At 49.6% G+C, this 139,865-nt stretch overlaps 6 protein-coding genes, 1 long non-coding RNA gene and 2 other non-coding genes across 16 annotated transcripts in view; 6 read left to right on the top strand and 3 right to left on the bottom strand.

The window, feature by feature from the left end:
- Window positions 1-21,138: 21,138 nt before the first annotated feature.
- PPP1R26 (protein phosphatase 1 regulatory subunit 26) lies at window positions 21,139-36,657 on the top strand. Of its 3 annotated transcripts, XM_077307002.1 has the most exons (4): window positions 21,139-21,294; window positions 22,512-26,192; window positions 32,449-32,564; window positions 35,038-36,657. In XM_077307002.1, the coding sequence occupies exons 2-3, from the start codon at window positions 22,567-22,569 to the stop codon at window positions 32,519-32,521; spliced, it is 3,699 nt and encodes a 1,232-aa protein (XP_077163117.1). In that variant the 5' UTR covers window positions 21,139-21,294; window positions 22,512-22,566; the 3' UTR covers window positions 32,522-32,564; window positions 35,038-36,657. The 3 variants fall into 3 exon arrangements, with proteins under 3 accessions (XP_077163117.1, XP_077163115.1, XP_077163116.1); XM_077307000.1 differs by lacking the exon at window positions 32,449-32,564; XM_077307001.1 differs by lacking the exons at window positions 21,139-21,294; window positions 32,449-32,564 and adding an exon at window positions 21,327-21,532.
- Window positions 36,658-36,767: 110 nt separating this feature from the next.
- PIERCE1 (piercer of microtubule wall 1) lies at window positions 36,768-44,941 on the bottom strand. The gene is made up of 3 exons (XM_077307003.1): window positions 44,709-44,941; window positions 41,942-42,020; window positions 36,768-39,120 (listed from the first exon to the last, which is right to left on the bottom strand). The coding sequence occupies exons 1-3, from the start codon at window positions 44,852-44,854 to the stop codon at window positions 38,932-38,934; spliced, it is 414 nt and encodes a 137-aa protein (XP_077163118.1). The 5' UTR covers window positions 44,855-44,941; the 3' UTR covers window positions 36,768-38,931.
- A 3,369-nt stretch (window positions 44,942-48,310) lies between these two features.
- Window positions 48,311-49,846, top strand: MRPS2 (mitochondrial ribosomal protein S2). Its single transcript, XM_077306113.1, has 2 exons — window positions 48,311-48,998; window positions 49,121-49,846. Exons 1-2 carry the CDS (start codon window positions 48,340-48,342, stop codon window positions 49,692-49,694), a joined length of 1,233 nt encoding a protein of 410 aa, XP_077162228.1. The 5' UTR covers window positions 48,311-48,339; the 3' UTR covers window positions 49,695-49,846.
- A 3,720-nt stretch (window positions 49,847-53,566) lies between these two features.
- Window positions 53,567-63,335, top strand: LOC143822235 (uncharacterized). The gene is made up of 5 exons (XR_013226097.1): window positions 53,567-54,202; window positions 58,058-58,239; window positions 58,794-58,844; window positions 62,417-62,590; window positions 63,008-63,335. It is a non-coding gene; the product is annotated as an uncharacterized LOC143822235 (long non-coding RNA).
- LOC143822261 (small nucleolar RNA SNORA17) lies at window positions 56,734-56,873 on the top strand. Its single transcript, XR_013226115.1, has one exon. It is a non-coding gene; the product is annotated as a small nucleolar RNA SNORA17 (small nucleolar RNA).
- LOC143822262 (small nucleolar RNA SNORA17) lies at window positions 59,401-59,533 on the top strand. Its single transcript, XR_013226116.1, has one exon. It is a non-coding gene; the product is annotated as a small nucleolar RNA SNORA17 (small nucleolar RNA).
- On the bottom strand, window positions 63,210-81,074 carry DIPK1B (divergent protein kinase domain 1B). 2 transcript variants are annotated; one of them, XM_077307180.1, is made up of 5 exons: window positions 80,847-81,069; window positions 70,987-71,121; window positions 67,562-67,669; window positions 67,078-67,257; window positions 63,210-66,198 (listed from the first exon to the last, which is right to left on the bottom strand). In XM_077307180.1, exons 1-5 carry the CDS (start codon window positions 80,907-80,909, stop codon window positions 65,392-65,394), a joined length of 1,293 nt encoding a protein of 430 aa, XP_077163295.1. In that variant the 5' UTR covers window positions 80,910-81,069; the 3' UTR covers window positions 63,210-65,391. The 2 variants fall into 2 exon arrangements, with proteins under 2 accessions (XP_077163295.1, XP_077163296.1); XM_077307181.1 differs by lacking the exon at window positions 67,562-67,669 and having other exon boundaries at window positions 80,847-81,074.
- Window positions 81,075-91,145: 10,071 nt separating this feature from the next.
- On the top strand, window positions 91,146-119,818 carry AGPAT2 (1-acylglycerol-3-phosphate O-acyltransferase 2). Its single transcript, XM_077305442.1, has 6 exons — window positions 91,146-91,914; window positions 106,111-106,244; window positions 108,031-108,206; window positions 115,639-115,734; window positions 118,707-118,779; window positions 118,946-119,818. The coding sequence occupies exons 1-6, from the start codon at window positions 91,727-91,729 to the stop codon at window positions 119,110-119,112; spliced, it is 834 nt and encodes a 277-aa protein (XP_077161557.1). The 5' UTR covers window positions 91,146-91,726; the 3' UTR covers window positions 119,113-119,818.
- Window positions 119,819-123,674: 3,856 nt separating this feature from the next.
- The window catches only part of EGFL7 (EGF like domain multiple 7), a 26,130-nt gene continuing 9,939 nt past the window's right edge, over window positions 123,675-139,865 (bottom strand). For all 5 annotated transcript variants that reach the window (XM_077305462.1, XM_077305463.1, XM_077305466.1 and 2 more), the window contains 8 exons: window positions 137,797-137,979; window positions 135,217-135,339; window positions 133,874-133,989; window positions 130,522-130,617; window positions 128,183-128,347; window positions 125,689-125,759; window positions 125,123-125,294; window positions 123,675-124,622 (listed from right to left, as the gene is read on the bottom strand). In XM_077305462.1, coding sequence (XP_077161577.1) covers window positions 124,564-124,622; window positions 125,123-125,294; window positions 125,689-125,759; window positions 128,183-128,347; window positions 130,522-130,617; window positions 133,874-133,989; window positions 135,217-135,339; window positions 137,797-137,912 — 918 coding nt within the window. In that variant the 5' untranslated portion in view covers window positions 137,913-137,979 and the 3' untranslated portion in view covers window positions 123,675-124,563. The remainder of the gene's footprint in view (window positions 124,623-125,122; window positions 125,295-125,688; window positions 125,760-128,182; window positions 128,348-130,521; window positions 130,618-133,873; window positions 133,990-135,216; window positions 135,340-137,796; window positions 137,980-139,865) is intronic.

A 139,865-nucleotide genomic window follows, 5' to 3' on the forward strand; every position in this document is an offset into this window, starting at 1 on the left:
TGCCCCACGGCCCTGCGCCCCGCCTGGCCTACCACCCTCCAGCGCCACCCCCGAGCGCCTCAACGCCGACCCACCCGCCAACCCACCCGACCACAGAACAGCTCGGTAGCCCACAAGGTAGGCCGCAAGGTAGGCCGCGCCGCCAGACCGCGCCACACAGCCCGAGCCGCCCCAGCCCCAGCACACCTCGCCAGCCCCGCTAGCGCCCACTGCATTAAGCCTGCAGAGGGCTTATTTACTAGTACAAGCATATTTCTTTTAAATCACTTACCAATTATGGATTTTAAATCACATACAAAGTATACTCCTTCATCCTGCCTGGATAAAAATGCCCAAATGGTGTTTTTCCACCTTCGCCAGCTACTAGTGCCCTACCTGTCCTCAGACCACTTGACCACACTGATCCATGCGACGGTCACTTCTAGATTAGACTTCTGTAACTCACTCTATGTGGGCCTGCCCTTGGCTTTGATCTGGAAACTTCAGCTGGTACAAAATGCGGCTGCCAGGGTCCTCACTGGGACACCTTGGAGGGCCCACATTCACCCACAGATGAGGGCCCACATCATCTGCACTGGTTTCCAGTCTGCTTCTGGGTCAAGTTCAAGGTATTGGTGTTGACCTTTAAGGCTATACGCGGCCTGGGTCCCACTTATCCGTGGGCCTGCTTGGTTACATATGCCCCCCACAGGGATATTTGCTTTACGGGTATGAATTTACTGGTGGTCCAGGGCCCCCAGGACATCCACCTGGCCTCAACCCGGGCCAGGGCCTTTTGGGTCCTGGGCCCAAGCTGGTGGAATGAGCTCCTGGAAGAGCTGAGGGCTCTGCCAGAGTTGTCAACTTTCCGCAGGGCTTGCAAGACAGAGCTCTTCCAGCAGATGTATGGTTGAGGCCGGGGTGGAGTCCTGGTGTTTCCATCAAAGGATTCCCCTCAATGCCTATTAGATCTGGCTCCTCGCTCCCAGCGGAAGAAGGCTTGGTCCTCCAGCTGAAAGGGGGGGTGGATGGGTACTAGAAAAGGTCACCATCTATGTTGTCTATTTTTCATAAGGGGGTTTATTGTATTTTTTTACTGTTTTTATCTTGTGTAAACCGCTGTGAGTTCACTGGAAGAGCAGCAGTATAAAAACAAACAAATAAATACAATTTCCAAACCCGGAAAAAACATAAAAGTGACAGAATATAACAACGACTTTCTGGCTCCAGGGGTTTCCATCACCCCATTATTCACTTCCTGGTCTCTTTCAGCCAGCTTTCTTACCCTTTAACATTAACTCTTCTTGTGCATAGGAAGAAAGGTATCCTTTTAGATGCCTTCAACAATACAGCAGTAATTTCAAAAGACGTCGCAGCTGAAAGCAGGAATTAGACTGCACAGAGTTCATTTAATTTTTAATAAAGAAATTGGTAGGATAGGAGAAGGGGGAGAAAGGGCAGACAGCACATGTGATGCACATGTTGGGAGGAAAAGGGAGGGAGGCTGGAGGAAATACATAAGGAAACACTTGTCTATAGTTCTAATGCTGAACCCCAATTCTCGTAAGACTGTGGGGGGGCTTATACAAATTATAACTGCTTATTCAATACAGGAGCTGGGGCTCTTGAGAAGTTCAGGGTTGTTGGCCAACACTATAGAAACCAAAGGTGCATTCTTGGCCTTCCTTCACTCCTGTGATATCACAGTACAGCTTCCTTTCTTCAAATGTGTCACCCACAGTCAGTGCCTCAGTTCCAGCTATAAGCTCCTCTCCTTCTTTTTTCCATTGTGTAAAAGAATAAGTGACAAAAGGTGCATTTCTGCCACAACCCTCTCCTGGGAAACCAGTCACACCCTGCTTGGTGTGCCAGGGAGCCAGCAGCCCCTTCCCTACCTCCTCCAGTCTTGTTGTTTGGAAAGACCACCTCCCCAATGCTCTGACTCTAGGGCAAGGGTAGTCAACCTGTGGTCCTCCAGATGTCCATTGACTACAATTCCCATGAGCCACTGCCAGCATTTGCTGGCAGGGGCTCATGGGAATTGTAGTCATGGGAATTGTAGCCCCTGCATTTGCTGGCAGGGGCTCATGGGAATTGTAGTCCATGGACATCTGGAGGACCACAGGTTGATTACGCCTGATCTAGGGAAGGCATTCTAGGTACCCAGCGAACCAATTCTGTCCTACACTTAAAGATCCTGAGGCCAAGGCTGAGCTTTTTGGATTGAAGAGCTTCTCCTGTTCTAGGCTATTTAGGGGGAATCAGAGGCAGGAGGGATGGTGTCCTTCCTTTCTTTCCCTGTCTTCTTTGCCATTTCTTTTATCAAGGGCTAAACCAGGTAATGCCAGCCCAGCCTGCGTTTTTGAAAGGAAGACAGGCTACAAAAGCAATAAAAATGTGCTGCTTAGAAGAGGGAAGGAGGGAGGGAGGAAATATTACATCCTGTAGTGGAGCTATGAAAGGGACCTTCTACTTTGGAAGGCAGCAGCACCAAATGCAATTTTAATACTCAGCTGGACCTGTCTTGCTTCCGCCTTGGAACAGATGTGCTCGTGACATTTATATAAATTATCCTTGTGGAACAAGGGAGAAGCAGTTTAAAATACCTGCCTGCATACGCCAGCATGGTCTCTTTCTCCCCACCCCCCACCTCGTGATTAAAATATTTTATGCAGAAATTCTGCAAAGTTGTCCACAATGGCAAAAGAAGATGCCTGCATCCTTCTGTAAGCTTAATTTTGGGGAAGCGTCTCCCCACACTCATTCCAGGAGCATAAGTGGAGGGGTTTCTCAACGGTACAACAGTTGAGAAAGGCTGACCTAAAGAGAAAGGAAAGCATTCAGGCAGAGGTATACTAGCATGGGATGCTGCCCAATTATATCATGAGCAGTTACACACACGCCCTGCAATTCCAAGTAGGGATGTGCGCCTCGGGGATCACTGAAGCCCGAGGCGGTGCATAGGAGGCCAGCGCCACTGTGGCGCTGGCCTCCTATGCGCCGCCTCGGGCTTCGGTGATCGCCAAGGCGGCCGAGCCGAAGCGCACATCCCTAATTCCAAATGGTTCTAGCCAATGAGCACAAAGGTGACTGCCAAGTGCTTGGCATGGATTTTATTCATTGAAGATGGAAATGGGGTCTGGTCTGGATAGAGCCATGTTGGAAATTCAGACATCTTGATTCTTAGCCTCCCTGCTCATGAACTCTCACACTTCTGCCCAGCTGTGTGGGGACTCTGCGACAGGACTACATCTGACGGTTGCCAACAGCCTGCAGGGGGGAAGTAGGCAGCTTCCTTAACAGAGGCTTAACAGGCCGTGGCATACTGGGTGCTGTTATGGACCCCCATGCCTTGAAAAGCTTTGCCTAAAGGGGAAGGACATTTCTTCTCCAGCTACCTTATTAGTAATTCTCTGTGGCTCATTCCCCAATGATTATATTGCGGTGCCTATCATTTCTGCCTGAGGCATCATGGTTAGGTCACCTCCCCAACAGTGGGCAAGCAAACTGAACCTGGTGAGGGGGGGATGGGACGTCCCTGGAAACCAGTTTAGAGGCTAGAAGAAGAGTTGCTTTTTAGATGCCGCTTTTCTCTACCTGAAGGAGTCTCCAAGTGGCTTACATTCGCCTTTCCTTTCCTCTCCCCACAACAGACACCCTGTGAGGTGGATGAGGCTGAGAGAGCCCTGATATCACTGCTCAGTCAGAACAGCTTTATCAGCACCATGGCGAGCCCAAGGTCACCCAGCTGGCTGCATGTGGGGGAGTGCAGAATTGAACCTGGCATGCCAGATTAGAAGTCTGCACTCCTAATCACTACACCAGACTTTCTATCCGATCAAGACCTGATGCTGAAAGGCTGAGATTGGATACATGCCTGAAAGATGACCCAGGCCATAGCTATGTGAATCCTTGACCACAAGGCCAGGCAGCCAGCAGTCCTTTGACCCACCCAGCTGGTCAGCCACTCCGGCCAAAAGCCACGGCACTGCAGCTCGCCTTATGGCTGATGGTTTTACTTCCCAAGACATCAAATTGCTCCTTGGCAAGCCTTGTCATCCCCCTCTTGGGGTGGGGAAGACCAGGGCCTCTCCACTCTGTCTCTCCCTCGGACACACAGTCTTTCCTGGGCACTGTGGAAAGGGGCACTCCTCTCCTGTTTGCAGTGGCCTTGAATTCAATTGGCTGAGCAATCTCAAACAAGTGAGGGCCAGGAGGATCCAATCAAGAACTTCCAACTCTCACCTTCTTGAAGGAGCACCTACTCTGAGATGGGGTGCCAGGCAATGCTTGAGGATCCCTGGAGGGGCCTGGCCAGCACCACTACCCATGAACATCAGTCTTACAGATGAATTAAGTGTGCAAAGGCATACCCTAAGTGCTGTCCCCGCAGCAGCGGTAGCAGCAAGCAAGGCGCAGGCACATGGGTCTGATGTCTGCTTGCACTGTCCTCTACCCTTGGTGGCTCTTGCTTCCCCTTTGTAACGCATTCTGTTGGCTCCTTAAGGTCCACACCTGTGCCAGACAGTGCCCCTTCCACAGCTGAGCTGTCATTAAAACGGTGCACACACACATTCTCTTAATTTGGGTAGACTGCTTGCCTTGGGTGCATATTTTTATGGATTGTATACATTTAAAACCGATGCACTGAGAAAGCTGAAAATTCTACCCTGGGCAAACTGGCAAGCACCCTGTTTGGCCTTTCAAGGATGGTGCCTGCCGTGGTCTGAGTGGAGGTCAGCCCCTTGCCAGCTGCTTGTCAGCCATCATGACCAGCCTGGGAAACAGAGCTTCCCTGTCCGGGTGGATTGCTTCCCATGATGTCCCTCCCGGAGATCGGTTCCCATTTGCACTCACAGGGCTGGCTGAGGAGGCCCCCTAGAGGCCTCCTTCTCTGGCTGATCCCTGCTTTCCACAAGCACCAGCGTTCAAAGCCTGACCTCTAGTGGCTGGAAAAGAGGCTACTGCCAGAAAGAAAGGCAGCAGAATAGGAAGCCCTTTCAATAGGAAATCGGCTTTCTCTTTGCCCCTGGCCCAGTCTGCAAACATAGGATAATGCACTTTCAATGTGATTTGGCAGCTGGATTTTCCTGTGCAGAACAGGAAAATCTACTTCTAAAGTGCATTGAAAGTGTGTAGAATAGGCCCCTTTCACAGCAGCAAGAAATTGCTGGATGATGTTATTTAACTCACACCCTGAAGAGCTTCAACTGCCTCTTAGTTGCAGAAAATATGCAGACACTGGGGGGGGGGTGCTAACAATCTGACGCATGGGTAGTCAACCTGCAGCCCTCCAGATGTCCATGGACTACAATTCCCAGGAGCCCCCTGCCAGCATTCGCTGGCAGGGGGCTCATGGGAATTGTAGTCCATGGACATCTGGAGGGCCGCAGTTTGACTACCCCTGATTACATCTGCCTAATCCCTGCACTGTCTCAAAGTGATAGGCACGGAGTTATTGGGACAGTACTGGTGCCTCTGCAGTATTCCAGTACAGCTTGAAAGGGCACAGGAGCCTCACTGGAATGAGAGATCTGGCAACGCCATCCATTTAGCATGGATCCAGGTCTCTTGCTGAGGTCCTGGCTGCTCCGCAGGGGTGCCTCTGGCCTCTCACAATGCATTAGATGAGGCTCAGCCTTTAGCGCAGCTGTCCTTGACATGCCGCCTGAAGCAACTAGGGGCTTTTAGGAGGGTGCAGATACAAGTATATCCTTCCAGCTGAGAGGGATAGGGTCTCCAGAATATGCAAGCACTCACATCATGGCTGACAGGTGAAAAGCCACTAAGGCTTATCAGGGTTAGAATGGGAACCAAAGAGCATGCATGCCACATCAGGGATGTCACCCAGAAGGGATGTGGTGGTAGCTCTAGGGTAAGGTGACCAGATTGTCCCACTTTTGGAGGGACATCTGGGGTTACCTGGCATACTGTACTTATGTTGAAATTAAATATATATATTACAATACTATTTTGGCTGTGAAAGTTGGACCATAAGGAAGGCCAAGTGTCAAAGAATTGAGGTTTTTGAACTCTGGTGCTGGAGAAGACTCTTGCAAGCCCCTTGGACTGCAAGGTGAACAAACCGGTCAGAAGGCCAGATCCTGAAGATGAAACTCAAATACTTTGGCCACCTCATGAGAAGGAAGGACTCCCTGGAGATGAGCCTAATGCTGGGAGCGATCGAGGGTAAAAAGAAGAAGGGGACGACAGAGAATGAGGTGGCTGGATGGAGTCACTGAAGCAGTCGGTGCAAACTTAAATGTACTCCGGGGAATAGTAGAGGACAGGAAGGCCTGGAGGATCATTGTCCATGGGGTCGCGATGGGTCAGACACGACTTCGCACCTAACAACAACAATTTTTGCCTTCTATGTGTTCTATGAAACTATGTGTTCTATGAAATATAGACCAAATTTTTAATCAAGAACCCCCCCCCCCAGTCAATAGTGTCCCACTTTACCAATGTTAAAATCTGGTCACCTTCCTCTAGGGATCACTGGAAACATTTTGGTAAACTGTTGAGAGTTTCTGTTGTTGATTCCTTGAGCTAACCTGTAGAACTGCCCACAGCTGACCACAGCAGTGACAGAGCAGTGTTGCTGACTTTGCTTTTCTATGTTTCTCTGAGTGGTGAAGGGGTGCTTCATTCCTCCTTTCTGTGACTGTGGGATGATCCTCTCTCTCTCTCTCTCTCTCTCTCTCTCTCTCTCTACTTTGGGGAGTTTTGTGGGCCGGTGCTCTTTTTGTCGCCTAGCCTGTGAGACTTGGCTTCTTCCATGCGACTCACTATATCTCACAGTGGGGCAGGGGCACTAGAAACTGCCACATCCAAGGTGATGCCCAACAGGGCTATGAGTAGAGGTGACAAGTAAAGGGACAGATGGAACAAGGGTATGGGGGTGCCAGTGGGCATGCTAAAAGGCCAGGGTGGGTCTGACAGGCCTGAAGATGGGGGTGGGGGTGGGGGGGGCCCTCCCGCGCAAGTGAAGGAAACTCCAAAATTTCCTGGGATTCACAATTTTTTTAGAGAGTACATCCTGAATTTCACGCAAATAACTCTACCGGTTACAGTCTTGTTAAAAACAAACAAGAGGGGGAAGGTGGCTAAGAAATCCAGTTGCAAAATCCAGTGGACCACGGAGTGTCAGAGAGCATTTGAAGAGTTAAAAACATTGTTCCCATCCTCAGCCATGCTGACTCTACCCAACAACTCATACAGCAAGTACACTCACGTAATGTGTCCATGGGTACCACACTCCTACAGGAAGGGGGGATGGCAAGTTGCATCCTTGCACCTATCTGTCCACGAAAGTTTCTAAGATGGAGCAGAACTGGGCAGTTTGGGAGAAGGAAGCCACTGCCATCAAACTCACTGTCTCTACCTGGCGGCGTTAGCTGGAGGGGGCAGAGAATCATAGGAATAGGCTGCCTAAGGAGGTGGTGAGCTCCCCCTCACTGGCAGTCTTCAAGCCAAGGTTGGATAGACACTTTTCTTGGATGCTTTAGGATGCTTTGGGCTGATCCTGCATAGAGCAGGGGGTTGGACTAGATGGCCTGTATGGCCCCTTCCAACTCTATGATTCTATGATTCTATTTGAGGTATGGATTGATCATAAATTGAAGCACTGGAACAGCCTCAGATACTAACTGCTAACATATTAGACAGGCTGAATTCTTTTCAGAGTCTAATTTTGTGTTAAAACACTTGTCACAGAAAACAGCTTCCTAGCAGACACTTTGTCCCACCTCCCTCAACATGACAGCAAATGGGAAGGAGGTGACAGACTCTATATTTACCCCACAGCAGAGGGGGTTCCTCGCTGTGACCTACAACCAAACAAAGCAGAACACCCAGGGCTCGCAGGTGCAGATTCCTGCCCATGAGAACTTCCAATGGATTAAAAATGCTTTGGACAAACACCCAGAAGTAGAGACCTCGCATACTGAATTACAGGAGAAGGATGATGGTTGTTTTTTTTTTACAAACAGAATCATGTCATAACCACAATGCAAAGGAACATTTTGGTTATGTGAATAATAATATAAAGGTAGTTCTTTAACCATTTTTCTAGTTATTAAACCAAATTTTGTGTATATTTGTACAACTAAAACACAGGTCCAAAATAAATAAATCAATGGAAAACCATTTATACATGCATTTCATCTCAGTTGGGCATTCTCCAGATAATTTTTCCTTTTTTTTTCATTGAAGTTTTTAATAACCACAGATTAATCCAGTTGATCCACATAGAGAAGAAATTTGGTTTATACATTTGATTGTGTCTCCCCTAAAGACTTAATTCGTCTCAGGATTATTCTTGTTTTTTATGACTCTATCAGGCTCAATCTTTGTCTTAGAATGTCATTTGATATAGTGATTCTCCATTAAGAGTAATGTCCCCTTTAAGATCATTGTTGTACTAGTATAATATATACTTGAGAGCCATTTTGGTGTAGTGGTTAGGCACGCGGACTTCTAATCTGGCATGCCAGGTTCGATTCTGCACTCTCCCACATGCAGCCAGCTGGGTGACCTTGGGCTCGCCACGGCACTGATAAAACTGTTCTGACCAAGCAGTGATATCAGGGCTCTCTCAGCCTCACCCACCTCACAGCGTGTCTGTTGTGGGGAGAGGAAAGGGAAGGAGATTGTCAGCCTCTTTGAGACTCCTTCAGGTAGAAAAAAGTGGCATATAAGAACCAAATCTTTTTGTTTCCCTTCTTGAAGATGGGGACAACATTTGACCGTCTCCAGTCTTCTGGAACTTCACCTGTTCTCCAAGAATTGTCAAAAATAATAGACAGAGGCTCAGAAATTACATCCGAAAATTCTTTTAGTACCCTTTGTTGCAATTCATCTGACCCAGAGGACTTAGTTTCATTAAAGAAACTATGTGTTTATGGACTAGCCCTACAGTAAGGTGACCAGATTTTAACATTGGTAAAATAGGACACCATTGACCGGGGGAGTTCTTGATTTAAAATTTGGTCTATATGGAGCAACAAAAAGTTTCATAGAACGCATGGAACGCAAAAATAGTATTGTAATATATATATATATATATATTTAATTTCAACATAAGTATAATTTGCCAGGTACCCCCAGATGTCCCTTCAAAAGTGGGACAATCTGGTCACTTTACAGTGATCTTAAGCTGCAGTTCCCATTCCCTCATCATGCGATATGATTTTGCCACAATGAGCATGTTTTCCCTTGGAAGGGAAGACTGAGAAGTGGGAATTGAGCAGTTCAGTCCTCTCTTCATCACCTGCTACCATTTCACTTTCTTGCCTTTTTCATACTTTGGCCTCTACCCCTCTCAGAAGGAAATCCCCAATTACCAGCACCCATCTCTTTCTATATTGGGGAACAAAACATCTGTTCTTATCATTCACAGGAGCCTGTGAAATATCTGTTGAGCTTGGGGGAAATGCTCCTGAAGTCCTGTATCAATATCTACAGGCAGATCCTGGGATCTAGTAGTTTCCAAGGGGCAGTACATCTCGTTTTTCTACACCTATTTGTAAATTTCCCCCACATGTTTTCCTCCTGTTTTGGGTGCTCCTCTATTTGGTGAGATACCTTACCCTCCTCCCCCAAAAAGTGCTTTGTGAGTTTTGTCCAAGAACTCTTTATCCTCCTTGATGGAATGCAGTGTGGACAGGCATGCCTCTAGCTTCTGTATCTTCTCCTCTGGTAGATCTAACCAACTTACACTTGCGTATAATTGCAGTTACCCTGAGGTGAGAAAACAAACATGCCACAAATGATACATGTCACTGCCTCAGCTCCATCACCAGCCATGCCACTTTGGTCCCTTGCAGAAGTAGTTTGTCTCTTCCTGCACTCCCCTGACTACATACAGAAACTTACACCTTCACCTGCAGGCGAGCTGCAGCCTCTTCAGCCCATGCCAAAGACTCATGTCCCTGTCGAGCAGGAGCAATGGCCCACCCAAGGAAACACTCCCTCCCCTCTTTACACAATCGACTAGCTAATCAATCATCTGCAGTCACTTACCACCCGGACAAAAACACTTACTTAAACAGCCCACACTCTCCTGCAAGTTGTATACTCTCACACGCACACCTTCCCATGCTGTAAGGACAGAAAGAACCAGCACTCACCACACGGTTCCTTCTCTTTCCCTGGACCAGCAGTCTGTGCCTCTCAACAATTTATTTGCCCATGTCAACTGGCCACGCAGGTACTATACCTTGCCTTCTACCATCCCTAGATGTGTCTATATTCTTCTGGGAAAACAGAAAGGCAAAATAGGTAGTAAGCCTTTCTGCTTTCTCTGTCTGAGTTTTTCCATCTTCACCCAACATTGGGCCTATTGCCTCGTTCACCTTACATTTGTACCTCACAAATCTGAAAAAGCTTTTCTTGTTATACTGGGCTTCCCTGCCAGTCTCAGCTCACTCTCAGCTTTGGCCTCTCTGATGGCTGACCTACAGTGCCTAGTAACCTGCAGATACTCTTCTTTCGAGGTCTGTCCTTCCCTCCATTTCTTGAACATTTCCTTTTTCTTCCATAGCTCCTCCTGAAGTTCTCCGTTCATCCAAACAGGCTTCTTGGGTCCCTTATCACATTTTCGTCTTGCTGGAATAGTCATGGCTTGAGCAAGCATTAGCTCTTGTTTAAAGACAGCCCACCCACCACTTGCTTCTTTCTCTTCCAGCATTCTGGTCCATGGGATGTCTCTGAGTTTATTAAAATCTGCCCCATGAAAGTCTAACAGACACGTCTGAATACAAACTTCTTTGGACCCCCCCTTTTTATTAGAAATTCTAGGACACGGTAATCCCCCCCCCCGGGCTCCCCGCTCCTTTACCCCATACACCAGCTCTTGCTTGTTGGTCAGTGTTAAGTCTAGTCTAGCCAAGTCTCTCATAGGATCTTCCAACATTTGGTAAATGAAATTGTCGGCCAGGCAGGTCAGAAGGTTGACCTCTTCTGCATGAGGGATTAGGCTGTGATCACTGCTTGTTTGCAGTCAGGGTTATTTCCTGCTTCCAGATGGAATTGGGCTGGCTCCAGGGTGGTCCCAGGCCTGGCCTGACTCAGGCCCTCAGTTGCCCCACAGCAAGGGAACACACAGAAATCCGTGTTCCCTGTTTTGCTGCAGGACACAACAAGGTGTATGTCAGCCATGGGCCATGCAAACGAGAAAACTCGGGCCAGCAAGTTTCCCCATCCTTGTAACCCCCTCGTTGTGTCATTTCCTCCGACTCCTGCCTTGCTCACTAGGCCGCCTGCTCAGGCCCTCCCGCTTCTGCCCCTGCCAACAGAGCCCGACTCGGCTTCTGCCCACCCTTGCCCGCAAAAACTCCATCTGAAAAATGAAAAAATGCTTCCTGCGGCTCTGCCTCACCTCGGAGCAGTGTAGAGCATTTTTTTTTCATTTTTAAAGGAGTTATTGAGTAATAACATGAAAACTCCTTTAAAAATAACAAAATACTCGAACCGGTGGGAAGCATTTCTTTCATTTCCTTAGAAAGATTCCTTCCAAGCAAATAAAAAAAAATGCTTCCCACCGCTCTGCAGGGCGGCTGAACTGCTGGAAGCATTTTCTTCGTTGTTTTTAGAAAGACTCCTTCTAAGAAAATGAAAAAAAATGCTTTCCACCGTTCCAGTTCGCCAACCCGGTGCCACGCCTCCACATTGTAGCGTGATATTATTGTTTTAAGAATAATGACATGGGGGGGGTATTTTTTTTTAAAAATCTGGACATGGAGGGGGATACTCAAATGCCACAAATAACACTGGAAGATGATTGGGGCATTTTCGCCATGCCACGATGATTGACACTGATGCTGTGCAACACCAATAAAGCCTCTACTCTGCAAGCCTACTTTGCAAAGCACAGAGTAGACCTGGCGTGCGTGTTCAAAACCCGAGTCAGGGAAGGCGAAACATTTGCCCTAAAAGAACAAGCCCCTGCCAGATTCTCCATCTTCCATCAGTCATGAACTGCAGGGCATGAAGGAGGGATGGTAATCCTAACCTGTGAGGATTTTCCCTTCAGAGCACTCCTTACACCATCAATTCCAGGAACTGAATTTGTTGGCCTCGGGTGGGGCATCTGGGTGGTATACTGTGCACCCAACGCACCACCAGCTCTGCTGGAGGCAGAAGCATCTTGGTTATTACAGTTCCCCAAATTATTAATCCTGGGGAACTTTAACATCCATGCTGAGCTGCTGCCCCCTAGAAATGGGCTGGATCTGCTGTAAGCCATGGCAACAATAGGGCCCTCGCAGTTTGTCACTGGCCCTACCCACCAGGCAGGCCACACCCTGGACCTCATTTTAGGCATGGGGCCGGATGTGGATCTGGTCACAGCAAATGCCATGCCATGGTCTGAGCACTACACTCAGAAGGCTTGGCTACGGCTGCTGCCTCTCCTTCAGCTGAGCACCGAGCAGCTTCTAACTTGCCTGCAGAGATTTATCAATCCGAATGGACATGAATCTACAGGACACGATGCCTCCTGGCACTTCTCTAAGTGGACTCATCCATGACTGGCATGACAGTAATGCTGACAACCACTGACAAGATTGCTCCCCAACGTCTTCTCCGTCCCTGTCCCAAGAAGGATCCCTGCTACACAGAGGAGCTTTGTGTGAAGAAACAGAAGTTGAGACGACTGCAGCAGTTTGGAGGGAGAGTCACGACAAAGCATCAAGAACACCTTATAGAATGTGCAAGAAAGCCTACGATATAGCAGTGAAGTCAGTAAAATACAATTTTTCTTGACTTCCATTGCGTCCGCACACTCACTTTCAACACAATTGTTTAGGACATTTCAGTCACTTACAAGGGCACACAAACATGAGTACCTGTAATACTGGTGATATTATATGATGTTATATTAAGACTATAATTGCAACCACTGAAGAAGCACTGGAAAGCGGAACTGAATACCCAGGACCCCGTTCTGGTTGCAAAATTATTCAGCATTGCGTTTAATAAATTTCAAGAAGACACAATTTTTTGCCTTTTGGTTTTGTTTGCTATGGGTGTACTTAAAAGATCTGACAAAAGAATAGGGGGGGGGCCCCTCTGGGAGATAGTCAACCCTCACAGCAGGAGATTTCCAGAGGGGCTAAAAGAGGCAGTGGTTCATATATATCTGGACCCATGAGAGCCCACTATCTATTGACCTGTCTTGCATCTAGCATTTCTAGGGAAATTGGTGGAAGGGGCTATTGCAGACCAAATATCATCATTCCTGGACAAAGATTCCATCCTAGACCCATTCCAGTCAGGCTTCCAGCCTGGCCATGGGGTTGAAACAGCACTGGTTGCCCTGACAAAAGACCTCCGCTGTCAGCTATCAGCACTGCTTGTGCTACTAGACCTCACAGCATTTGACTCAGTCAACCATGAGCTTCTAGCTCACCGACTCACCAATATTGGGCTATAAGAGACAGCCCTACAATGATTACAGACAGAGGGTAGCAATTGGAGAGATACAATTAAGCTTCCACCAGCTCATATGTGGAGTCCCACAGAGAGCGATCCTCTCTCCAATCCTGTTTAACATCTTCATGCACCCTCTTGCCCTGCTGGTGTGGAGGTTCGGGTTGGGTTGTCATCGATATTCAGATGACATCCAGCTCTTCATCCTGATGGATGGCCACACTAGAATCATAGAATCATAGAGTTGGAAGGGGCCATACAGGCCATCTAGTCCAACCCCCTGCTCAACACAGGATCAGCCCTAAGCATCCTAAAGCATCCAAGAAAAGTGTGTATCCAACCTTTGCTTGAAGACTGCCAGTGAGGGGGAGCTCACACTGATTCATCACAAGAAGCCTTAGCCAAATGCCTGGAAGCAGATCCATGTGACGGCCACCTCTAGACCGAGTTTCTGCAACTCACTCTACCAAGGCCTAACCTTAACCTTGATCTGGAAACTACAGCTGGTCCAGAATCTAGTGGCCAGGGTCCTCATGGGAACACTGTGAAGATCCTACTTCAGGCTTGCTCTCCAACAACTACACTGGCTAAAAGCCAAATTCTGGATCAGACTTAAGGTTCCGATAATCACCTTCAAGGCCATAACTCAGTCTGGGCCCAGTGTACCTGAGGGAGCGCTACGCTGCCTATACCCCCAAAAGAGCTCTAACTGGCTGGTGATCCCTGGCCATCTGGGAGAAACTCATCTGACCTAAACCAGGGCCAGAGCCTTTTCTGTTCTGGCCCCCCACCTGGTGGAATGAGCTCCCAGAATAGATCAGGGCCCTGCCAGAGCTAGCACAGTTCTGCAGGGCCTGCAAATGGAGTTCATCCTTCAGGCATTTGTTTGAGGTCAACTGAACCAGAATTATCCACTAGGCCACCAAACCCTTCCCCTCGAACTGAACAACTGATGGGACCATAGTTAATTCATTTATATTTGGAATATTGTTGAAACCACTACAGTTATTGTAGTATTCTACTTGACATTCATTCGCAGTCAGATTTATTACATATAGCCAAAGGCCATTGAAGATCTACAAACAATTGATCATCTCATCAACAATACAATTTCAAGATACAATATAAAATCACCATTATCAGTTACAAAGGATTTAACCAAATCAGATTAATTCAAATAAAATCAAGTCTTGCAAATCTGTTCCTAATTTTCATTGCAGCTAAGGCAAATAAAGCTACACTATGAGACAAATCAGACAAGAGCAAGCATATAACTCTGTGTACCCTCTGTACTTAACAAGATGTTTTTCCAGAAATTTGAATCTCAGCTTTGAATAAAGGGGGCAGTGGAGTACATAATGAATTATGTCTTCTACAGCTGGTTCTGTATTATTATTATTATTATTATTATTATTATTATTTAATTTCTAGACCGCCCTTCTCCCAATAGGTCTCAGGGCGGTTTACAACATAAATAGTTAAAACACAATAAAATCCCCATAAAAACCCCAATTAAAAGTTACATATAACATATCACGTAACATATAGCGGCGGTGGTCACAATTCTGATCTTAGTTCAGCCTGGTGGAGAGAATAATGTTCAGAAGAGGGTGGCACCAATACAATAGATCTAACCATGATCTCGGTGTTAGAGATCTCAATATTGGAGGGGATCCTCTGATGGATTAGTGGGAGAGCTGCTCTGGCCTCAACCATATGCCTGGCGGAAGAGCTCCGTCTTACAGGCCCTGCGGAAAGCTGGTAGATCCTGCAGGGCCCTTAGCTCTTCTGGGAGCTCGTTCCACCAGGTAAACGATAAACGGTAATGACTGGGGAAGGCACTGGCAAACCACCCCGTATTGAGTCTGCCATGAAAACGCTAGAGGGCGTCACCCCAAGGGTCAGGCATGACCCGGTGCTTGCACAGGGGATACCTTTACCTTTACCTTTACAGCTGGTTCTCCACAAATGCAGGTCCTTGTTTCAACTGGTACCTGGGCATATCTACCTTCCAAGTAGGCTGTCAGCATAGTTTGGAAAGGTAGGGCCGTAAAAGCCTTTATAAGCTTAGGGTGACTGATGTTTCTTAATAAAATCAGAGTCCAGTAGCACCTTTAAGACCAACAAAGATTTATTCAGGGTGTGAGCTTTTGAGTGCAAGCACTCTTAGACTAGTGCTTGCACTCGAAAGCTCACGCCCTGAATAAATCTTTGTTGGTCTTAAAGGTGCTACTGGACTCTGATGTTTCTTAAGTATGACAAATAATTAAAATCTATTTTAATGTTCCCATACCAAGGAGAAAATTTAGTTTATGATTGTTCAATCTTTTATAGCGTCCAGATAAAGACTCGTTCATGAATGGCGATCCCTGGGACAGGAGATTCTAATTGGCCATCAGGTATGTCACACTGTGTCAAAAGAAAGTTGAGAAACATCAGTTTGTTCTTATCAGTTCTCAACAACTCATTGCAACAGAATTTGGAAAGTGAACATACCTGAGCAGGGTTATGAAAATATTTCAACAAGGCAAGGTGAATTCAGCTAATTACTGATGGAAGCCCCACTTCTGTCCTAACTTGACGTTGTTACTGAATCGTATACTTACCCTGTAAGCTTATCTGTAAACTGCTCCTGTGGAGTAGTAAAAATAAAATAGCAAGAGCTAGGTGGGAGGAAAAAAGGGCCCATCCAAGTGTCACTCCGGGGCCAAGTGGCCAATGGGGAGCTGTGCACAGCACGGCTCCCCATTGGCCACTTGGCCCATCCTGGACTCCACTGTGAGTGGGCCAGGGAAAGAGGCTTTGCCACTGGGAAAGGAGCAGGGCGGCCCTGCTCCTTTCCCACCAGCGAGCCCGGGGCCTTGGGCAGGGAGGGGGTGGCGGGAAGGCTTCGACGCGGCCAAAAGAGCAGGGACATGCTCTTCTGGCCACACCGAAGCCGGGACCGGGGCCGCGCCAAAGCCAGGAAAGGCATTGGCGCAGCGAGAAGAGCCGGGCCTGCTCCTTTTGCCACACTGAGCCCAGGGTGGAGGGGGGCCAGAAAGGCTTCACCACAGCGCTAAGAGCAGGCCTGGCGCATCGGAGACGCACCGGGCCTGCTCCTGTCGTTGCGCCGAAACAACCAAATTGGGGGGAAGAGGCCAGTGGGGACGCCACAGCGGGGGGCCCACAAGGCGCCCTGTGAGCCCCCACCCACCCCACCAATAAAGTTGGAAGGGATCTCCAAGGTCATCTAATCCAACCCCCTGCACAATGCAGAAACTTATGTTTTCCCATGTTCTATGTAAACCACCCTGAGCCACAATGGAGGGCAATATATAAATACTAGTAATCAAGCCCGCTGCAGGGGAATGCAGCGGGCGCTAGGACCTTACCGTGGTCTTCGGCGTGGTCTGCGGGTCCTTCGGCGGCGGCGGCGAGCCGGGGCTTCGGTCCTCCTCCGGCGCCGCCTCCTCCTGCTGCTCCTGCCGGCCGCCTGCGCGTCCCCTTCGGCCGGCGCTTGTCCGCCGACGCCGCTGCTCCTTCCCCTGCTGGCCAGCGGGCCTGGCCAGTTGGCGGCGGCGGCGGCGGGGCGGGGAGAGCCGGGTGGCGGCGGCGGAACGGCAGGCGGAGGCGCGGCGGCAGGCAGCGGCGGCGGTGGAGGTCCGGCAGGCTTGTCCCATCTTCTTTCGGCGTGGGCGGGCTGACGCGGCGAGAGGCGCTTTGCGCCTCTCGCCACGTCAGCTCGCCAGGCAGGGAACCCCCGGCAGCCGCGCTTCGCGCGACTGCCGGGGGCTCCCCCAGGCGGCGGCCTGACGCGGCGAGAGGCGCAAAGCGCCTCTCGCCGCGTCAGCCCGCCAGGCAGGGAACCCCCGGCAGCCGCGCTTCGCGCGACTGCCAGGGGCTCCCTGGGTCGGCGGCCTTACGCGGCGAGAGGCGCAAAGCGCCTCTCGCCGCGTCAGGTCAGGGGGAACTGCGAGCCGCGCTGCGCGCGGCTCGCAGTTGCTGGAGCTGGGAATCGGAGGGACCAATCGGCAGGCGCGAAGCGCCTGCCGATTGGTCCCTCCGATTGTCTGTCATGAGGAAGGGTCCAATCCGGACCCTTCCTCATCACGGACTAATCCCACCTTCAGACCCCTTAGCGAATTATATAGTCCGTGGCGCCCGTGGCGCCACGGGCGGTTTAAAGATGGCGCCCGTGGCGCCACGGGCGGTTTAAAGATAATAAACAAACAAACAAACAAATAATTCAGGAAGAGGTTTGGACTTCCTGTCCCTCGACTAGTCCATGTGTACACAATTCCTAGAGGCAAACAGTGGGGAGAACGAGGTAAAGCTCCCCATGCAGTCGTGGGAAGAATTGGGGGAACTTTCCTTGGGCCAAAAACCAGGGGGCAGGTTTTTTCAGGTCACACTGAAGTCATTTCTTGGGGTTAGCAAGAGGGGCCCAATAAGAGCGGTGAAGAAGCTAAAATGCAAGTTCTACGCTACTTCCATCATGTCCATGAGCTAACGCCCAGCACAATTATTTAGGGTAGTTCAATCACTTACTACCCTTCAGGATGAGCACCAAAATTTTAGTCAATTGGAATTGAGCTGTGAGGCATTAGTAGGCTTTTTCACAAAGTCTTGAATCTTCACCGCAACCTCCCTGCCATGATTGATATAGTAAGTGACTAGAGGCCACCTGGCTGTCTCGGGCGTTTATGTTTGATGGCTTTAACCAAGGTGGACAAGTTGCTAGGGTTAGTGAGAGCTACCACCTGACCAGAGGATAGGAGGTCCTCTCAGGAATTTTATCAACCTTTCCCTCACATCAGGGGAGTTACTGGAGGGACTCAAGGAGGTGGTGGTTTGCCCTTGGCTCTTCAAGTTTAAATAGGTTGGTATCCCCAGGCCACATGAGGTACGCCTGGCCTCAACAAGGGCCAGGGCCTTTTCTGTCCTGATCCCTGTCTGGTGGAATGAGCTCTCAGAAGAGCTGAGAGCTTTGCTGAAGCCACAACAGGACCTACAAGATGGAGCTTTCCGCCATGTGTTTGGTTGAGATCAGTGCATAGAAGATGACTAAGAGGTGATATGATAACTATCTTCAAGTACTTGAAGGACTGTCATATAGAAGATGGAATAGAATCATAGAGTTGGAAGGGGCCATACAGGCCATCTAGCCCAACCCCCTGCTCAACGCAGGATCAGCCCAAATCAGGATCAGCAGAGTTGTTTTCTGTTGCCCCAGAGGGTCGGACCAGAACCAATGGGTTGAAATTAACTCAAAAGAATTTTTGGCTAAACATCTGAAAGAAGTTCCTAACAGTTAGAAAGGTTTCTCAGTGGAACAGGCTTCCTTGGGAGGTGGTGGGTTCTCCTCCTTTGGACGTTTTTAAGCAGCTGCTAGATAGTCCTCTGACAGAAAGGCTGATTGTATGAACTTAGGCAGATTGTGAGTGGGTGGGCAGGAAGGGATGTGCCAGTGCTTGTCTCTTGTGGCCCTTCCTTGCATACCCAGGGAATTGCTGATCGCCACTGTGGGATGGCAGGTGAATTTCCTCCAGTCCATGCTGGATTCTGGATTTTTTTGGGGGGGGGGCATGTGGGTGGATCATTTGGGCATGAAATTGGGGTGGCTGTAGGTAGGCAGGTAGTTGTGAGTCCCTGCATTGTGCAAGCAGACTTGTAAGATGTGAATGTTCCATATGCAAACTCCAAAGACATGTGTTACCAACTCTGGGTGGTATACCAGATGTTCACTTTTGGAGATATCAAAGATCATATCACTGCTAAAATGCATGCTTTGTGGGGCTGCCCTTGACAATCTAGAAATAGACCTGATCCAGAGACTATTTGTGCTTCAGTTGACAAGGGAGCCATACACTAGAAGGCACAGTTGGCACAGTCCTGCCTTCTCTGCTTGACTCTCCAGGATCTCACGGAAAGAAAGATCTTTCCTATGGCTTCGTAATTCCAGCAACAATAAAGGGCTATCAATTCAGTGTCTAGTATTTGATCCCTGTCAAATACCGAAAGCCAAAAATGCCTTTTTATTTAATTATGGTGTTATTTTTAAAAACACAACGTTTAAGACTTTCCTTATGAGGAAGGGCTGAAGAGTCCATGATTTTCAATTTATAAGAGACAATGGAGGGGGAGACATTTTTGTTGTTCTTGTTGTCAGGCATTCAGTCATTTCCAATTCTTGGTGATCCCATGGAACAGCTGTTGCCATGATCCACAATCCCGCACCACCTCTTAGCTGCAACATGTTCTGGCCAATGTCCATCCTGACCATGTCCAACCACCACACTCTTTCTCAGCCTGGTTTCCTTTTTCAACTAACCAATCCTAGCATAATGGCTTTCTCCATTGAGTTGGATCATGTGATATGGCTAAGGTAAGTGAGCCAGTTTCATGATTTTGCCTACCAATTATACATCAGACTTTATGCGCTGCAGTAGTTCTTGTTGCCCATGGAACCTTCTCCAACACAAGAATTCAAATGAATAAATTCTTCTCATCTGATTTTTTTCATCGTCCAACTTTCACAGTCATAAGTGGCTATTGGAAATACGATAGCGCAAACTAATCTATATTTATGCCCTTGCTTTTCTGTGTTCAGTTCAAGATCATCATTGCTGAGCAACACAGAGCAATTCAACATTTTATTTCCATACTGCAATGACCACTCGCATCAATTTGTGATCCAAAAAAAAAGAATTCTTGAATACATTCAATCTCTTCACCATCAGTTGTTATTGTGACATGTGTTTTTTTGCAGTGGTCATCATTCTTCTCTTTGTACTGTTTAAGAAAAGGCCAAATTTCCTAATTATTTCATTGACCTTTGTAATCAACTATTCTAGGCCTTCCTAAGGTTCTGACAGGAGGGTAGTTTCATCAGCATACCGAAGATTATTTATATCCCTTCCTCCAACCTTAATTTTAATGTTTGCTTCTTTTAATTCAGTCTGTCTCAAAATGATTAGTGGGGACATGAGAGCTTTATAAAATGGGGAATGGGGAGACTTGCCCAGAGAACTATTTCTCACCCTCCCCAGAAGTTGAGGGCATGCAATGAAGCTGAGCCTCTTGTGGCGCAGAGTGGTAAGGCAGCAGTCATGCAGTCTGAAAGCTCTGCCCATGAGGCTGAGAGTTCGATCCCAGCAGCCGGCTCAAGGTTGACTCAGCCTTCCATCCTTCCGAGGTCGGTAAAATGAGTACCCAGCTTGCTGGGGGGTAAACGGTAATGACTGGGGAAGGCACTGGCAAACCACCCCGTACTGAGTCTGCCATGAAAACGCTGGAGGGCGTCACCCCAAGGGTCAGACATGACTCGGTGCTTGCACAGGGGATACCTTTACCTTTACTGAAGCTGATGGGGTGGACAAAAGGAAAAGCCACTTTGCACAGGGGGTGATTAAAAAGTGGCGTTTGCTGCCAGAAGGTGTCCAGAGGCGAGGTCTATCAAGCGGGCATGGAGGGAACCCTCCTCAGAAGCGCAGCGCCAGGAGGCAACAGCAGGGGAGGGCCTCGGTTGGCCTGGCCGGACTGACCCGCAGGGCTCTCTTCTGGGGACTGAGAGCCGCGGGCGCTCGTGCTCCTCTGGCAGCCCCGTTCGGAGGCGGCGTCGCGTCCCTCCAGGCCAGCCTCGGCCAGCCAGCGACTCCCCTCGCGGGAAGGAAGGAAGGACGGGCCGCAGCCCTCGCCCGCCGCCCCCACCCGGTCCCGCCCCCGGCCAGCGGCCCTCCCCGCGGGCGGCGCCTGTCCCTCCGGCTGGCTGGCTGGCTGGCTGGCTGGTTGGGGGCCCGGCGGCGAGGCGGAGCCAGGCAGCTCGTCCAGCGCCGCCGGCCGGCCCCCCACCCCGCCCCACCCCGCCTGCCTTGGCCTGGCCTGGCCTGGCGGGACCGGCAGGTGAGGCAGCGCCGGGGCCCGCGCGGGGAAGGGAGGGCGGCCAGCAGCAGCAGCAGCGCCGCCCTGGATGCATGGCTGCGGCCCGGCTACGGGGCGGCGGCAGGCCGGGCGGTTGCCGTGGCGACAAGCGCCGAGCGGGCAGGCCTGGGGCCCGCCGCCACGCAGGGACGCCACCTGCCCCGCAGCAGGGCTGCCTCTCGGCGGGGAGCCTGGGCCGGAGCGCGCGGCGGGGAGCCCGGTCAGTTGGCCGCCGGGAGGGAGGGAGGGAAGGGAAGGGAAGGGAAGGGGGGGGCGGCCGCGCTTCCCTCTTCTCCGCCGCGGAGGGGACCGGAAACCCGCCTGGTGGCGCGAAAAGGCCGGGGAGGCACGAGGCAGGAGGCGCGCGCAAAATTGCAACCGCGACCCGTTGCTGAGAAACGCGGTTTTCTTTGGCCGCCGCCGAAGCGGAGCCCCCCTGGAGAGCCCGCGTGCGGTCCTGGCGATGAGCTCTTGGAGCTGTTCTGAGGCAGCAGTCCTCTCAGAGCTCTCTCAGCCCCACTTACCGCACAAGGTGTGGAAGAAGGGAAGGGCAATCCTAAGCAGCTTTGAGACTCCGTGAGGTAGTGAGAAGCAGAGGATTAAAAGCAAAAAAAAAAAAATAAATAACTTCTTGTCTTTCTGAACAACGTTCCCATTGGCATGTCCCTTCAGGTTGTCCAGCTGCAAGTCTCGGGACTGAAATGGGTTTTTACAGGATTGCCCTGGCCCATTCTTTATATGATTTGCATCCATTTCATCACTTCTGCTGCCTCATAGAAAGGAGCAAAGATGGAGCAACGTGTAGCGCAGGGGTAGTCAAACTGTGGTCCTCCAGATGTCCATGGACTACAATTCCCAGGAGCCCCTGCCAGCGAATGCTGGCAGGGGCTTCTGGGAATTGTAGTCCATGGACATCTGGAGGGCCACAGTTTGATTATCCCTGCGGGTTGCATTTGAAGGATGCAGGTTCCTGAGGCAGTTTTGAGATCATCGTGTTTTTGGATTATTCATTTCAGGGGGTGTGATTTAATTTAAAAATTGCTGGAGTTATTAGTGATTTAAATAATATAGTTAAATAACATTTCTCTGACAAGCTAGGATAAAACAAAATTGAGTGAGAAACTTCACTGCAGTTTTCTCTGGTCTGTCTTTGTGGTTTTGATATGTCACAGGTTCCTTTTTGTTTCCTTTTCTGTTAGGATGGAAGAGTGGTTTGCCTGAGAACTGTGCAGGCCCTTTCAGTCACCTGGTACAATGTTTCTTATGAATGCCTCCCCTTTGGTAGCCCTTCAGAGGAAATGGGAGCCTTTTGCCCAGGCTAGGTGCTCTCGATACCCTGTCTGCTTCTCAGAATCTGAGGATGACATTGCTAGAACATCCGTAAGCACCAAAGTGCAGATGATCATAAACAACCTGCAAAGTGAAGAGTCGTCCTTGGACACTACCAGTGAATATGGCAGTGTTTTGCCGAAAAAAAGGAAGGGAGTGAAAATCAGAAGTCAGAAGGTAAGGGGCAGTGGCAAGCTGCCACTTCAGGGACCTGCTAAGCATGCCCAGCGCAGTTGCCCAGCTGACTCTGATGGCATGGAAGTAGAAGAGAGTTCAGAATTGGGGCCCCTCTCATTGAATTCTGACAGCGATGATTCGGTTGATCGAGAGATAGAGGAAGCCATTCAAGAGTACTTGAAAAACAAAGACCAGCACATCCCACCCTTGCCAAACAATGCCAAGACCTTGCCCAGTGCCAGTGCAGGCAAGAGTCTCAGAAGGGAGAATCCTTCCTATGATGTAACTTGTAATGTGTTCTCTGACAGTGTAAAAACAGATTTGATTCCTCAGCCCCTTGCCCCTGACTCTCTGGGAGATGATGCACTCCGGTGGGCCCCCTCCCCTTGCAGCGTGAGCAGTGACGACTCATTCGAACTGAGTATAAAAGCTGAGATAGAGCAATTTCTACATGAAAAGAAACAGCAAGCAAGGAAGAAGACAGTGTCCGGAGGGAGTAGGAGTCTGAATCAGAAAGAGGCACAAGAGAAGGTGACAAGTCAAAAAAGCGGAACTAGCAAAGCAAGCCCATATTCTTCAAAGCAAGGAGGCAAGGTGCAGAACGCCAGCACTTCTCCAAAATGTTGGATGGCAAAAACAGAAGACCTGGATGTCCGAAAAACAAGCCAAGTGCATCTTAACATTCTCAGGACTGACCATTCCTGCATTCTGGAGCAAGGCAGTGGCAGTGAGATCAGGCGGAGGTTTGGGAAAGCCAGAGGAGAGCAAGGCTCCAAAAGTGCAAGTATATCCGATTCAAGTAGTGATGATGGCATTGAAGAAGCAATTCAGCTCTACCAGCTAGAAAAAGTCAAGAAAGCAGCAGATACCCAAGCTGGCTGTGTTCCCTCGCAGAAGGGAGAGTTTGGGGCCGGGGGATTAGCTGATAGATCTGCAAGCCTGACAATCCATTCTGAGAAAAGTGCCTTGCCAGAAAACCCTGGAGCAGCCCTAAGCAACAAGAGGAAACAGATCAGCTCAAAGCCAACCGAATTAAGTAGGACCAGTACCCTCTGTAGTGACCTGGGGAAAGGCAGACGTTGCAGTTCTCCAGCAAACAGTTTGGCCAAGGCCTACAGAGCAGACACTGCAGCTGAGCTTATGTGTGCAGAAGCCATCCTGGACATCTCCAAAACCATCTTGCCGCCCCCTGTGGCAAGTGACAGCAGAACCCTCCTAACAGACCCTTTCTTCCACTTCCAGGGTTTCCCTCCTTCCCACCAAGAGAGTGACAGTAATGCTGTGGACAGTGATGACAGCATTGAACAGGAGATAAGAGCTTTTTTGGCTATCAAAGCACAGACTGAACATTTAATCACAAAATCTGATAAGGCTTCAAACACTGCCCCAAATCTGTCTTCTGGGCAGCTGGGTGATCAAATCAGGAGTCCTAAGCAGTCCTTCCCCAATACATTAAAACTGTCCCTGGACTATAAAAGGCATTTTAAGGAACAACGCAGCGTATCAAGACAGAGGCAGGATGAACAATTGGCTCTGTTAAATATGGGCTGTAGCCACCTGGATGATGATAACCATTCAAAACCCTTTGCGTCCCCAAAGGAGAATGTTGTGAGCAGTGTGAAAAACAGTGAAATAGGCAGGGCTGTAAGGCAGCAAAAAGTAATTCCAGCCACTGTCCGTCCTGTGCATTTTATGACCCCTCTGTCACAAGGACTTCTTGGCACAGGAGGGCTTTTAAAAAATGCGAGACAAGGTCTGCAGAAATACATTACCGATGACAAGAGCAGTTCTTTGGACAGCGATGAAGATCTAGATACAGCCATCAAAGATCTTTTAAGGTCAAAACGGAAGCTAAAGAAAAAATCCAAAGATCAAAAAATTCAGTGCAAGAAGAAAGTTAGATTTGGTAATGCTGAGATGCATATTTTTGAGGATAAACTTGATGTTCTCCATGAAAAAGTCTGCAAATCCAAAAATCCCACTTTGCTAAAGAGCTGCCTCATGAGATCCAGAAGCAACCTTGGGGAAGAAACTACACAGAAGGGGTCCCAGTACATGATGAAAGGAACGACCAAAGGTGCAGAGGTCATGCAGCTTTCGTTGACATTTGAAAAGGGATGCCAGGCAATTTCTGGGCCAGATAACCAAGCAGCAGCAGTAAGTGATCAGTGCCCTTGGATCAACATGCCCAGGATAGAAGATAGCAGTTCTTTGGATAGTGATGATAGCATTGAACAAGAAATTCAGAGATTCTTGGCAGAAAAGGCCAGAGATTCCTCAAATACTGTGGAAATAACTGGGGCTTTTGAAATTGTTGGAACTGTGAAAACTGCTCAGCCAAAAGCAAAGCGCAAGTATTTAGAAGGTAGAGACACTGCCTTATCAAAACAGAATAAGAGAGCAAAGAAGGGATGCCAACCAATGACTGAGTTGAGAAGCCCTCTGAGAACTGAAAGAGAAGGTGCAGAAAATGTTTCTCAAACCGGGGAGCAAACTATAACCTGCAGAAAAGACATTCACAGCCAAGCAATAGTGAAATTACAGGGCAACCAGGGAACTGTGCAAGCAAAAGGTATATCTGTAAAAAGAATGGGAGTAGACAGAAAGGGAGTCTCTGATGGCAAGCAGAGAAACCTTCTATCTTGGAAGGAAAAGGCTGAAAACAGCAAACTGCAAAATTATTTTAAGCCTATGTCACTTTTCAGAAGAAAAAGCCCACGTGAGTTCAAAATTTCCAGCAAGTTTATAGCAGGCTTCAAAAATGCCTCAAAAAGGAGAAAATCTCTGCTTTTGAGGAAAAATCAGAGCATAGAATTGTCACTACCTCAGAGTAGTATGTTCAGGAGGCAGGAAGGTTTGCTAGGTGATAGAGAGAAAGCTCCTGCACAGACAGGGATCCTGGGTTCCAAAAGCAAGACAGAAGAGGCAGGCTTGTATCAAAGATGCCCAGCAGAGGAGTTATATCCCCCTGTATCAGAAAAAGCAGAGGTCCCTTTAAGGATAGGAGTGGTCAGTCTTGCAAAAGCCAGACCTTTTGGTGATGAAGAGCCTTGTTCTCATGCAGATTCAAAGCAACACACTCTTCTACAGGAGCCCAGTATGGATGCCAAGGGGGTTAATGTTAGTGCAACACCCTATGAGATCCCTGTCAAGGAAAAGGAAGGGGAAGTCCAAGATCACAGCAACTATTGGGTGGGACGCAGTGCCCCCAAGATTTGTAACTCACCACTGAAAGAGAGAGTATTATTGACCTACCAAGATCAAATAGCTGAGAATCAAACCCATAAAGATTTCGAGGGAGGGTCTGCAGAATTTACAGATAAACCTGTGGTGGCAAATGCCCGTTGTCTGGAGAAAAATGAGCCCACCAGTTTGTAAGTACTTTCTGTTTTACAGCGCCATTTTGCCATTGTTAAAGTAATTCGGAAGGCTGTCAGTATTGAACGAGGTGGGTTTTTTAACATGACGTTGGGATACTCGGACTGGGCAGCCGATCCTTCTGCCCATGGTGCAAAGTACCCTTGTTCTGCCTTTCATACGTTACAAAAATAAATGCTTTTTTCCTGACAGATTGACTTCTGTGAATGTTGTAATGCCAATTATCCTGTCAATGTCTTAATGGAAACCAAAAGAGAAAAGTGATAAATACTGATGGGTCACACCTGTACTCACAAATGTGAAGAAATGTGTTTCCCGTTAATGTGTACTATTTTTTTCCTCTCTTTTGGTAGAATTTTAAAGAAAAAAATGTAAAAGGTGCTTTAAGGAAATCTTTTGAATAACAGTTTATAGAGCACAGCTAACCATGCAGAGTTGTAGTTGTCATTGTAAGACAAGGTAGTCAAACTGCAGCCCTCCAGATGTCCATGGACTACAATTCCCATGAGCCCCTGCCAGCATTCGCTGGAGGGCCGCAGTTTGACTACCCCTGCTTTAAATTACGATGCACTTAAGCATTAGCTGCATACCTTCTTGTGCTATTGAATGATTCATCCATTATGAACGGCTGGGATGGAAAGAAAATGCATTATCACAAAAATTAAGCTAATTTAGAATGCTTGCCTGTTTGTTTGGCTTTTTTAAATATATTTATTTATGGGACGATCAGTACATGCCAGCAGACCTTCAGTGCTTTGTGCCCTCTGAAAGCAAAGCAGAAAGCAAACCCAGACTCATGCATCTGCCTCATTGCAATTAATGGGACCAGAAATTAAAGTAGGAGTGCTCTGTGTACAGACCGAGGAGCTCCAAGACATAAAGTTAGGGTGTATTTATCATTTGAAGAATTGTTTGAGTTTATCAAGCTGTCTGTTGACAAGCTCGATCTAACTGCATCTTGGCTACTATGACCTCCCCTGCTCTCCAAAGTCTCAGGCAGAGAAAGGTCTCTCCCAGCTGCCCCCCCCTCCCAATCCTTTGAAATGGTAGGTGCTACCTGAGGCTGCCTGTATGCAAAGCGGGTGTCCTACCAATCAGCTCTTTTTGTTAATGTATTTGGAAGTTCCAAATTGGAATATCATAGAATAATGGATTTCTAGAGGGAAGGGGGCCATCCAGGCCGTCTAGTCAGACACCCTGCTCAACGCAGGATCAGTCTAAAGCATCCTTGTTAAGTCTGTCCAGCAGCTGCTTGAAGACTCGGTGAAGGGGAGCTCACCACCTTCTTAGGCTGCCAATTCCACTGCTGAATAACTCTTGACTGTGAGAAAATGTTTCCTGAAATCTAGCCAATATCGTTCTCCACATAGTTGAAATCCATTACTGGGAATCCCATCCTATGCTGCCAAAAGGAACTTTTCCCTGCCCTCCTCTGACAACTTTTCAAATGCTTAAAGAGAGCAGTCATGTCCCCTCTCAACATCTTCTCCAGGCTGAACATTCCCAAGTCCCTCAGCCTTTCCTCATAGGGCTTGGTTTCTAGGCCCTGATTCATTTTTGTTGCTCTCTTCTGCACCCTCTCAATTTTGTCCACATTCTTTTTGAATTGAGGCCTCCAAAACTGGGCATAGTACTCCAGAAATATGTTGCGAGACAATAAAGATATGTGAACTTTAGGGCCATTTGATAATGGGATTATTGCAATCAAGCAAAACCAAATGAGAGGGCCATATTTCTTGCATTTTTAAAAAAGTTCATAGCAGCGACAGAGTAGTTCAAGTTCCTCTGGGCCTTGTAAATTGGAGAGAGGTACAGTTTAAAAATCCCTATCCCATGTTGTACTCCTAATCCAGCCCACAAATATGAATGCCATGACAGCCCCTCCCCAAACAACAGAATATATGGCTTCCCCACTATAATATGCAGTTTTGCCCCTGGAGAGAAAGATTTCTTAAATAAAAAGTATAAGGCACATATCTGTCTACAAGAGCAAGTGGCAGAAAGTGATGGGCCACTGCTGTTAGAAAGTCAGTGTGTCATAGGCAAGCAGTCTTAGATTCCTAAGCAAATTACACCCTTCTGAGCCCATTGATTTCAATTAACTTTGACTTCAATTAACTCTGTTTAGGATGACACATTTAGTCTGGAATTGAAACCTAGAATGTTGATTTTCAAATGGCACTTTATTTTTAAAAATACTGTGTAGATAGGATTAAATTCATGTCAGCATCCCATTTTTCATTTCACTGTACAAATTCTGCTGAGCATCCCTTCGATTTACGTTCTTCATTGAAGTAGACCTGAAGGTTGCAAGTATGTATATGCCTCCATGGGTATGTGTCAGATCCCTTTGTGTTGATTTCCATTTGAATTGCAGTACCTTGTCACTTGTGATTTTGACGCTGTCTGATTTTGAGGAGTACTTTTTAAATTAAAAAATAATGTGTATATAAGAAATTATGTACATTCGTACATTTATAAAACTTAATAAACTGGGTTCAGACCAAGAACCAAATGTTATCTCAAGTGATGTCTCATACCTTTCAGTCTCCTTTTCTGCCTCTTATCCTGCCAAGCTTCCTCCAAAACTTCTAAAATCCATCTCAAAGTTTTCAAGCTTTCTCCAAACCAAACATCATTTTTAAAATGTTTACTGTGTTGTTATGTGTATCCCTGATGCGTACCACCCATCTTTGGTTTTTGCTACTTAAAGTTCCAGACTCTTCCAGTCTCTTGATTACTTTTTTGATGTCTTTTCCAGTATTTTGTCATTCCACAATAAACTATCTGAGACAGTTATCCGATAATCTATGCAGTATTCCAAGTATGGCCACCCCCTATGTCTGTATAAGAGTATGCTTGCAGTTTTATTTTCACTCCTTAATAATCCACAACATAGAATGTGTTACAGTAGTCCTGAGTTTTACATAAAGCAATACTGCATAGCTAGGCCGGCAGGACATGAAGTGTGATGTTGGCAGCCGAGCCAACCTGATGTTCAAAAGGCTAGGCTGCATCTCAAGATATCCCCAGACTATTCACATAAATTAGTTGGACCTCATCCAACCTCACTAAAGCTTTCCCCTCTAGAAAATGCATCTTCCCGGACACAATCAGTCCTGTCTTCATTTTCAGCTTGTCAATCTCCATTCCCTTGAGAACAGTATCCAAGTACTGATTTAGAACAGAGCATATTGACAACTCCCAGCTCCAATTTTTTACTCAAAGGTCTAAAACCAGGACTAAACATCAGGAGAGGCACCACATGGCAATCCCCATGGTGGTGAACCAGACTTCCGGAAAGAAGTTACCTGTCGTTGATCAGGTAGGAAAGTCTAAAAGCAACAAACAGTATCTGTTACTCCAAATCTTGGCTTTAAACGGTTTACAAAAAGTATGGTGTAGTCAACAGTGTTAAAAGCAGCAGACAGATTGAATAAAACATTAGGGGAGAATTACTCCTGAACATCATCTCTTAGTGTTGCCAAAGAAACCAGACTGAGAAGGGTAGAAGAAAGAAGTCTTATTCAATAATGCCCTGCTATCCACTTGCATGTTAAGTGGCCTCAGGTCGCTTCTGGTTGATGCCAACTCTGAATGTCCTCCAAGACATCCTTTCATTGACAGCCTTGCTCAGCACCTGCAAACTAAGGAAAATGGCTTCCATTATTGTGTCAATCCCATCTCATGTTTGGTCTTCCTTTTTTCCTGCTGCCGTCAACTTTTCCTGGCACTTGTCTTGTAATGTAAAGATGGTTGAAAGGGCCGCGGCCGACCAGCTCCTGGCATTCTTGGAAGAAACTTCGGCATTTGATCCATATCAGTCTGGCTTTCGACCTGGCCACGGGGTGGAGACGGTGCTGGTCGCCCTGTTGGATGACCTCCGTCGCCAGCTGGATAAGGGCGGGTCGGCAGTGCTGGTTCTTCTGGACCTGTCGGCCGCTTTTGACATCGTGGACCACGAGCTGTTGGTCCACCGCCTTGCCGGCACGGGGATACGGTGCACAGCGTTACGCTTGATTTGATCTAGAACTGACTTATTTGTTTTTGTCAGTCCATGGTATCCATAAAATTCTCTTCCGACACCATGTTTAAAAGGAATCAACTTTCTTCCTGTCACTTTCCTTCTGGGTCTGCAATTTAACTGTTTATTGAAAACTGACTATGCCAGAGATGTATTTATTAGCATAGCCCTTGGTGCTTTTAATTTTTCCTAGTAAGCCTTGACCTGTCAAAAAGGACAAAGTTCAAGTTTACAAATTTACTGCCTCAAAGCCTCTATCTACATCAGCCAGGATGATCCATCTGAATGGATCCATAGACATTTGAGCAATGAGTGGTTCCAAGATTCACAACCATCCATTCCCAAATCAGTCTCTAAGAATGAATCTGAGAGGTTTGATAAACAAAGAATCCTGCAAAAATGTCACACAGGGCTGCCTGCGTCTCCTTATCACGTGGAGCTGCTCTCCATGCTAACAAGCTCTGAACACTTAAAAGCTCTGCTTTACAAGCTATATCAGATGTGGTGCATCCAGGGGAGGATGTATTCTCCTCTGTCATGCCCTGCAAGTGGGCTCTGCCGTGTTCTGTCTGATTGGGTTGGAGTTTTCCACCAGCAGCGCTGTCCTCTCCAGGCCCGCCTTCTATATGAATGTTCCCCTTGATATACTCTTGGACATAAGGGGAGGAGGCATTTTCGGAATGGCCTCAGGCAGCCAAGCTTCCCCAATTCACAGGTATCAAAAGTTCCAGTTTTTTCCTAGAAAGTTTCTTTTGTGCCACTTTGGAACACCAGTTTACTTCTAAATGATGTAGGACAAGTAGGCAGACACCCAGGCTGGTGGCAGTCATCACATCAGTTCCCTTAGAACCAACCTGCCTGCCCTACCACTTGTTGTAGTCCCCCAGCAGGCATGCTGAGATTGACCCTACCGCAATGTTACCAACCTAGTTTATAATTTTAGCTGGAGTCCAGTAGCAGTTGCTCTTTTCTACTGCTACAGACAGACGAACATCATGACTCATCTTGATTTATCAATTTGTTGATTGATGATGCATTTTTTTAATTAGATTTTTAGACTGCCACTCCCAGCCAGCTGGCTTGCAGCAGCTAACATCAGAAATCTCAATACAAAATCCAACCAACAGAACATGATACAGTAAAAGCAATTTTTAAAACCCACCCTACCCACTCAACCTTCCTCCCCCCACTTGGCCGCCAACAACCAATGGTAGAAAAATATATTAAAATATTTACACCCTGACTTTAGCTTTGGCTCAAGTTTCAAGTCATCCTCCAGTCTGTAGAGTCTTCCTCTAACTTAAGTGGCTGTTCATTTGGAAGTTAAGGGAGGCTCTTGGTTTGAGCCTCCCCAACTGACTCCTGGTAAGTGGCTGTTAAAAGCCATTGAGCAAGCTGGCTCTAGCATTATGCATTTACTGAAGGCACAGCTTTAGCCATACAAAAACCAAGAAGCCAGGCAACAGGTCCCCTCCACCAGCATTTTTTCTCAGGCTGTTCGCCCCACCTTAGCCCAGCCAAAGACTAAAGTTCCATTGGCTGTGTACTGGCTCTTTGGGGAATTATGAATGGTTGGAACAAATGCTTAGTTGGCAAATTTTTTAATAGATACATTTTTAGGTCCTGTATGATTTTTGTACTTGGGGTTTTATTTATTGTTTTAAGCGTTGGAGAGGGGCTGCCTTAAAGCCAGAAAAAAATTTTTTAATCTCTATCCATAGCAATTATCAGCATGATGCAGATGAGATGTATGGGCCTGTCTCCCTTGGAGGGCAGCCATGTGGGTTTGTAGGAGGAAACCTGGACCGAAGGCCAGTGGCGCCTTGGAGTATGGAGGGGGGAGGCTTAGCTCTCAGAAGGCCTAGTACCAGGAATCACACCTGTCTCTATGGCAGAGGTAGTCAACCTATGGTCCTCCAGATGTCCATGGACTACAATTCCCATGAGCCCCTGCCAGCGTTTGCTGATAGAAATTGTAGTCCGTGGACATCTGGAGGACCACAGGTTGACCACCCATGCTCTATGGCATTGCTGGGCTCAAAGGGAGCTATTCAGGTGGGAAGAGTTCACATTCACTGTTTTTGGAGCTGGAGATAATTCAACACAGTGCTCCATAAGGGGTGGATTGTTAGGCCAAAAATATTACCTTGCTTGAAACGATCCCCCAGATCCCCCTGTTTTGCTTAACCAAAACCATTGATAGGTGTGGATTCTTTCTCCTTTTCCAGCTTCATAGGCAGCTCCGTTGACCCCTGGTGGACAGTTCGGCCCTACATCACTTTGTCGCCAAAGCAACTGTGAACGCAAGACACTGACAATGCAGAGTAGGAAGAATGTGCTCCAGGTAGACGATCTTTCTTTTCCCCTGGAAAAGAGCCCTGAGGCCTGTTGATCACAAGACAGGCCTCGTAATGTGATTTGCTAAGTAATTATTTAAAAATAGGCCTGCAATCCACCAGGAAATTCTGCCCACAATGAAATAAACAAGAAGGTAGAGAGTTGGGAGCAAGTCCCCAAGTCTCAAGTCTGAGAATCAAGCTGGGACTGGAAGCTGAGGAACAGTTGTGTCTGTGACCCACTCTTCTGTGATCCATTCAGGGGGGAGGGAGGGATTCCAGGGAGTCAATACAGCACAGTTGGACTAGGATCTGGGAGACCTGTGTTTGAATCCACACATGCACCCTTTGGGTTAGGCTCACTCAGCCTGGTCCCTGGCCCCAGAGAGAGATGCCTGGCCTCGACCCGGACCAAGACCTTTTCGGTCCTGGCCCTGACCTAGTGGAATGAGCTCCTGGGAGACCTGAGGGCCCTCATGGAGCTGGCAAAGTTCTGTACAGCCTGTAAAACGGAGCTCTTCCACCGGGTCTTTGGTTGGGCCAGGTTAGCAAGACCAATGGGCCCTCCTCAAGACCCACTATAATATCTAGTGCACCCTTGTTAATTGACTGTTTAGGTAGGAGGGATCTTGCCATCTCAGTAATTTTTGGACTTGTGTTGTTTTTAGGGTTGGGTTTTATGGGGATATTTTAACATGTAACCCACCTTGAGTCCAAGGAGGAAGGTGGACTATAAATTTGATAGAGAGAAAGAATAACCTACCTCGCAGGGCAGTTCTGAGGATAAAGTGGAGAAGAGGAACATGATGTCAGCTGCTCTGCATCCCCACTGGGGACAAAAGCAGGGTAGAAATGGGTTCAATAAATAAGGTACCCTCACTGAGTAGAAGGAATGACTCTATGAGACTCCCTCAATAGGGAAGTGAACCCAGGTCCCTCCAGTGTTGCCCCTGTGCCACAATCACTATTAGACCTAGTTCCTGGAATTGTTAACCAAAAGCCTTCCAAGGGAGGCAGCAGGGGATAGGGAAGGTGTAGGCCTTGTGGAGCTTTATTCTGAACTAGTATTCAAGCCCGCTGTGTTCTAAATACAGCGGGCCCTAGGCAAGGGAGCCCGTGGCTCTTCCAAGCCAGGGCCACCCACGCCCCGCAGCTCTTTGAAGCCTTCTCTCGGCCGGCAGGCCCACCCGCGCCCCGCAGCTGTTCAAAACTTTCTCTCGGCCGGCGGAGCGGCCTCACAGCATCTACGACGCCGCGAAGCCGCTCCGCTGGCCGAGAGAAGGCGGCCAGGTCCACCCACGCCCCGCAGCTGTTCAAAACCTTCTCTCGGCTGGCGGAGCAGCCTCGCGGCGTCGCCGCTCCGCCGGCCAAGAGAAGGCGGCCAGGCCCACCCGCCCCCCGAGTGTCTCCGAAGCCTTCGTGGCTCCTGATTGGCCCCTCCGAGTTTTTATCCCGGACCGGTCCCGCCCCACCTCCTCCCCACTACCCCTTACTCTTTTATTCAGTAAAATAAAAGTGGCGCCACGGGCTGTTTACAGATGTGGGAACAGCTCCCAGAAGCACAGATAAGAATGCTGAGAGCCTTTGTGAGTTAGTGGGTGTGTTGAGCGAGACAGAGGGATTGGCTGAACATCTGCAGCCTCAGAAAGAGAGTCTGTTCCTCAACCCCGTGATTCATTAGAGGTTCCAGCTTGCTCGTTCTGGTTTCAAACATCGCGGTCAAGTGCCTGTCATAACGGTGGTGAAAAGGACCCACTCACAGCCATAGTCAAGGTTTTTGCAGACTGGGTATGCAGGAAAATGCTGGCCTGTAAATAAACAAGCCGTGAGCAGGATCGTTGCCCTCTATATTGTAAGTAGTCTTTTAGTGGTTGGGAGGGAGGGTGGTGCAGATAGCCTCGGACTGTGCCCTGATCAGAGCCAGGCTGGCCTATCCTCCACAAGGGAGTTGTCATGTGCCTAGAGGGAGAGACCAGGTTGGCAAATTTTCAATGATCCCTTTTTATCTTCCCCCCTCCCTGGGGAAGCCTGGGTCCAGAAAGAAAGGTGATGAGAGCTGCTCCTCTATAAATATCCTTGAGGTCTCTCTCTGTGCTGCTTGTACATGCACAAGCTGAGGGGCAGGCATCCCGATAAAAGATCATCCATTTCTAAATTATTATTATGATTATTATTTTGAATAATGTTTGGAATCAGCATTTCGACTGTATTGCTAGTCAGGCCAGGTTTGTAAGCCAACGTTTTACACAATCCCAGCTTTAACAGTGATGCTGGGCATTGGGCAGCAATGCCCTTCCTTTCTTACCAGCTATGGATTTTACAATTACATTTTCACTAGCAGCATTTTCTCTTTAGAGGCGCACATGCACTGACTCTTAACTGCTTACATGAAAGTGACATTGCAGAAAATGTTAGAGCTCTAACAAAAGATACAGGTAGCCTTAACTGCTCTTATGTTTTTCTTGGTTATAATCTTCACAGGTGCTTGGTCGAAATCTGGTGCTGTTTTGAATTCCAGAATGGAGAAATTAACGGGGATACAAGATGGAAAGGCAGGAGAAAGGACATTCATAAACAGTCAGGGCTGTTTATCTTTTGGAATTGGTACATCTCAGTGATGGAAGTCAACCAGCAGATCACCATCTCAAAGGTGGGGGATCAAAGATTTCATTAAATACTTGGGGGCTTCTGATACCCAAAGCACCCATTTACAGAAGAGGCTGCCCCCGCTGCATCTCAGTTCTTTCATTAGTTACCGGAGAGGGGCAGGCAGCTATGTTGTGATTCGCCCTCCCACAGTGGAAGCAGAATGACCAGGTTCTCTTCAGTCTGTTCCTGCTGAAGTCACTGCCCTGAGCCTGCCATTTTTCAATTTGCAAGCATGCAGAAAATAGTGCCACAAGAGAGAATGAGAGTACTAAATCCCAGGACAAGGTTTATTTTACAGGTGTTTATTGAACCACTTATTGGATTGCTTATTTGTTCCCTTTGTTCAAAAAGTAAATTTTGTATCTCAAGAGTATGAAGATTTCAAACACAGCAACTTAAGCTTCTGAGCTCCATCTTGCTTCCACTTCTGAATGAAGTCCCTTGATTTCATCAGCATTTAATGAAGGGACATTTATTCTGATTTGTTCTTGTCCAGAGAGAAAAGAAGATACTTCTAAAGCACATTTAGGATCCCTGCAAACTACTAAAAAAAAGTGATTGTGGAAAAGGAAGAAGAAAACTTGTCCTTGTGTCCTCCACCCAGAAACCCCTCAAAGTGGTGTGAAACATACAAGAAAAAACAAACTCAAGATTCTGCCAATACTTCCTCACATGGAAAGTAGCAATGGACTTTTCCCATGTGAATGTTCTTAAAGCTTCATTTGGTCCTTTCCCAGAAAGTTCAGTGGCCATCTGGTTCCAGGGGCCTCTGCCTTTTGTGACATTCCTGACCTGGAGTGAGTATAATGTGATGGCTGTATCATATATGTTTTATGTAATGTTACCATGTTAATTGTGTTCTGTTGGAGGACTGGAGCCAGCACTTCACACAGCTGGTGGGAAGGTCCCACAGCTGGCCTCCAGACTGGGACCAGACTCTCTGCCCTTGGGGCACCAGCCAGAAGGGTGGGTGGAGAATCACGGGCCTGTGTCTTGCTGGGGGAGAGGACAGTGCCAATGTTTCCCTCATCTTGGGCTGGCCCTACCATGCCCTACGAGAGAATTGTTTGGTAGGCAGCATTACGTTGGCACTCAACATTGATGCTGAAGACATCTGTGAGAATGAGCACCTCCTCGGGCTTTCTCAGCAAGGTGGACTGTTCCTGGCAAAAAGATGCCATTTGTGTTTTGTTCAATTTTCTTGTTTTGTACACATACACATCACTGTTCTCTACCAAACTGTAGTTATAATAAAAATTATAGAATAATTGTCTTTCAAGGCCCATTTTCTTTTTATACATGTCACATGGTGTGCTTTTTCAGGTTTATATCCCAGTTTTCTGAAGCAGATGTACAGGGAGGTTTATAAGATACCCACTGATACTATGTGATGGCTCAGTGAAGTGAGTAGGGGGTTTGAATTTGGGGGACAGGCTGTGGCTCAGTGCCATAATAGTAGCTTGCAGGTTCAGTCCTTGGATTCCTTATCTAAAAAGCATCTCATGTGGTAACAAAGATACCTTTCCCTGAGATTTTGGAGAGGGAAATTATCTAGGCCAGGCCTGGGTGGGGTAGTGGTTTTATTCAGAATATATATGCAGCCTCATAGACAACTTGTAAAATTATTTACCTCCCCTCAAACCCAGTAGAATCAGAAGATTGTGTTCAATTACAGAAAGATGTAGAGAAACTGGAGTATGTCCAGAGGAGGGCTATGAAGATGGTGAGGAGTTTGGATGAGGAAAGTTTGAGGGAGCTTGGTCTGTTTAGCCTGGAGAGAAGATGACTAAGAGGTGATAAGATAACCATCTTCAAATACTTGAAGGGCTGTCGTAGAGAAGATGGAGCAGAGTTGTTTCTGTTGCTCCAGAGGGTTGGACCAGAATCAGTGGGCTGAAATTAATTCAAAAGAATTTTTGGCTAAACATCCAGACGAAGTTCCTGACACAGTGGTCCCTTAGTGCAACAGGCTTCCTTGGGTGGTGAGTTCTCCTTTGGAAGTTTTTAAGCAGAGGCTAGTCATCTGACAGAAATGCTGATTTTATGAACTTAGGCAGATTGTGAGAGGGTGGGAAGGAAGGGATATGCCAGAGCATTTCCACAAATGGTTAAAAATAGCATACCAGCTGAGTGGCATAACACCGGCCCCTCCTCACCTTTCCTGCTGTCTCACTCTTCTCTGCCGCCATTTCACACTTCTCCCCCTCCACAAGTGCTGCTGGAAATGGCGGGAGCAATGCGATTTATATGCAACTTTTTTCCACCTGCAAATCAAGCCAGGCAGCCTTTCTCCATGTTTTGAAGGACCCCCGCGATGCCCGCTAATTCTTTTATATCTCCATTTAAACGCCTATGTATCTAATCATAGATGCATAGTGCTTCTATATCACCACTGGTTATGCAATGACGAGTCTTGCTTCTTTTCAAAATAAATCATGTTCCTGATGGGGGGAAGCTTAGAGAGGCATGCTTTATGCTACAACTTTGGGGAAATTTTTTTTTGCCTTTGCCTGCACAACTGAATGCCTATTCGTTGCTCCAGGCAGTACAGTTCGGAAAAAAAACCCTCCTTCTGCTGCCACTGCCTCCCCCCTTGTGCGCAAATGCGTGTGCACACACACACACACTACCCAGTGAGGACTCGCTGCCACTGTTTCCCCTCCCCTCCCCTGCATGCACGCACACTCCACGAAGTTCCCTTGCTGAGGGTGGCAGGGACATTTAAAAATGTCAGATATTTAAAAAATGACATTCCCATCCCCAAAAGAGGGGGTGGGAGCAAGGGCGGGACGAGGCAGGTGCCTTTCGCACTTTTGAGCCGCCATACTCATCTTTGGCTGGTTGTCTGCTGGCTGCTCTCCATTAGGTAGTGCTAAATAGGTTGGTAAATCCACTTTTTGGGAGTCCCCAACTAGCACTTTAAAATGGAGGATGTAGCTGGCCATTTACTGTCCAGACACTGGATATTGGCGGCGTCATGTATAGGGGCCAGAATATAACAACTTCATAAGGTAAGCGTTACACTATATTTAAAGGGTGTGGAAATGCTCCCATTGCTTGCATCTTGTGGCCCTTCCTTGCATACCAAGGGAATTGCCTATCACCACTGTGGGATGGTAGGTGAATTCCCTCCAGGCCAGGCTGGATTCTGGAGATTTTTGGTGGAGGGATCTCTTGGTCATGAAATTGGGGTCACTGTGGGTTGGCAGGTAGTTGTGCAGGAGCTTGGACTAGATGACCCTGGAAGTGCTTTCAAATTATTCTATGTTCACTGGTTACCTGTTCATTTGTTTTTATGTGATGTTTCCTTGACCTCTTTTTGCTCTTGCCACGTGATGCATTTTTCATGACTTGGCCGTGTACTGTGGTTCTCATGACCTGTTTTACTGAACTTGTCATGTGGTATTTTCTTGCTTTAATTGTGTGGTAGTTATTGCAGTCTCCTGACACCCATTTGAAACCACACAGAATTAAGTGTGAAGCCCCACAGCACAAGAAAGAGCATGTAATTAATTCACAATTGTTTGTAATGGCAATGATAATGCTAAAGAAACACTGCTAAACCCAAAAGGCATCTTTTTACCACGGGGAAAGGGATCTAATAAAAATCTGTGGAAGCATTCCTGAATGTTTCTTCAGGCAGGAATTTTCCAAACGTTCTTGTTTTGTGATTCAGCCGTTCAGCCAGTAGAAGCCAAAGGAAAGAGCAGAGTCCCTGGCTTCAGGCTACTCACAGAAGGACGGGCCACCCGTCCTGTAACTCGGGTGAAAGTTGAACGTGTCAAAGCAAGTGATGAAGTTGTCTGGGCCAGTCACGTCACTCTTCTCTGTTGAAGTGTTGATCCCGGTGTTCCTGTACATGCCAAACTTGATGAGATGGTCTGTGAAGGCATGTGGGCTGGCGTGGAAGTGGGTCTGTTGGGAACGAGAGGCAAGGAGATATTTTAGCCTTTGGAGCCAAACCTGCAGCCTGAGGCAGTTCTATCTGGAACGGCATCCTTCTCTCACTGAGCTAGAAGCAACAGCCTCTCGAGGATGGAGGGGCAAAAGCTGCTTAGGGCAACTGCCTTGGAAACTTGGCCCCTAGATCTGTCTCCTACTTTGCAGCCACATCAAAGCTGGCCTCTCTGACTCTGGATGGCCACAGGAGACCTGAACTCATTTTCCTGGGGTGCGGGAGGCATTCAGTGCTACTGCTGCTCCTTGTGTCGCCAAAATAGGACAATACTTGTGAAACTGATTTTAAAAGGGGGTTCAGAAGCAAACCTCACCCTGAAACAATAAGTGCTTCATGTCAGATTCAGGAGTGCCATGGCCACCATGGGGGAAGTCTGAACAACAGAACGGGCTGCACAGCAAAGACAGCTCCAATACAGGGAGAAGAGGGGCCTTTGGAGAATGGGACCTTTTCCAAGGGTCTTGCAGTGGCAATCCAGAGCCTGAGGCAGACTGCTCCCTAGCCCTCTTGAAATGCCCAGAGGGAACCTGGGGCCTGGATGCTGAGCAGCTGCATCTACGTCTCCAGGGATACATAGACAGGAATGAAGCTGCCTCCTTCTAAGTCAGAACCTCTGCCTGTCCCTGTGAGCTTGAGCTCCTCTGACTGGCAGCAGCTGTCCTCTAGCAGAGGGCTTTTCCATTACCCACTACCTGGCTCTTCCCTTGTTCTCTTGCACCAGGCTGTGGGGGGTGGCAATACAAAAGAAACCTCTAGCAGCAGAATAGAGGGGAGAGGGCTACCTTCCCACTGAGTTTGCTCAAGTACATCATGGGCTGCATCCCTTGTGCAGTCCCTCCCCCACCCCATGAAGTAGATGGAGCTAGTTGGGAGGGGGGGATCGCAGACTCCTTTAGACAAGCCTGAGGAGCTCGTGGTGCAGCGGGACACGGAAAGGTCTTCACCAGCAGGACTTGAAGTCTGCTATGCACTGGATGGAGGAGCAGAAGCCCTCCGGCCGCCAGGGCTGGTCTTGCTGAGGGGCCCAATCTCCTGCTGGGGCTGCTTCCCATTGTGCTTGGTGTGAACCAGGGGTAGACAAATTGTAGCCCTCCAGATGTCCATGGACTACAATTCCCATGAGCCCCTACCAGCATTCGCTGGCAGGGGCTCATGGGAATTGTAGTCCATGGACATCTGGAGGGCCGCAGTTTGACTACCCCTGGTGTGGACATTGCCTCTAACAGGAGTTGGGTTCACAAGCATTCCTGAGGAGGGGAGCTATTTATCTTGCTATGGGGCTGCTTGCTCCCTGAAATCATGTCCCACTGTCAAAAGAACTCAGCTGGGTGTCCTGTCTAGTCTGGACCTGTGCCAACTGGTATCAGAAGTGCCAGGTTTCTGCCATAAATATTAGTAACTGTTAGATGTGTCGATGTAGGGGTTTCAGCCTACATTTATTGCCTGTCCTGTTTCCTTCAGCTTTGGGACCTCGCCGCCCCCCATCCATCCCTGCTGGGCTCCGGGAGTGTGAAATGTTGACCTTGAGTGGCCTGGCTATCAGGGCTGCTTGGTCTTTGGAAGACTTCACAGGAGGGACGGGGAGCCGATTGCGGGATTATATCCTGAGCCTGTTTTGCTGCACCTCAGTTCCAACAAAGTATTGTTTGGATTAATTTGCTTGCTTTCATTAAACTCAGTATTCTGCACCCAAAGATTTGTGTCTGGGGGGCAATCTACAGTCACCTGACAGCTGGGCTGGAGGAGAAGAAATGGGCACAAGGTGGCCTCAAGAGGCAGGTGAAAGTGAGTGTGGCAACCAGGGGAGAGGCGAGGAACAGAGAGAGCAGCCAGGCACACGGGAGATATGGGGAGGAGGAGAAATCTTGCCTGCCAGCCTCTGCATTTTAAATATTTTTACAATACAAATCATAGAGGAGAAAATGGGGGGGGGCACCTCTCTTAGAAAGAGAGCACTAGTCTGTGTCATCCCGCCCACCCTTCCTCTAGGGCAGGGGTAGTCAAACTGCGGCCCTCCAGATGTCTATGGACTACAATTCCCAGGAGCCCCTGCCAGCAAATGCTGGCAGGGGCTTCTGGGAATTGTAGTCCATGGACATCTGGAGGGCTGCAGTTTGACTACCCCTGCTCTAGGGGATGGTGTCTTTCACGAGGGTTCTGCTCAAGATCCACAGCTCCACATAGCAATGGCCACACACAGCCCTTCTCTGAGGGCATTCCTTCCCCCAAGCCTCCTAGCACAAGTCCCCTGCCCTGGCTTCTCCCTGTCCTTGCTGATCAGTCTGCAAGCTAAGCCCGCAAACACCCCTTTCCGTTTAGAGTCCTGTGGCAGGGCCCGTCCGCCTGACCCGGTTGCTGGGCTGTGTGCAGGAAGGGCGCTTTGGCGTCCAAAATGGCCGTTCGTGCCTGAAGCAGCCAGCGCTGCACCATGGTGCAGGGCTGGCTGCTTTGGGCGCGAACGGCCACTTCAGATGCCAAAGGGCCCAACCCTGCAGACACACGGTTGCCATCCTCCAAAGGGGAGCTTGTGAGCTTCCAGAATACAAGTGATGTCTACATGACCGTTCCCTTGCACAATATGGCTGCACCAGCCCAGGCTCCACCCCCCAGACCTCCAGGCTTTCCCAACTCTGAGATGGCAATGCTATATTTGGAAGGGGACCAGCCAGGCCTTCTGGCTCTATAGGTTGCCTTGCCGGGGGCACATCCGGACGAAGACACCTTTCCCAGCCCAGTACAAGCCACCTCTCCTGCGATCAGCCCTGGCCTTGCATTTACCGGCATTTCGTGTACGGTGGGAGGTTTTCCGCCATAGTCCATGTTGGTGGTTCTGAACAATGGATTGCGCTCTTTTATTCTGTAAGACAGAAATCACGTTTATGTCAGATTTCCTTGGCACAAGATCCCCCCCACACACACACACATCTTGATTTCTCCCTCACTTTAATGTTCCAAAACAAATACTGACAGCTGTAGAGATTAATTGTAACCAGATACAGCAGTGAAGATAACTGCAGTTTTCTAATACTTTTCTTACATCAGGGAAATCATGCCCTGAGTTTCCCCTTCATGCTGCAGAGGATTCTGGGTGCTATTCTAAGATAAAGTGACCAGATTGTCCCACTTTTGGAGGGACATCTGGGGGCACCTGGCAAATTGTACTTATGCTGCAAGTAAAAAATATATATTACAATACTATTTTTGCATTCTATGCATTCTATGAAACTTTTTGTTGCTCCATATAGACCAAATTTTTAATCAAGACCCCCCCCCCCCCGGTAAATGGTGTCCCGCTTTACCAATGTTAAAATCTGGTCACCTTATTCTAAGAGGCCAGCTGTTCTTGTGCCATACTGTTTGGCTACCCCCCCCCTTTCCAGTGGACCCCTAGAGTCACTGAGGTGACGTGCTGGATCAGGTGCTCATCCAGGAAATCCTTGAATTCTGACAAGTAGAATTGAGACCCATTGCTGGAGATTATGGGATCCGGCAACCTGTGGGTTGCAAAAAGATTATGGAGAGCCGTGACGATCACGGCAGGGGTGTGGGAAGGAAGTGTTTTAGGCCCTTGATCCATTCAGTCGGGCTTCCATCCTGGCCACGGGGTGGAGAATGCACTGGTTGCCTTGATGGATGATTCCTGGCACCAGCTAGATTGGGGCGGCTCTACTATCCTCATGCTTTTAGATCTGTCAGCCGTGTTTGATGTGGTTTTATTAATAATTGTATTTATTGATCACCACTCGGCCTGGCAGCTTACAAAAAACATGGAACCCCCAATAAAACCCCAGTACAAAAAATGATATTGGCAGCAGCCAATCAACATGACCATGAGTGGTTAGCCCACCATCTTGCTGGGATGTGGATTCGGGGAGCAGCCTTACAGTGGCTGATCTCTTCCTCCAGAACCAGACACAGAGGGTGGCAGTGGGGGAAGAGATGTCTGGCCGCTTTGCACTCCCCTGTGGGGTGCGGCAGGGACCAGTTCTCTCCCCGACACTCTTTAACATCTATAGGCACCATCTGGCACAGCTGGTACAAAGTTTGGGCTGTAATGCCACAAGTATGCAGGTGAAACCCAGCTCTATCTCCTGATGGATGGTTGCCCAGACTCTACCCCCCCCCCCCTCGAAACATTTGCCAAATGTTTGGATCATTGTCTGGATGGCTCAGGCAGAGTCGCCTGAAATTCAAACCCTCCAAGATGGAGGTCCTGTGGCTGGGTAAAAAGGGACAGGACCAGGAAGCACATCTCCCCTGCCTGGATGGGGTGCAGCTTACTATACCTTGAACATGAGTCAGCAGTGTGACTTGGTGGCTAAAAAGACAAACCAGATTTTGGGTTAATACTTAAAAGAATTATAAAGCCCATATCACGTTGAAGTAATGTTACCCGCTTTGGTAAGACTCACTTGGAGTACTATGTTCAGTTTTGGGCACCACAACTGAAGAAAGATGTAGAGAAACTGGAGCATGTCCAAAGGAGGCCTACAAAGATGGTGAGGGGTTTGGAGGCCAAGTTGAGGAAAGGTTGAGGGAGCTTAGTCTGTTTAGCATGGAGAGAAGGCAACTAAGAGGTGATATGATAACCATCTTCAAATACTTGAAGGGCTGTCATAGAGAAGATGGAGCAGAGTTGTTTCCTGTTGTCCCAGAGGATCAGGCGGAACCAATGGGTTGAAATTAATTCAGCTAAACATCCAGAAAAAGTTCCTGACAGAGCAGTTTCTCACTGGAACAGACTTCCTTGGGAAGTGGTGGGTTCTCCTTCTTGGAAGTTTTTAAGCAAAGGCTAGATAGTCCATCTATCAGAAATACTGATCTTGTGAACTTAGGGAGATTGTGAGTGGGTGAGCAGGAAGGGATGTGCCAGTGTTTGCCTCTTGTGGCCCTTCCTTGCATAGCCAGGGAATTGCTGGTCACCACTGTGGAGTTGTAGGTGAATTTCCTCCAGGCCAGGCTGGATTCTGGACATTTTTGGTGGGGCAAATCACTTGGGCATGGAATTGGGGGTCGCTGTGGATGGGCAGGTAGTTGTGAGTGTCCTGCATTGTGCAGGAGATTGGACTAGATGACCCTGGAGATCCCTTCAAACTCTATGATTCTATGGTTCATCTACTGTGTGCCTCCTCTGCTCGGGGCCCAGATGGGGAAGGGCCTTCCTTCTCCCTGGTTTGCCTTTCAAAGGCCTGTGGCTTTGCCCAGCTGGAGCTGCTCCTGGTGGCTCAGGCGGGAAAGGGGCTGGGAGGGGGCTTTTTCAGGGCCTCTGACCCTCACTGCAGCATTTCTGCGGCGGATGCAAGGAAGGACAGGGCCAGGGGGGGCGCCGTCCCCACCCCCTCCCACCCGGTGGGCTGCTGCCAGGGTGGGACGCATCTGGGGAAAGCAGCCTTCAGCATCCCCCCCTCTCGGCCGCAAGGAGGGCTCGGCCACCGCTCGGACTGAACTACACTACAGGGCTGTCGTGTCCATGACGATGGGCCTGATGCTGCGATCCTCAAGTCCGCGCCTCGGCAGGGGCCGTGGAAGGGCTGGGCCGCCTCACCTGTAGCCACGGAACCAGCCGGGGTGGTTGAAGCGGGGCGGCAGGCTCTCGTGGACGCGGTAGGAGTCGCAGGTGCGGGGCCCTTCCGGGCGCTCCTCCTTGGGCCGAGGGGCCGCGGCCTCCGGGAGGGGCCCGTCCTGCGCCATCGCGCCCGCAGGGAGAGCCGAGCGCCGGGCGGGGGCCTCGCGGCCTCCTTGGCACCACAGCCCGGCTCGTTGCTAGGAGACCGCCAGCCGGTAACTACGCAACGCGGCCTGGCCCAAGCCGCCTCCGACGCGCCCCCCCCCCCCCCCCCCGGGCCAGGCCTGCAGCAGGAGCCAAAAGGCCGGGGCTGAAGTGGGTTCCCGTTGCCAGCCCCAAACCCTTCCTCCCCACGGGCCGATCCCTGGGCTTTGCGCGAAGGGCGCCAAAATAGGTGCCCCGGGGAGAAGTGGAAGGACCCGCCCTGCCCTGGACGCCCGCACACTCGGCACGGTTACGTGCGCTGCTTCCAGCACCGAGATAGTTAAACTGGGATCGCCCCCCACCCCACCCCAAGCTCAGCGAACTATATAGGGATGAGGGTTTTGCAACACCTGCCTGCCCTCTGCACCTCAGCCCCTGGGGGTCAGTGGCTGGTCCAAAAATGCTGGCACCCTGGCTTCTGTCTTGGGCTGGAGTGGGCAGTGTCCACGCCTGGGCAGACAGGATGGGCTTGAGCAGGGGTAGTCAAACTGCGGCCCTCCAGATGTCCATGGACTACAATTCCCAGAAGCCCCTGCCCGCGAATGCGGGCAGGGGCTTCTGGGAATTGTAGTCCATGGACATCTGGAGGGCCACAGTTTGACTACCCCTGGTCTTGAGGGTGCCCCTGGGCTGCAGCAGCCAGCGCATTCCTTTCCTGCACTTCATTTGCCAGGGCGATCGCTTATTTAGTGCAATGCCCAGGCAGGAAAGTCAGGGCTGTGGCCATGCCTATTTGCTTCCACTGAAGCACTGCACAGTCCAAAAGTGACCGTACTGGCCCATGGGTGTAAACTTTGGGGGGGGTGAGGGGCTCGACCCCACCACCGGGTTGAGCCAGGGGGGTAGCCCCCCCCCACCTCCAGGCAACCAGTAACAGGTCATATTGACAGAGTTGAGGGACTCCGGTACAATGGCAGCTGAGGCACAGGACTGCCCTTCCCAACTACTGTATCCATAGGCAAAAGCAACAAAAGTCCCACTCCGCAGGAAATAAAACCCTCCATGTTTGCCATGGCTTTTCCCCAGAGGAAACCAGGGAAAGGCATGTGTTTTGGCTTGTGTGGCACAGCTGGTTTTGATTTAGTCCCCCGGACCTAATTAAAAGAAATGCAGAATGGTGGGCACCGGTATTGGCCAATTTATTCACGATAATTGATAAGACAGGGAGAATTCCAAAGGGTTGGGAAGTGGCAAGCATTGTACCCATACATAAAAAAGGGAATCTGAATGACCCAGCCAATTATAGACCGATAAGTCTACTAAGCGTAATAAGCAAACTCTACGCAAAACACTTTCAGTGGAAACTTCAGGATTGGCTGGACCAGAATAATTTTCTGGTAGACAAACAAGGAGGATTTAGAGAGGGTTGTTCAACACAAGATCACTGTACAATACTTGATCGTCTCGTAGTTAAATACTCTTCCAGCTCTATGACAACCCTGTATGCAGCTTTTGTTGATTTGAAATTGGCTTTTGACTCTGTGCCAAGGGAATTACTATGGGAGAAATTAGATAAGACTAACATAGCTGTTATGAGCTATGTTATGAGCCTCTTGTGGCGCAGAGTGGTAAGGCAGCCATCTGAAAGCTTTGCCCATGAGGCTGGGAGTTCGATCCCAGTAGCCGGCTCAAGGTTGACTCAGCCTTCCATCCTTCCAAGGTCGGTAAAATGAGTACCCAGCTTGCTGCTGAGGGGTAAAACGGTAACGACTGGGGAAGGCACTGGCAAACCACCCTGTATTGAGTCTGCCATGAAAACGCTAGAGGGCGTCACCCCAAGGGTCAGACATGACTCAGTGCTTGCACAGGGGATACCTTTACCTTTACCTTTAACATAGCTGTTCAAGGCAAAACCTCTAGCACAGATTATGTATGGGGCCCCATTGTGTATAAATGCCAATATTTTCAGCCTAGAAAAGACCCAGGCTAAATTTTTAAGATCCCTGCTCCAAGTACCAACCAGCATTTCCAGAACTGCAATCCGGGTGGAAACAGGAATCTATTCTGTCCAGACCAGAATGTGGATATGTACGTCCATGTACTGGTTAAAATTGCTTTTTTCCACAAAGAGTTTGCTTTACCTAATGATGTCTGAATCATTGGTTGTGCCGTGGATATCCACTCTTGAGAAAAAAACTTTTGCTCATATGGTCTATCCAAACAGTTAATACAGTCTCTGGGTTTCAACCGAGCAAAGGAAACGATAAAACAAAGAATCCTAGATATCCATCGCCAACAGGATTTCAATCAAGTAAAAACTCCACTTTTTCCAATGCCTCCACTTAATAATTTGAGGCCATTACTTTATTTATCTAATCTTGTTTTCCCAGATCATAGGAGATCATTTACTCTCTTACGATATAACATGCTCCCATCCGCTTTTAGAGAAGGCTTATTCAAAAAAATAACCATCTGTGATCATTTATGCATCTGCCAGGATGGGTGCATTGAGACATCTGAACATTATTACTCCAATATAGGCTATACAATCAATTCAGGAGAGAACTTATACCATCCCTACAGAATAAGCCCAACTCAGAGGCAATCAAAGACATGTTGTCAGACAAAAGCACAGAAATAACTTCTGTTGTGGACAGATTTGCTTGGAGAGCAATCAAAACAAGGAAGGAGGATTCGGTGCAACTTAGGTAGACATTCTGCACCAGGTGCAATTTCTAGGTCAGGGACAAGGGCAGGCCAGCGGTAGAACAAGTTACCTGGAGGTAACCATTGCATAAATCACTGAGGCTAGGTATTCCAGGGTAACGTAGGGTCACTGTGGTGTAGATGGCGTAGATCAACCTGAGGCCCACAGGCCAGATGCGACCCCCAACCACTTTCTGTGCAGCCCTCCAACCTGCTTGCCTGCTGCTATCACGCTCAGGGCATTTCCCCTCAGACCCATACTGCTTTCTGCCTCAAGAGGCACCATCTACTGCTGCTCATCCTGTCCCTTCCTTGCAAAAAACACAATAGCAACATTGTTTGTTTTCGGCTCCATGGTTCCTTCTGTCAGCCCGCTCTTGTTCTTACCCTCCATAATACCATTTTGGCCATTCTAGGTGCTTTGCTAGCCAGCTATGCTCAGACACCCATTCCACTCAGCTTTTTAACCCACTAACGTGGGTGAGAGTTTGAAGGGAATACCTGTCTGCCAACAGCTCTGAGGCCTACAAGTTTTATTGTTGTTGGTCTTCAAGGAGCCCCTGGACTCTACATTTGTTCTGCTGTTTCCATCAGGGGTAGTCAAACTGCGGCCCTCCAGATGTCCATGGACTACAATTCCCATGAGCCGCTGCCAGCGAATGCTGGCAGGGGCTCATGGGAATTGTAGTCCATGGACATGGAGGGCCGCAGTTTGACCACCCCCGTAACGCTTAACTGTCAGTGGGCTTCTGGCGGGAGGATGTTCCTGTGTAAATGTCAATGCGGAAAGGCGCGTTGCTGGAGGCGAATTCTAGCGCGGCGAGGCGCGAGGGAGTCCCTGAGAGGCCAGGCAGGCGCAGGCAGCCTTGACTGGGGCTCTTGCTGCTGCAAACCGAACCGGGAGCTTTTGTTCTGCCCGCGCAACTCGCGGTCTCCGGGCAGCCTCCCCCCACCCCCGCGCGGCTCCCTCGGGCCGGCGCGGGTGAGCTGCCGGCGCGCCTGGCAATGGCCCCGGGGCGGGGAGAGGCGCGGGCTGGCAGGGGCGTCCTCGGGGGCGTGGCCGCCTCCCGCCACACCCCTCGCTCCCCTCCCTCCCTCCGTCGGCCAGCCCCGAGAGGCAGCATGGCGGTGCGTGCCGGGCTCTTCCGGCTGCTTCCCCCGGCGGCTGAGCAGCTGCTGGGCTCGGGCCGGCGCCTCCTGCGCCCCCGCGGACGCGGAGCGCGGGCTAGGAGGGGGCCCCGCCTGCGCCCCTTTGCCCTTGCCCCGCGCGCCCGCCCGGCCGGAGGAGGAGGCGGAGGAGGAGGCCGCGCAGGAGACGCTGCGCCACGCCGACTTCTTCCGCCTGCGGGAGCTCTTCTCGGTGCGGGACCTGCTGGAGGCGCGCGTGCACCTGGGCCACAAGAAGGGCGGCCGACACAGGCCAGTGGGGGCACAAGGAGGGCGGGCGGGCGGGCGATTGGGGGCTGCGGGGGGGGGGCTGGTGGCGCCCCTTCCGGCCGTTCCAGCGCTGACACCTTCCCCCCTCACCTCTCTCCCCGCAGGTTCATGGAGCCGTACATTTTTGGCTGCCGCCTGGATCAGGACATCATCGACCTGGACCAAACCGCGGCGCACCTCCTGCTGGCGCTCAACTTCACGGCCCACGTGGCCTTCCGCAAAGGCATCATCCTCTTCGTGGGCCGCCAGCGGCAGTTCGCCCACCTGGTGGAGGCCACAGCCCAGGAGTGCGGGGAGTACGCCCACACGCGCTACTGGCAGGGGGGCTTGCTGACCAACGCCCCGGTCCAGTACGGGCGGGGCGTCCGCCTGCCGGACCTCATCGTCTTCACCAACACGCTCAGCAACGTCTTTGAGCCGCACGTGGCCGTCCGAGATGCCGCCAAGATGAACATCCCGACCGTGGGGGTGGTGGACACCAACTGCAACCCCTGCCTCATCACCTACCCCATTCCGGGCAACGACGACAGCCCGGCCGCCATGAAGCTGTACCTCACGCTCTTCAAGAGGACCATCATCCGGGCCAAGGACAAGCGCAAGCAGTGGGAGGCCTTCCGCAACCTGCAGGCCTCTTCTGCCCGCCCCGAAACCCATCTGGGCACGCCCCCTGCCCAATGAGACCCCCAAGCATGAGCCGCCTTTGGGGCAGAGGAGGGTTTTGGAAGCTGCCCCCTCCCCCTTTCTGAAGAGGGGCCCCATTTTGTTGGGTTTTTTTGCCTTGCGCTCCTTAATGAACAAATAAATCATGTTCTTTGTACAGACAAACCAAAGTCTTTGTTAGCCAAACGGAAGGTTTTCCTCCTGGAGAAAAAAAGGGCGGTGCGCAAGGGGGGCTCTGCTTGGTCCTTGGCAAGGCCCTTGCACTTATGGTGGGACTGAGGGGGGGCCAGCTGGCTCTGCTTGGTGTAGGAGTTGCTCTAGGTCTCACCGCTCCGAGTGGGAGTTCAGAAATGCCCCCCAGAGTGGGGGCAGGGAGTCGGTCCTGCAGGAAAGGAGGACGAGGGTGAAGGCTGTGCTAGGGTCTTCAGCAGCTGCTTCAGCTGCTGGCAAAACAGCTGGCGTCTCCCCTTTGTGGGGTGGTGAGTAGGGTTGTGCACGGCAGTGTCTAAATTGGCCGTTCCAGGCAGCCAGTGCCGCAGGGGAGGGGAGGTGCGGGCGGCAGTGCGTAACTCAGCACACACATGCAAGTGTGGAGGCTTGGTGTGTGCACCGAGTTACGCACTGGCACCCACGCCTCCCCCCTCCCCGCAGTGCGGCACTGACTGCATCAGCCTAGAATGGCCAATTTGGACGACACCGCGCACAACCCTAATTGTGACTGTTTCCTGTGGAAGGTCAGGGAGGAAAAGGATACAGGACCTCTGTAGGGAGGGAGGCTGCTACTGCTCAGAGGTCTTCAAGCTGGACAGTCCCTGGAGACTTAAGGCAGAATGTCACAGAGACACCCCCTCCCTCAGAAAGCAGCCATTTCTTTCAGAAGAACTGATCACTGTACCCTATAGATTTAATTCCAGGAGATCTCCAGCTGCTACCTGGAGGATGGTAACTCCCAGCATGCTAAACCTTTCAAGAGTTATTTATAACCTGTTCTGCAGGAATTTTCCCACCCTGCACTGTGTGCACCCCATGAGACAGTGCGGGGCACCAGGCCATCCAGTGAGCGGCCATGCTGCTATCCCATCCTTCCTCTGAGTCTCTAAGGCATTCAGGGCAGAACACAAGAGTTACCCAGCCTGGATCCAGTCCTCACAACCACTCTGAATTCCAAGCAGGCTTTCTCAGCCATGGTTTTGTGAACCTCTGGGGTTTCACGACAGCTTGAAAAGGGTTTCGCCAATTGAGTGGGAATTACTTTTTTGATAATTTTTTTAAAAAATTATTGTGATATGGCCAATGATTGGCCTGGGAAGTAGCAGGGACCTGGCCACACAGATCTTTGCTGGCTGAGGCTTGTTGCACTTGGTAGCTGCTGGAGTTCAGAGAGGCAAGTACTTTCATTTTAAGTGTGTGTGTGTGTGTGAGGAGGGGGGAGACAATGGAGCAATATAGGTAGGACTTTGCAAGGTACCAGAGTCCACCCTCGAAAGTAGTCATTTCCTCCAGGGGAACTGATCTCTGCAAGTCTGGCAATTGTAGTGCCAGGAGGTTTCCAAGCCCTACCCAGAGGGTATGTTGAGGCTGATTAGAAGGATGACAAAAGGCATGGCCAGGCCAAAAAGCCATTTTCAGACCCCAGTTAACCCCTTTGTTCTCCATGCCCCAGGAGCACTGTAGGTTCACCCTGGGGCAGGGAGTTGGCTCACACAGGCCATTAATTTATTTAGTCCCATTTTTATCTTGTATTTATTATATATTGTACCTTTAGCTCACCCTTCCCCAAGGGCTCAGTTACAACAGATAAAATGTGCAACTCAACATTTTATAAAATGTTAAATACTTAAAAATATATATTTATTTAAGAATTCTAAACAATCTTACTCTTCCTACATGGAGCTTTGTGCATCCTCCATTAGACTCTGCCTACTGGAAAAATTTAAGGCAGCAAGAAAAGAGGAAGAACCAAAGCAAGATGGGTTGACTCAATCAAGGAAGCCACAAGGACCTCCTGTTTGCAAGACCTGAACAAGGCTAAAGATGGGCTGTTTTGGAGGGCATCAGTTCATAGTGTTGCCATAACATTTTGGTCTACTGTATTTTTGTGTGCTCTATTATGGTAATAAATACAGAACCATAGAGCTTGGAAGGGACCTGAAGATTATCTAGGCCACCCCCCTGCAAAATGCTACATTCACCACACCTACACCCAATAGCCTATACTCTAAACTGAGAGGAAACAAAAAAAACCTCCAGAAACTAATATGGCTTGGAAAATTCAGTGTCGTCTGCAGATGTAATGAGCATCCCTTTCCCTGTATCCAAGTTACTGATACAGATGTTGACCAATACAGGGTCCCAGATCCCTGATGAGGAAGCATAAACAAGCACTCTGTCAACTAGTTACCCACCTAACAGTAGTAGGATCCAAGCCACATTTTACCAACTTGCCAACAAGAATATCTTGTGGAACCTTATTAAAAGCCTCATTGAAATCACAGTGATCTATGTCCACAGCATTTCTCTGGTCTAACAAAATGATGATGATGATGTAATCAGTTCAATTGTGTCCAACCCTCGGCGATTCCATAGGAAAGACTTCGCCATGCGTCCCTATCTCTGACTGCTTCTTTTAGTTGGTTCATGGTTATTCCTGTATCAGCTTTATGTCGAGTCAGCGGATCGTTTAGCGACCACGTTTCCTTTTGCCGTTGATCATGCCAAGCATTAATGATTTTTCTAGTGAGTTTGATCGCATTATATGCCCAACAAGATATGAGGTTAGTAAGACATTTGTTCTTGAGAAACCCACACTAGCTCTTAGTAGTCACAACCATCAGTTCTAAGTGTTTAAGGACTGTTTAAGGTTTGCTCTAAAACCTTTCCAGGTATAGATGTGAAGCTGATGGGTTGAGAGCTGCCAGGATCCTCCATCTCCTGCTTCTTGAAGATTAGGACATTTTCTGCCTCTTCTAGCACCTCAACTGTTGTCAAAGAATTTTTAAAAATGATAGATTCAAATGGGTAGCCATGTTGGTCTTAAGTAGCACAATAAAATCAGAGGACAGCTATTACATCAGCCCAGTCCCTTTAATATCCTCAGATGCGTCATCTGGGCCTGAGGGCTTGGTTTCATTTAAAGACACTAATATTCCTGTACTACCCCAGGCTGAAACATCCTTCCCTCATCCATTTTTGCCATGTTGAGCACCGTTTCCCTTGCAAGAGAAAACTGAGGCAAAGTGGGAATTGAACTGTCCCTTCATCCTGTAACAATTTCAGTTTTCCTCTCCCCATGGTGGGCCTACCACTCGTTCTTTTTCTTGGGCAAAATGTAACCAGAGCCATAGTTTTTTGTTTAGTATCTCTGGGTATGTGTTTATACTCATTCTTGGTTATAAGGGCTGCCTACCATTTCCTAAATGCCTTTTTTTAAAAGTTTATGGAGCCCCCCTAGTTTCTTTAGGTTTCTTCCAATTTTTCTTCTTAAGGGAATTGTTTGTGATCGTGCCTTCAATATTTCACTTTTAAGAAACGCCCAGCCCTCTTGACCTCCCTTCTCTTTGAGTATTTCTGACCAGAAATGAGTTTTTCTAGATGTCTGGCTACGTATAGCTTTCCCCTGGTCTAAGATCTTAAATTCCACTATTACCCAGAGCCTCCCCCCCCCCCCCCAGTTCTCTTTGGGTGAAAAGCCAATCCTTCTCCACTTTCTGGGATGACGCTTTTTGCTCCGCCCTTCCGGGGCTCTACCCTGCCGCCCACCAGTGACACGCGGGTCTCCGAGAGGGGGGAGCAGCGCCCAGGAGCCTCCATTCCCAGACTCGCGCTAGGCCCGCGCGAACCCCCCCTCCGATTGTCCCTCGCGGCGTCCCGTACGGGCCCGCCGCGCGGAGAAGGGCGCGCCCCCTGTCAGCAGCGGTGCCGCAGCCATTTTAAAACCGGGGCGGAAGTCTTTTGCCTCCTCGCGCGCACCGTAGCGCGGCCGCCGCCCCCTCCTCTTCCGGCGGGCCCAGGCGAGGGCGGCCATTTTGCGCGCGGGGCCCTCAGGCGAGGTCCCGCCTTGGCGCTCCCGCCGGCGGGAATGGGGGAGGTGGGGGATGATCGGCCCAGGAGGGCCCTTGAGAGGCGGCTGGGGGCGGCTGGGGGGCTCGTGAAGTTGCCTTCGCCCCAGGCGGCGTGTGCTCCGCCCGACTTGCGTGGGTGTGAGATGTGCCACTCGCGGGGAAAGCGGCGCTGCCGATAAAAAGACCTCCCCCCCTTTTTAATCCGCCCCTGGGATGCCGGCCTGGTCAGCCCTTGAGCTCACAGTAGAAAACGGATGTCGCCTGTAGCCCGAAGAGCCCGTGGGGAGGAGCATGAATGGCTCCGGTCCGAGGCCGCTGCTGGTGCCACTTTGAATTGCAGAACTGGCGAGAGAGCCCCAGGGGGGAAGGTGCGTGGCGGTAGGGATGCAGCCAGAAGCATCGGCAGCAGAGAAGGGGAGGCGCCCACGGTGGGCACCGTCCCTCAGTATCGCTTGCGGATAAAAGGTGAGTCGAAATGGAGCTTGCATCTGGCCTCGGGAATTGTCCTGGGAAGGCAGCAGGGTTCCAAGGGCTGGGGGTCCTAGAAATGCTGGGTAACATTTTTGTTCTTTTCTTTATATGCAACTCATGTAAGGTGACCGTATTTTAACATTGGTAAAGCGGGACACCATTGATCCGGGGGGGGGGGGTGTTCTTGATTACAAATTTGGTCTATATGGAGCAACAACATTTTTCATAGAACGCAAAAATAGTATTGTAATCTATATATATTTTAAATTTCAACATAAGTACAATTTGCCGGGTGTCCCCAGATGTCCCTCCAAAAGTGGGACAATCTGGTCACCTTAAACCAGGGCTAGTCAAACTGTGGCCCTCCAGATGTCCATGGACTACAATTCCCATTAGCCCCCTGCCAGCATTCGCTGGCAGGGGGCTCTTGGGAATTGTAGTCCATGGACATCTGGAGGGCCACAGTTTGACTACCCCTGCCTTAAACTCACCTAAAGGCGCCTCTGTAGTATTCTGAGACCATGTGTGTTATGCTGCCTCCTTGCTTTAGAATTCTTGGTTAGCTTGGCTATGTTTCGTGGAAACTCGGAGAAAACTCGGAATGTGCGAGTAGTAGAGGAACTTTTATTACGGTTTCTGTAAAGTTCACAAGCATAATTGGTTTCAGATCGATGTTGGAATCATGGAGTAGGAAGGAGTTTCCAGGGTCATCTAGTCCAACCCCTGCACAATGCAGGAAACTCACAACTGCTCACCCGCCCAAAATGACCCTTCTGTCATACCCAGATGATGCCCCTCCCAAGAAAACTAAAATCTTTGGTTAGACTGGGCTCTAGGAAATTTGCCACCCAATGCCAAAGTGGTAATAGGCATTTTTTTTTATTTCTCTGGGCATTCAAGAATGGGCCACAAGAGCCAAGCACTGACACAGCCCCTTCTGCCCATCCACTCACAATCTGCCTAAGTTAATAAAATCAGCATTTATGTCAGATGACTATCCAGCCTCTGCTTTAAAACTTCCAAAGAAGGAGAACTCACCTCCTCCCGAGGAAGTCTGTTCCCCTGAGGAATTGCTCTGTCAGGAAATTCTTCCAGATGTTTAGCTGAAATTACTTTTGAGTTAAATTTCATCCCATTGGTTCTGGTCCGACCCTCTGGGACAGCCCATCAAATACTTGAAGATGGTTATCGTTTCAGCTCTTAGTTGCCTTCTCTCCAGGCTAAACAGGCCAAGCTCCCTCAACCTTTCCTCATACGACTTGGTCTCCAAACCCACCTTTGCATTCCTCCTCTGGACATGCCCCGATTTCTCTACATCTTTCTTCAGTTGTGGTGCCCAAAATTCCGAGTGATAGGTTTAGTCACAAAGGCTTCTTGTCTCACCTGCTATTTAGTCTGAGGTGGTCAGCCATAGTAGCCTGAGGCAATAGAACAATGGTGGCAGGCACACAAAAGCATATTGCCATAATTAAATTTGGTTGGTTGTCCAGGTGTCACTGGACACAAGCTTGTTCTGTTGGTGGTTAGGCTAATGACTTACAGGTTTCTCTCAGAATCTACAGCAGGATTTGATGGCCCTGGAAGGGTTTCCCAACAGGTAGGAGTTAATATATTTTTTTAAATGTTAAGCATTTATTGGGTGATATGACCAGGTGGGCGTGTATGCAGCTATGCTTCCTAACCATATTCTGCATGGTCGCACCACTTCTGGGGGCTTTTGAACCCTTACAGTTGTTTCAGAGGGTTTTGAATGTTTAAAAAGGTTTACAGTCTTCATCTCTCTTCCCCCTTCTCTTACACACTCTTGACAACGCAGTCTACTCTGCCCTCTTGGGAACAACTACCTTCCTGTCATAACACACATCAATCATCCATCCAGCTTTCTTACTCTAGAGCAGAGGTAGTCAAACTGTGGCCTTCCAGATGTCCATGGACTACAGTTCCCATGAGACGCTGCCAGCCTTTTTAAGTCACAGCAACATGCATTTAAAACCCTACACTGAAACATAGAAATAAAACAACACATACCATGTGGCATGTTCACGTGGTATTTGCTTATTAACAGCAGTGTAGAAGTTTTGCAAGTTCTTCACATTTGTGTCCTAGTCTTCCAAGCACCTCAGGGCAGTGTCTGAATGTTGTGAGGATAAAACTGGGCAGTAACTCCGGAAAGTTACTTAGATGGAGAACCCATGACCTATAATGGTTAAAGAATTAGATTAGGATCTGGAAGATCAAGTTCAAACTCTTCTCTGGCATGGGTAACCTCAGGCTAGTCATACTCTTATGTGACCCTGCCTCACAGGGTGATTATTAGGCTGAAATGAAGGAGGAAAGTCTGAAGTAAATAAACTGTGATTTATTTGAAACCTTGGCCAGGACTCTGAACTTCAGTTTGGGTGTCCCTGGTCCAAGTTCAGCATTTCATTCCTTTATTTAACTGGAGGATGGAAATAGCAGTGCTGTAGGTCCTTAAAAGTCTGGTGAGATAGGAGAATTACAGATTCTGAAAGGTGTTGGTGTTCCTTGCCCCTAGAGGCGTTACAAGCATGGCTGCTGTGCTTTGCTTGTGTCAGTAGGTGGCAAAGAGAAACAGGCTGTGTCTACGCTCTGTACTCTGGATGGCAAACCTGTGGGTACATAGAATGATTGACAGCCTGACAAAGCAGCAATTTGTTGTCCTTCATGTCAGAACAGGTCTCTGGGTCTAACTTAGGAGGTTCTGGGTTAGTGGACAGCAGTGTGATGCATGTCAGTGAGCTTTAGGGGACGGCTGTGTAGGTGTGTTTTTCCCACCAGTGAAGGAAGGTATGCTCAAATGGGTTACAACTCCTACTGGCTTCTCAAGTGTGTCACCTGAAAATTAGATCTGTGGCTGGGGGCATCAGGCCATGCTCCATGCACTGCTTGGCAAGGGCATTCCTTCATGGCTTGCTGTAGTTAAAGGCCACTTGCTCTGTTGGCTTCTACTTTGCTGTCTCTTTTAGGTAGTGTTCTGCAGAGCTCTGTCTTGGGTGTGATCCTCTCCAACATTAAAAAAAATGTTTTGTTGCATTTTAACAAAAAATTAGCATGCATAATTGGGACCAGTGTACAGAGCGAACCTGTCTAGTTCATGAACTAATCATGAGTCAGCAGCTTGATGCAGCTTCAGGAAGAGCTACTATAATTTAGTGTTAATGCATTAGTAGAAACAGTATTCAGGACATAAGATGAGATCCACCCTATTCTGAGCTAGCCAGACTTCATCTGGAGTCCTGTGTCCACTTCTTGGTGCCACACTGAAAGATGGAAGTAGACAAATTGGACCAGGTTTGGCAGAGGACTAAGACAAGGCTTGAAGTCTGGAAAACAGGTCCTGTGAGGAGACGTGGAAAGAATTGTATATGTTCACCCTGTTGTGGGGGAACCATGGTCTTCAGGTGCTGAAGAGCTGTTCTAGAAAGGGGGCAGTGATGTGGTCTCCACTGCTCTCCAGCACGTACGTGTGTGTGTGTGTGTGTGTGTGTGTGTGTGTGTGTGTGTGTGTGTGGCTCTGATGGGCTAAAGTGCCAGTGAAGATAGCCACACTTCAGCACTCCATTTTGGAAACAGGAGTGGCATTATTATTTATTAAACTTATAGGCTGCCACTCCCAGTCTTCCAGTTTGTGGCGGCTAACAGTGAAAATACAGTGCAAATAAAAATATAAAAACTACATAATTCCCCAACCCGAACAAGCTTTCCAGTAACCCAAAAAACCCACCCTCCCTCCCCCAGTTTGCCAGTGCCAGGGATGGTGTTTCAATTAGGAGGCTTCTGTCAGCCTGGCCTCAACCAAATGCCTGACAGAAGAACTTTGTTTTACAGGCCCTGTGGACAGGACCCTTAGCTCTTCCTAGAACTCATTCCACCAGATGGGTCAGGGCTGAAAAAGCCTCCAGATGGACCCAGGATCACCAGCCTATTTGAACCCACAGAGTGAAGAGCCCTGCAAGGAGATAGGTGGACCCTCAAGTACACTGGGCCCAGACAGCAAATGGCCTTAAAGGGTAAGACCAAAACCTTGAACTTGATCCGGTATTCTACTGGCAACCAATGCAGCTCTCTAAAGGTTTTTTAGTGAGAACCCCAGCAGCTGCAACTTTGGCTGAGCCATACGATCACAGCTTCCAAATATCTGGCAAATGTTTAAGGACGCGTGGAGTCAGGGCAAGAAAGAGAGCTGGGTGTCATCAATGTACTGATGCCAACCCAGTCCAAGGCTTTGGCCCAGAAGGTGCATAAAGGTGTTAAATGATGTGAAGGAGAGTATCGTGACTTGTTGACCGTCACAGGGTAGTTGGTATCTATGCGACTCTCTGTTTCCAGTTCTGGAGAAAGGGGATTAGCCATTGATGGACTGTCCCCTGAATGCCAGTCCCGGCAAGGTGGTGGGGCAATAACTTGTGGTTGACTACATCAAACACTGCCAAGAGACCTAGCAACACGAGGAGTGCCAAACCGCCTCTATCCAGCTGGCACCAGAGATTGTGTATAAGGGCAACCAACACTCTCTCCGCCCCATGTAAAAATCCAGTAACTTTATTTTGTCATTTTTATTCAGGGGGAAGCACTGTTGGATTTCTTCCAGATGTTGTAATGTGTGCTTTTAAAGGTAAGTAGAGTGAACAAAATCTCTAATCAAGAACTTATTTTTGAAAAGCTGTAAGAAGCCTTACAAAGTTCTGTACTTTGGAGATGAAAACTCACGGCAGGAATTGTTGCCAACTGCCCTGAGCAACTTGCTTTGGTTAAGGCAGTTGACGCATGTTTAAAATACAATGTTAGTTTTAGAAATATGGAAGATAATGTTGTCTTGTGTTAGATTCAGTTGGGCAACTGTGTTGGTCTGAAGCAATACAGCCAAGTCTGAGCCCAGTGGCACCTTGAAGACCAACAACGTTTAATTCTGGGTATCAGGTTTCATGTGCATGCTTCCCCCAATTCAGATACTTCGTGCACACGAAAGCTTATACTCAGAATTACCCTTTGTTGGTCTTCAAGGTGCCACTGGACTCAGACATGGTGATGCTTGTGCTCATGAGCTCTGGCTCTGAGTGGTTGTGATTTTTTGGAATGTGATCAGCTGTGAGCAGTTCTGCACCTCCCCAGCTTTTTAAAAATGTAGGCATTAACAGGTTATTCTGGGAGTTCTTCGTCCCTGCCAGTAAGCTGCCCTGATGAGACGTAAATGCGACTGTTGTGTCATTTTTATGCCAGAAGGGGGCAGAGAGGAAGTGGGGGCTGCTTTCTGGTCTTAATCTCTGAAGAATAGATGAAAGACAACAACAGCAGCTGAACAGACCTTGGCATAAGAGGGGCAGCAGACTGGCTACTGAAGACCATGTCTTTCTGACTGCAAGCTCAACATTGTTGTGCAGGAGCCATCGTTCTTAATTAGAAGAAGAAGAAGGAGTTGATTCTTATATGCTGCTTTACTCTAACCGAAGGAGGCTCAAAGCGGCTTACAGTTGACTTCCCTTTCCTCTCCCCACAACAGACACCCTGTGGGGTGGGTGAGGCTGAGAGAGCCCTGATATTCCTGCTCGGTCAGAACAGCTTTATCAGTGCCGTGGCGAGCCTGAGGTCACCCAGCTGGCTCCATGTTGGGGAGTGCAGAATTGAACCCGGCTCGCCAGATTAGAAGTCTGCACTCCTGAACACTACACCAAACTGGCTTTCCATTAGGAAGTTATTAATCATTCCTTATTATGAACTTGGGCTTAGGGCTGAGAAGAGCAGGTAACAGAGATCAGTTCCACTGGATAAAATGGCTGCCTTGGAAGGTGGGCTGTGTGGCCTCTTGCCCCACTGAGGTCTCATCTCCCCATTAATCCCGGGGTTGTTTATTTATTTTTAGACTTCTACTCCACCTCTCTCAACAGATGTTGTCTCGAAGCAGTTTACAGAATAAAATGATAAAACAGAATAACCCATAAAATCCTAATAAAGCATTAAAAGAACACGATCCACAATATCAAAACAGTTATGGAGATGGCAGTGTAAACTCAAGATATATTCTCCCCTAAAATGTCCAGGAATTTCCCCACTTGAAGTTGGCAGCCCTCGTCTCAGGGAAGCCCTTGTGTAAACTTTGCAACTGATCTGCAATCCCAAACACCTTGTGGGCCTGGTGATTAGGCTGGGGAGGAAGAAGAGAGGCCAATCGGTGTTACTGAGGCAGAGCTGCCCAGTGGAGGGACTGGTGGGGAGTCTGGCCTCCTGGAGTCAGAGAGTGAAACAAGTAGGAGCTAAGCAAGGCACGGAGCTAGCTGCTTTTAATTGTATGTTTTGCTCTGAATTCTGCCTTATTTTTTATCCTCCTTGTATCGGTTTAATAAACTGTGTTCACTCTGCCTGGGCTCTTTGCACCTCCTGTTTGGCCATAAAGCACGGAGTTACCTGGGGGGCAGATGGAGGTTCCCTGAGACACCTCCAGTTAACTGACTGCCTGGGGCTTAAGGCCCATGCTATTCTAGGCTTTCAGGGGACAGAGGGAGACACCCCTGGAAGAGCCTGTGGCAAACCTGTGCAGCTCTTCAACATACTGTGGCATTTAGTTTGTACTGTGCTTCATGGCACTCTGCCCCAAACCATCTCCCCTTTGGGCAGCAGGGCGACGGGATGCTGTGGCCATCCATCTGCTGCTGCTGCTGCTCTCCCTGCACAGACTCAGGCTTTGCTCTTCCACCTGTCTGTTTCTAGATCTGCTGTTACATACTGCTTCATTTACTTAGCGGAGGATACTGGCTCCCCACATACACACAGGGGCTCCAGCCATTTTTGATCTGCCCACTCTAGCCCTCCCATTGGCCTGAGAGGTGGCAATGGGCATGTAGGCACATGCTGGGGTGGCTTCTCTCTTCCCATTGCATGTATACACTGTGTTTCTGTTTTTGCAGGAGGGGATTTAACCCTCTCTTGGTATTATAACGTTTCAGTTTTTTTCTGTAAATCTGTGGGGGGGCGAGTTTGAGGCAATACCTGTTCTTTGTCAGCACAGTTTCTGATCAGCAGGTTTCAGCATTTTCAGCTGTTGCCCTGCATAGTCATACTGTGCACTTCTGGGCCACCTTTAGGTGTGCTGAGTTCAGCATCTTGTCTCACACAGTAGGTGTCCAGTTCTTCTGCTGGGCCAACAACAGGCATAGAGGCCAAGCATTCCCCTGATAAGAACATAAATACTCCCAGCATAAGAGCATAAGAAGAGTTCTGTGATCTGTGTAGTCCAGTATCCTGTCTCAGGGATTCAGAGGCTTAGTGGCTAGTAGCCGCTGGAAATCTTGTCCTCCATGAATCTGTCTAATCCCCTGGCAGCAGAGTCCACATTTTAATCACTTGGTGTAAAATAGTATTTCCTGCTGCCCTTCGGAATTCCTCCCAGGGAAGGTGCTCCAACTGCCACCTCATCTTGCCTTCCCTCTGGACTTTTCCCAGCTCTTGGGCAGGATACCTAATGAACTGCACAGTGTTTGGTGCTGTCGGAAGCCAATAAACAAGTACTGAGCGCTAAGCCCTGTTCTCATTACAGTGTGTGTATTTAGATTCTTAGTACGAAAGAGCTGATACACGTTCATTTTACAAATGAAGCCAGATAGCATGAGAATTGCTTAACACAAAAATTGAGTGCACAGTTTATAGTAACTTGAAAAGGGGTTCTGGTCTGCATCCCAAGGCATCATGGATAAGAAACGTGGAGTTGGGTTTGTTCATTCAGATCTCAGCGTACCAGTTGGCAAGATCTGCCTGTTTTTTGGAACCTCCGTAGTCTTATCACAGTTCTTTCTCCTTCAGTGGAATACTTTGTTTCTTGGTTGGACATGCATTTTGTGTTGGTTTTGTTTTTATGATAATGTAACCTGGTTGACTGCAGGGCATTTAACTCAACCTGTAGCACTGGAAAATCTATGACGAGCTACAAATACAAATAATTGTGAGGGGGCTCTGTGTTTTGAGGAGTAGGATACAGTTTCCCTACATTAACAATGCTGTGATTGAAAGTGTTCCCGGAAGAACAGTTATGGTATCTGTCTAAGCCTAAAGGAGATTAATCCTGTTTCATTTTATAAATGCAAAGGCAAGCCCTGGCAAAGGGAGGGGCCCGCTTGATCTAATCTGCTTGAATGCTTCCTTCAGCTAGAAATCTGATGTTGTTTTGTTCCTTTACGCTTTGAAAACTGATGGAAGATCCTCCAGCCAATTGCATTCAAGTCAACTCTTCAAAAGAAATGCTCACCTTGATACCCCTGGGGCAAAAAAGGCCGGGACCTGGCAGTCCGTGATCATGGGAGGATTCAGAGTTGTAAAGCCAGAAACTTAGAAATACTGCACCAAACATCCTGTTTGAGCCTGCCTGCTGTGGTAGGTTCCCTGCCAGTAAAAGCAAGAGAAAGTCAGGAGAAAGTGTTGCCCCCCCCCCCCCCCCGGCCAACTATTGACTGGTGACATCTCCCCTTTTCGGTACCAGTGGTTTAGTATTTGCTTAGTTTTGAATGCTTCAGTTTTTATTTTAGCATTTTGCTGCTGTGGTGATGGTGGTTGGGGTGTATTGTCAGCTGCTTTGAATGCTCTTTTGTGTGGAAAGACAACCTGTACAGTTTTGCAGTGTTGCCTGTTCCTTTGGCTATCTGGAATGTTTTGGGGCTTTGTTCCGGGCATGGGGTCCAGATCAGGAGGATGTTTTAGTTCCCTGTTAGAAATTATATATTCCAAGCTGCAAGGTGGCAGCACTGGAGTCTTCCCTATTGTAATACTGTCCCTCTTCAATTTCTCTTGCAGGCCAAGATGTTGCTAGCAGGATGAGTTCCTGTTCCTACCTTAAAATAAAATTTCAGGCTCAAATCCCCATCCTCACTTAGAATGCGTTGTACTGAGCTACAGATGCGAGAATCCCAAGATGTCTAACAGAAAACTTCTGGAGCACTGAAAAAAATTCAGAGCGCTATTTCTCACTTATAAAGACAAAGATTTATACACTTCGTAGCGTGAAGATCTTTATGTAAGACAACACAATAGTCCTGTGTATTCTATCGACAAGGATGTATTTGTGACTCAATGTGACCATAATTATGCTTATGATGGCAATACATTGAGAAGGTGAACTCTCTGGCGTTATCTGATGATGATATTGTGACACTGACTGTTCCTGTCTGATCTGAGCAAACTCCCTGCAGTTCAGGATTAAAATGGGGTCAGTTCAAGCACTACAGTAGTTTTCACTGTTGTGCTCTGGTATAACTATGAGGGCAAGAAACAGCTTTAAACATTTTGGGCAGCTAGACAGTGGTGTGAGTTAGCTCTCCTCCCTCCATTAAGTAGGGGTTGGGTAGCACCGACTCATGGTACTGTATGTGCCACCCAACCTGGTGCGCTCCCATCCATCCCTGCCTGCTGTTCAGTCACCAACTACTGCAGCACACCAACTCTATTAGCCTGGTTTGTTTGCAAGGCAAATGATGCAAAAATGCTAGGGACCTGTGTCTGGAATATGAAGGTCCCAAGGAATGTTTTACATTTCATTTTAAAATGGTCAAACAGTATGGCACAGGATCAGTCGACATGTGCGGCATGTTCTCTGGGTCTTTGTGGCCATGCCAATGTCCTCTTGTGTCATTCTGCAGCGGAGACCAAGACTTCAAAAGAATGGGGTTTCTGACCTCATATGTTCCTTCTTGGCCCCACTAAGGCTGGGCCTGGCCATCCCTCCCATGTTCTTGCATGGATGTCGGCAGCTCAAAGCAAGGACCTGATTTCTGGGGCAAAAAGCAGAATGGCAGCTGCAGGAGTCCCACATAAGCAGCGGCTTCACAGAACACTTCCTTACTGGCTCTGCTCCCTGAAGACTTTCAGCATTCGTTTCAGCCACAGTCCATTTCTTTCCTCACAAGTTACTAAACATAGAAACAAATCATGGGAAATATTTGACTGCACCCCCCCCCCGGCAGCATTTGAATTGGGGCAGAATATTGGATTTCAGGGACTTGTAACATCCAGACAAACCCACACAAGGTGACTTCACAAGGGTTGAGCCATGTCGTTGCAGAATATAGCACAGCCCTGTGGCCCTTCAGGTTCCTCCTGTCCTGTCAGGAGCTGTTGCAATGTCCAGTTTCCCCATCACACTGCTATTCTTGCAACCACCTAGACCAGGGTTTCTTGACGGTCCTGGAAGGGTTTCCCAAGTGGGAATTGAAATTTGTTAAACTTATATTGGGTGATATGATCCCATATGGTCTTGTTGACCTGCCCCCCCTCCCCCATGGCCAATGAGGATCCTGAAGGGGGTGGGCAGGGGAGGGTTCCCAGGTAGGCATGAACACAGCTATGCTTCCCAACCATAATTCAGCTGCTTCTGGGGTGTCTCAAAGCCTGAAGAATATTTTGGGGGCTTCTCAACAGTAAAAAAGTTAAAGGCTGCTCTAGATGCTTGGGAAGTAGCTACTTTGGCCTAATTAGTTCTGTTTGGACCTCCTTCACCATGAGCTCTAGGACAGTTGCTAAACAAGCTGTGCACCTTCCCCACTCCAGGAGGGCCACTCATTTCATTTGCTTGTCTCGAAATCTGAAACCTTTTTGACAGAAACTTCCCTGAGTGCAGGTACAAGATATGGCCCCAGCCTAGCAAGCCTGCCCCTCTGCAGACCCCGCACCCTTCGGGCCCCCGCCTTCCGTGGTGCAGGAGTTGAAGGCCCTTGGTAATTTGTATACCTCAGCCAAGCTGCATCGTCCACCAGCAAAGCAAGGCAGGCTTTTAAGCACTGGCCATCCTGGCAAAATTCTAAGCTAGATTACTGACAATTCTGAAATGGTACCAAATCCATTTTGCAGCTCCTTTGCAGCTGGGTAAATGTGACACTTGGGTTGTAAAAGCACCTCCGTCACCTCTGTAGGGGGACCAATCAAAGAAGTGCTGTTTATTTACATGTTAAGTGTCCAAGTTGAACCGCAAACTTTCCAGCAGCTCTTGCTAGCAGCTCCTCTCTGTGGAAGAGAGCCTTGTTGCTAACTCCTTGTTCCGCTTCCCCCAGCCTGGAGGCTGCTCCACACTTCTTGCTCTCCTGTGCTGCCACATTCTCTCACAAGCCTGAGGAGCAATGCTGGCCACGTTGCCTAGGAGGAAGAAGGAGAGAACGTCTGGCTCTTCCTGGCAGCTTTTGCCCTTTCTATGAATATTTGGTATCGGAGATTTTTTTCCACAACAGAGTCTTGAGACTGTTCAGCACAAGTGAGTGATGGACTTCCATTTGGCTTGCCAAGCCGCTGAGGGTCGTACAAGTCTTCAGCTGCTTCTCCAGCTCTTCTCTTAAGTCCAGGGGCACCCCGTGGAGCAAGAACTCTTGGAGAAGGCTGCACACTTTGGCCAGGTTGGGCTGGACCACGTCACTCTTGCACAGCTTCATGAGCTTGTCACAGGGCGCCATGCAGTCTTTCCCATAGGTACAGTCAATGTTCTGCTCGCAATGGCGCCCCTTGAGGAACCGCCGGATTGTCATCTCCGTCGCCACCTTCCTCAGGTCAACAATCTTGAAGTCATACTTTGTGTTGTAGCCCATGTTCCCGGTCTCACAAATGTAGAAGTTCCCATAGGTGCCATGAAAAATCTCCTCCACAAATTCCAAAAGGCCTATGGCAATTTTGGCTCGCCGTGGCCATGCTGGGGAGAACCACTGGTGGATAACTCGCTGGATGGCAGAAGGCAGCAGCGGCTGCAGAAGCGGAGGGACATCCATGCTGTAGAAGGAGGTGTAGGTAATCTTCTCCGTGAGGTACAGGTCCCCACAATGCCCAAGCAGCTTGGAGGTGTGTTCTTTCTCATGCAATGACAGGGTGAGCAGAAAGTCATTCCGCTGGAGCAACGCCCATATGGATTTAGCCTCAGCCAGAGACAATTTGCCATCCTGGCTGATATCTGCCACAGTGATAATTTTGTTCACTAAGGCTGCAAGAGAGGGCTGATCTCCCAGGCTGGACTGTTAAGCAAAAAGAAAAAGAAACAGTCAGCTTCTGCCATCTTGAAACATCAAGTCTCTTGAGGACAGAAAATATTTGCATGTAGAAAGTTAAACAATTCCTGGCACTGCCTTTTCTGTGGCAGGAGCAGCACTGAAACCTACAGCCCTACCCTCTGCAGCTTATAGAATCATAGAGCTGGAATCCAGGATCATCTAGTTCAACCCCCTGTACATATGTGAAACCTCAGACAAATATCGCCAGTATCTGCAGCATGGGTAAATTTGGCTTTTCAGGACCCCGCTCCCTTCAGATTTCAATGGGAGAAATTTGGTTACTCCGGCTCAATAAAATCAGAGTCCAGTAGGACCTTTAAGACCAATCAAGATTTATTCAGGGCGTGAGCTTTTGAGTGCAAGCACTCTTCATCTGATGCCCTGAATAAATCTTTGTTGGTCTTAAAGGTACTACTGGACTCTGATTTTATTGTGCTACTTCAGACCAACACAGCTACCCATTTGAATCTCTTTGGCTCAATACAATCCTGAAACAAGACAACACAATCCTACAGCCAGCAGAGGCAGGCTCCCACCCCTTTCCATCCATCAGTCCTGCTCTTCCCCAAAGCAGAAGGATGTCTTTATATCCTCCAAGGATATACAGGCCAGTTGCTGCATGCCTGCTTCACTCTCCCACATGCCCTTGTGCCCCCCCAAGAAGCTGCAGCCCACATCAGTTAATCCCACTGCTTTCCACACATTCAGCAGCAAAGTCATCACCAGATTTGATGATGTAACCAAGCAAGGCTTTTAGGTGGCCCCTTTGCTTGCTTCCCAGTTCAGTTTGTCCAAAAAGTTTCAGACTTCATGCCCTGCCAGTGTAGCCATAATTGCACTGACTTTTAAGAAATTCAAAAGCATGTCTCGAAATTCATCCATCGACGTTCCCCTTGTGGGCTTGTCAAAGAGAACCACATCTCTCCTCCTGGGCGTAGCGTCTGGACTGCTGTCAGCCTTCAGGGCCTCAGAAACCCCACACTTAATGATCACTTCCATCTCCTTCCAGAGTCCGCTGTACACCTGCATAAAGGCACAACACGGATGGGTTTGTGTTCCCTTCAAAATCGGATGGCTTCAGGATAGGATCACACAGAACATGTCATTTGAATTTCTTCCCCAAAGCCACCCCTACCCCCACCTTCTATTCAGCTCTCTGCACTGCCCATCCATCACTCTCAAGGGGGACCTCTTTGTGTTCAGACCTCCAGCAGATGCTCTTGCCTCGTCCGAACCCAACAGACCTTTTGCTTTCCTCACAGGAGGTGCATTGTTGGCTAGACTTCTATTGCTGCCCCTGTCCCCCTGAGCACTCGGATCAGCTCACCTGGTGGGTTGGAGAGGATGACAGGCACTGCTGGAACACCAGGGTGTGGTCCTCACACAGGTCTTTGCACGTGGAGCCAGCAATGATGCCTTTATTATACTGGTCACACTGGGAAAGAGGAAAAGAAGAGCCAATCAGTGCCATTAGCAAGCTCACTGCTTCACACACACACACAGAGCTAGGCTGCCATCTGCCCTGCCCAAGGACTGGTGGGTCTGTGAGCTGTCTCCAGGTGGACGGGCTGAGCTGCAGCCTCAAGGGGCAGACTCTGGATGCTCCTGAAAGGCAAGTCAGAATTTTAAGTTACAGAATCTCCACTTGGGCGTGCTGCTTTATATACAAAAGTGACTTGGCTTCCTACAAGGGATGGGATCTGCAGCCTTGTTTTGACTCAGCGGAATTCAAGGCCCTGGACTTTCAAGCAAGGAACCCCTTGAAGTGGGGGGAGGGGGTGTCAAGGAAGAGGGAGAACCAAAACAACCAGCAGACAGAAGTATGGGGGCTATGCCCTGGGGATAGGAGCAGATCTCTGCTGCCCCAGGAGGCAGAGGCACAGTGGGACAAAATTAATGACTTGAGAGAGGCCTGCAGAATTCAGATCTGACTATCCTTTATTAAGACAAAAAGCCATGCCAGGGAGTGGCTGAACCAGAACTCTTGGCACAGTAGGTAGGGCCCTAGGCTCTGGGCTGGCAATCACAGGCAGCACCCAGACGTAGCACTGCTTGCCCAGCGAAGATCATGTGCAATGGGGAATTATTAGGAAAGTGAACTGGAGGAGGCAAGGAAGCCAAAGGAACAGGGACTAGAAGAGACAGAGGCCGAAGGGAGGGGGCCTAATCAGGATGCAGCCTGGAGGGGAAGCAGGCCACCTTGGAAATCCTGGGTCTGTACACAGAACTCTTCATTCTCATGGCTCACCTCTGAACCTTCTCAATTTTGTCCCTATTCTTTTTGAAGTGTGGTTTCCAGAACTGCACACAATACTCCAGTTGAGATCAGACCAATGTGGTATACAGTGGAAGTGGGAAATCAAACTCAGTTCACCAGAATGGAGTCTGCTGCTCTTTAACCACTATACCACCCTGGAGGAGGAGGAGGAGGAGACTGGGGGCCTGGAATAGACTCCCTGATAATGCAGCCATCTCAGCAGGTGTGAGGAACTCCAAAAGGCCTTACTTAAACCAGGTCCTCTCAGAAGACTGCTATGCTCCTCACTGCCTGGGGTGGGCAGCAGAACCAAAAAGTGCTAAGAGGGGAAGCCTGCCCAAATGCAGCCATCTAATTGGTTGGGGGAAAGGCTTTGAAACCCGTACAAAAAGGACAGCATTCCATTAGGTTTATGGCCAGGTCTCTCTTAGAATCATAGAGTTAGAATGGACCTCCAGGGGCATCTAGTCCAATGCCCTGCACAATGCAGGAAATCACAACTGCCTGCCCATACACAGTGACCCAATTTCATGCCCAGGTGATCCCCACACCAAAAATCTCCAGAATCCAGCCTGGCCTGGAGGAAATTCACCTGCCATCCCACAGCAACAATTAGCAATTCCCTGAGTATGCAAGGAAGGGCAAGGAGGAGGAGTTGGTTCTTATATGCCGCTTTTCTCTACCCGAACAAGTCTCAAAGCGGCGTCCCATTCCTCTCCCCACAACAGACACCCTGTGAGGTGGGTGAGGCTGAGAGAACCCTGATATTACTATTCAGAGCAGTTTTCTCAGTGTTGTGGCGAGCTCAAGGTTACCCAGCTGGTCGTATGTGGGGGAGCGCAGATTCAAACCCAGCTCGCCAGATTAGAAGTCAGCACCAAGCTGGCTCTCTACACCAAGAGACAAACATTGGCACATCCCTTCCTGCCCATCCACTCAAAATTTGCCTAAGTTCATAAAATCAGCTTTTCTGTCAGATGGTTATCCAGCCTTTGCTTAAAAACTTCCAAAGGAGAAGAACCCACCACCAAAGAAGCCTGTTCCACTGAGGAACCACTGTATCTGTCAGGAACTTCTTCCAGATGTTTAGCTGAAACTTCTTTTGAATTAATTTCAACCCATTGGTTCTGGGTCCCACCGTCTGGGGCAACAGAAAACAACTCTGCTGTATCTTCTCTATGATAGCCCCTCAAGTATTTGAATATGGTTATCATACTATCACCTCTTAGCCATCTTCTCTCCAAGCTAAACAGACCAAGCTCTTGTCTACCAAGGTATGGCGAAGGAGCCCCCAGGCATTCATCTGTTATTGAAGGAGATCAAAAGGAGTCCTTCGCTGCCTCACCCCTCCCCTAGATGCAAATGCCCACCACCCTAAAATGGGGGTGAGGGGGGGCAAACTCATCCCCAAAGTTCTTAATAGTTCTTAATAGACTACCTGAAGGTCAATTCCCTCTACCCATATCAGCCTAAAAACAAGCACACAAAGAACCACCTGTCCCCAAGCACTTGAACCTGCCCAACGAAGGTAGAGAATGGGTATTAATGGGGAAGGGGGGATGAGCTGGCGCCAGGCTTCCTGGGGGAGGCACGCAAAGAGATCATCAGGCCAGGCTGAGCCTCCTCCCTATCTGGGCTTTGGCACCCACCTGTCAGAATGCTATAGCTCTGCCATTAGATCTGTTAGCATTTGATGTAGATGGTAGTTTGTTAGATGTTTAAATCCAGTGGGTCTATTGTGCCCTGTTCTCTTCCTGTCCCTTTTGCTGTCACACTTTTCCCTCCCATCCATCTCCTCTGTCTCCAGAATGTAACACCTTGGCCTTGGGCGCCTGGTTATTGGGACTGCTTGGAGTCTTTGAAGGTTTCCTGCATTTCAAGGGTTCTCACAGGAGGGGGTGTATGTGAGGGAGTTATATGCTTCACTTCCTGTACCTCACTTCCTATAAGGCACTGGTCAAGTTAACTTGCTTGCTTGAATAAACATTGCCTTCTGCACCAGGCCAATACTTTGTGTTTTGAACAACTGAATAAACCTGACACCACCAAGACACCTTTGGGGAATGGATGGCCTTCTCTGGCCCTTCCAGCAGAAGCCAGCAGCCCCAACAGCAGAGTCTGTCTGCAGAGCCCTTCTCAGCACTAGGCAGTGGCTTTGTGTGGACCGGCAGAATAAAATGTCACAGTCCCATGGGAAGTACCTTGACAGGGTGGTTTCCTCAAGGCTCCTTGAAGGAATTTTTTCTGGGCACCCCACAGATCCAGATCAGAAGGGTCAATGCTTACAAATCCTCAAGGTGATCTCTGTAGATCCCACAATATTCTTCCCTCCTGGTCATTCCCAGAGTGCTTCCCCCTGCTCTGCCCAGCAAGCTCTGATTCCTCCCTCTCCCTCACAGACCCCTACCACGCATACACACGCGCACGCACACATACACACCAGCCCCTCTCTCATCCCTCAAAAAGGTCTGTGCATTTGGAAGAAAAGTACTCACAATGATCATCTGGCAGACATGTCCTTGGCAGAGTTCAGAGTAAGAAGAGTAATGCATGTAGACCACCCAGCTGCCCACAAAAAGGCTCAGCCAGGCAAGAAAAAGGTACTTCACCTTGATGCCAGGAAGGCGGCCCTAGAGAAAAACAAAGCCAGAGTCATGCATCAGTTGATCACAAACAAAAGACGGGAATACGCCTGTCAGACTTCCTTCTAAATTGTCAGGGCAAATCCTTTGTCCAGGAGAACCTGCAGCATACCCCTGCAGAAGATGTCAGTCCATAAGCAGGGCTGGTTCTTCTTGGAGTCCTAGATTTGGAAGGGCCATCTAGCCCAACCCCCTGCTCAATACAGGATCAGCCTAAAATATCCTTGATAAGTATATGTCCAGCTGCTGCTTGAAGACCACCAGAGAGGGGGAGTTCAGCATCTCTTAGGCAGCCCATTCCATGGTTGAACTAGACTAATTGAAACCTGGGCTGAATCTGCACAAAGCTTTTACTCCAATCCCAAGTTGATTAAATCCCTGCCGTTTACACAAGTGATTTCCATTTTGATTTTGGGCGATTTAAATTTCCCATCTGCAACCAATCTGATTAAGCCACGGTGACCCTACCTTTCCCCCGCGGTATCCAGGAGCAGAGAAAACTCGGTATAATTGATCAAGCTGCTTTGAGGGCTCTCAGTATTCAAGTGCAGATCTATGTTTTCTCAGAATACCGTTATCCCCTCTGAGGTAGAGAAGCAGTCTGCCCCTGATTGTCTAGGTGCCACTTCTAAAACTTGCAACATTTTCCTCCCAAGATTTATTTTTAAAAGGTTTAAGGTGACTGTGCTCTAGAATCCACACTTACGGCAACAGATTTGCCTCATTCTGCTGCCTCATCTCAGCTCTCTTTCCCACCCGCCTGCCCACTCACTCCTATAGGAAGAGCAGCCTTGTGCTCAAGTGCAGATGGGTTTCTGCTTCAAGTGGGGGGGGGGCACAAAGACTCGGGTTCAACAGCAGGGGAAGAAAAGTTTGGGCGCGAACAGCTGCTTCGGACGCTGAAGCACCCAACCCTATTAACCACAGAGGGATCGGCTGTACTGAAATATGGTTTCAAATCCTGTTCATGAAACTTTGGTTCAGGCTTTGACCCTGCAAAATCTTTAGAAGACCACATGAGAAAGTTTTGCTTCTCTTAGTGTAAGAATGCAGTGCCAATTAGTTGCACCTGTGCCCTTGAGGAGCCTCACACTGTCCACGCCTACTGATAAAACCATTGGCTTCAGATATTCCCAGTTATCTTGAGTGAGATCAGTCCGCACTGTATGATCTGTTTCAGGATTGGAACATCTACCTTGACACTAGTAAGCCATTGGTTAATTAATAAATTGTTAATTTGTCTTTGATTGGTTTCTGTGCCCAAAACCCCATGTGGGAATAAGCCATAAAGGTTTTCTATTGTAACATCTAGTTTAGATTTTTTGCCTTGTTCAAGTTTTGTCCTGTTCAGATTTTGGGGAAACCCAAAAACCCTTGTCAGTAGCCTTGTGAACCTGCAACTTTCATTATACACTTTGAAACTCTGTCTTCACCTTGCCATTCTCATGAGTATCTTGTATTAACCAAACATATTGTACAACGTTCTTATTTTCTCACTTCTATTATATAATTTATATCTGTGCACCTTAATAAATATCAATTAATTTTTAAAGCTGTGTGTTTTGATTTTGGGACAAGATAAGTCGAAGCCTAGCCTGCGTAACTTGCACCATACTCCCAGCTAAGCCTTTTGATTTGTGGGTCTTGTCTCTGGACAGAGTCAAGTTCCAAGGTAATCGCTGGCAAGCTTCAAGACTGCCTCTGGGTCTTGAGTGCCTAAGAGGTCCATTCAGAGGTGGTGGGAGTACTACCAAACATGGAGGTTGGGTTATCTATCTCCTTAGTTTTGTAACTGAGAGCCAGTTTGGTGTAGTGGTTAGGAGCGCGGACTTCTAATCTGGCATGCCAGGTTCGATTCTGCTCTCTCCCACATGCAACCAGCTGGGTGACTTTGGGCTCGCCACAGCACTGATAAACCTGTTCTGACCGGGCAGTGATATCAGGGCTCTCTCAGCCTCACCCACCCCACAGGGTGTCTGTTGTGAGGAGAGGAATGGGAAGGCGACTGTAAGCCACTTTGAGCCTCCTTCAGGTAGGGAAAAGCGGCATTTAAGAACCAACGCTTCTTCTTCTTCTTCTTTTGACTCTTCTTGTGGGCCACCCTCTTCTCAAATGTTTGTGGACTTGGCCTCGAGGAACTGGGGAGTGACCACATGGGTGGGACCATATCATAAAATGATCCCTCTCTCACTGAGACAGTGTTTTTGTGGGAGCAGCCAAAGTGAAACCACAGAACTATATATTGTTCTATTGCCCTCCTTATACAGATATTTGAGGCAAATTACTATAGAACCATAGAGTTGGAAGAGAACTCCAAGATCATCTGGTCCAACACCCTGCACAATGCAGGAACTCAACTATCTGCCCACCCACAGTGACCCTAATTTCATGCCCCAATGATCCCACCACCAAAAATATCCAGAATCTAGCCTGGCCTGGAGGATATTCCCCTACCATCCCACAGTGGTGATCAGCAATTCCCTGGGTATGCAAGGAAGGGCCACAAGAAACAAACACTGGCACATCCCTTCCTGCCCAACCATTCACAATTTGCCTAAGTTCATAAAGTCAGTATTTCTGTCAGATGACTATTGAGCCTCTGTTAAAAAACTTCCAAAGGAGAACCCACCACCTCTCGAGGAAGCCCGTTCCACTGAGGAACTGCTCTGTCAGGAACTTCTTCCAGATGTTCCAAGAATTGTCAAAGATAATGGACAGAGGTTCAGAAATTACATCTGCAAGGTCTTTTAGTACCCTTCAATGCAATTCATCTGGCCCAGGTGTTTATGGACAACCCCTACAATGATCCTAGGCAATCATGTGAATTGATTTTCCATACTGAGCAGGCTTCTGCTTGCAAGAAAAGACTGAGAAGTAGGAATTCAGTTCAGCCCTCTCTTCATCCCCTATTACAAAGTAACTTTTTTTGTCTCCATAATGGTCCCACAGGTCCCTATTCTTTTTCTTACTTTGAATATGACTAAATAACCTTTTCTTGTTTTTAGCATTCCTTGCTAGTCTAAGCTCATACAAGCTTTAGCTTTTCTAATGCACTCCCTACAAGCATTGTTTATCTGTTCAACTTAATATATTTCTGGTAAGGACTTGGAGGAGCTGGTCTCATGGTTTAAGTGCCACTTAGGGCTTAACACCCACTCAGGGCGGCTGTCCTGCCCCTGAGTGACTCCTCCTCCAATCGGATTGCCTGTCTGTCCAGCATCTAGCCAATCACCTTCCGTCCCCCACCCATGACCACCTCCTCCTCCTCCTTCCACTTCCCTCTGAGGCTCGGAGGCTGCAGATCCATCCCTGCTGCATGAGAGCTGCCTCTGCCAGTGAGTTCTATAACAGCTGCCTGCAGCCTTTCCAGGTCTTGGAGGGAGGGGGAGGCCATTTGCAGAGTTCTTCCACCCACCCCCAATCGAGCGTCCGTTGTATTCCTGAATGCAACAGGCTTGGCTCCTAGTTTATATTCCTCCTTAGTTATAAGGTCCTCCTTCACTCTCCTAAATTAGCCTTTTTTATTACTAAATTCTTTGGGAAGCTGTTTATGGAACCACCCAGGTTTGTTTAGGTTCCTCCCAGTTTTCCTTCTTAAGGGAATTCCTGCTGCAGCTGCATTGTATTGATTTATAATTGGGTTGTATTTATAGGATTACCCCTCTTGACCCAAGTATCTCAGGTTGGTTGAAAATCAGCATTAGTTAAAACCAGAATCTAGTAAACTGTCTAAAGCAGGGGTAGTCAAACTGCGGCCCTCCAGATGTCCGTGGACTACAATTCCCAGAAGCCCCTGCCAGCATTCGCTGGCAGGGGCTCCTGGGAATTGTAGTCCACGGACATCTGGAGGGCCGCAGTTTGACTACCCCTGGTCTAAAGCTACATTGGCTCCCCTTGCTTCCAGGCCACTTCCACATTGCTCTGCCATACTGATTGTCAATTCCAGATGATGCAGGGGAGAGTGTCTCAAGGGGGAAGGGGGAGTTTGTAGATGTTGCTGGCAGTCCGGCCTCAACCAAATGTCCGGTGAAAGAGCTCCGTTTTACAGGCCCTCCAGAACTGGGCAAGCTGCAACAAGGCCCGTGTCTCTTTGGGGACTCGTTCTACCAGGCGGGGGCTAGTATTCCCAGTGAGAACATTCCAAGGAGGTTTGCCACTGCCTGTCTCTATGTAGTAGCAACCCTGCACTTTCTTGGGGGTCTCCAATCCCAGTGCTAACTTTGCTTACTTTCCTGAAGAAAACGACAGTTTCGGAAGGTGGCCTGCATGAGATCATATTCCTGCTGAGCTCCTTCCCATCCCAAGACTCTGTCCTTCCCAGCCTCCATCCCTTTTCCCCAAGTATTTATTAACCCAGAGTTAGCAACCATTAGCCTCTTGTGGTGCAGAGTGGTAAGGCAGTAGACATGCAGCCTTAAAGCTCTGCCCATGAGGCTGGGAGTTCGATCCCAGCAGCCGGCTCAAGGTTGACTCAGCCTTCCATCCTTCCGAGGTCGGTAAAATGAGTACCCAGCTTGCTGGGGGGTAAACGGTAATGACTGGGGAAGGCACTGGCAAACCACCCCGTATTGAGTCTGCCATGAAAACGCTAGAGGGCGTCACCCCAAGGGTCAGACATGACTCGGTGCTTGCACAGGGGATACCTTTACCTTTTTTTAGCAACCATTCCCCAAAAGTCTCCATGATTAGGAAGCTAGAAAAGCCTTCTCCTCCTTGCTCCTGACCATAGGATTTTCCACTGCTTGCTTATCTCCCACCCGCCATCTTTCTCCACAATGAGAACCCAAAGTAGCTTTTACAAATGATTTTTACAAAGAAATATTTTTCCAGACTAAATATGGCAAATTGGCAACTGCATAATGACAAAAAAGAAGTTTAGGTGAATATAGAGGAGTTGAAATTTGCAAGAGACACCAGGAAAGAGGTGTGTGTCTGTGTGTGTGGCAGGGACTAGGGATGTAGCCTGGGAGGCAAGGGGATTGTGCAGCTAAGTGTCAGGTGGCCTCCTAGGCTCCTTCTATGATCTTCCAAAGTTCGCTTGACCAATGTCCCAGGAGTCCCTGTGGAGAGCACTCCTGTGCACCACCACCAGCGCCACCCCGGTGCATTTCCATGCCTGGAGCCAAAGAGCCCAGGATGTTTAGACTAGTATTTCATGGCTAAGAGGTTTTGGTTGTGATCTGCATTGCATGCCCTGGCCAGAGAAATGAAAGCTGTCTCACCAGAAGAATCAGCTACTGAGGACAAACATCCAGAGGATCATAGAACTGAAGGGAACTCCAACCCCCTGCACAATTCAGGAACTCACAACTCCTGCCCATCCACGGTGATCCCAGTTTCATGTCCAAGTGATCCCTCCACCAAAAATCTCCAGAATCCAGCCTGACCTGGAGGAAATCCACCTCCCATCCCAGAGTGGTGATCAGCAATTCCCTGGGTATGCAAGGAAGGGCCACAAGAGACAAACCCTGGCTAGAGCTTACACTGGTCACCCCCAAGTCCATTTTCAAAGGCCTAAATGACATGGGATTAAAGTGAATCCTGACCAGAGACTCCTAGAAGCATAGAGTTGGAAGGTACCTCCAGGGTCATCTACTCTAACCCCCTGCACAATACAGGAGACTCACAATTACCCACCCACCCACAGTGACCCCGATTCCATGCACAGATTCCATGTCCCTCCCAAGAAAACTAGAATGCCTCGCCTGGCTTGGAGGAAATTTGCCTCCCAACCCCAAAGTGGCCATCGGAATTTCTCTTGTATGCAAGAAAGGGCCACAAGACCCAAGCACCAACACAATCTCTTCTGCCCACCTACTCCCAATCTGCACACGTTCGTAAAATCAGCATTTCAGTCAGATAGCTATCTAGCCTCTGCTTAAAGACCTCGAAAGGAAGAGTACCCACTACCTCCCGAGGAAGCCTGTTCCACTGAGGAACCGCTCTAACTGTCAGGAACATCTTCCAGATGTTTAGCCGAAAATTCTTTTGAATTAATTTCATCCCATTGGTTCCTAGTTTGACTCTCTGAGACAACAGAAAACAACTTTGCTCCATCTTCTCTATGACAGCCCTTCAAGTATTTCAAAATCATCTCTTTGTCACCTTCTCTCCTGGGTAAACAGACCAAGCTCCCTCAACAACTTGGTCTCCAAACCCCTCACTATCTTCGTAGCCCTCCTCTAGACAGACTCCAGTGTCTCTGCATCTTTCTTCAGGTGTGATGCCAAAAACTGAACACAGTATTCTAAGTGAGGTCTTAACAAAGCAGAGTAAAGCGCTAACATTACCTCACATGGTCTGGACACTATATTTCTTTTAATACAGCCCCAAATCCGGTTTGTCTTTTCATCTACAGAGTCACACTGCTGACTCATGTTCAGTGTCTGGTCTAGAGAATCATAGAACCTCCAGGGTCATCTAGTCAAACCCCCTGCACAAAGCAGGAATTCACAACTACCTGCCCACTCGCAGTGACCCCTGTTTCATGCCAAAATGACCCCCCACACACACACCAATGATCTCCAGAATCCAGCCTGGCCTGGAGGAAATTCACATATCATCCCACAGTGGCGATGAGCAATTCCCCGGGTATGCTTCTGAAATCCAGGGCAAATAACCAGTTCTTGGGCACTGTTAATACTGTTAAATATGAGGTAATATCTCAAAACTCTGAATCCTATTAGTAGGAACACCTGGTATCACATAGAGCCTTTCTTCATTAAAACCGGGAATCTACTGGGACTTTCACAAAAGCCAGGGTTGTCCCCCGGCCTGGAACAGATGTCTTTTCCCTTTAATGAAGGTTTAGTGTGTGGAAGTGGATAGCTGAAGCTTTTCACAGCGCAGAGAAAAATAAAATACCATTAAGCCCAACACCATTAAGCTTCTAACTAAAGTTGTGTGCTTCAGCTGCCAAAGCGGCAACCCTACAACTAAAGGGACAGGAGCTTTCTTTCCTCCAGACAGATGGCATCCCTAGCCAATGTTTACATCACAGTATGAAAGTATACTAAATGTGTGAGTCCTTGAAGAGTCACAGGTACCTCATGGGGCAACAAAAGCACAAGCCTACCCTTTTAGGATTTAAATGACACGATTGACAGGCCAGTGAGTCTGTCCTTAGTCACAGGGAAGATAATGGGGCAGATACTAAAGAGGGTGACCTGAAATCAGCTGAAGGACAACTTGATGATTCGGGGAAGTCAGCATGGATTTGTCTCCAAGAGGTCCTGCCAGAACAACCTGGTTTCCTTCTTTGACTCCACTTGTCACCCCTCTATGACCACAGCACTCCCTGGTCCAGCAAGAGATGGCTCTCAATAGGCAAAGTGGACAGGTTGCTGGGGTCAGTAACCGCGACCAATTGCCCCCTTGATCCCTGTCCGTCTTGCCTGCTCAGAGAGGGCGGCCAGTGGATAGGAGGCCCTCTCAGAGATATTATCAACCTCTCCCTGTCTTCCGGGAGTCCCCTGAGTTGCTGAAGGGGGCAGTGGTTCGTCCCTTGCTAAAGAAACCATCACTGGATCCGTGGAACCCGGCCAGCTACTGCCCAGTCTCACATCTTGCATTTCTGGGTAAGGTAGTTGAAAGGGCTGCCATGGGCCAGCTCCTGGCATTCTTGGAGGAAATTTCAGCACTTGACCCATACCAGTTGGGCTTCCAACATGGCCACGGGGACGATCTCCAGCGCCAGCTGGATGGGGGCAGTTCAGCCATTCTTGTGATGCTAGCTCTGTTGGCCACATTTGACGTGGTTGAGCACAAGCTCTTGGCCTGCCACCTTGCTGGGACAGGGATACGTGGGTCAGTCCTTCAGTGGTTGCTCTTCTTCCTCCAGGACTGGACACAGAGTGCTGCAGTGGGAGAAGAGCTGTCATGCCCCTTTCGGCTCCCATGTGGAGTGCTACGGGGGTGGTCCTCTCCCTCACACTTTTAAACATCTTTATGCTCCCTCTGGCCCAGCTGGTCTGGAGTTTTGTGCTGGGCAGTTATCACTATGCAAATGACACCCAACTCTATCTCCTCATGGACGGATGCCTGGACTCCCCCCCAGAACCATTTGCCCGATGTTTGGAAGCTGCAGCTGGGTGGCTCGAGCAGTCACCTGAAACTCAAACCCTCCAAGACCCTCCTGTGGCTGGGAAGGAAGGGGGCAGGACAGGAAGCGCATCTCCCCTTCCTGGGTGGGATGCAACTTAACATCACGTCCTGTGCCAGGAATCTGGGAGTGATCTTTGACACCTCCCTTTCTAGGGAGGCGCAGGTCACGAGGGTAGCCCGCCAGGCATTCTTCCACCTATGCCAGCCGAGACTACTAGCACCCTACCTGCCCTGGGAATATCTGGCCACAGTGATCCATGCGAAGGTCACCTCCAGAACTGACTTCTGTAACGCGATCTTGTCCTTGACCCAGAAATTGCAGCTGGTGCAAAATGCAGCTGCTAGGGTCCTCATAGGCCCATCTCGGAGGGCCCACATGCAGCCAGTGCTGAGGCAGTTGCATTAGTTGCCAGTTGCAGTCCGGATCAAGTTCAAGGTTCTGGTTTTGACCTTTAAGGTCCAGGACCCACATATCTGAGGGACCACCTGCCACCCTATGCCCCCCACAGGACCTTGTGCTCTGTGGGTACTAACTTGTTGGTGGTTCCCAGCCCTTGGGAGGTTTGCCTGGCCTCAACCTGGTGGAATGAGTTCCGGGAAAAACAGAGGAACCTGCAGGAGCTGTCCTGGTTCTGCAGGGCCTTTAAGACGGAGCTCTTCTGCCAGGTCTTTGGTTGAGGCCAGGGAGTGGAAGATATGAGGGGCCCTTCCGAATTAGACCTCTAAGGCAGGGGTAGTCAACCTGTGGTGCTCCAGATGTTAATGAACTACAATTCCCATGAGCCCCTGCCAGCGTTTGCTGGCAGGCGCTCATGGGAATTGTAGTTCATTAACATCTGGAGGGCCACAGGTTGACTACCCCTGCTCTAAGGAGCAACGGCACCTCTGGATTTTCCCTGGGGCACGGGGGAGGGGTGGCTGGGAAATGGGGTGGAGCGGGGGGAGGGGGGGTGTTATTTTTTGCTGCTGGGTCTTGACTGAGCCGGAGGGCTGATAATGTCTTTAATTATTATGTGGGGTTTTATCTTTTATGTAACCTGCCGCGAGACGGCTCTCTGATAGTGGCGGGGAAGAAATCCCCAAATAAATAAATAAATCCATACACAACTGGTTAGTCTGACGTGGTTTGCTGTGGCTTCTCTAAGGCTGCCAGCTCCGGTCTGGGGAAATCCTGGAGCTTCTGGGGTGTGGCCTAGGGAGCCTGGGGGCCTCAGCAGCCACAATGCCATCGTGCCCGTTTTTGTCGGAAACGGATCTCTGTGGTCTGAAGATTGGGGGGGGCGGGGGGTGGCAACCAGGCGGCCACGGCTGCCCTTCCTGTGCCCAGAAGCTGCCTTTAGTGGCTGTGCAGGATGCGCGGCCCATCCCAGCCCCTCCTGGCCTTTTGGGTGCCAATTGCTGCTGCTTCCCTCTCCCAGCCCGGGGGCCGCCGCTCCCCTCCGCTCCCCTCCCGCGGGGAGCCCACCGGGGCTTGCTCGTCCGGTTCGCTCCGGCGCGGCCTTCCCAGGACGGAGGAAGCCCTCCCCCCCCGCCCCCGAGCATCCCCGGGAAGGCCGCGCACGGGGGCAGCAGCCCGAGCCCCCCTCCCTCCCTCCCCCCCCCCCGCGCACCTGCAGCGCCCCGGCCAGCGGGCAGAAGAGCACCAGCTGCACCAGCCGCCGCCGCCGCCGCATGCTGCCGGGGAGGGTCGGAGGGACGGAGGGAGCGGGGAGGGGAGGGGGCTGCGGCGCGGGCTCTCCTGGCCGGGATGCGGCGGCGCGGCGTCCGGGCGGCCCTTAAAGGGGAGGCGGCTCAGGCCGCTTTCTGCCCGCCGACGCAAAACCGCCGCCGCCGCCGCGCTTCGGAGCACGTGCAGAGCGCCGCCCGGAGGAAGCCGAGAAGAAGGCCCGCCCCCCCCCCGCCAGGCACCGCCCTCTCGGCCCCCCGCCCGCTGGGAAGCCCCTTGGAAAGGCCATAGAGGCTCGGCCCCCAGAAAATTGCAGATAAAATCTTCATCTGAGGGCAGACTATCTAAACCCTTAGCAGGTACCCTGCCTCTGGACAGGGAAGCTCCATTCCAAGGTCGCCTGATCCGTCGTCGCAGTGATGGGTTGCGGGAGGGTCGCCCTGTTGGTCTGAGTGCACCCAGGCACCCTTGATTCACTTAGTTGGTTGAATGGGAAAGCTTGTGCCCAGAATTAGACTTTGGGGGCACCACCGGGCTCAGACTGGGGCCCAATCTTGGCAAAGTTGGCTAATTCAAAATAACTTCGTATATATTAGGGGCCACATTTGACTTTAAGCATCCATCCTCTTCAGGAGGACTGGAGAGGTGCCAGAAGACTGAATATTATCCCAGTGTTCAAAAAAAAAAGAGAGGAGAACTGACCTGGGAAACTACAAGCCACTGAGGCTGGCATCAATTGCAGGGAGGATAATAGAGCTGGTTTTAAAGGGGGAGATCTGCAATCATCTGAAGGACAATTTATTGATCCAGGGAAGTCAGTGCGGATTCCCTGCCACATCAAGCAGTTTCCTTCCATTCTGTTGTTCACAAAAGGCTTTGGGCAAAACTAGGATCTACATCTATCTACAACAATACATAAAAGGCTCCTTTGCCTAATGATTATACTTCATGAAAATAAAAATTTGCAGATAAAATCTTCATCTGAGGGCAGACTATCTAAACCAGTGGTTCTCAGCCTTCCTAAAGCTAATACAGTTCCTCATGTTGTGGTGACCCCCAACTATAAAATTATGCAAGTGTTCTTTCACAGAAATTAAACCAAAACTGACAAATGGCGAGAAGATTCATTGTTCATGATTGCCTGTAAATTCCCCCCCCCCCCCCGGGGTTTCTCAGTTCAGTTCTGCCTCTTGTACCACCATGCTGATCTCACTCTTCTGCAGCTCTAGAAAGATGAACGCTCTTTCTTGATCTACGCTGCAAGGCTGTTGTGTGGATGGTGCCACCCCAGCCAAGGTGCTTGCCCTGCCGTGCCCCCTGTGAAAGGGTCATTTGACCCCCCAACGGGGTCCCAACCCCCAGGTTGAGAACCACTGATCAAAACCAATTCTGTCATAAAAAGGAGTTAGACAAGGCTGCCTTCCTGCCCCTTTCTACTTCATATCTATGTAAATTGCCTTCCAAGATATTGGTGTTCAGGCTCCAAAGCTCGCTGCAGAGAAAAAACTACCAATTCTTATGTATGTGGATGATGCAGTCCTGCTACTTCTGACTACCATTGGTTTAAACAAGGCACTTACAACTTTTGCTGATCAGTGACAAGAAGAAATACTACCCATTAGCTTCACTAAAGCTTGACAATAAAATTTATGAAATTTGAGTGCTAGCATGGTGTTAAAAGTGGCAGCTCCTAATCTGGCTAGCTCGGTTTGATTCCCCGCTCTCCACATGCAGCCAGCTGGATGACCTTGGGCTGCTTTGAGATGCCTTCTGGTAAAGAAAAGCAACATATAAGAACCAGGTCTTCTTCTTAATTGGATTTATGGATATGATATGGTAATTATGGGTGACTTCAATTTCCCGGACATGTGTTGGGAAACAACCTCTGATAAGGGTCCAGAGTTGGGTCACTTTCTGACCATCATGGCCGACAATTTTATTTCCCAAATGGTGGAAAGGACCTAAGAGAGGCTCAGCCAGACTCAATTTAATACTGTCATTTGGAGGAGGGCAGGATGCTGTTCCCATTGGCTGCAGAGGAAAGGACGTGCAGTAATGGGTTTAAACTTCAAGTACAACGATATAGGCTAGATATCAGGAAAAAAAATTTCACAGTCAGAGTAGTTCAGCAGTGGAATAGGCTGCCTAAGGAGGTGGTGAGCTCCCCCTCACTGGCAGTCTTCAAGCAAAGGTTGGATACACACTTTTCTTGGATGCTTTAGGATGCTTAGGGCTGATCCTGCGTTGAGCAGGGGGTTGGACTAGATGGCCTTTATGGCCCCTTCCAACTTTATGATTCTATGAGTCTGCCATGAAAACGCTGGAGGGCGTCACCCCAAGGGTCAGACAGGACTCGGTGCTTGCACACGGGATACCTTTACCTTTTAATAATCACATCATCACAAGCATTGTCTTCACAAAACACAAAGAATAGGGTTATTGGCAAGGACAAGGGTACAAAAAAAGGAGTGAGGCTTCTATCCCCTCAGGGCCACACCCTCAAATAGGATGCAGGAAAGTTGGTTCTCACCGAAAATACCGTTTGATCAACAAAGGTGCGAATCCAGGAGTCTGGCAGTCTAACCCCGCTCCTAGATCCTTTCCAGCTGCCTTTTCCCAAGAAGCCGCAATGTTTTACAGCCCCTTCAAGGCTAGAGATAACATTAACCTAACACAGAGCGGAGCTTCAAAAGGGCTGAAACATCAAGCAACCCCAGGAGAAAACTAGAAAAGTTGGCTTGGCACATGACACACAGACGGTAAAACAACAGTCCCCACAGAAGTGTCCTCTTTTGTAACTGTATGCACAGCATAGTGCTTGACCAAGGAGTCAGCTGCAGCCCACATTGCAGCTTTATAGATGTCACGTAGAGACACACCACACCAGAAAGCTGCTGGTGCTGCTTGGGCTCCGGTGGAATGAGCCCTGACAATTAAGGGGTATTGCAACGCAGCAATGTCATAAGCAAAACGAATAGTAGACACAATCCACCCAGACAGTGTCTGTCCAGAAACTGCCTTAGCCTTTGACGGAGCAGAAATGCTAATAAAAAGTTGTGGAGATCTTCTAAAAGACTCTGTTCTTTTAAAGTAATACAGTAACGCCCTTTTCACATGCAAAGTATGCAGGAACATCTTCTCCTGGGAGGACACATGGGGCGGGGGGGGGGGGGACACCAGTAAGCTGACCTCTTGGGAGAGGTGAAATCTAGAAACTACTTTGGGAGTGAAATTCAAACTTGGATGGAGAACTGCCCCTGTCAGGATGAAGTGTCCAGAATGGATAGTCAGACCTTAGGGCAGCCAGTTCTCCTACCCACCTAGAGGATGCCACTGCTGCCAGGAAAACTACTTTGAGAGATTCAAATGGGGAGCCGTGTTGGTCTGAAGTAGCACAATAAAACCAGAGTCCAGTAACACCTTTAAGACCTACAAAGATTTAGTCAGGGCGTGAGCTCTGGAATGCAAGCACCCTTCGTCAGACACTCGAAAGCTCACGCCTTGAATAAATCTTTGTTGGTCTAAAGGTGCTACCGGACTCCGGTTTTATTGTGCTACTCTGAGAGAGTCTCCAAAGAACAAGACTCCAAGGGTTTGAATGGTGAGTATGTTAGATGTGACAATACCAAGGAGACAGAGCATTGGGGAGCAAGAGGGCACTGGTGGGTATATATTGTCCAATCCCCAAAATGGAGAAATTGTGAGAATAAACAGAACTTCCTTCGAAAGGAGACTGAAAGGCCAAAAGGCTGCCAAGTGCGCTCGAATAGAGTAGCTGGCTAATATAATTATCATATTAAAAATTTAATCTGTAATATAATTATCATATTAAATCAAACCATCTTAATTTAATTATAATGTATAAGATGGTTTGATTTAATATAATTATATTACAGAATATATTCAGGAGCCATCACTGAAGAAGGTTCAAGAGAGCGGGTCAATATAATACCCAGGACCCCATTCTGATTGCTATATCTGACCACTAAAATGGTTTATGAATGTAAGAAATAAACAAACATTGTTAATTTTTGTGAAACTTATCCAATTGGAATTTCATTTATGTACGGCCTTGTGGGATTTGGTGAGGATCATTAGAGGAATTGATGGTTCAGTCTTATTGAGCACATCTGATACAACATTCAGGGACTCGGCAGTATGAATTGCCGCCAGAGAGGCATTGGGTATGATCACCCAGCCCCCGATGGCCGCAGACTCCTGGCAGCAGGCGTGGGAACCAGTTCCACCCTATTTGTTCAGATAAAACATCGTAGTGGTGTTGTCCGTCTGAACCAGGATGGATCCTCCACAAAGATGATCTGAAAAATAGTTAAGGGCAAGCCAAATAGCCATAAGTTCTAGCATACTTGATCCAAGGGTTGACCAAATACCCTGTACTGAAAACCCTAGCAGTGAGCACCCCAGCTTGTAAGAGAAGCATCAGTGGTAACCATGATATCATGATTGGAGACACCAAATGAGAATCCTACCAGCAAATATGAGTGTGTTGTCCACCAAGATAACTCCCTCATCACAGACCTAGGGATGGAGAAACACCTAGACTGAGAATGAGAGACAGGGTTGAACACCTGTAGAAACCAGGGCCATTCCGCACGAGTTCAAAGTAGCAGAAGGCTTGCAAATGGTAAATGCTACTAATTTGCCGTTCCGCATGACGTCGCACACAATCTGCAACAGTCCTGCAACACTAGTGCTAAAATCGCTTCATTGTAGCAATTTCTGGTGAATCCAGAAGTGGATTCACCCTCAGAAAATCGCTACACTCCTGCCAACAGCCTGCAACTCTTGTGAAAAAGACCTGTGTGTTCTCAATATAGCGGCTGCAACAAAGTCCCTCCCCCTGGCTCTCTCCTCCGAACTTCCGGCGAAGCGATCGCCATTTTTTTTCCTCGGAGCAAGCAGGGAAAGTAATGAATCAGCGAGGCTTCATTCACCCAGCAAGGCTTCTCCGGCTGCAGTCCCTCCACAGAAGTGCTTTAAAGCTCCCCTAAGTCCCCAAGCACAACACAGCCCCCTGTTTGCAAGTTCCCTTTATTTTCGGCCAAAAATCGCACCCGTGCAGGGGGGGGTTTCACTCGGGGGAGCATGGTAACAATGACTCACCAGCTCACATACGAGCTAGATGGGTCTCTACGTTAGGAAGAATCAAGGCATATTTGTTGCAACGTGTGTGTGTGTGTGTGTGTGTGTGTGTTTAAACCTGTGCTTAAAGGGAAAGGGGCTTTTCCGGGGCATGATAACAATCGCCCATTGGCTGTTCGTTTGATTGACGGCCAGGGGCGGGAACAAGCACAGAAAAAATCGCTTCCTTTCTAGCGATTTTTGCGAGACCGGAAACCTGTGGGGAACAAATGAAATGCTACTGGATTCCACTACAAATGCAGGTATGCAGAACGCTGAGATTCCACTATTGAAAATAGCGTTTCCGCTTTGTGAAACCAATTGGCAACATTGGTCCTTGTGCGGAAAGGTCCCCAGAGTTGTAAATGCCTCATCTGAAGCCAAGCATAGGGGACCATGGTAGAGGTGTCTTGAAGCCTAGGAGCCTTTCAATACTATGTGCAGACTGGTATCTATGAGCAATAAAGCGAATTGCTGGGCTCGATATTAAGGCTGCTTTATCCAAAGGAAGAAAAACCCTTTCCAAATTAGAATTTAAAAGTGACCCTATGAAAGGAACTACCCTGGAAGGCATCAAAAGGGATTTCTTCCAATTTACATGTAACCTGGCAGACCTAAAAGCATGGGATAATTACTGTTCCAGGTTAGATTCAGATGAGGCTGTAAAAAGCCAATCATCAAGCTAAGGAAATATAGAAGAGGAAGATGAATAGTAGCTGGTTTTTATATGCCGCTTTTCTCTACCCGAAGGAGTCTCAAAGCGGCTTACAGTCACCTTCCCTTCCTCTCCCCACAACAGACACCCTGTGAGGTAGGTGAGGCTGAGAGAGCCCTGATATTTGTGCTCGGTCAAAACAGCTTTATCAGTGCCATGGCAACTCCAAGGTCACCCAGCTGGCTGCATGTGGGGGAGTGGGGGAATCAAACCTGGCTCACCAGATTATAAATCAGCACTCCTAACTACTACACCAAGAGGAGGGGGCAGTGTTCACAGCACCTGGCCTATTCCCCGAACCTTGCCCACTTCAGGTTGTAAGCATACTTACTGGGCGGTCTGCGAGACTGGATGAGGACCTCTCAAACCCCTTGAGATAAAACAGTAGCTGTTATCAAGCATGCAACAAGGTGGAGCTTCTGAATCCTATGGTGGAATGCAAACAAATCATGTGCTAATGGTGATGGGATCTCTATTCCCTGAGACAAATTCAGAAGGAGGGAAAACCAGTGTTGATGGTAAATGCATCCCCATTTTCATGATCTGTCTTGTGATGAAGCCCCACACTGGGAACTTCGCTGACTTCCCTGGATCAACAAATGGTCCTTCAGATGATTGCAGATCATCCCCTTCAAAATCTACTCCATTATCTTCCCTGCAATTGAGGTCAGACTCACTGGCCTGTAATTATCTCAGGTCATCTCTTCACCCTTTTTTGAAGATTGGAAGAAGAAGAATTGGTTCTTATATGCCGCTTTTCCCTACCCGAAGGAGGCTCAAAGCAGCTTACAGTCGCCTTCCCATTCCTCTCCCTAACATTTGCTGTCCTCCTGACACATCTCTAGTCCACCAAGAGGTCCCTAAGATGGTGGACAAGGGTTCTGCAAGCTCTCCAGAAAGTTCTTTGAGCACTCTTGGGTGCACACCATCCAGGCCAGGGGATTTGCACTCATCCCGTGCAGCTAAATGCCTCTCGACAACCTCTCTGTCCATGTCAACCTGCCACCCAGACACTGTACCTTGCCTACTACCATCCCTAGATGTGTCCGTATTCTTCGGGGGGGAAACAGAGGCAAAACAGGCACTGAGACTTTCTGCTTTGGTCTCTGTCAGAGTTTCTCCTTGTCAACCATTGCCTCGTTTTACTTATGTTTGCTCTTCACGTATCTGAAAAAGCTTTTTGTTTTATAGTGGGCTCCCCTGGCCAGCCTCAGCCTCTGATGGTTGACCTACAGTGCCTAGTAACCTACAGATAGAAGTCTGTCCTTCCCTCCATTACTTGAACATTTACTTCCCCCCCCCTTATCTCCTCCTGAAGTTCTCTGTTGATCCAAATAGGCTTCATGGATCCCTTATCATGTTTCCATCTTGCTGGAATAGTCATGGCTTGAGTGTGCAATAGCTCTTGTTTAAGAAGAGCCCTATCTCCTTTCTCTTCCAGCATTCTGATCCATGGGATAACTCTCATCATGTCTCTGAGTTTACTAAAATCTGCCCTACAAAAGACTAACAGATGCGTCTGACTACGAACCTCCTTGGCCCTCTATCATATAAGAAATTTTAAGAGGGCATGGTCACTCCCCCGCCTCCATCACCAGGATCCCAATCTCCTTCATCCCATCCACCAGCTCTTGCCTGTTGGTCATAGAATCATAGAGTTGGAAGGGGCCATACAGTGAAAATCTTTTTCCTGATATCTAGCCTATATCGTTGTACTTGTAGTTTAAACACATTACTGCGCGTCCTCTCCTCTGCAGCCAACAGAAACAGCATCCTGCCCTCCTCCAAGTGACAACCTTTCAATTAATTAAAGACGGCTATCATGTCCCCTCTCAACCTCCTTTTCTCCAGGCTGAACATTCCCAAGTCCCTCAACCTATCCTCATAGGGCTTGGTCCCTTGGCCCCAGATCATCCTCGTGTGGTCTGACCAAGGCTGTATACAATGGGACTATGACATCTTGTGATTTTGATGTGATGCCCCTGTTGATACAGCCCAAAATGGCATTTGCCTTTTTTACCGCTGCATCACACTGCCTGCTCATGTTTAGTTTACAATCCACAAGTACCCCAAGGTCTCGTTCACACACAGTGTTACCTAGAAGCGTATCCCCCATCCAGTAGGTATGCTTTTCATTTTTATGACCCAGATACAGAACTTTACACTTATCTTTATTAAATTGCATCATGTTCTCATTTGCCCATTTTTCCATTGTGTTCAGATCTCGTTGAACTCTGTCTCTATCTTCCAGAGTATTTGTCAGTCCTCCCAATTTGGTGTCATCTGCAAACTTGATGAGTAGTCCCTCCACCCCCTCATCTAGATCATTAATAAATATGTTAAAAAGTACTGGGCCGAGCCCTGAGGTACCCCGCTACTTACCTCCCTCCAGTCTGATGAAACACCATTGACAACAACTCTTTGAGTGCGGTTCTCTAACCAATTCCCTATCCACCTAACTATCTGAAAATCCAACTGCCAACTATCTGAAAATCCAAATCCAATCCAATGCCACCACCAACTGGCTAGTAATCCCTGTCCTCAAAGAAGTATGTTGGACCTCAACAAGGGCCAGAGCCTTCTCTGTATTGGCTCCCACCTGGTGGAACAAGCTTCCTGAAGAGATCAGGGCCCTGGACAAGCTCCCAGAATTTCCAAGGTCATGCATAAGGGAGCTCCTCTGCCAGACATTTGACTGAGGTTAATCCGATCTAAAAACATCTGGCATTTCCCCTCAAGCCTTACCCTCCATAACCAGAATGATTCTGATTTCCTTTTGGGTTCTGTTAAAGCAGGGGTAGTCAAACTGCGGCCCTCCAGATATCCATGGACTACAATTTCCATGAGCCCCTGCCAGCTGGCAAGGGCTCATGGGAATTGTAGTCCATGGACATCTGGAAGGCCACAGTTTGACCACCCCTGTGTTAAAGTTTTACCTATAAATAAATAGGTAAGATCCCAGAGATTACCTTTAAAGTGGCTAAATCTGGTTGCCAGGTAATAATGCTTTGGAAACAATGGTTAAAATACTGCTATACTCCCCCATACCTTGGTAATATATTTTACTGACTGTTGTAAAACTTGATTCTACATTTTATATTCTGTATGGAATGCTTTTTCTGACTGCTCTTGGACAGCAAAAGAGAAAAAATGAATGAAGAAGAGACTAACTCTGGACAAATCCTCAATAAAGACTGACTTTTTCTGTGGCCTGCTTGTCGTGGTCTCAGCTTTGTCTGCCCTGAGGGTTACCAGCCGAGCTGCTTCCCTATCAGACTCCCTTTTTCTGCTTGCCTCCCAACCATGGCAGCGGCAGTGGGGGCAGAAGGGACTCAGGGGATTCTTCTGCCTTTACTAGCTATGGCCAGAACTCCCAGTGGGTCGAGGACCAGCAACGGGAATTGGCACTAGAGTGCGCTGGAGGGGTGAGGCTGCTGGCTTCGAAAGGGGCAGCCTCCAGGGAACGGCCAGATCGTGCGGGTGACTCGCCCGGCTTTACAGCCACAGCACGGCTCCCAGACCAGAGACCGTCGAGCACCTCCAGACTGTGGCTCGATTGGCCTGTGAGAGACAGGATGGGAGTGCCTTGCCCTGGGTTTGAAGGCAGATCTCCCAGCAACCACTCCACCCCTTGTGGAAGGGCTGGAGAGAGTAAGGCATCTTGCATAACTTTCCGTGCGGTGGCTGGGGGTGGGGTGGCTGGCTGCATGGCTTCTGACTGGGCTTGCAGCTCTTTTAGAGCACTAAAGCAGCTTAGTGACCCAATCCTCTTTGAGAGAGACGGTAAAAATACACCCACTCACTGGCTGGGTCTGAGGAGAAAAGGTCCCCTGAAGTTAAAGATGAAACTCTGTACATGAGAGGCTGAAGGAGAGGATTTACCCAATATAGATGCATGCTGCCAGTTATTCCAGGCATGACCCACCAGTAGCATTGGGTGCGTAAGCAGAGTCCCTTGCAGGGTGCACTTATCTAGGGCTCAAAATGCACCTCCAATTCCTGCATGCGGGTGTGCTCCGCTGGCCCTCGCCCCCATGGCCTCCAGTTGCCTTCTGGGCACTCCCCTCTGCCTGCCTCAGCCTTAATTGCTCCTTCCCGACTTGCTCTTCCACCTCGAGAGTCCGGTGGAGACAGCAGTCGTTCCCAGGGAGGCCAACGAGGGCTGGGGGAGATGGGGGGGGGGTCTCCATTCCTTCCTGATGGGGAGCCAAGTTCGGCTGCAGCGGCAAAGGAGGCCAGGCGCCCCAGGGGACCCGTAACGCTGATTCGCAGCAGGTGGGGCTTCATCACTGTGTCCGCAGGAAAGTGCCCTGCGCCAATCACGCAAGGATTCCCACCAGGGCGCCACCTGGCCCTCGAATGGGCTTCCGGCTGCGCAACTGGCTCTCCCGGTCAATGACCCCGAAGGCTGCAGTCCTCGCGGAGGGACGGGCCGGATTCAAAGCTAGCGGGCGCTAAGTGAATGCTGAGAAGGGGCGGGACCGGCGCCATCCCGGAGAGCGGGCCGAGGGCGCTGTCAAGTCCCGCCTCTGCTGGCTTTTGTTAACCGCCTGGTTCCCCCGTCGGGGCTCCGCTCTTCTTGCCGGAGGGGCCTTTCCAGGGGAGCCGTCGGCCTTGCGTCGGTCCAGCCCCCGCCCGGGGCTTTCCTTCTCCAGGGGCAAGAAGGGCTTCGCGGCGCCTCCTTGTGCCGCCGGGGCCGGGGGCGGAGAGGCTCGACGTGCGCGGCTGCAGAACCGGTCGGCTCTCCGTGACGAGCTGCTCGGCGCCGCGCCCGGCAGGTCGAGGAGGGCGGCCCGGCCGCGAAGAGCCCGCCCAAGCCGGCAGCCACGTGTGGGCGCCCGCCCGCCCAGGAGGAGGGAGCCGGAGCAGGAAACTTGGCCGGGCCGGGGCGTGCCCAGTCGGCGACGGGACGGACGGACGGGCGTGCTTGCGGTCTGCCTCTTGCCTGCCTGCCTGCCGAGGGGCCCATGGAGTCGGGCTGGCTGCTGTGGGGGCTGCCCCTGGCGCTGCTGGGGGCGCTGCTGCTGGAGCTCAGCCCCCGGCTCAAGTTTCGCACCAAGGTCGTCTCCTACTGCGCGCTCTGCCTGCTGGCCTCCACCCTCACGGTGCCCGTCTGCCTCCTCCGCCACGGCGGCCGCACCGTCCACAACATGAGGTCAGTCGCGCGGGAGACGCCGGGCACCTTCGCGGGCGGCCGGGGGGGGGGGGTCTCGGGATCGGCCCGGGCGCGCAAGGGGCTGTCGGGCCCGCCTTCTCCGGACCAGCCGCAAGGCCGACGGCGTCTCCCCGGGGCGCGCCGTCCGCTACCGCCGGGACGGAGCCCTCCAGGAGCGAGTGGGCGGCGGAAGGAGTCCCGGCGTGCGGGCTCCCAGAAAATCGGGGGGCACGGTTGGCAGGCACCCGAGGGGACGGGGCGGAGGGCCTTCCGTTCAGCGGCAGCCCCCGAACCAAATGCCCCCGCGGAAGCAGCCTCTGGATCTGGCTACCTGAGCTCCTTGTGGGGCTTCTACGTCGAAACTTCCCGGAGGCAGATCTTTGAATAGCTGCAGCAAAAGCAACGTGGAAGTCCACATGTTTGCTGGGTGTCTTTTGAAGACCAGACGGAAATGTTGCACAGATCTGCCCCGTGTTTCACCAGTTCTGAAAACTGAACATGAGCTGCTTTTGTGTGCCGCATGCAACAGTTGGCTTGCATATTTGTGATTGTGGGATGCATGCACAGACAGGGGCCATGTGGATTAGCTTCCAAATAACTAGTTTTCACAAACTGGACCTTTCCATAGTCTCCCCCCCACCCCTCCCCTATAGCTGTCATTTTGCCCTGTGGCAGAATAGAAGGACATCACCAGCCAAGGACCAGAAGACCACCTGCTTGGATTCTTCTTGAAGGGGCTAGCCAGTGCACTTGATTCCTGACCTTATGCTCCATCCTTTAATGCCCAGCCAAAGCTGCTTGGGCACAGAGGGAGGGTGGCACCTATGGCCAAGCTCTGTTGTTTGCCCCAGGGTGTGTTGCAAGCCCAAACCTCTTAAGCCTGGAAGGTGAGAATCATAGAACAGCAGAGTTGGAAGGAACCTGCTGGGTCATCGAGTCCAACCGCCACACACAATGCAGGACACTCACAACCCTCTCGCTCATCCACTGTCACCTGCCACGCCCTTGAGCCTTCACAGAATCAGCCTCTCCACTAAGAAGAGCGACCCTTTCTGCTGGGCCACCCAGGAAGCTTCGTGGCTGATTGGGGATTGATGTGGCCTCTACCACTGTCTCACACTGCCTCCTGCCTTTTGCAGTGGTTCCAGCCATGGGGGGGGGGGGTCTGGCATGGGCCATGGGAAACCATAAAGGGTGACTGCTGAAGCTGTTTCCCACCCTTTCCCAGTAAATCAGTGGCTTCTTTTTGGCCCACACAATGTGGCACATGGGGTGAACATCCTGGCACCTTCTTAGTGCCCTCTCTGATGCTTCTCAAGGTGTGCTTGTATTTTTTTCATTTTATACCAACCCCCCCCCCCCAAGGCACCTCAAGCTGTGTTCATTATTCTCTCATCCTCAGTTTTATGCTTGCAGCAATCTTGAGAGGTCAGTTTAGGCTCACAGGCTAGGACAAACCCTGACACCCAGCTAGCTCCCAGGGCAAAGTGAGGATTCAGTCCTGGGACTCTGTCCGCTGGCACATGGCTGGCTCGTGCACCATATAGAACAGGGGTAGTCAAACTGCGGCCCTCCAGATGTCCATGGACTACAATTCCCAGGAGCCCCTGCCAGCATTTGCTGGCAGGGGCTCCTGGGAATTGTAGACCATGGACATCTGGAGGGCCGCAGTTTGACTACCCCTGATATAGAATTACATGCATTCCTCTTTGTGGAGGGAAGCCAGGGGTGGGGAGAGGGGTATTTGGCTTGCCTCCTGCTTCTGTCTCAATAAGAGCAGCTTGGAGTCCCCTGAGCTCTCCCTCCTTGTTGGGCTGCCAGGGGCTGCTGAGTGGTGCAGGAGCCTTCCCCTGTTTTCCCCCTTGCCGTCCGGTACTCATGTTGCCTTCTCCTTGTTCTCCACTGGCTGCTGTTCAGCCCCTGGGGCAGCCTGGAACTGGGACTGAACCAGTCAAAGCAAAACAGAACCTAGAGGGGTGGGCGGGGGGTGGCTGTTGGCCTGGCCTTGGAAGGCGTCTAGCTGAAACGGGCTGGTGTCTTCCCAAACTACTTGTGTGACCCAGGCTAGCCTGACACTGGAAGCTAAGCAGGGCTGGTGTTTGGTTATTGCTTGGCCCTGCCAGGAAGGCCAGGGAAAGGCAAACCATCTCTGAACGTCTCTCCCCTTGAAAACCCTATAAGGGGTCAACGTAAGTCAGCTTCGGTTTACACACAAGAACACACAAGACTGACCAAAGGAAGTGGAGCCTGGGAGCCTCTCATGGCAATTGGAAAGTTATGGAATACAGGATCCCCAAAGTGTGAGGATTTCAATGCAAGAGAAGCCACAGTGTCAGGTGATCATTCCAGTTCTTGCTGCAGACATTGACTGCCAAAGTTCAGCCATCTGGACTTGCTCTGCCCACAGTTAACGTGGATGACCAGGACGACACACCCTTTAAGACAGGGGTAGTCAACCTGTGGTCCTCCAGATGTCCACGGACTACAATTCCCATGAGGCCCTGCCAGCAGAAGCTGGCAGGGGATCATGGGAATTGTAGTCCATGGATATCTGGAGGACCACAGGTTGACTACCCCTGCTTTAAGGTTTTTTCCAGCACTATTTCAATTAGATCAGGCCGTCTTAGACTTCAGGTGCAGTGACAGAGGACAGAAATGTCCAGAGGAGGGTTTTTGTGAAGGGGATGGGCCTGTAGTGGGATGGGGTGAGAAGGAGAATGGGTTAGTACAGGGGTAGTCAAACTGCGGCCTTCCAGATGTCCATGGACTACAATTCCCATGAGCCCCTGCCAGCTAACCCTGGGTTAGCACAACCAGGTCTCATCAGACCTCAGAAGGTAAACTGGGTTGGCACATGGATCAGAGGCCTCTGTGACTTGAGATATCTTTCAGGAGGACACTTTTGATTGAGGCGGACCAGTTCTGATCTCTGGCACCAGTTCTTGCACAAGTTCTTTTGCTTCTGCAGTTGGGATTTCCACTTTCTGTGTTGCTTCCGTCCCTGACCTGAACAGCCCAGGCATTCCCGACCTAATCAGATCTTGGAAGTCATGCCAGGCTGGCATTGGTTGATATTTGGATGGGAGACCTCCAAGGAACACTCGGGTCATGAGGCAGAGGGAGGCAATGGCAGACCACGTCCAAATGTCTCTTGCCTGGCTGCCATGCAGTCTACCAACACAGGACCTGCTGGCTATGCTACACTCCTCTCCCTTTGTGTGGTTTGGTGTTCTGGTTAGGAATGCGGACTTCTAATCTGGCATGCCGGGTTCAATTCCCCACTCCCCCACATGCAGCCAGCTGGGTGACCTTGGGCTCGCCACGGCACTGATAAAACTGTTCTGACCGAGCAGGAATATCAGGGCTCTCTCAGCCTCACCCACCCCACAGGGTGCCTGTTGTGGGGAGAGGAAAGGGAAGGCGACTATAAGCCACTTTGAGTCTCCTTTGGGTAGAGAAAAGTGGCATATAAGAACAAACTCCTCCTCCTCCTTCTTCTTCTGATAACTAAATAAATAATGGTAACGCATTGACTTAATATCATAGAATCCTAGAATCCTAGAGTTGGGAGGTACCTCCAAGGTCATCTAGTCCAACTCCCTGCAGAATATAGGATACTCAAAACTACCTGCCCACTCACAGTGACCCCAATTCCATGCCCAGATGATGACTCCTCCCTCCAACCCCCCTCCCCCCCAAATCCTGGCCAGTGTGGCCTGGGAGAAATTCGCCTCCCAACCCCAAAGTGATGATGGGCATTGCCCTGGATGTGGAAGAAAGGGCCACAAGAGCCAAACACCAACACAATCCCTTCGTAAACACACTGTTTGTGTCTGTGTGGTCTCCTGTGTTTGTGAGAGCCAGCTTGGTGTAATGGTATAGCGGTTAGGAGTGTGGACTTCTAATCTGACAAGCTAGGTTTGAATCTGTGCTCCCCCACATGCAGCCAGCTGGGTGACCTTGGGCTCACCACAGCACTGATAAAGCTGTTCCGACCAAGCAGGGCTCTCTCAGCCTCACCCACCTCACAGGGTGTCTGTTGTGGGGAGAGGAAAGGGAAGGTGAATGTAAGCCGCTTTGAGCCTCCTTTGGGTAGAGAAAAGCAGCATATAAGAACCAACTCTTCTTCTTCTTGATTCCAGCCCCTTTGCATTGATGATCAATTGTTCCATGCTGTGTGGCAGCCTCCTTTCTAGGTTTTGTTGCCTGCCTGGGGTCTGAGTGCATCAATGAAAAGGGCCGGCTATATATTTTTATGCAAATATGTGGCTGTTCCTGTTGTGACCCTACAAGATGGGTGCTATTCAAATATTCAAATAACACACTTACTCTTTCTTTCCTAAGAACTCTGTGCCATACTGTTTTCGTCTGCTCCCTGCCTCTCCGATGGCAAACAGGGAGACACGGGTGCTGATGGAGCTGAAGCTCACGGTGGAAAGGTGACAGTGGTCTCTCATGGTGGCAGGAGCGGCAGGGATACAGGCATCTCAACTCGCACACATATGCCCAACTGTGTGTGTTACCTGAATTTAGAATGATGCCTTGACTGTTGCTAAAGCATGAAAAAGTAAGTTTAGGCTTGAAGAGGAAGTGTTGGTGTATTTCAGTTTCCTCCCCAAACTTCAGTTTTTGCAGGGGGAAAGTAGAGAATGGGAGAAAATGTTTTCTCTCTTTGGCTTCATCTTTCATCTCTGCCCCAGTGTCGGACTTCCTGAAGAGCCAAGTAGGGGTGAGAGATGAGGCGTGTGGCTGGATTAGGGCCATCTTCTTTGCTCTGGAGTGGGCGTGGGGGGAGGTTCACTCCTCTGTGTTGGAGCCATGACTAAGTGAGGTGGTGCAACAACTTGGCCAAAGAGCGGGACTGCAGGTCCCCTCCCCCCAGCTTGACTCAGGCACTTTGTGTGCGTGGAGGAGGGAGAAGGAGGTGAGAGGACCCTGGTGGCAAGAGACCCATGTTGCTCCCCCCCCCAAGGATTGTGGGTGCTGCTTTCTAAAACATTGTTTTGTGGAGATAGCCTTGCCAAGTTTTCTTTGCACTTGAGTGTTTCTTGGGCGGGAAGTGCCCTTATGGAGGCAGCCAAGGGGACTGTGTGGGGTTCCTAATGTGGGCAGGGGTGGGGTGTCCAAATGCTGTAGGAGCAAATGGCTGAGCTGGATGAGTCTGGGTGGGCTCCAGTGTTTCCGCAGCCTGGAAGGGAAAGTCAGGCATGCCCTTCAGAAGTCCTGACTGCGAAGTCCTGGTTTGTGCTCCTGGCCTTGGTGCTTTGACCTTTGCCACCAGTGAGGGGTTCACGGCCAGCAGCCTTGCAGTGGAGGTGAGTGGAGAGTGAGGGATTGTTGTTCATCAGGGCTCACTTTTCCAACTCATGCAGGATTGGAAAGACTTTCTTCCAGCCTGCAACTTGCTTTTGAAAGGACCTGCCCTGACTTGCGCTTCCAGGAATGGGGGCACAGAAGAGAATAACGTTCCTCCTTGTTTTGCTTGTTCTGTGCCACAGCGGCTGGGGGCCCGGGGGGAGGGTGCTGGCAGGGAGGCCTTTCCTTCCATTTGCAGGAGGCAGAGCGGGTGGGGAGACGTGGTTGGCCAATGGAGTGAAGTGTCTGGAAATGCATGTGAAAGTTCTCTGTCTGGGACAACCAAGTTGTGACATCTGAGCTGCTCGTCCTTGACTTGTTCCTCCTTTTCCATTTTGCCTTTGCAACTTCCCTGTGAGGGAGACTGAACTTGAGAGAGTGTCATGGCCCCGTGGCCTCTCTGAGCACTGCAAGATCACCTGGAGGCCCCACAAGGCGTTGGAGAGCCCGTCTGGGGCAAAGGCTAAGAATGCTGGGCTAGTGCCTGGGAGACCCAGGTTCCAATCCCCACTCATGCCCTGGAAGTTGGCGTGGTGACCTTGGGCCAGGTACGCTCTCTCAGCCTCACCTACCCCACAAGGTTGTTGTGAAGATACAGTACAGCAGGGGTAGTCGACCTGTGGTCCTCCAGATGTTCATGGACTACAATTCCCATGAGCCCCTGCCAGCAAATGATGTACATTTGGGCAGTACAGGAAAGGAAGTATGCCACTTCATATACCTGTTCATTAAATGACTTAAATAATTGTTTTAATCACCCTTTTAAAACGCTCAAGGCAGCAGTCGATTTAAGTGAAGGAAACAATGGGAAGTATAAAACCATGAGCCAGACAGACAGTGGGAGCCATTCTTCTTCTGGTCATTGGAGGAAGTGAGGCAGAGGGGAGGGTGTCTGCCTACCAGTGAGGCCCCGTGCCATGGCACTGTGTGCTTTGAATCCAGAGAGGGAGTTTGTCTGGCCTGAGAGGACGGAGGGCATGTCCTACCAGTGGGAATTGGCACATAGAAAGCTGCTTGGTGCGGCTGAAGGCTCAGGGCTTGCTCGTCATGCCCCCTGGCTTCCTTCCAACGGCTCCTCCCTCTTGGGCTGCGCTTGCATTTCTTACAACACCTGAGCATTGTGAAATGGACCCTGCCCTCTCTCTGGTGAGACCTGGGCGTGGGCTGGGTGGGCAGCCAGCCAGCTCTGCTCTCTCTGTGGCTTCGTATGGGGTAATGTGTAACCAGCTCTTCCCGGGTCCTGGCCACCATCTGCCTGGGAATGATGGCTTCTGCCTGTTTTAGTTAATTCAGAGTGAGGGCCCGTTCCTAGAGGGGCAGGCTTCTTCAGCCCTTTGTTTACGTTGCCTCTCCAGAGAAGGTTCCCCTGAACTCCATTGTTGTTCCATCCTGAAGGAGTCGAGCAGCCCGAAAGTGCCACTCCACAGGTCCTGGCAGGTGGCTAGGAGGCATGGAGGGATTTTTTTTTTGAGGGGGGGGGGTGTTTCAGCCAGTGAGATCTCCCCTCTGCTGTGCTGTTTCCAACTTCCCTCTCAACAGAGCTCGAACCTTGGCTCTGGGTGTAGTCGGCTAGTTGGATCTTTCTTTGCCATGACAAAACACTGTCTGCTGGGTGGGCCTCATTTCAGGATTGGGAGGGGATGTCAAGGCAGCATTGTGAGAGCAGGACTGGGACAGAGGGCCAAATGATGCCAGCACTCTTGGAGGAGGGAGCAGGGACACATCGCCAGTAAGCCACCGTCCGGCACCTCCAAGCCCAGGTGAGGGAGCTGGCTTGCTGGGGGCCATATCCTGTGTGGGCTTGATTTATGTCATTCTTCCAGGGGCTTGTGACAGATCATAGAATCATAAGAGTTGGAAGGGACCTCATGAGTCATCTAGTCCAACCCCCTGCACTATGCAGGACACTCACATTCCAATTGCTTATCTACTGTAACCTACCACCCCTCTGTCTTCACAGAATCAGCTTCTCCGTCAGATGGCTATCTAGCCTCTGCTTAAAAATTTCCAAAGATGGAGAACCCACCACCTCCCGAGGAAGCCTGTTCCTCTGAGAAACCGCTCTGTCAGGAACGTCTCCCGGATGTTTAGACGGAATTTCTTTTGAATAATTTGATCGTTCTGGTCTGTCCCTCTGGGGCGAGAGAGAACAATTCTGCTCCATCCTCTATATTAGCGATCCCCGACCTGTGGGCAGCGGACCACATGTGGTCCGTCAACTAATTGGAGGTGGGCCGTGAAGGACGCCTTCTCCTCCCCCTGGCCCTTTCCTTCATCCCCCCCCTTTACAACACACTTCGGGTGTCATTGTCTCCCATCACTCCCAGATGGGACTATCTCGTTGCAGAGAAACAAGCTCAGGGTTCCCATTGTTTTGTCATTGTCATGAGTTAAAGTTTCCATGAAAATAAAATGTTCCTTATGTTCATTGTTGTGGCGTGTCTGTATCTTATTTTGAAGGGATGTTTAAACATTACCATAGCGATCAGAGAGCGTTAGGGCAGTGGTTGAGAGTAGAGGAGTAAACTACCCCCCCCAACCGGGCCTCAGTAAAAGGCGTTGTGTGGTCCCCAGTGATAAAAAGGTTGGGGACCACTGTTCTATATGGCACCCTTTTAAATACTTGAGGAGATGACAGGGAGTGAGCCAACACGGTCAGCAGGATAGGAGGGGCGGTCAGTAAGTCATGCAATGGTCCTAGGGTTGACAAGATCTGAAACAAAGCAGAAATCGGAGAGAAAGCCAAAACGAAGCCTAAGTGACACATTCGAGTGATGCAGAAACTGCATAGCGGGAGAAGACGTCCTTAAAGACGTCTTTAGGGACGGGCTTGGAATCTAGTTATAAATAATTATAAAAAAGCATATGGGCAATATAGAGAGAGTGTAGAGGAGAACAGAGAGGAAGATCCGGGGCCTGGGGACCAAACTCTGTGGGGAAAGGCTGAGGGACTTGGGAATGTTCAGTCTGGAGAAGAGGAGGTTGAGAGGGGACGGGATGGCTGTCTTGATGTTTCTGAAAGGTTGTCACTTGGAGGGCAGGGAGCAGTTCCTGTTGGCAGCAGAAGAGAGGACCCACAGTAATGGCTTCATGGAGAATGGTACTGGTATCAAGAGAAAATGTCCACAGAGTAGTTCCGTAGTGTAATGGGCTGCCTCAGGAGGTGGTGAGCTCCCTCTCACTGACAGCCTTCAAGTAGCAGCTGGACAGATCCTTATCAAGGATGCTTTTGGCCAGGGGTAGTCAAACTGCGGCCCTCCAGATGTCCATGGACTACAATTCCCAGGAGCCCCTGCCAGCATTCGCTGGCAGGGGCTCCTGGGAATTGTAGTCCATGGACATCTGGAGGGCCACAGTTTGACTACCCCTGCTTTAGGCTGATCCTGCATTGGACGGGGTTGTGCTAGATGGCCTGCATGGCCCCTTCCCACTCCAGGATTCTAACTTTCACATCCATAAATCGCAATGGGGAATACTGTGCTATGAATTAACTTGATCTTGGTCACCAGTGTTGCATCCTTACTCTTAAGCATCTTTTCTTGTTCTTTGATTTGCTGCCCTTCGCAGTCTCAGTCTTTTCCTGTCTCAGTCTCTTTGGGTGAGTCAAGGAGTCACAGAACGGAATATTTTGAACAATTTCAGTTCTTTCACGTTGACCTTGAAGTTATGGAATTCCCAACTAGTCATTACTGCTGTCGTTTTGATGTTCCGCTGTAACCCTGCTTTGGCACCTTCTGTTTTAACCTTCAGCTGCAGGCCTTTCAAGCCTCCTCTATTATCTGCCAGTAACGTGGTGTCATCTGCATGTCTCAAATTACTAGTGTTCCTCCCACCGGTTTTCACTCCACCTTAATCTAAATCCAATCCAGGTCTCCTTAGCATATGTTCTGCATAGAGATCAAAGAGAGAGAGTGATAACATACTTCTTTGTGTAACAGCTTTGACAATTAGAAACCATTCTGTGACTCCATATTCTATCCTAACAGTAGCCTCTTGTCCAGAGCATAAAACAATCAGATGCTGTGGGGCACCCGTTTATTTAAATCGGCAGTCAAAAAATTTGCTGTAATCTATGTAGCGCAAGCCAGTTTGATGGAGTGGCTAGGAGTCCGGACTTCTAATCTTCTAATCGATTCTGCACTCCCCCACATGCAGCCAGCTGGGTGAACTTGATAAAAGTGTTCTGACCAAGCAGTGATATCAGGGCTCTCTCAGCCTCACCCACCTCACAGGGTGTCTGTTGTAGAGAAAGGAAAGGGAAGGTGACTGTAAGCCGCTTTGAGCCTCCTTCTGATAGAGAAAAGTGGCATATAAGAACCAACTCTTCTTTTTCTTTGGAAATGCTTTTGTGTGCCCCAGCGTAACTTTGCAATCTGACCTCTAGAGCCTCTTACTTTTCTGATTTGAATGATTAGCCGTGTTGGTGTGTAGTAGCACAATAAAATCTGAGTCCAGTAGTACCTTTAAGACCAAGAAAGATTTATTCAAGGCGTGAGCTTTCGAGTGCAAGCACTCTTCATCAGACTAAGAACTGACCATCATAACAGTAGGAATATATAAGCAAAAGTTAATCTTACTAATGTAACAGGATTAACCTTTGCTTATATATTCCTAATGTTATGATGGTCGGTTCTTAGTCTGACAAAGAGTGCTTGCACTCGGAAGCTCACACCTTGAATAAATCTTTCTTGGTCTTAAAGGTGCTACTGGATTTTATTGTGTTCCTTTTCTGAACCTAGGTTGAACATATGGCATTTCTTGTTCCATATAGTTTTTCTACGGATTTAAGTTTTTTCCTCTTTGGGGCAAATGTTTATAAGTCTGGCCAGAAACAATGGGTAGGTCAAACCCCTCCACACACATAAAAACTCTCTCTCTCCCTCTCCCCCCCTCCCCCCCCCCAGCAGGGGACAGAAGTTTGGATGACTCAAGACAAGAAAGGCTCCAGGTATAATCTCTGAGAAGGAATTCCTAGAGATCTCCAGGAAGTGGCTCTTTGACCCAGCTTGACCTGGTCAGTGAGTGGAGAAAGGGAGGTGATAAAAACTCCTGGCTGCAAGGGAGAAGGTCTCTTTGGCCAGGGAGTCCAGGGAGGGGGGGACAACTCTTATTTGAGATCCAGAGCAGGCTGCCACTGACCATGTGCTCGTCCTGGCAACTGAAGGAAACTTCAAGGTAATGGAAAGTCAGTAGAGAGCTTAACTTCTTAAGCTAAAAGAGCCTATCCTATATTTTAACATTAGATAAGGCATGCATAGTGAGAGGGACAAAGGGTTTTGCATTTTTACCCACTTCTTTTTGTTCCTTGCTGACTTCGTTGCGGTACTAAAAGTATGTTTGTAAACATTTTCTTGTTAATAAATACTTTAGAAGAAGAAGAGTTGGTTCTTATATGCTGCTTTTCTCTACCTTAAGGAGTCTCAAAGTGGCTTACAATCGCTTCCCCTTTCATCTCCCCACAACAGACACCCTGTGAGGGAGGTGAGGCTGAGAGAGCTCTGATATTACTGCTCAGTCAGAACTGGGGGGAGTATAGGGCAAAAGGCGGTCCCTCATATACGCTGGGCCCAGACCGCGGATGGCCTTGAAGGTTAAAACCAAAACCTTGAACCTAATCCAGAATATAACTGGTAACCAGTGCAGTTGTTTCAGGTCTGGCTGAATATGGGTCCTCCAAGGTGTAACTGTGAGGACCCTAGCAGCCGCATTTTGGACCAGTTGCAGTTTCTGGATCAAGCCCAGAGGCAGGCCAGCATAGAGCGAGTTACAGAAATATATTCGGGAGGTGACTGTCGCATGGATCACTGTGGCCAGGTGTTCAGTGGACAGATAGGGCGCTAGTAGCCGAGCCTGGCGAAGATGGGAAAACACCTGGCTGGCTACTTGTTTGACTTGAGCCTCGAGTATTAGTGAGGCGTCAGTGTTCACTCCCAAGTTCTTTCACTGTCTCACACTATTGAAAGGGGAGAGGGGAAGCTAGTAGTTTGGCAAGCAGCTATTCCTCCAAGGACATACCCAGCAGTGAATTGTCCCAGTGGTTCCTAAGCGCTAGGCTGCAGAAGACACAGAAGCAAGGCCTCAGAATTATAAAGGGAAGCTGGGAGTCTTGATCCTCTCAGCATGCAATTCCAGAGAGCAGATGGTGGCAGTGGATGAGAGAGAGAGTTTGAAACCTCTTGAAGTAGGTAGGGTAGAATAGGACCTGCAGGCCCATTCCCCCATCTATGGTAACAGTCTTTCCTCGCAAGAGAAATTAACGAGGTTGTCCGATTGTTGCTGTAATCTTTGACAGCTCCCTTTTCTTGGAACTGGAATGTCGTAAACTTAGGAAACACATTTGAAAAGGCCATCATATTCTTTTTAGCAAATAAATGTGGTCTCAGTTTTATATTCAGCAAAATTTTAGCCTAATGTGTGGCACTGAGAGGGATTGTGGCCATTAACATAAATTTATCTTGATGGAAGGTTGATCCCAAAGTCTACGTAATTCATAGAAATGAGAAAACTATATAAAAATGAGGGACGAAGTTTGGGGGGAGCGCAGACAGTGTTATATGTCCTTGATTGCCTTCCCTCCTGCTTTGTTTTCCTTTTCATAGATGTTATGTTTTTGATCTTGCATAGCCTGTTTCCTGCTCAGATCTGCAACTAGGGGGACTGGTGGGAGGATATAAGGTGATATAAGCATGCTAGGGCTAGGATTCCTTAGTCTTGGCATTGCATTGATGAGGTCTAGTCAAATCTTCCAATAAATTGATCTTTGCACCAAGGTAAGGTCTCTTATTGTGGCAATCGGTAGAAACCTCACAACAGGTAGCCATGGGGATTAATCTGAATCCCAGTGCCAGGAGGCAACCTCAGGAGATGGCCTTGGGCTCCATGATGTACATGTGTTGCCCTCCAGGATAGCTGGCTGGCAGCCAGTGCAGGAGGCTGGACTAGATGGGCTTTCACTGGTCTGATCCAGCAGGGCGCTTCTTATGATCTCGGAGACATGAGTCCTAGGAGAATGTTGTCAGTAAACTGCTGCTGCGTGGTCCCTTTCTGACTTTGCATTGGGCCACAAGACTTGACTCCTTGCAGCTTTGGCAGCTGCAGGAAACTGGGCAAGCAAAACCATGAAGACCTGAAGCTTTGGCCTGCAGGTGCTTTTGCTCTGGGGTGCTACAGCTACAATCTGGGGAGGGGGTTCTTTTATTACACTTCTTAGCCATCTGTGGGATAGTTCAGGTTCTTCTGTGGATCAGTTGGCTGTTTCGTGGGATTCATGCTGCTGCCACCCCAGAGCTTTGCTTGCTGGGTGTCTCCTTTCTGCCAACACACACAAGGCATATGACCATTCCAAAGAGCAGCCCAGTTTGTTTCATTTGATGGCTTGACCCAAGAGGGATGGGGGACAAGCTAAAGTCACAGAACTGTGACCCAGTCGGCCAGGGCAGGAGGAGGGGAGAAGCCAAGCAGTGGACAAGCTTGAATCTGCTTGCTGTGCTTTCTGTGCTTGGAGTGGGAGCTTGGGCAGGGTCCTCTGCCCCAGTCAGCACCTTGTGCTGCCAGCACAGATTCCTATGGGAAGCACACCTGGGGAAAGCCTAAAACTTGCTGCCAATCCAGACTGATGGCTGCTCCAGCTTGCTAGGAGGCAACTGTAGACCAGCTGAAGATTTGACCCACGTGATACTCTAGTGCCCTAGCCAGGTGGTGGAACAAGAAAGGTTCCCTGGAACCATTTATCATGACCCTGTAGGTAGGGAGAGATTCATTTGTTACAGCTCGGGGTTCATGACTGATTGCCTTAGCTATGAAGATAAAGCTAGAAAAACCTGTCATAATGATTTCTTCACATCTCACTCAGGGCCCTTGGTTACGGGTTAGGAGCCAATATATGATTTAGGCTGTCAGAGATTTCTAAATAGTAGCATGCTGTTATTGGGGGTTTAAATGCTAATATGATTATGAGCTGTTTGTTTATTATTAAATTTCTAGACTGCCCCTGTCGACACAGCCATCTAGGGGCAGTTCACAAGAATGTTGAAATACAAAACAATTTAGAATTGAAATAAATTAAAACAGTTAATTAGAATAACCGGTTAATTTATCAGTTGGTTGGTGGTTTGAACTGGTCTCAACCTTAGGTCTGGCGGAAGAGCTCCGTCTTACAGGCCCTAGGGAACTATTTTAGTTCCATTAGTGCCCTGATGTCGTCGGGGAGCTCGTTCCACCAGGCCAGGGGCCCTGGCCCTAGTCGAAGCCAGTCGGACATCCTCGGAGCCGGGCATTACCGGGCGATTTGGTGTTGCGGAGTGAAATGCCCTCCAGTTTGAAACTGGCATTACTAAGATGTCATGCTTAATTTATTGATTGTATGTGTGGTGGTGACTTTCTTGTATTTATTCGTGTGGCTGTTGGTCCAGCATGCTAAAAAAATGAAAGAGGGTATGAGGCAACTAAAAAAGCCCAACGGCCTGGGTGAGCTCTCTGACCTTCTAGCACAGGGGTAGTCAAACTGCGGCCCTCCAGATGTCCATGGACTACAATTCCCAGGAGCCCCCTGCCAGCATTCGCTGGCAGGGGGATCCTGGGAATTGTAGTCCATGGACATCTGGAGGGCCGCAGTTTGACTACCCCTGTTCTAGCAGCATGCAAGCTTGGCATTGGCTGAGACTAGTTCCTGTTTTTGCAAGGATCCAGGTTGCAGTGCTGTTATCCCTGTGGCCTGTCCAAATAGCACAGTCATGCTCATGTCCCATTAGATGTTCCTCCCTTCTTCCTGTCATCCACATATTCTTCCTGTTTCTCTCCAAGTAGGCAGGTGTGCTTGATCTGACTCTGTTCTGCCCACAGGATCATCAAGAATGTTGTCCGGAGCTTCAAATATCTGTATGGACTGCGATTTGAAGTAAAGGGCCTGGAGCACTTCGAGGTGAAGGGCCCGTGTGTCATTGTGTCCAACCACCAGAGCGTTTTGGATATGATGGGTAAGATGTTCTGGAGAGATCCCTTCTGTGTGTTTGTGGTTTTTGAATTAGTTGACATTCAAGCAAAGATTACTAAAATCAGTAAAACCATTACAACTAAACAAAACCAAAATCCTAAACAATTAAAAAGTAAGACAAAACATTCCCGGTTGTGTAAACACAACACAAAACACGGTAAAAGCAGGTAAGGTTGGCAAAGTAGCCTTTTAAAGGCAGCTGGTCTCACAATCCTTCCTAGGCACAAGGAAAACGTGTGGCAACAGAGGGTGGGCTGTGGAGAGGGCTCTCCATAGGGAGGGTGCCTTGTCTCTTGTGCTTGCATGCCTTCCTTCCAGTAAGACCGTTGTAACTGCCAGGTGTGGGGTTGCCAAGTCCAGTCTGGAAGATTTGGGAGTCCACCCACCAAAGGAGTTGTTTTCTCCAGGGGAGCTAATCCCACACTACAGTGGGCCTGGAAATGAATGGGAAGCCCTTTTCCACAGGGAGCAAGTCAACTGCTGGATTTGAGCCCTCGCTGGGCTCTCCCAAGCCCTACTGTAGCCCAAGGGAGATCTTGAAAGGACAAGGACAAAAATCCCTAACTGAAAAACGGCCCTCGCTTAAGGTAACCAAATCAGTGGAGATGAAGCCATTTCTCAGATCATGGTCTCCTTCTCTCAAGCAGCTTGAAAATTTACTGAGTCCCCCTGAAGACAGTATATATGTGAAGGGGAACATTTTCAATCGGCTCCTTCTCCATTGATTTGGTTATCCTGAAATATAAATTTTCTAATTTTGTTGATTATACTGGCTGTTTTATGCACTGAATCATTGTGTGTGTCCATCATTAAACCTCTGAAGATGACACTATTTGGGTCGAAACGCATTAGGTCTAAAGTTTACTATTGTATAGTGCATTTTATGTTTTTCTAAGAATAGCCTACGGGCTTTATGTATGTTTTTACTTTCATAATTTTATAAGTTGTGCACAGTAAATGTTTATATAATTTCATTATTCGTATTGTACAGACATCCAAACTTAAGGATCCTAACCTTTTTTCAGTTAGGTTTTTCTGTTCTTGTAATTACTGTAGCCCAGCCTGGATGCAGTCAGGGAGTGGTCCATGGCAGGGTTGGGTGCTTTGGTTGTCAAAGCGGCTATTTCAGCCTGAAGCCACGGTGCTGGCTGCATCAGGCTGGAATGGCCACTTCAGCGTCCAAAATGCCCAACCCTCTAGTCCATGGTGACATCTTGCCTCTCATTAAAGGACCAAATTTGTTGTGGGCTGGACAGGGACTTGGGCCTCTGTTTGGAAGTACAGGCCTGATCTAGGCCAAGCTGCCTCCCCAAGACCCTGCTTGACCCTGTCAACCAGAAACAAAAACAAAGAGAACAAAGGGCAAGCCTAAACAGATAGCTAAAAAGCCCAATGTTTAGAAAGTCCAATTATAAATATGTATTATACAACCATTATAAAGCTTTAATGCCCACTACAACCTTGTTAAATAATTCTACACCAACAATACAATTCTAAAAATCCAAATTATACAAAAAATTGTACCTCACAATGAGGTACAGATATCAACCAGCAGACCAAGAGCTTCCGAATAAGTTTGAATTCAGTGCCTGCCTTTTTGCGCCAGGCTTCTCCTGTGGTTGACTCTGAGCAAGTGACCCCCACAGAGGTTTCTGTCCAGTCCTGCTGTCCATGGTCTTCTCTGCTGGGCAGTGAGATGAAGAAGAGCTGCCTTTCCTGGCCACGTGTCCTCCAGAGCCAGCCTTGCTTGTTTTCCCTGTCTTCTGTAGGGCTGATGGAGATCCTGCCAGATCGCTGTGTCCAGATTGGCAAGCGAGAGCTGCTCTACTTTGGCTCTGTGGGCCTCATCATGTACCTGGGTGGGGTCATCTTCATCAACAGGAAGAGCACCAGCAATGCCAAATCTGTGATGTCCGGGGTTGGCCAAGTCATGACCAAGGACAATGTAAGTGAGATTGGAGGGGAGACCTCAGGGGAGGGGTTGTTTTGCTAGTTCCCCACGTTCTTGGCTCATAGTCTGTTTCTGAAGGATCCCTTTCAGTCACATGGTGTTAGCGCACGTAGCAGTCAGCGCGGCACCGCGGGGGGGGAGGCGCCGGTGCGGTGCATTGACTGGTGTGCCAGCCAGTGCCCGCACCTCCCCCCCCCGGTGGTGCGGGGCTGGCTGCTATGGGGGGAACGGCTGCTTTGGTGGCCGGATCGCACAACCCTAATGGAGACTGAAAGGTGGTAAAAAATATGATTGGCTCCCACACTAATGAAAAGAATCCAAGTATATCTCTTGGAGCCCCCTATTAAAATATTTATTCTTCAAAATGCTACCCATGTAGAAGCCCTCACTGTGCCTGTGTCCCACGTGTCTCATATCTTTTATTTGGTCATTCATCCATGTGTCAGAATGTTTTGGCTTTGTGCAATGGAGTGTGATATACATGGATGTTTTATATGTGCACATGTATTGTAATAAATATTTGCATTTTGATTTTTTAAATACTTATATCTATTCTGCTGCTGCTCAACCTTTTAGGTTCCTAACTTGTGCATACAAAGGTTACTTTGTTCCTTCTTTTATTTCATTTCTCAAGAACAAATTCTGTCAGACTGACCTTATCTCTTTTTTTTTTTTTTTGAGAATGCTACTACCTTGCTAGATCATGGGAATGCTGTGGACATAGTTTATCTTGATTTCAGTAAGGTTTTTAATAAAGTTCCACATGATATTCTTATTGACAAGTTGCAGTTGGCTTGTAGCTGAATTTGAATCAGGTTCCTCATTTTACAGAAGCTTGCTTAATTTCAAAAAAGATCTTGTAGAAGAAGAGTTGTTTTTTTCTGTGCTCCTTTTCCCTACTGGGAGTCTCACAGCAGCTTACAATCTCCTTCCCTTTCCTCTCCCCACAACAGACACCCTGTGAGGGAGGTGAGGCTGAGAGAGCCCTGATATTACTGCTCGGTAAGAACAGCTTTATCAGTGCCGTGACTAGCCCAAGGTCACCCAGCTGGCTGTATGTGGGGGAGCATAGAATCAAATCCAGCTCACCAGATTAGAAGCCACTGCTCTTAGCCACTACACCAAGCTGTCTGTCTTGTACCATGCAACAAGGGATACCAAACACTTGGACTTACAAATTGCATCAGCAAGGGTCTTAGCTTCAATCTGTGAAGTATTGCCAGATAAAGCTTTTAGGCTTGTGTCATCAAAGATCATACAAAGATATTATCTCAGTGGTTTCAAAGTATCAGACACTCCCATCTTGTTTGACTCAATGGCTTAACAGTTTGCCTGATAAATGGCTAGTTAGAATTTGCCAACGTTGACTCAATCAGAGAAATAATTACACATCTGTTGAGCCAAACTGAAGAAACTAGTTGCTTCCACTCAATCATTACTCAATAATTACTCCAACTAGCCCATTTATGGTACAGTTTTCTGGTATTTCTTTTAGCTATCTATAACTGTTCCACGGGAGCAGTATAAATAAAAGGCTAAGGGGGATAGGGGTGGTCCATGTCCCTGATGGGCAAGAGGCCGAAGCGCAATTGGCCCCTCCGCTTGTCAGTCAGAAGGCAAGGCGCCAGCGCAGCTGGCAATTGGCTCCTTGCCCTTGGACTGACGAGTCGGGAGGCACGTCTTTCAACCCGCCCCCCTCCCACACTCGACTTCGCCCGGCAGCCGCCATTATGCAGCTGCCCGCCTACAAGGTAGGTCTCAGCCCCATGCCCTGGAGGAACCGTCCCATCCCCGTCCCCCTCCCCGACGATACCCCGCCCTCCCCCAGCCCCAGGGAGCATGCCGCACGCGTTACTGACGCGGTAGCCGTGCTTGCCAGGGCGGGGGAACCCTCCCGCACCCCTCCCTCACAAACCCACTCCCTCCTGCGGACCCAGGGAGTATGCTGCTCGCATTGCTGACGCAGCGCCTGTACTTCCCAGGCCGGGTGAACCCTCCCGCTCCCCTCCCCCAGTATCCCACCCCCTACCGCGGACCTGGGGAGTGGGAGGAGGCAGTGGGCACAGGATATGGAAATCTTTGCTGTAAGATTTAATTATATTCTATAGCACATGTTTATCTTATCTTAAAATAAAATCAATAAGTAGTCAATTGCAGCCTGTGCCTGTATCTGCACATTGCCCATTAACACATCTTTGGCTTGGTGCAGCAGATTGATTTATTGAAAGTAATGCAAGTACGTTGCCAAGACTGGCTTGTGCTGATTAAACCTGGCTTATATCCCCATTCCCACACCACAATCCAGTTTTAGGTGGGAAAACCTCAAAAGACACAACAAAGGGAAGTTGTGAGAATCAACGGTGTGGGACTCTTCTTCGTTCACTTCAAGAAAAGAAAACCTTCCTTAGAAAAAAATTATTTATTAGAGCAAAGCAAGTCGCTGCACTTAAGGCATAGTTAGAACTGACATAATGATTGCCAGTGGACACCTAGGGGCTTCAGGGAGGTGCCCCCCTTCCTGGGAACATAAAACAGATATCATGGCAAGGAAGTCACAATATCTTGATAACAACTATGGGTGAGAAAACGACAGGAAGAAGGGAGACCAAATGGACATGGGAGGAGGGAGGTGAGGAATGTTAGGGCATCTGGCATGCTTGGAGACTTCAAAGGGAATTGGTTCTTGGGTGTCAGCTAGGCCTAGGCATGGTAAAGTAATAAATCTGAACAGGACTACAGACTTCTAAATCATGGCAGAAAAACATGCTGGTTTCTGACAAATGGGTCCTGTCAAGGACATAGCACTGTCCAAGTCAGCATTTGTGTGTGTGTGTGTGTGTGTGTGTGTGTGTGTGTGTGTGTGTGAAAGCAGGCAGGAAAAATCACCTTGGTGGTGAAGCAATAAACAAGGAAGAGGGGCGCCAGCATATCAAACGGATAAACAAATCAAAGGCTAATACTACATCCCCCCATGTGATCTATGGCAGATAAAAAACACAATCTGACATTGCCCTTGGTGGCCGCCTAGTTGGCCTAATGGTAGCTCTGCCCAAGGCCTGTTGGATTCCTAGATGCTCTGAGGGACCCAATGCCTCCCAGTGACTCGATGGCAGCTTTGGTGGTGGACTGGCAGTCCCACCTCTCGGCCGCTATCGACAAAATTGCCCCTATGTCCTAGAATCATATAATAATAGATTTGGAAGGGACCTCCTGGGTCATCTAGTCCAACCACCCGCAATGCAGGACACTCACAACCTTATTGCTCGTCCACCGTAACCTTCTACCCCCTTGGAACAGAATCAGCCTCTCTGTCCATCATTCTGGGGCAAGAGAGAACAACTCTATTGCATCATCTATATGGCAGCCTTTTAAATACTTGAAGATGGTTATCAGATCCCCTCTCAGTTGTCTCCTCTCTAGGCTAAACAGACCAAGCTCCCCCAGCCTTTCCTCATACGTCTTGGTCTCCAAAAACCTCACCATCTTTGTTGCCCTCCTCTGGACACACTCCAGTTTGTCTACATCCCTCTTCAACTGGGGTGCCCAAAACTGAACACAGTACTCCAGGTGAGGCCGAACCAGAGCAGAGTAAAGCGGTACCATCTCCTCCCGTGATCTGGACACGATACTCTGTTTGATACAGCCCAAAATCCCATTTGCCTTTTTAGCCACTGAGTCACACTGCTGACTCATGTTCAATGTATGGTCTACCAAGACTCCTAGATCATTTTCACACATGCTACTGCCAAGACAAGCCTCCCCCATCCTATATTGGTGTCTATGGTTTTTCTTCCCTAAATGCAGGACTTTACATTTGTCCCTATTGAACTTCATTTTATTCAGTTTAGCCCACTTCTTGAGCCTATCAAGATCATCCTGTATCCTGATTCTGTCTTCTGTTGTGTTTGCTACCCCTCCCAGTTTAGTATTGTCTGCAAATTTTATAAGTATCCCCTCTAATCCCTCATCCAACTCTATCTTCTGGGGTGTTTGCTACTCCTCTGAATTTGGTGTCGTCTGCAAATTTAATGAGGAGTCCCTTCACCCTCTCATCCAGGTCATTGATAAAAATGTTGAAAACTACCGGACCCAGTACCCATTTCATCTCACTACTCCCCCCCCCCCCCATATGATCAAATGCCGGTGACGTCCACATCCACGTTCATATTTAAAAAAAAAAACACCTGCTGTCTTATACTGTTTTGGTATTATTTTAAAATGCACTTTTTTAGGGGCCATGAAGTTGGAAAAGCAGGAAAGGGAACAAACCAAAAGTGGAGTTTTGTTTTTGGAGGAAAGGAGTTGAGAAATCCCCCTTTACATTTGAAAATTCTGCCTCAATCTCTGCCTACCAGCAACCTGAATGTTAAGCAGCAGGGAACTGTGCTTGTCCAGTGGATGAGGGATAGACACTGTGCATTCTCAAAATCATGTTTTGTTCTTGCACTCAGCCCTAGTGTTGGCCGTAAGGCTGCTGGGCTAAGCACAGGAGATGTCTTGGTCTAAATGGGGACTAATTCCCGAGTGGTAGAGCCATGTGAGGGTTTTATGCACCTAAGACTATCATCATATTTAAGAGACTGCTTTGTCAAATGCATTAAGTGCATCTTCAGTTAGCAGTTATGGAGATAAACTGAAAAGGACAGGTGAAATACTATAAAAGAGGTACAACAAAATTTGAATCCAATTTCACTTTAAGGCCAACAAAGATATATTCAAGGTGTGAATTTTCGAGTGCATGCACTGTTCCTTGTTGGAGGGAAAATGCATGTTCTCGAAAGCTCCCGCCTTGAATAAATCTTTGTGGGTTATAAAGGTGCTATTGGACCCAAATTCTGTTGTGCTACTTCAGACCAACACCGCTACCCACCTGAATCTATCATAAAAGAGATAGTTTGTGACATTTCTGTTCAGTACTCAAAATACCCATTCTCCTCAGTCGTTAACATCTGTTTAAGCCACAGTTGTTACAATTATTCATGTTAATGTTTGCTTTTTGAGGTGCCACAAAACCCCTCTAAGGTTTATAAAGGAAGGAGAGCAATTGTAACATCTATTGAAATGTATTCTGCCCTGGAGTTACTGTCCCTTGCAGTGAATTATTGATGTGGGACACATCTGGTGTGCCTCGTCAAACAGAAATGAATACGGATGTGATGTCTGTAGTCCCGCCCGCGGAGTGTGCTAGAAGATTAGGAGGGCCCAGCCAGTGACTGCGCTGGCCCTGGGGCCTAGGCAGCCGGTGTGTGACCTGTGGGGACCCAAGGCAGCAGCAGAGGAGCAGGTGAACAGGGAGGGGAAGGGGGGGGGAAGGGAGTGTTTGTTTGTGTGTTACCTTGGGAGGGAGAGAAGGAGGTTGAGAAAACCACAGATAAAGTGGGAAATGGGAGTGGGAGTGGGGAAGGGAGTTGGTGTGTGTGTTTGCGAGTGAGGGAGGGGGGAAGAACCAAGGAGGTGGTTGGAAAACCAGCAGGTAAGGGGGGGGAGGGAAGGGAGTCTATGTGTGTCTTTATGTGTATGTATGTTTGCAAGGGTGGGAGGAGGCCCTAACCAAGTAGCCCCAGAGCAGGTATGTCTTCCACATACTCAGCGTCAGACTGTCAGTAGATTTTTTAAGTACAATCCGTTGAATGTTAGGAAGATAAAAGAAAAGTAAATACCTGGAAGCTGTCGGTTATTTTCCATGGACCCATCCTGCACTGTTTGGCTTGGGCTGGTCCAGCTGAGGAACCAAAAAGTTCAGCCAGTGGTTAAAACTGACAAGTGGATGGACAACAACACTTTATTTACAGTCATTTTGACCAGAACAATAAACACTGGGATATCAAAACAGTAGAATGGTGATTAAAAGCATAAGGGAAAATGTTAAGAATCATAAAATCACAATTTAGACAGTGATCTATATAAACTTTATAAACATACTAGGGGCAAAGCCCGTTGTCTCCAAGAATACAACGGGCGCTAGAGCTTGGCAGTGGGAAGAGGAAGAGGAGGAGTTGTCCAGTCTGTAAGGGCATGGGGTTGAATGTTGAGGCCTACTGCACAGGGTTGTTGTGCAGATGAAACAGGAGACAAAAGAGCCAATTTCCTCTGCAGAATAACGCTGTGCAGTGGCCTCAAACCTGCAGAGAGTTGCAAAGAAGAAAGACACGTGGCTTGGCTGTGTCTAACCCCCGGCCAGAGCAGTATTTTAAGTGAGAAGGGGCTTTTCTGTGGCCTCCCTCTCAGCCAACTGTTTGGCAGAAGGGGAAATCCCCCCCCCCTCAAAAGGAAGGCCCTCAGGCTCCCCTGCGTTGCTCTTGGAAAGGCCTCCTCCCCTCAGTCAGGGGCTGTCAGAGGCTCCTTCGCAGAAGGCCTGAAGGGGGGAGGGGGAGCACTCACCAGCCTCCTGCCAGCTCTGTCAGGTTCTGAGGCAATTTGCAGTTGGACATGGCAGGGCAGCCTTGGGGCGAAAAGGGCTGGTGCAGCCTCTGTTCTCATCCCCCTTGGCAGCCCTGCTGACCTCCTCTCCCTTTGGTGGTCAGGAACAGACTGGCAGCTGGGCTGGGTGAATGAAATTTTGGTCTGTCCTGGTGAAGGGCCAATAGGAAGGCACTTTGTGCGCCTCCCCATTGGCTGGTTGGCCCTGGATGGACACTTGGAGAGCCCAATCAGGAGCTGCTTCGCGGCTCCTGATTGGGCCCTCTGAGTTTTTATCCTGGACAGGGCCCGCCCTAACTCCTCTCAAGGTGGCCTTACTCTTTTATTTAACCGCAGGAGCGGTTAAAGATGCTAAAGAATTTTCCCTATGAAACTTTTGTGCAATTTAATGATGGCAGCACAGAATTTGGTGGTACGGGGGGGGGGGTTGGGGTTTTCATAATTTAAAAATTCCTTTACTTTTTCTTTTGCTCCTAGGCCTAAGTAATCTCATGTATTGTTTTGTCACCTAACATATCATATATGGGACAGTGGGATAGAAAATGCTCCCTTGTCTCAACCTGATTTCTGGGGCAGGGGCACAGTCTCTGAGGAAGGGGGATTTTTTAATATCAGCCCTCTAGTACTGCTGTGGGCAAGGCTGAGCCCCTAGCAAGCGTGAAAGGTCTTCTCTGTTTACTGTTCCCAAGGAAAATCAGAGTCCAGTAGCACCTTTAAGGCCAACAAAGATTTATTCAAGGCGTGAGCTTTCGAATGCAAGAACACGTCCTCCAGGGGAGGGAATCACTTACCTCCTTGCAGACCTATATCTCCATCGACATCTCCAACTTTTCTGGTTTTGATGTCTCAATCATGATGATGGAAAACTGTTTTCAAGAGTAATGAGGGGCACTCTGCCGAGAGGCACACAGCAGCCTGGCCCAGCCTGGTGAGAGGCCAGTTCAGGTTCTGGCAGCAGGAGCAACTGCAGCTTCTTGACATGAGCTCTTCCCTTTTCCATGGGCAGGTGAAAGTCTGGATCTACCCAGAGGGCACAAGAAATGGGAATGGGGATCTCTTGCCATTCAAGAAGGGAGCATTCCATCTGGCTATTCAAACACAGGTAATGAGAAGGGTCTGGGAAGGCCAGAAATCCCATTAGACCAGGGGTAGTCAAACTGCGGCCCTCCAGATGTCCATGGACTACAATTCCCAGAAGCTCCTGCCAGCGAATGCTGGCAGGGGCTTCTGGGAATTGTAGTCCATGGACATCTGGAGGGCCGCAGTTTGACTACCCCTGCATTAGACCTTCACCCTACCAATAGCTGTCCATGCAGTGGAAGGAAGGGGGGGAAGTTTTCAAAGTGAGCAAAAATATCCAATTCCTTCTCCCCAGTCCTCCAGTTGTAATATTAAGGCTCCCTGCCCATTCCTTCTCAGCTGGGCAGGACAAGTGTGGGTAGGCTCAGGGAGGCCACTCGATACAGTACCTGGGGGGCACCTCAAGTTACAGTCCGGCCTTTGTGCTAGCGATGAGGAGGGAGAGTCGCATCCCTTTGGAGGAGAGATCACAGCACGGGGCAAGGGTGGGGGGGCTCTGCATGTGATCTCCAGTGCACCGGGCACTCATTTCTTCCACTCGCCCCCTCACACCACATCTGGTATTTGGAGGGAACTTGCCTCTAAAGATGAAATTTCTCTTTGACTAACAGCAAATGATAGACAGATTTACAGCAAAATAAAGGCCTGTCTCTTTGTGTGGCCCTCAAAGCAGAGGGGATGCATGACCTTGAGGCAGTCACCTTGGCAAAATAGGCCAAGCACAAGGGTTGGGTGGTTCTGCGCTGAAGCAGCTGTTTGCTCCTGATGCGGCCAGTGCTGCGGTGCGCCGCTTTGGGCAATGAAGCACCCAACCCTAGTACAGATGGCTGCCTTTTGTCGTCTCTAATGCTGCTACTAGTCAAACTAATTGCAGAGGAAAGTTCACATCCAGGGGCACTTCTGAAGACCAACAGAGTTTTGTTCAAGGTATGAGCTTCATTGGCAGGCACACGACTTGAGATACATGGGAATGGAAGCTCGGTGTATCTGCAGAAGTAGGCATGTGCACAAAAACCTGATACTTTGAATAAAACTTTGTTGGTCTTCAAGATGCCTGGCTGGACTCGAACATTGTTCTGCTGTTTCATACCAATATTAAAAAATCTTTACAAATATGTATTAAACAAAGTGCACTGATTCAATATATTTAAAACGTGGCAGAAACAACACTTAGAGAAGTGTTGCGTGACAGAATTGACAAAACCGCGTGACAGAATTGACAAAACTTTTTTCAGGCACACATGGGAATGTACTCTTGATGTAGAGCTAGGCAAAAGCTGAGAGTGGTGGCAGAAGAAAAAGAGTTGGTTCTTATATGTCACTTTTCTCCACCCGAAGGAGTCTCAAAGCGGCTTCCAATCGCCTTCCTTTCCTCTCCCCACAACAGGCAGCCTGTGAGGGAGGTGAGGCTGAGCCCTGACATTACTGAAGAAGAGGAAGAGTTAGTTCTTATATGCCTCTTTTCTCCACCCAAAGGAGTCTCAAAGCAGCTTACATTCTCTTTCCCTTTCCTCTCCCCATAACAGACACCCTGTGAGGGAAGTGAAGCTGAGAGAGCCCTGATATTACTGAAGAAGAGTTGGTTCTTATATGCCGCTTTTCTCTCCCTGAAGGAGTCTAAAAGTGGCTTACAGTCGCCTTCCCTTCCTCTCCCCACAACAGACACCCTGTGAGGTGGGTGAGGCTGAGAGAGCCCTGATATCACTGCCCGGTCAGAACAGCTCTATCAGTGCCATGAGAAGCCCAAGGTCACCCAGCTGGCTGCCTGTGGGGGAGCGCAGAATTGAACCCAGCTCACCAGATTAGAAGTCCGCACTCCTAACCACTACACCAAGCTGGAGTATTTTTTAGAAGGTGGTCTCCAAATCAGATACTTTTGAAAGACTAGTTAGAGCAGGGGTAGTCAAACTGCGGCCCTCCAGATGTCCATGGACTACAATTCCCAGAAGCCACTGCCAGCATTCTGGCAGTGGCTTCTGTGAATTGTAGTCCATGGACATCTGGAGGGCCGCAGTTTGACTACCCCTGAGTTAGAGTAACACCTAATAGACTTTTCTTTGCCCCCCAGCAAGCCTTTAGACTCTGATCTTGTCCAAAAGAGCATTCCACACCATAATTTGACCACTGAGGAAGACCCCCCCCAGGGTCGAAACGCACTTGGTCTATTCTGTCGTGTGCAGGTAGATACGTGTTGTGTTTACTGTTTTAAATATATTGAACCAGCCCTCTTTGTTTAATAAATATTTCTAAAGATTTGTTTAATATTGTTGCTGCGGCTCAACCTTTGGGTTCCTGTCCAGGTTGGGCTTCATTTTGTTTGTTTGTTGATTTTGCACTGTTCTTTCACACCAGCGTGGTTGTCCACCTGAATGTAGTTGTAGTTGGAATGTTGTTAGAGATGCCTCTGCCTCATAACTAGGATTGGTCAGTTCGGTGTCCAGAGCGGCCGTTCGCGCCCGCAGCAGCCAGCACTGCGTGGGTGGGGGAGGGGAGGCACAGGCGCCTCCCCTCCCCCACCCACGCAGCGCTGGCTGCTTCGGACGCGAACGGCCGCTTCGGACACCGAACTGACCAGCCCTAGTTATGAACTTCTCGTGCACCCCACCTTTCTCTGCCCATAGAGCAGGTTTTATCAACCTGGGTTTCTTAATTCGTTAAACATCTACCAGGTGATATGACCATATGTGGGGAAAAAAACCCTGCCAAAGGTGGGCGTGGAGAGGGGCCGCAGGTGGGCTTGTACACAGCTCTGCTTCCCAACCATCTTCTGCATTGTTGTGCCACTTCTGGGGTTTCTCGAAGCCTGAAGGATATTTCAGGGATTTCTCAATAGTCACAAAGTAGAGAAGGCTGCCATAGAGAAAAAAGAGAGTCCCAGATAAGTTAGGCCTCTCCTATGGAGGGTGGGGGCAGTCACTGGCCCCCGTGGGCTTCCCCGCAGTGTAGCATCCCTTGAGGCCCGTGTTATGACTTTCTTTCTGGTCTTGTTCCAAGGTTCCAGTCATTCCTGTGGTGTATTCCTCCTTTAATGCGTTTTACAACCCAGCGAAGAATCTGTTTACATCAGGTATGGACTGAAAGCTTTCTTGTCTCTCAGCAGCAGGGTGGAGGGGTCAGACGAGGGCCAGAGTCCCAGGTTTGAATCCCCCCCCCAACTCAGCATTCTGTGTTCCCTTCCCATATGCCACGGATGGGGCTGCTAGCAAGTTCTGTGCCTCTTCTTCCATTGCCAGGCAGAATCCAGGTTGAAGTCCTGCCGCCCATCCCCACCAGCGGCCTGACAGCCAGCGATGCCACGGACCTCAGCGACAGGTGTCGCACCATCATGCGGGAGACCTTCTTCCGACTGTCCGGAACAGCCGATAGAGCAAACGGATCCACCCCCGGCTTGGCTCAGTAGTGGCAGGGCTCATGCACGCCCAGCCAAAGGACTTCTGCCTGTTGCCAAAGGTGTCAGTGGCTCCCTTGCTTGGGGCAGGGATCGCTTTTTCCCCTTCAGGCCAGCCATCCCTGAGGAAGAGGTCTGACTCTTCAGAATCCTTTGCTCATTGACCCATTTGGTACTTTCTTGCTGCTCAGACTGGTGAAATCCAAGAAGGTGCCCTCCCCCTTCCCTCCCTCCCTCCCTGCAGGATTGGTGGGGGAGGATGTCTCTGCAGACCTGGGGCTTACAGGGACCCTCTCATCCTTTCAAGGGATGGGAGCATTAAGCGGTTGGATTCCATATTGTTCTGTTTGGGGTTGGTCTCCGCCTCTCCAGCTGACCAAGAGCAAGCCACAAATTGCACAAAGGGGTGTCGGTGGGGTAGGGTGGGGCATATGGGACTTTGCACTAAGCCTGCCGTTTGGTGGTCAAAAGACTTGCTCTGGAACTAGAGGGCTGGGCTTGCCAAGGGCCAGGTAATTCTCTAAAGTTTCCCCACTGCCCTTCTGCGTCAGTATGAAAGCCTCGCTGGTCACATGCCAAGAAACGCTCTCAAAAAGAAAGGGAAGTGCTCAGGTTGGTCAAGCTCTCCCCAGAACTGTTGTCACAAGTTCATATTTATGCCAAAGAAGCAGAAACGATGTTTTCTTTAAAAGTCATTAAAACTGGAACCTCCTAAATACCCCCTCGGTAGTGGCATAGCGCTCTCCGCACTATTTGATTTTGGGTCCCTCCCAGGCTATGGAGATCCCTGCACAGGCAGGGCACCCTTAGTTGAATGACTATTTCTCTGCCCGGTTAGCTCAAAATGAGTCTGCTTTAGGCCGTTTTTTATCCCCAGTGTTGGAAAGTGCAGAGTTCTATCATTACCTTCGGGAAATCCCATTGGCTTTTTGAAAGGCGCTGATTCTAGGACTACAGCCCAAGGGCACACCACCAGAGGAAGCCCCCGAGTGAAGCACAAAACTCTTATCTAGTTCCCATTAATTGGGGTGGGGTTTGCACCAGATACAGTGGGATTGTCAAAGGACGCCCTTTTTGCAATATAAAAACGCATCCCCATAATGATGGGGCTGGATGCAACAGTTTGGTCGTGTGGCTGTTAACTGTGGACATTCCAATATCCTTCGCTTCTGCTTGTCAAAGTGCTCCCTGAATGTGCAGTCCTAATTTCCAGCAAACAGGATTCTTTCTGTGCCTTCTGGCCACTCTTACTCTGCAAAGGGCCGTGAGGTTTCCGAAGCCTGTCTGAGCCTGCTAGGGCTTCCCACTGGCAAAGAAGGGCTAGCCCACACGCTGGCACATACCCACGGGGCATACTGGCTTCCCTTCCCCAGGGCAGTGGTGGCCTTCAGCCTGTGTGGGGCCGGCACCAGAGCAGCTGGCACATTTTAGCCCAGGGTTTGGGGAACTCACCTTTTCCCAAAGGTCCTGAGCACAGCCCATTGTTCTTGTCCTCCTGCCGATTAAGCAGGGAATCACCTGCTGGTTCCTCTGCTCTGATATGGACGACAGAAAAGCAGAGGGGGCGTGTGTATTAACAGCCTCCAAGTTGGGAAGGTGCTCAGGCATTTCCAGAGGAGGGAGGGCGGGAGGGAGGATGAGGGATTGCAAAGGGGGCTGGGAGGGCCAGCTGTCCTGTTGGCATGTGCCCTTGGGGGAAGCCCAGGAGAACAGGGTGTGCAGCCTCTCCCCCCACAGGGCAGCAGGGGGGTTAAAAGCAGGGCTATCCCTCCAGCTGGCTCTGGGCAATGGCGCTTGTACTGCCGCTTTCATTTGGGGGGGCCTCTGGGCAAAGGAGGAGGGGGGGTGTCCAGCCATCCCCCAGTCCATTTCCTTCCTCTAGTCCAGGGGTAGTCAAACTGCGGCCCTCCAGATGTCCATGGACTACAATTCCCAGGAGCCCCTGCCAGCGAATGCTGGCAGGGGCTTCTGGGAATTGTAGTCCATGGACATCTGGAGGGCCGCAGTTTGACTACCCCTGTCCATTTCCTTCTCAGGCACAGCCAGGGCTGCGGACAAGCCTTTCCCTGGGCCTGGTGCCAACTGCAGGCTTTTCAGGAGAGGGTGCCCAGGACACACCTGTGTCTCCTGTCAACAGTGTTTGGCTTAACAACCAGGCTAGGATGTGTTTAGACTTCTCCATCAGGTTCAGGCAATTTGTTCTGATTGGGAAGGTGTTTGTGGAAATGTCTCGCCTTAATGGCCTGGAACAAAACGGGGGTCATTTCCAGGCGCGCTTGCCTAGGAGGTGTGCCCGGCTGTTTCAGGTTCTGCACTTGGTGAAAAGGGCCTGCGGGTGGGGTGGGCAGCCGGGGGTGAGCTCCTGCCCAGTTTGTGAGCCTTTTGATACCGACCCAATTTGGCTGCGGAGAAGGAAGAAGCCTGGGCAGGGAGGGGCTGCTGCTTCTGTCGCCTCTGGAGCCAGCAAGAGTGGGAAGGGGCAGAGAACTGACTTCACAAGATCTACTCTGGCGTAATGCAAAATCCCTGAAGAAACCTCCATAGCCTGGGAGGGCGTCTGGCAGTTGCTTATACAGGAGGGTAGGCAAGAAACATTCCCCACCCCCCTCAACCTGGGGTTGTTTAAAGAATAATAGTGTGTTGGGCCAAATGGGGCAGGGTATTTTTATTGAATAAAGCAGATTATTTAAGCTGAACTGCCTGTGGCTTTATTTCCATGAATAGGTTTGCAGGCTGACCCTGCTGCAGAGACCATCCCTCTGATATAGAAGCTGGCTCCTGCTTAGACCTGACTGAGCTGGTCATGGTGACTGGTGTCAGCCACCTTGAGGCTAGACTGTTGTAATGCAGTCTACATGGGACTACCCTGGAAGACAATCCCACAGGCACAGCTTCCTTGCTGGCATAACAGCCAAAGGCACTTCACTAGCTTTCTGCAAGTCAGTGAGTTCAAGGTGTTGGCTGCAACCTTTGCTGGGGGTTGTGACATTGGAGGACCACTCCCCGCAACCCTGGCACCAACATTTGACCAAGGCTTGCTGAACGTTAATGTCTGGAAGAAGGGCCTCTGGCAGCCCCTTGTTGGTGAAAATTGAGGGGGTTTGAGTTACAGCCCCCCAAAGAATGTGCCACAGGAAAGTACTTTCAGGTAGATGAGTCATTCTTGAGTGAGGCACGTAACTGGAAATCTATGACTCCAGTCCTCACCAGACCGGGAGGCAAATACAGGAGAGTCAGCTGGAGATCCCTTGGGCGTCTCTCGTTGGTTGCTTGCCCATATGAACCTGCGTCTGTCGAGATGACTGCCTGCCATTGACAGGTGGAGGTTCAGAAAGGTATAGAAGGGCTCTGAGGCAGGCTGGAGGGACCAGTGTCTCAAAGGACCTTCCCCTGATGCGCTTCTCCGTGCTGCCCCTCGTTGCTTTGAAGTTGGGCGAACATTTGGCTTCACTGGAGATGGGCAGCTGGGATATGTATCCAGCCTGAAGGTTCCTGCCTGTTGCCCTGAAACAAGCTTCACTCCATGAATTGGCCAGAATTCATCACAAACTAAAGTTTGTGTTAATCCATACTGTTAATTTTTATGCCCTGCTTTTTTTTTTTGGGGGGGGGGGGGAGGTTGGTGCTTCCAGATGGCCCCTGTGGGAAAGGAAGCTGGCTCCCCTAGGTTGAGGAGTTGTGTAGACCAAATTCGCTGTGCGTCTTTCATGCAGGCTGTGCATCTCACGTGTCCATTTTCATTTACAGGGGAACTGCTGCAACCCACGTGTGTCTCTAGGCACATTAACACACTCCAGTTGCCCTCTCCCTTACAGCAGCTGTCCCCACCCCGGTTCGGGGACCGGTCCGTGGATCAGTCGGTACCGGGCCGCGGCTCCTCCTCGCCCAACACAACTCACCCCCCTCCCAAGCTGCTGCCTCAGGGGCTGCCCTGCCACTCTGCCGCTGGCTCACCTTTGGTGCTCTCCAGCGGCCGCCATGGCTGGGGCTCCCCCTCGGCGTGGCACTGCGCAGCTGTGGCTGGCAGCGCCCCCCAACGGGCAGTGGGAAGTCAGGGGCACCGGCAGGAAAGCAAGTGGAGCAGGCGCTCAGGTAGAGGAGAGTCAGCCAGATATCCGCTGCCAGTTTGATGTAGGGTTGGCTGCTTCGGCCGCTGAAGTGGCCATTCCAGCCCAAAGCAGCCAGTTTGGTGGAATGGCCACTTCAGCGGCTGAAGTGACCAACCATAGCTTGGTATGTCCAGCACACTCTTTGTGTGTGGAGGGGTGTTCTACTGGGCCACGGACTTCACAGGGTTACCTCCTGAAGTTCATAAGTTTTTGAAACAGGCACACCACAAACAACTGCATTGTCCTGCCCATCCCTAATGAACAACCCCACCCCATAATTTATTCAGAGGTTTTATCTCCGTTCCAGAAACAACAAGGGAGACCATAAAAGAGGAAGAAAACACATTCCAGTTGTGCATGAAATTTCACTGGCCCAGTTCAGACGTCCGCATCGTGCTTCCCGCCCCCCACATGAGCACCTTGCATAGCCTTCGTTTCTCACCCTCTCTCAGCTGACTCACGGACTGACTTTTCATAAATGTAATTTTATTGCAAACAATTTCAAGGTGGGGGGGGCAACCACAGGCCCTCTCCCTTACTGGCACAGAGTCTCCAAGTATTAAAGGACAAGTGAGTAATGGTACCATCTCGGGCAGACGCTGTCTCCATGCAGTCCCCTTTGGCAAGACCTTTGGCCCCTGTGCTCAGAATACAGCAGGCTGCTTTTTGCTCATGCTGCTGATGACACCAACAGGGAGTTCTTCCACACAGCAGCTTGAGCTGCAGTATGTGTTAATCTAAAACAGGGGTAGTCAAACTGTGGCCCTCCTGATGTCCATGGACTACAGTTCCCATGAGCCCCTGCCAGCAAAAGCTGGCAGGGGCTCATGGGAATTGTAGTCCATGGACCACCGTTTGAATACCCCTGATCTACAAGGTAGCACAATACCTTTATTATTGCCTAAGAAGTGTCCTTTCCAAAGGAGGAGCTGGAACGTTCTTCTGCAAGCAAATGGCAGTAAGGTGCCATGGACGGACTGGCTTCTGCCCACTGTAGCGGTCTCCACTTTGCTCCAAAGACTTGTTTTGTGATTAGCGAGGGAGACCCACGTGACTCCTGGCACCATCACCAAACTATAATCCCAAGGAGTTATTAGGGCGTCCTGAAGCGCAGAAAGTGGAAGCTGGCAGCATAGAAGTGCCTTGCCTTCTTACACGGAAGAACCTCGTACCACGTGGGGCTAGGTGGCCGACACTTCTCTCGGCAGCTGGACAGGTGAGAATAAGATTTGGTTAGTTTCAGCAGCGGCTGCCGGTCTCTTGCCCTGCAGGCCCGCAGCCTGGCTTCCAGGCAGCCGAACCGATTTGTGTTGCCAAGCCCTGGAGCCGTGGGGGAAGAGGAGAGGTGGCCAGGTCAGATGGGGGGGCTCCTCTTCCTGCTGCTTCGGTCAACATGTCCAGGCTGGCAGGTGCCTGCATGGGGACACAAATATGGTCTGTTTTTACCAACTCTCAGTCTAGGGGACAGCTGGCATTTTGACGCAGCCCCCTCTGCCCCACAGCTGGTGGGCAATGGTGGAACTAGGCACCACCTGGGGGCAGAGCACAACTGCAGCCAGGGTCTCTCAGTTCCTGCGAGTGGGTAGTACCCCTTCCCCCCCCCCCATGACTCTCCTCTGACTCGCAGGTGATTTCTCCTGCAAAGGCTTATAATGGGGTTTACTCTGCAGATGTTTTCAAAGGGTAGGGTTAAGGGAGGGGTTGCTGTATTTTGGATAATGATAATCTGGGAATTATAAACCCATTTAAGCCACGGGGGGGTACCTTTTATTAAAGAAATAGAACAATCCACCCTTGGAGGGGGGGGGGGAAGTACCTCTTGCCTGCTTCTAACTAGAGTTGTGTTGGGAGGAGACCTATCCAGGGAATGAACAAGGAAGGGGGGACAACGGGAGGCCCCTCCCCTGCCTTACATCTCTCCAGCTGCTCCTCCAGGAAAGAGATCTGCTCGCTGAGGGAGTCTATCCGCTCCACCTGCCGCCAGACGTGCAGGAGCAAGCCCAGCATGCTGCCGCCACCTCCGCCACTGTTCTCTGGCCCCAGCAGCTCCAGGCTGAGGAAAGGAGCCAAAGCCATTTGCAGCTTCTGCAGAGAGAGGGAGAAGAGGCCAGGCTGTGGGCTCGGCCTGCGCCACCAAAGCACAGCCGCCAACCACACAACAGGCTTGCCGAGCTGAACCGGCCAGCGGCCGCCTTGCCCAAGCAACCTACCTGCAGGACCAGTTGGCCAGGCGCCTCTGGAGGCTTCCACGCAGGGCACGGAGGCAGCAGCCCATGTGCAGTTTGGCCCCGGCCAATGCCCTTCAGAAGCAAAACTTCCTCGGAGCCCGGAGGCTGCCCTGCTGGCCGCTGCGCAACTTTGCAACCCACCTCCCGCTAGCAGGTGCAGCCACACGTGCCACAGCTGGCCACCCCAGGTGGATCCCCCCCCCGGTCCACCACCCCCAGTTCCAGCATTCTGAGCATCCGGGGGGACTCACTTCCTCCAGTGCCTCCACCCTGGCCCTCAGCTCCTTCACGCTCTCCTGCACGGTCCAGTTGGGGGCTCCAGCTGCACAGAGCAACGGCAAGCAGAGAAGAACCCATCAGTTTACTCTTCGGGAGGCCGAAGGGAAATGCGGCGGTTGGGGGTCAACAATGCTAAAGCAGCATTTAAGGCCATGCTTACGGGGGGGGGGGGGCAGGATAAGTACCAAACCAGGGTTGGTCAAACTGTGGCCCTCCAGATGTCCATGGACTACAATTCCCAGGAGCCCCTGCGAGCATTTGCTGGCAGGGGCTCCTGGGAATTGTAGTCCATGGACATCTGGAGGGCCACAGTTTGACTACCCCTGTACCAAACAATGGCCTGGCAAATCCCCTCCCCCCCCCACACACACACACTCAGCAAGTCTTGGTGCTGTGGGGCAGGGCTAGTCAACCTGTGGTCCTCCAGATGTCCATGGACTACAGCATTTGCTGGCAGGGGCTCATGGGAATTGTAGTCCATGGACATCTGGAGGACCACAGGTTGACTAGCCCTGCTGTATGGGACGGCAAGGTCAGACTTTGCCCAGGAAACAGCTGAGGGCAGAGCCCGCCCCACTTCAGGGACCCCCCCCCCCCGTTCCTCAGGAGTGGAGAAGCACCCCTCCCCCACAGCAGACTCCCCCAGGGCATGGAGGGGAGCAGCTCCATGAGGAGGAGAAGGAAGCCCCCCCCCCCATTGCTGTCTTGCAAGATGCCCGAAAGGGACGTCGTCCTCCTTGTGCCGCAGGATCCGTAGACGATGCCCAGCCTTGCTGCTCCAGTGCCAGCCCTCCGCGCATTATTACTCACGGTACGAGTTTGAAGTGGCACAGCGCGTACCAAAAGTAATAATGGGCCGTGGTCGGCATAGATGGTCCTCCTCTTCCGGACGGCTGGTTCTTCCCAAGAGATGACCGTGAGAACAGGCAGCAGCTACAAGCCACAGGCCTCAGCAGGGGACACCCTCAAAGATGACTGGCTGGGGGCAGGAGGGGAGGAGGCATTCCTGAATCCACCCAAAACTGGAGACCCATTTCTAGGTTAGCCCCCAAACCCATGGGAAGGCTGAACAGGGCATTCGGTGGGGGGGGGGGCACGCTTATGCTTTGCTTTACTATGGACGGCCTACAAATATTTGGGATTGGGCATTTGGTGCCATAGAATCATAGAGTTGGAAGGGACCTCATGGGTCATCTAGTCCAACCCACTGCACTATGCAGGACACTCACATCCCAATCGCTCATCTACTATAACCTGCCACACCCTTGAGCCTTCACAGAATCAGCCTCTCCATCAGATGGCTATCTAGCCTCTATTTAAAAATTTCCAAAGATGGAGAATCCACCACCTCCCGAGGAAGCCTGTTCCACTGAGAAACCGCTCTGTCAGGAACTTCTCCTGGATGTTTAGATGGAATTTCTTTTGAATTAATTTCATCCCATTCATTGTGGTCTGGGGCAAGAGAGAACAAGTCTGCTCCATCCTCCATATGGCCCCCCTTTAAATACCTGAAGATGGTTATCAGATCTCCTCTCAGTCGTCTCCTCTCTAGGCTAAACAGACCAAGTTCCCCCAACCTTTCCTCATACGTCTTGGTCTCCAAACCTCTCACCATCTTTGTTGCCCTCCTCCGGACACGCTCTAGTTTGTCTACATCCCTCTTCAACTGGGGTGCCCAAAACTGAACACAGTACTCCAAGTGAGGCCGAACCAGAGCAGAGTAAAGCGGTACCATCACCTCCTGTGATCTGGATATGATATTCAGTTTGATACAGCCCAAATTCCCATTTGCCTTTTCAGCCACTGACTCACACTGCTGACTCGTGTTCAATGTATGGTCTACCAAGACTCCTAGATCCTTTTCGCACTTACTACTGCCAAGACAAGTCTCCCCCATCCTATAGTGGTGTAGATGGTTTTTCCTCCCTAAATGCAGAACTGAATGCCGTTGGATCCCTTCTGACGTCTGATGACCGTCTGCATCAACATCCTCCCCAGCATCCCTGGGCTAGTGGTCTTGCTCACGCCTTGCAGCAGGAGGGGGGAGCGCAGCCTCCTTGCCTGAGGCCACCCCTCCCGTTGCAGCTGCTGGTCCTGCTGCCACCCACCTCCCCCTGGCGCTCTCGCCTCCCTCCCTCAGCCCTGAGGAATGCCACACTGACCCCTTGCTAAGGGGTGGTGGGTGCAGGAGGTCCCCCCCTCTCATGAGCAGGCAGGGAGCTGCACTTCAAAGCAGACCATGCTCAGCCTGGCAGACAGACAGCCTCGGGAGAGTCCCGGTAAGCAGCAACTCCTGCCTCCAAGGATGTGCCCAGGCTTGCCTTGTGGCACGCAGAACCGACACTCCAGCTGTCAGGAGTTCTCACAGGATGCTTCAAGGAAAGGGCTTCTCCCAAGCTTTGATGCACATTCCAATGTGTTCCCTTCACCTTCTGCAGCTGAAGCAGCCTCCTCAGTTCGCCTTACCCGGACTAGCGAGGTCAGGGGCATCAGTTGGTAGTTCTGGGGCCTGGCATGTTTTCCCATCAGCCTGGAGCTTGTGCCCTTCCTGGCAGCTGCAGCTGTAACTCCCAGCCGTGTTGACGCAGGCCTGGCTGCAGCCGTGGCGTCCTCCAGCGCACTCGTCCACATCTGAAACCACAGGGAGAAAAGTCGCCCTTTGGCCACGGCTGGAAGGGAGGATGGAAGCAGCTCCACACACCATCAGCTGCAACGGGCTGTCCAAGGAGTGCTACACTGTGCCCCTGGCAGTGGGGAGGGCCCCTCGGCCGCCTTCCAGGCAAACAGCTCAGCCCGTCCTTCCGGTGGAAGTCACTCGTGGGTCTCGTTCCTGGCTGTGGTGCTGCAGGATGGCACCTCCCTGGCACCAAGCAGGGGGCTGTCAGGTGACTTCCTTGCCTTTGGGATATGATCAGGTGCCTCAACCCCTTCCTCTCACACAGACACCGGTGATCTTACAGGTGTCCTTCAAGCAGGTGTACTTCAAAGCAGCCCTGACATATCAAAATGGGCAGCAAGCAGAAGGACAGCTATCCTTCCCCTTAAGGGCCACCAGTGGGCATTCTTGGCTGGAGTGTAGTGAGAAACGTTTGGCCTCCCACTGGTTCTCCTCCCCATCGGCCGCGATGCATTTTCCAGAAGCAGCCCAGCAAGTCAAGCTCCACAGGAGAGAAATGAGCCAGTTTCCTCCTGGATATACCTTGCTTCTGCTGGGAAAGGGGGCCAAGCTCCGCCCTCTGACCCACTCCAGGAGGGATCTCAGAAGGGCTCTTGAGCCTGAGACTTCCTCCGGTACAGTTCAAAGGTTTCCTCGCTCACTTCCACAGCCATTATGAGTTTGACACTTCAGCCCAAAAAAGGAAAGAGACCCGTTTGCAATGCTGAATTCTGCATCACTAGACAGCAGAGGGCGACTGTGACGTCTGGCTGCATAGAAGAGACCAACAACACTGGAGAAGAGGAAGGGCCCCAGGAGCCAGCCCTGACCAGCTTGCCCCCAGCCCCATTCGACCTGTGGAATTCAGCTGGGAATCTCCCCAGGAACCGCCCACCCCGCCCTGCATCTCTTCATCCAGACACCGCCCAGGTGTCCCCACCTGTACAGAGAAGGGCTGGATTCCACACCCTAGAGCAGGTTTTCTCAACCAGGGTTTCATGATTTCCCTGGAAAGGTTTCCTGAATGGGTGGAAGTGAATTAATTTTGTAAATTTGTTAAACATTTATCAGGTGATCTGACCATATATGGTCATGTTGACCTGCCCCCCCCCAATGGCCAACAATGGGCATGGAGGGGGTGGGAAGGGGAGGGGCCCCAGATGGGCGTGTATACAGCCATGCTTCTCAACAGTATTGTGTTTCTTGGAGCTGGAAGAAAGTTTCAGGAGTTTCTCAACAGTAAAAAAGGGGGAGAAAGGCTGGCCTAGGTCAAGTGCACAGGCGTTCCCATTTTTCTTGCTTTGTGTCGGGCTGACTCGCTGGGTGGCAAGGCAGTTTCTGCCCCCTGGACTCCTGGAAGTCTGGTTGGGCAGCGCCTCCTTGTCACAGCAGCATCCGCCATACATAACCGCCATAACTTCCTCGCCGTGAGGACTAGAAGCTTACTTTCATTTTTAAGAACAAAGAAGCAACCTGCAAAGTGAGAGAACCATATTCTGTGGGTCCCCCGCCCGCCCAGCAAGCACAGAGCCGAGGCAGAGCAACAGGGCCCACATCTAAAGCTCTGCAGCATCTGCACCATTTCTGCCTCCCAAGGAGGACCGGGGTTGCAATGGAGCTGCAAGGAAGCTGGGCTTCTGCTGGAGGGGAATACCACGGCCTTCCCTCCTTGGGCTCCAGCCAGTGGTGTCCCAGGGCCCAAGCTGTGCCCCACAAGTGCCAAGCACATGCCAACCTTTGTCACAGAACTGAAGAGGGTGCACAATCTACACACTCCCCCCACCCCACCCCGGGCTTCAGGAAGACAGAAATGGGGGCAATCAAGGCCTCCATGTGATTGAGCTGCTATGTTATTCCACCTCCCCCCCTTGAATTCAGCCTCTCCAGAGGGAACTTTTAACACCACAGGGGAAGGGGAGAAATTAGAATGCCCCACGCTCAACTAACAGCCCCACTGCCTGCCTCCCCAGCCCTTTCACTCCGTTGCCTGCTCTCAACCCCTGGAGGCTGCTGTGGGGCAAAAGGTGTCTAAGAAATGCCACCCCCGCCTCCCAGACTGGCCTTTGGAGGCACTCCAGCCTCTGTAACAGCTGCAGCCATTTGGGGGCCCCCTCCCAGCATCAGAACGAAGCCTTGGCAGTGGGCTTACCTGTCTGGCATCGCTTTCCGGCCCACCCTGCAGGGCAGGTGCACTTGTTGGGGAGTGAACACTTCCCTCCATTCTGGCAAGGCGGCTGGCAGATGGCTGGAAGAGAAAGCCTGCTCATCAGAACAAACAGCTGGAGTCACAGGCAGGCACTCCAAGCCCAGGGAGGGCAGAGCGGCCGGAGAAACCATCCAGAGTGTCAGGCCCAGGTGCAAAGCCCCACTCTGCCCTCCAACCCCCTGGATTTCCTGGACTCACCTCCCAGCATATCCTACTTCACAGGGCTGTGGTGAAGACAGGGAGGAGGAACCAAATGTACTGCTCTGCATCCCTCACAAAAGGGAATGCAAAGATGATCAAAAATGTATTAAAATATGTCTAAAATTTGATGGAAAAGTGAACATGAAAAGACATGTTCTCATCTATGGTGGCTATGGAAGAAGGCAAAATAAATAAAACAAAAACCCAACCCAGATATAAATACCTGCTTTAATCCAGAAGATAATAAAGACTGATATACAAATGAAACCAAGAATTTGGTTTAAAAATTGGACTTTGTTTTTATATATTACAGCAGTTCTACAATGACAAAATCATTCCTCTTATTCTTTATAGAATCCCAATATGGATGGATGCATTTAATAATAAATTAGAGAACATCCAATCTTCCTTTTTCAGAAATTTGCTAGGACTCCCAAACTGTGTGGCAAATCATACACTTGTAGCAGAACTTGGCCAACAGAGTCTAGAAGCCCGGGCTTGGTCTCAGTCCTTTAAATACTGGATAAAAATTCATTTCCATGCTCAAACAGGTAGTTTGTTAATTAACCTTTTGAGTGACCCTTATTCTTTCAGCTGGCTGGGCAAAATGTCAAAAAACTTCAAATTATGGGTCTGGACATCTCATCCCTTAGCATGCAAGACTAAAACTAATATCACAAAGACTAGAAGATCAGGATACCCTGATTCTGGGCTCCTCTAACAACAGCGTATGTTCTCCCCGCTTCTGGGATATTCCCTTAACTTACAAATCCATGCCCATGTATCTCCAAATTTTGGAGACACACCAGTTAATAAGAGCATTTTTAGTAGCTCGCTTAAACATCTTTCCCTCAAATGTCACCCAAGGTAGATTTTTGAAGATCCCTCCTCAGGAGAGATACTGTTTACATGGGTGTAGTGTCCCTGACACGTTGTACCACATACTTCTGATGTGTCCTAAGTTTGAAGTATATTGTCGCCGTTAGCTAATTATCTGAAGAAATTGAAATTCAGCTGTGTTAATAAGAAACACTGGATTAAAATGATACTAAATGTGAGGGACTCAGCAACTATTATAAAAGTAGCAAAGTTTTTACTGGCAATTTTAAATGAAAATCTTTTATGATAGATTTTACATCTGGAACTGTTTGAAATTTTCATTTTATGCTTTGCAATTTTATGCCAATAAAGGTACTCTGAATTAGAATCTATATTACAGCAGCAAGACTATTATATGGAAATGTTCCATGTATTCCCCATAATTGAATAATTACTGATAAAGATGGTAGAATTGGTTGATATGGGCAAACACTACTTTAAGTAGAGAAAAGAAAATTACAATAGTTGAAGTTATCTGGACACTTTTTATGGACTTTCTGCGTAAACAAAAATGAAACGATGGTCTATGGTTTTGAGGACTAAGGAGGAAAAATATGAACAAACAGAAAAAAGTGTATTTTAAAATTAATGTATATGCTATCAAAGAGATAATAACTTGATTTATAATCATCATAGAAGATAAAATTGGAAGCCTCTCCTTTTCTTCTGTTTGCTCTTTTTCTTTTCTTATTTGAGATTCTGTACTTTTCTTATTTTTGTCTACGTTAGAATCCTGAATAAAAGTTTTATTTTAAAAAAGAAAAAAGGGCAGGAGAAAAATGAAGAAATGAACAGGCAAGTGCTTTTCTGTGGGAAGGCAGGGAAGGCACACCCAGAAGCCCCCGTCCCTGAAGCAGCCGGTCTCCTGACTGCCACCTAGTGGCCGTGGCTTCCAAAGGCAGCCGGCTTCGGATGGGGGAGATGATTGACTTATCAGTGCCAAGGGGGAAACTGAGTCACGTGGAGAAACACACCCCAGAATCTGCAACACAGCAGGGCCTTCCCAACCCCAAGACCCAGGGCAGGCTCAGCTGGAGGGAGACACACACACAGCATGCTCCTCCTGCAGCTCTCACCTCGTCACAGGCAAGTAAAGGAGGAGGGGACAGAGAGGGTGGCTGCCCCACTGCCCGACAAGGATGCTGGACTGTGGTGGGAGGGGGAAATCCTTCTGACCACTTGCAAGGACAAGGTATGCTTTTAGAGCTGCGGCTTTCTCTGACAAGGGGGGATTTAGTAGACTTCATTTCAGAGCTAGTCTCTTTTAATTATTTCTTTTCACAACTGGGAAACTATCTGCCATTAATTACTAGCATGGGCAGTTTTATTTCCCCAATGTTTTTGTGAACTCAAAAGGACTGATGAGCTGTTTCAGCAAAGAATTATCATATGGCTTAATTTGGATATTATGACACAATTTACTTTTGCCTTATATCTGTGCAATCCATTTCGTCTGACGAAGGGTGCTTGCACTCAAAAGCTCACACCTTGAATAAATCTTTGTTGCTCTTCAAGGTGCCCCTGGACTCAATTTTTGTTGTGTCATTTCAGGACTGTTCACTGACAAGAAAGAAAGACACCCTTTCTGAGCTTTGGAGCACTTGGGGTGGGCAGTGTTCCTAGCCTAACCTCACATACGTCTGTGCAGCAGTATCTGTCCTGCACTAAACGCAGCCGTCCTGGCTCAGCACCGCATTAGCATCTGCTGTTTTTTTACTGAAGAGATCGGAGAGCTGCCAGATGCTGGGTTATGTCAGAATCCTGGGTGTTCTGCCATGTGTTTTTAATTTATTTCTGTGATTGATGTTTGGAGCTGTCTGAGCTGTGATGTTTCCCAGTGCCCTTTGCACCTCCAGGCCATGTTCCCTAGTATGTGCTTCATGGCCCCTGCTCCCCACAACATGGCTGTGCTGAGATACGACACTCCCTTCGACTTAGTTTGCCCTTTCGCCCCTGGTGCCCTGATTAGAAGAATGTTTAGTCTTCTTTTGAAACCCGACTCATCACTTCCCATGGGAGGGAGGGAGGGAAGGGGGTGTTCCTGTGTTTTATATATGTGAATCCCTGCGTGTATCTTTAATTCTGCGTATGGGCTTGTTGGATGCTTTTGCTTGAGAATAAAGAAACTTTCCAAAATAGAAGTTTTCTTGTCTACAGGTCTAGAATTCTGACAGGTTACCTGGGAGATTCCAGACTCTTGAGAGAAAAAGCTTACCTGCGTTGCATCCCAGCCAGGCATGGCCACTCGCCCGTCTCCATCCAGGACAACACCTGTGCATTGGTGGAGAAATTGTCCGATATGCTTGACGGTAGGAGACCCTGTAGATGGTGCTAGAGCCAGAGGAGGAAAGAGAGAGTCAGACTGCAACACTTTGGCATCCCAGAGCCAACTCCCTTGTTCCAGAAAGGCCCCAAGAAGGACCATCAGGGAGGGGACGGCGCACCCCCCACCCTGACCGAGCAGCTCCAGTTCCTGAACTGAAGGAGGCTCCACAGGACAAGGAAACAGCCAAATGTTCTACCAACAGTGTTGGGACCCAACAGTCCAAGGGAAAGGTAGGCTGGTGTCAGTTGCCCTCCATGGAGTCAACCCACCAGCCCACTTGGACTGGCACTGCCCTCCAAGGTCTCAGGCAGAAGCCAGCTTTGTGGCTGGAACACCAGGAGGCAAGGATGGCCAGAGGCATCAAACTGGGGCTGGGGGTACTGTGAGCTCAAGGCACTGAATTCCTGCTCTGAGAGCAGCAACCTGCGAATCCTGCAGATGGAGCACCTGCTACCACTTCCCTTCATTCATCGTCTGCTAACCTGAGGCCACAGGGGGCAAGGCTGAGCAGCTATGCCCAGCACCCAGAGCTGGATGTCTGAGGTCTCACCAGGCACCCCAGGCACCCACCCAGGCCTCTCTCAGGTCTCCTGAGAGGGAGACACTTGCTTGTAAGAAGGCAGAATTGTAGGTGAGCTGGCCTGTCCACCTGCAACGACCTCCTGCCTTTTTTTTTTGGGATGCCCGGGAGTAATATCTGCATTCCAGGCTAGAAGTAACCAAATGCAAATGGAGGGAGAGAAAATTAACACCAGCAGGAGAAGATGCTGCTTTGGAGAGCAGGAGCCAAACTCCGGGTCGGATCACAAGGGAGCTTGAACTACAACCCCTCCCCTCCCACCCTCCCTGATCCAAGGCTCTGAAATGCTCTCACTTACCCTTCTCTCCACACTAACAGCCTGCTATGTGTTGGCCAAGAACACAGAAGCGTTCCCACAGTGGTACTCAAGAGGGACACTGTCTCCATAGGTCAGAGGTTCAACTTACCTTAGTTCCCGATCCACCTGTCCTCCTCCGTTGATTTACGGAGTTCCCCTCCCTTCCCTCCCTTAGTTCCCCTCCCTCCCAAGACTGCAAAAACAGCTGCCGTTGGCACTGCAAGTCCAGAACCTGATTCTCAGTTCCTTCCATCCAGGCAGGAAGCGAGCAGCCCTACAAGGCCTCGGCTGAGCACACAGCAGCACTCGGGAGAAGAGACCCCACAGGACTCCAGGAAGAGAACTGCTCCATACCTGTATGTGCTGCAGAGTCTCCGTCCCTGGCACACGGTGAGGTAGGGCTGGTAGACAGGGTGAGCGCGGGACACCAAGAAGGATACCGAGCGGCCCTCCGCTGCCACAGAACACGCGTGGCGCCTGCAGACAAGCAGTCCAGGGTGAGGGGAAGAGCCCAGGAGACAAGCCCCACAGCAAGAGAGGCCTGCGTGAAATCTGGCAGTGACTTTTTAAAATTAGCTGCGGCATCCTTGGGGACCAAAAGCCGAAGGGGAGACAGAAATCTTCTCCACACCAATTTAAGCACGCACCAATCTACTATTTGGAATCTGCACAACCTGCTTCTCGTTTTGTCAGAATGAGAAATAAGAGCCATCATTCTGATAGACAATCCAGCCAACTGGAAGCCTGTCTGGATCCCACTGACTTCTGGCAGACCAAATCAAGCCCATGATATCACTGGATTTCACTTTGGCTGGAATGTGCCCATCTCTGGCTGTTTCTGGCTTACTCTGTTATCTGGTTACAAGCTGTTTAAGAGAAAACAAACACAAACTCTTCTCAAAAGCATGCATCCTAAAATTTTGGAAGGTGGATGATCGTGCACTCCCTTTTTGTGGCCTTGGCTCAAGCAGAAGGGCTTTCAACAGTGGATGCTTGTGGGGAAACACAGTTTGCAAAATAAAGCAGACTAGCCCCCTCCTCTTGGAGGAGGTCCTTCTCTATGCAGTTGGGATGAAGGCAAGGACCATGTGAAGACTTGCTGGCAAGGTGAGGGGGTTTACCTTCATCTTTTGCCTCTTTTAACTGAGGCTGCTGTGTGTGAGTGAGTGAGGACAATATTTGTGGGTGAGTGGGTGTTTTATAGCCTGCTAGAAAGTAGTTTCTCTTAAGTTCTGTTAAGTGATTTTCTTTGTGGCTGATTGAGGAAGTACGTGCTGGAGGTGGTGTGCAGCAGAGGGAGTGCAAGCCCTGCCACTTGCTGAGGTGTGGCTCTGTGACTTAAAGGCTCCTCCTCGCCAGGATTCTTGTCTCAGGATTTGTCTGGGATCGCACTATTTCCTTTGTCCTAAAGATTCCAGAGTGAAGAAATCTATTTGGAAGAAAATAATGGATACTCTTTGCCCATATCCAGTTGCCTGCAAGGAGTGTGCTATTTTTGTTTTCCTCCCTGAAGGCAAGATGGACTTCACCTGTCCTGTGTAAATGGATAGGGTTTTTAGAGGAAAAGATTAGGGAACTGTAGGAGAGGATTAAAACCCTGCATGCAATTAAGGGAGGAGAGGATTTCATTGACAGGAGCTGCACAAACCTGCATAGGAATGGAGAGACTAGTCGAAAGGAGAATGAGCAGGTTGATTTCCCTACGGAGCCCGAAGGCATTGAACAAGATGGCACCCAAGAGCCATTGGAGCTCAAGAACAGATTTCAAGCCCATGTAGAGAAGAAGGGAGCAGCAACAAGGGCAGAGAAGGAACTAAGACAAAATCAATGCTGGAGTTAAGAGGGCAAGGGGAGAGGAGGAAATGGCACTAAAAGGAAAAGGAGTCATTGGTGACTCTCTGCCGAGGGGCATGGAATGTGGCATGGCTAGATCTGAACCTCCAGCCTGAGAGATGTGTTACTTACCAGGGGCAAACATTAAAGATACCGTGAACCAGCTGCTGAGACTGACTCAGCCTATGGATCATTATGCATTTGAGATGGTCCATGTGGGAACAAATGACACAGCCATGAACACAACTGCATGTATTAAGGCTCATTATGAAGGACTTGGGAGGCACCTGAAATGAATGGGGGCACAAGTGGTTTTCTCTTAGATCCTGCCTGTCAGGGGAAGACAAATGAGTTGGGAGACTCGACTTAATCCTGACCAACAAGCAAGAGCTGGTGGATGGGGTGAGGGAGGTGGAGATGTTGCAGGGGAGTGACCATGTCCTCCTAGAATTCCTTTTGAGATGGGGAGCCAAGGAAGATTGTAATCGCATGTGTATGCTAGACTTTCAATGGGCAGACTTTAGTTAACTCAGAGACACGATGTGAGTCATCCCGTGCAGGGGTCCTCAACCCCCGGTCCTCGGCCCAGTACCGGGCCACAAAGGCCATGGTACCGGGCCGCCAGCGGCCGCGCCTTCCTTCCCCCCCCTGCAGTGAGAGGGGGGGAAGAAGCAGGCACGGCCGCCGGCACGCCAGCGACGCAAACGCGCACGCGCGGAGCTGCCACGCATGTGTGTTTGCGCCCCTGCTGGCAAAAACACGCACATGCGGCAGCTCTGCGCATGCGCGTTAGCACCACCTAGTGGCAAAAACGTGCATGCGCGACAACTGCGCGTACATGATTGCGAGCGGCGGCGGCTGGGCCGCTGGCTCTCTCCAACCCTCGGAGGCGGTCCCCGACTACTAGAAGTTTGGGGACCGCTAATCCCATGGACCAGAATGCTGGAAGAGAAAGGAGCAAGTGACGGGTGGGCTCTCCTTAAACAAGAGCGGTTGCATGCTCAAGCCATGACTATTCCAGCAAGACGGAAACATGGCAAGGGATCCAAGAAGTCTGGGGGAACCCCCTGGCAATTCTGCACGGTCATTCCTCAGACTTACCCCGGGTGGGAGATGCATTCAGCCTCAGTCACCGCCAGCATGAAGAGACACCCCGCAAGGAGGCCGCTGACTGATCTCATTTCCTCTCTTCTGCCGGGACCTTCCCCTGCTCCCATGCAGCATATAGGAGAGATGGAGGATTCTCACACAGAGCTAGTGGAAGGGATTGTTCCACTAGCAAACCTGTAACCAGAAAGAAGAAGTAGCATGAATGGACATGCAGCCCCTGGGCTGTGAGCGGGCATCTGAAGAAGGCAGAAGCTCCCCCAAGAGGAGGAGGTGGGAAAGACTGGGACGCTCACCCGGCCGTGTCACTTTCCTGGCCAGCAGAACAACCTTCAGCCTGCGCCCTCTCATACCCACACCCACACCCACACCCACACCCACACCCACACCCACACCCACACCCTCTTGGGCCAAGGAAGTCAGGGGACAGCACAGCCCTGACTGTCAAATGAATCCCACTGTTACTTTGTGCCAGACCTGGAAGGGGGGATTTATTAAAACTGCAACCAAGACAGCCAACAGCCCTAATTACCCCAAAGCGGGACAACTCCAAGCATCTGCCATCCCCAAAGGCTTTCTTTACTCTCTCTATTCTTCAAGAAATGGGTGCTCAGGAGGCCAGTTTTTTACTTGGCTTCTACTAAGAGCCCCCCCCACCCCGGCAAAGAGGCAAAATGACACACACCACACCACCACCTCTGAAACCCTTCTTGTGGGTATTTCAACTGGTGCATACGCATAACACACTCAAGCCACCTGCATGTCTGGGAGGAGGTGGCCTGACTGGCACCAGGGAAGCACCTGCCCTGCTCGCAAGCTGACGGGCTTCTAGCCCTGCCAACCCAGAATGGTACAGCGCCTCAGGCAGGGATAAGAGACAGAAACCAGGTTTCACCAGCAAAGCTGCTAGGTTTTGGGAAGCTCCAGGAATAGAGCCTGGTGTAGAGAGGGGGGGACCTCCAGGGCAGCTCCTGCCCTCCAGACCACACTGTGGCAATGCAAGGAACACCATCATGCGTTTCCCCAACAAGAGTCAGGCCAGTGAGTCCAGCCACAAGCTCTGTGGGATGCAGACTTGGCAGAGGGCAGAGAGAGCCCTGGTTCCTACAGAGAGCCTAGCCCTCCACGCAAAGGAAGCGCCTCTGGGCACGCAGCCACCTTCCACTCATTTGCCACCCTCCCTCCCCATGACAGATCCGATATCACAGCCGCAGAAAGGGATGAACAATTCCGTGGGAACTCCAGGGTTCCTGTAAAGAGGCCACCACAAAGTCAAGCACAGCCCAACAGCCCCAGATTCTGGCCAGGCAGCTGCTCCGCTGCCCCAGATGGACCTGCATTGGGGGTACTTAGCAGTAAAGCTAGAAATGTTTGCTCGCCATTGAGCTTGGGGATCTCACCAAGCTCTCAGCCCCTAGCTGCAGATTTCTACCATCTAATCATCCCACAACAGCGTAGAGCATTCATGTTAGCTAGAACTAATGCTCTACCTTCTGCTGTTCTATATGGGAGATTTCAACAGATCCTGCATTCAGCTAGGCTGTGCTCCTGTGGACAATTCTGTATAGAATCAATTACACACGTTTCTTTCCATTGTCCATTTTATTCCTCGATCCGAGCTAAATTTCTTAACTCACTGCTGTGTAAAAGAGAACTGCATTCGGATGAACGTAAGATTCAGTTTCTTCTGACATCCCAGAACCCTGATATAATCGAACCAGTTGCAAAGTTTTTATATCTTGCCATGAGAGATCGTGAATGTATTTTGTCCTACTCTAAAGCATCATCTCTGCCTTTCTTTTCTCTGTATAGCAGTGGGTCCTTTTGCACTTTCCCTCCTTCTATTGTACTTTTACATGCTATTAAAGGCTTGTTGTTGTTGTTGTTGACCTGCATTGGGCAGGGCGGGGCACTGGGGGCTGCTCACCTCCCGGCAGGTGGACAGGCAGTGCATGCCCCCCCCCTCAACTGCCCAGGGAGCATGAAACCACAGCTTTCCTGGGAAGACCAAGCACATAAGCACATCCTTCTCCTCCCCTTCTAAGGAGAGAGACTTCATACAA

Source organism: Paroedura picta, chromosome 12, assembly GCF_049243985.1.
Source record: "Paroedura picta isolate Pp20150507F chromosome 12, Ppicta_v3.0, whole genome shotgun sequence".
In the NCBI taxonomy this organism is placed as follows: Eukaryota; Metazoa; Chordata; class Lepidosauria; order Squamata; family Gekkonidae; genus Paroedura; species Paroedura picta.

Bases quoted from the DNA above. Each gene is read 5' to 3' on its own strand.
- PPP1R26 (XM_077307000.1), top strand. From the start codon at position 22,567: ATGTTTCTTATGAATGCCTCCCCTTTGGTAGCCCTTCAGAGGAAATGG. The intron at 26,193-35,037 runs GTAAGTACTTTC...TAATCTTCACAG, and splicing joins AAAAATGAGCCCACCAGTTT to GTGCTTGGTCGAAATCTGGT.
- PIERCE1 (XM_077307003.1), bottom strand. From the start codon at position 44,854: ATGGCGCAGGACGGGCCCCTCCCGGAGGCCGCGGCCCCTCGGCCCAAG. The intron at 42,021-44,708 runs GTGAGGCGGCCC...TCTGTCTTACAG, and splicing joins GGCTGGTTCCGTGGCTACAG to AATAAAAGAGCGCAATCCAT. The intron at 39,121-41,941 runs GTAAATGCAAGG...CGTTCCCAACAG, and splicing joins CCACCGTACACGAAATGCCG to ACCCACTTCCACGCCAGCCC.
- MRPS2 (XM_077306113.1), top strand. From the start codon at position 48,340: ATGTTCCTGTGTAAATGTCAATGCGGAAAGGCGCGTTGCTGGAGGCGA. The intron at 48,999-49,120 runs GCCAGTGGGGGC...CTCTCCCCGCAG, and splicing joins AAGAAGGGCGGCCGACACAG to GTTCATGGAGCCGTACATTT.
- DIPK1B (XM_077307180.1), bottom strand. From the start codon at position 80,909: ATGCGGCGGCGGCGGCGGCTGGTGCAGCTGGTGCTCTTCTGCCCGCTG. The intron at 67,670-70,986 runs GTGAGTACTTTT...CCTCTTTCCCAG, and splicing joins ATGTCTGCCAGATGATCATT to TGTGACCAGTATAATAAAGG. The intron at 66,199-67,077 runs GTCAGTGCAATT...TTTGCTTAACAG, and splicing joins TGCTTTTGAATTTCTTAAAA to TCCAGCCTGGGAGATCAGCC.
- AGPAT2 (XM_077305442.1), top strand. From the start codon at position 91,727: ATGGAGTCGGGCTGGCTGCTGTGGGGGCTGCCCCTGGCGCTGCTGGGG. The intron at 106,245-108,030 runs GTAAGATGTTCT...TGTCTTCTGTAG, and splicing joins GAGCGTTTTGGATATGATGG to GGCTGATGGAGATCCTGCCA. The intron at 115,735-118,706 runs GTAATGAGAAGG...TCTTGTTCCAAG, and splicing joins ATCTGGCTATTCAAACACAG to GTTCCAGTCATTCCTGTGGT.